The 133,757-nt window shown below is 39.6% G+C and overlaps 3 protein-coding genes and 1 pseudogene across 4 annotated transcripts; all 4 read right to left on the bottom strand.

Moving 5' to 3' along the window:
- Positions 1–27,985: 27,985 nt before the first annotated feature.
- Positions 27,986–54,262, bottom strand: LOC137278967 (stimulated by retinoic acid gene 6 protein-like; annotated as a pseudogene).
- LOC137278966 (stimulated by retinoic acid gene 6 protein-like) lies at positions 53,025–73,029 on the bottom strand. The gene is made up of 16 exons (XM_067811460.1): positions 72,931–73,029; positions 69,970–70,052; positions 69,741–69,877; positions 69,202–69,322; positions 67,603–67,663; positions 67,137–67,256; positions 66,815–66,888; positions 64,478–64,586; positions 61,512–61,600; positions 61,353–61,428; positions 60,030–60,078; positions 59,386–59,506; positions 58,548–58,664; positions 57,926–58,089; positions 55,445–55,567; positions 53,025–55,190 (listed from the first exon to the last, which is right to left on the bottom strand). The coding sequence occupies exons 1-16, from the start codon at positions 73,027–73,029 to the stop codon at positions 54,931–54,933; spliced, it is 1,803 nt and encodes a 600-aa protein (XP_067667561.1). The 3' UTR covers positions 53,025–54,930.
- Positions 73,030–77,075: 4,046 nt separating this feature from the next.
- LOC137278303 (stimulated by retinoic acid gene 6 protein-like) lies at positions 77,076–98,881 on the bottom strand. 2 transcript variants are annotated; one of them, XM_067810552.1, is made up of 18 exons: positions 98,674–98,881; positions 94,774–94,885; positions 93,376–93,458; positions 92,848–92,987; positions 92,375–92,495; positions 91,796–91,856; positions 91,316–91,435; positions 90,577–90,650; positions 87,454–87,562; positions 86,321–86,459; positions 85,408–85,483; positions 85,245–85,320; positions 83,128–83,176; positions 82,356–82,476; positions 81,286–81,402; positions 80,634–80,797; positions 79,915–80,043; positions 77,076–79,027 (listed from the first exon to the last, which is right to left on the bottom strand). In XM_067810552.1, exons 2-18 carry the CDS (start codon positions 94,867–94,869, stop codon positions 78,768–78,770), a joined length of 1,935 nt encoding a protein of 644 aa, XP_067666653.1. In that variant the 5' UTR covers positions 94,870–94,885; positions 98,674–98,881; the 3' UTR covers positions 77,076–78,767. The 2 variants fall into 2 exon arrangements, with proteins under 2 accessions (XP_067666653.1, XP_067666654.1); XM_067810553.1 differs by having other exon boundaries at positions 98,720–98,877.
- A 2,333-nt stretch (positions 98,882–101,214) lies between these two features.
- LOC137276981 (stimulated by retinoic acid gene 6 protein-like) lies at positions 101,215–121,459 on the bottom strand. The gene is made up of 18 exons (XM_067808636.1): positions 121,327–121,459; positions 119,709–119,778; positions 118,860–118,942; positions 117,282–117,412; positions 113,939–114,059; positions 113,667–113,727; positions 113,056–113,175; positions 110,883–110,962; positions 110,346–110,454; positions 109,757–109,889; positions 107,946–108,021; positions 107,004–107,079; positions 106,643–106,691; positions 106,294–106,414; positions 105,414–105,530; positions 104,807–104,970; positions 102,697–102,924; positions 101,215–102,325 (listed from the first exon to the last, which is right to left on the bottom strand). Coding segments are annotated over exons 1-18 (1,911 nt in total). The 5' UTR covers positions 121,329–121,459; the 3' UTR covers positions 101,215–102,155.
- Between the last annotated feature and the right edge of the window lie 12,298 nt (positions 121,460–133,757).

Raw genomic sequence — 133,757 nt, 5'->3', positions numbered from 1 at the left:
GCCTTTATTCACGGAGTGTCATCATTTTTTTAACTCAATCTTTTCAACCTTAAGAATTAAGGTAAACAATACCTTTAAACAGTATGCAATATTAAGCGAAACCTAGTTTAGAACAGTTAAGTGAAGTAAGTGGTTACATTTACACTAGTGAGTCTAAACCTTTATCATATATCTGTGATAATTATTCAATAACAAATCCCTTCCACGCGAATAAGAAGACCAATGGCACAGTTTTCTCGGTCTAAGAAATTCAGTGTTACAAAAATGTTTCACAAGACCGTTTGACAAGAGAGGGGAGTTTAATATTCCTAATGTGTCCCAACAGCTCCAGTCTTTTATGTCTACGTCTCACAAAGTGTGAGGAAAATTGGATGATACTCGCTCAAAGACAGAAAAGATTCCACACAGCATCTTTTTGGATCCAAGTTTGTTTTCAGGGGTTCTGCATTGAAGTCCTGCAAGAGATTTTATGATGGACATTTAGATGGTTTTTCGAAATTTGACCTTTGGGTGACCAATATTACGACTGAAGCAGTTTCCTATTTTGACTCATACCGTATACTCCTTTTTACAAATACACAACTGACTTGCTTGTAAATGTGTTTGTGACGGGAGCCCACCTGCTCTCGAATACGACGTGTTATCAATATTTGATTCATAATCACATACTCTGGTATGGTCGTGTTTGAACGCTGGATATAATTTTCAGTTAAGATTTCTTGGGAATATGGGATTTGGTTTTGTTTTTATAATGTCATGTGAGGAATCAGGAAAACTCTTGTTTGTGAATGTTTGAAAGCTTAGAATCTGATAGATGGTGTTGTTATACATGTCAATAGTATATTTTGTAATAACTCTTTACATGTATATATCTACATGTTTACAGTAAGTGCATGAAATTTACAAGTTCATAACTGTGAATATTTTGAATCGTCGTTTGAAACATTGACAATGTATGAATGATTTCAACTATTCAGCGGTTTGGATATAGTACAAACGGAAATGTATCCACGTGTATGGTTGTAACTACATATAGTGTCATAAGCTGTATATTTTGAAGGGATCTAGACATTTAGTTAGTACTTATTTGTAGAATAAATGGCATAGAATGGCAACCACCATTTTACCATTCTAAACCAAGACAGGGGCGTTCTATGACCGATTTTAACATTAACATTGTTTTGCAAATGTGCAGTTTGTATGGTTCTGGTAATTGTGTGTTTACTTAGACATTGAATCATCAATGTGAATATAAAAAAACCCTACATTTTTTGTGTTGTTTTGTTGATTCAATGTTGCTAACATTAAGATAGATTCACCTTGTTGATTTCATGAGGAAACGCAAAACCAGTTCTCTAGCGAGATCTCCCATTAACGATCAGTTAGTTTAACCATACAGTGAGGGGCGAAACCTGATTTAATTTCCTGTTCTATGACAGGATCCATCTTACAAATCCTCTTGTTATCCACACACTGTCACATTTTGAGGGATTGTTCTCTAAGCGTGATGGCGCTTGTTAAATCGTTTGCTATGGTATATTAATTTGTTGTCCTCGCTTCCAATGGTAGTGGATACTCAAACACAGAACATTGTGTATTGTCAATACGATTACTACATGGGACTGTATCTGTAGAGCGTTTTATATCTTTGAAAAAACAATGTTTAAAAATGTTTGTTGTTTTCACCGGTTGTGAAACGTGCCTGTGGTGTTAAATTTTCTTCCATATGGGAGAGGAACTTGCTACAGTGTTGATGTCCTTTACAAATGACATACAATAACAATTACTCTTTTTATTGCATTGTGTTTGAATTTACCCGTTTCGATTATGATGTCAGCATTAAAGTAGTATGTGAAACTGTTTTGAAAAGTAGGTTTGTATATAAGTTTTTATGTGACGAATTTGATTATACAATTCTCTCTCGCAGACTTGAAATTGAAAACTATCAGTTACATCACGGAAAATATAGATTACGAAAGCCAGACAACTTTCGTATCGACTTTTCTATTCCTCTTTTTGTTTCCGTTGGGAATCAGTTGTTAGGATTTGATAATAATGTGATAAAACGTAATCATGATTTTTTATAGATAAGGTTCCTTCGGTCGCAACGTTTGACCATTAATGCATATACAAAAGTTTCAGAAACACGACCGTCGTACGAAGATTCTCGTGATGTCCGCGACCAAGGAAATGTGTTTTTGCCATGTTAAAGTTTTAAACTTCTAAAATGATTGAGAGCTATTATAACTTTAGAGACACCGCGGTTATCGTTTTGTTTACACACTTGCTGAATATTGTTTGGTTGTATATGTGCTGTGTTTGTTGAAATAAAACATTGAATGGTTTTTGCCTCTTACATTTCCAACAAACTGAACTGGTTCAGCATTGTCAGTGCGTCAATCGGAAACTGTGAACTTGTGATTTGGTGTGGTTTTGCACAGTTTGAATCGGTATTTAACTCATATCATGGCGTCTCAACTTCACGTGCTAGGGTTTGGTGTTTGATGGAACCAAGACCATTCATGTTGAATCCCATTCAGGACAGGCTGAAATGAAATCGGTCAGAGGCTTTCTTGTGCGTCGAGGGAACGCAGCTCTGCACTACTAAATAAGTGGTCACCTCCACGATCGACACAAAACTGATTCCTGTGACTAATTAGTGACTAAAGTCGGTTGGGGGATCACAACGGGACCATCACACTGTCCGGACACATGCTCTTCGATACGCCCTGTTTCTTCAGTCCGTTTGGCTCAAAAGCGTACCGATGAATTGCTAAACATAAAAACTACTAAACATAAAATACTCAATAAACGGTGATCATAAACATCATAGCAATTCTGTGAGGCTTTAGCGGAATTTCTGTCGTAAAAGTTAAAAAGTTGTTTAACAAACTATCATTAAAATATTGACACTATTGCCATTTGTTACGAAGGGGGAGTTCAGTGGAAAGGACAGCCAGGTATTGGAGAAGCACGTGCCGACAAAGTTATTTATTCATTAACCTATGCTGTGCCGTCACTATCCTTTATAGCACACCTGGCTGTTCCTTTCTTTGCACTCCTCCCTCGTAACAAATAGCGAACTGTATCAATGAGGTATATATAAATTGTGAATCAAACCCCTTTGTGAATATCGTTATCGTTTCTTTTACAGCTACGAACGATTACACATCTTTATACATTGACAAGCTGATTGATAAGTTGTTAAGGCATGTAAATTGTGAACTGAATCATAGCGAATTTGAGTTCATCGGCATTAACTTGAGGTAAGAGTGGAATACAATTCCTCATTCCAAGCTGTTGTTTTGACTATGCCCGGTTTTGAACTAGTGGCCATGATTAAAATGCATCTGCAGCCTTTGATGTCACATGCGATTTTGATCGTCGATCCCGAATGACAGACAACACATATTATCCTCGCTGAGTTTTTCATGCTTACAGTAGCTCGTATATTTTTAGTCACTGTGATGACAAAACACTCAGACCACGAGTGAGTGAGTTTAGTTTTATTGCACTCAGCAATATTCCAGCTATATGGCGGAGATCTGTAAATAAATTGAGCCTGGACCAGAAAATCCAGTGATCAACCCCATGAGCAACGATCTGCGCAACGATATTCTAACCCGGACCTTAACGGGTACTGAGACCATTTCGATTTACATTTGCAAATCGTTTCCTGCTAAGAATTCAGTACTCAAGTTCTATCAAAAAGTAAAAAGGTATCAATCAATATAAAGTTGATTGTTGAGTCGTTTTTGGTTCTCATGGAATGACAAAACAAAATCATTGAAACATCAAATTTTTATTCTTCAAATGACACATATACTACTGCTCTTTATAAACATATCAGAACTCAATTGCAATTATTGTTTTAAAATAATATCATGTTTTCTCGAATAACCGAATTTACATTTCTTTCCCGTAACATCACTTAGAATGGTGATGTAGTATATTGTAAAAAATACATTTCAAGTAATATTGTATCACAGACATGAAGGTCAGCTTACTGCTTGACAAGTATTAGATGAGCCACAACCTTACAAATGACCCCAATTTGCACAGTTGGAAACGACCCCCAGAACACTCCATTTGAAACAAGAGGGAAACAGGTTGTCGTCTAAATTTGAAAAGCTCAATTTCCTCGTGCAAGTCGTCTCGTGATGGTGTTTTGCTTAACTAAATCGCTCTATGAGATACGTATTGATTTCACGCCACGGTCAGCATGTACTGCACGTGCTTAATCGCCAATCTACCTGTAGCAACCAAGTGTATTCGTCCAGATTCCTTGCCCCTCCTGCTTGTCACAAACGCGTTCACTGCCGTGGCTCATGTATAACTTGTCAAGCAGTAGATGCCAAGTGTATTCACATGAACGTTTGAAGTTTCATTGGGCTTTTAGCCCAAATAGCCTTCTATATGCACTTTCCATAAAAAAATCACCTAGAACTAAGTGTCAATTTTGTATTTTTCAGCAAAACATCACCTAAATTGTCCTTATTACACCAATGTTTGTGAAGACATTCACACTTCTTGAAACATTGTTTCCATATACATATGTTTCGCTGAAACCTTAAAACAATATAAAAATACTGGTGTTACGGGAAAGATATGTTTGTTACAGGAAACAACAAAATCGTTACAGTGAAGATGTTGTAACTCTTGAAACACTAACAAGAAACACTTAGGAGAAAACAAATTAGATATCCTGTTATGGGTAATATCGATTATGAAATCTAATAACTAGGATTCATAAGTTAGCCAACTGCATTTATAGTACTGATTATGTTTGGTGTTTTGTCAGTGTGTTACAGGATACATTGAGGTTGTTACACTAAAGAATGGGACAATCCCAGAATACTATTAAATGCAAATAGATTATCTTAAGTATGCTGTGCAATGGTGCTGTGTGAACATTCACGTTCACATTCTCCGTGAACATTAAATCACCCAAACAGACTGAACATGTCAACCCTTCAAAAAACGATGAACCAGTAACAATACTGAACTTTCAAAGAGTTAAATCTTCAACTAAACACTCATGGATTGCACAATTCCAGGATTTCGTTCCAGGCCACACGATGGATCTGGGAATGGGATCTATCTTTGATTTGCTGTGGTTCAGGTATCAACGCAGTGACATAGTCATGATCATACCAGTAAATTTGCTTCTCAACAGCTCCCCACCTCTCAATCACCATATCGTCTACTTCCACGTCATCCTTTTTGCTTCTCAACAGCTTCACATCTCTCAAACACCACACGATCTGATTCCATGTCACCATTCCCAGTTTCCAGATTCTCACTCATGACATCACCATATTTTTGGTTCTTTTGGGCGGAGAAATGATTGGGAATCCAATGCTCTCTACACATGTCTCTCCTCGTACTTGTCCACAATATATAGACCGGTGTATCTCTGCACTTGTTATCAGTACTGGGCAACACAAAACTATGATAATCTTGTCGAGCACAAATGGCTCCAAAAATTGGATACACCGAATACACAGGCATGGTCAGGACCTCATTAACTGGGATCAGAAAGCAATCAACAGTGCTGTCAATGACAGCTTCAATGGCGTCCTCTCTATATATGATGTCTTTCCATACTTTCCTCTTCACAGCTCCACCCGCAACATCTTGGACACCTTTGCCATGACCAGCCTCAAAAAGGACCTAGAAACATTTTCCCCCCAAAAATTCTCTGTGCTTGGTAGTTTCCCTTTTGGTGGTCCTGGGCAGTTGGGTCGCCCTGAAGGACTCCAAGGTATCACCTGTAGATACGTCTTTGAAATGTGTGAAAGTACAGGTTACAAGTGGGCCCCTTATAACACCGTTTGTCCTGGCCAATATAGTATACACCTGTGTGCAATGATAGCTGCTTTTTTGAAGCACCAAACTGAATGTTTTGTATATCTTCTGAATATTTGTCGACGAAATTTTCCGACAGGTCCGTATGGATTATACGTTCATTGCTCATTAGGTTTCCTTTGTGTTGTCCGACATACTCATAATACTACTGGTTTGTGATGCTGAAATGGTGCTGCTTGTATCTGTCTATACTTTTGTCTAGCCATTTTAGCAGATCCATGACAGTGCCGTTGTAGGTTTGCTTCACTGTGTATGACACATCCTTCTCCACTGAGGTTTTCTCAATCTTTCTTCATTCGGTTTTGGTAACCCACTGTACCCCCTGAGTTTGTGTATCCTTGTGTTTCGTCATGTGATATCCGGATTGCGTTGCATATAGTACAATTCCCATGCATACTTGTCAGTGATTTAGCATCACAATCTACATGCTTGACAAAGTTCTTAATGGATCTTTCAAAACAGAGATCATGAATCTGTCACCAGGTTTTGGGATCATGACCCAGAATGAACGAAGTCGATAGAATGTAGTAAAACTGACACGTGTGCTGCCTTTTGAAGTGTATTTCAGATATGTTTGTACTCCCCTCTGCTTGGCCTGTTTCTTGTATGTGACAGTCCTTTCACATTCCAGTCATCAGACTGGAAACATCACCACACTCTGAAGGATCTGTACTCCCTTAGAGAAAGGTAGTTATGGGTTTGCTTTTTCTGTCTTGTTCGTGGTTGTATGCCACACACGCGCTATGTTGCTGATTTCAACTTGTACTTTCTAAGTATTGTTGCAAGATCTCGTTTCCCGTTCCATTTCTTCCCTTTGCACCATGTTCTCATTTGATCTTGGAGATCTAAGTCCTTCTCACACTCGTCCGAGGTGTTTCCCCACTGCCCCTTTTTTTATTTTGTCCATTTATTTCTTGTACATTTTTACTTTTCTGTTAGCCTTTTCTAATTCACGTTGTAGTATTGCATTGTCTCTGTAACATTTCCCGCTATGCTTGTTCAAATTCTTGATTTGTTGCTTTTTTGTCGGTGTTCTGCTTTCTCCTTTAAATTTCTGGAACGTGTGGTAACGTTGGTGGTGTTATAAGGTTTTCTTTTTGTTGAGCGACCTTCCTACGTTGCTTTTGGTCTACCTTTTAATTTGTTTCTTCTGCAAGGCTCTTTTCTCTCTGTTAAATCTTGGCTTTTAAATCCTTAGTTGAGCATTTCTTCTCACTTTCTTTATTTTTCTGATATTGCTGCCTCTGAAACCAAACACGCCTGTCTTTTCTGTAAATCTTTGTCACGATTTGCTCTAAACTTCCGTTGTCTTTCAGTTCAGCATTTGTCATAGCCATTGTGACCCTGCGGAAAGAAAAGATTCAGTTAGGAATGAGTGAGTTAATATCTAACGCCACATCGGCAATATTGCAGCCATATAGCGACGAGAACGATTAATTATAAGAATACAAATGAATAAATAGGACATACATTGTAAAACCCTGTCAACGAATCACAGTAAACTAACTAGAATATGACAGAGTAGAATTTAAAACGAGTGAATAGGCCTAAAACAATGTATCTATAGAGGACAGTACAATATAAAAATGACCTACAGGTTGCCAACAACTGAAGGTAGATCACCATACTAGGGACCATGGGGACTTACATTACTTTTGCTACCTACATGGACCCCAGCTGGATTTACATCATCCCTTCAGCTGTTAACAATTTAGACAAATCTAGGGATAAATTAAAACACACTTACTCTACGATTAAATAGCTGGAACACTTAAATTTACTTCAAATGTTTTTCGACTTAAGTACTCTTTCAGGAGGACAATTATTTTACGGTACTTCAACCCCCTTTGACGGTAGAGCCACTAACGATTTGAGTTACTAATTTAATCTTCCAGTTTCAAAATATTTGTCTATTTACAGTTCAGTTTACAAATCTAATTCCTTTAAAAATGCAATAATTAAATGAGGGGTAATATTGCTAAAAAGGTCCTTCACAGTTTGTGAATTAAAATACTGATCCCTTGTGATGGAAATACTGTGATCTTTTCATCACAAGGGATGCAGAAGGGAGGATCCTCACCTTTCAGAAGGTATTCATGAGTATATCTCGTGTGGCCAATACGACATCGCCGCAGAATGACCTCCTCAAATCTGGACTGACAACCCGAGTGGGTATAAGCAATATATGGTTTTAATGCATGCAATTTATTTATACCCACTTGGGTGGCCACCTCTTTTGCATCAGATCACGGATATACGATCTAATTGTAGTTTTATAATCAGAGTATGGAATAAGAAGTGGAGTCACAGATTTGTTGAGTGCTGGCTTGGCAGTAAGGTCGGCCATTGTGTTGCCAGAAATGCCTACATGTCTTGGTAACCAACAAAAGACGATGTCGTATTGGCCAGTAGCAAGATTATTATACAATTCAATTATTTCTATTAAAAGTGGATGTTTACTTCCCAGGTTTTTAATTGCCTGGAGGCAAGTAAAAGAATCGGAATCGATATTATACTGTTTATGTTTAGGGTGTCTTTGAATATATTTATGAGCTGCCAATATGGCGTTAGCTTCTTCTGTAAAAATAGAACTATTGTCTGGTAATCTAGAAGATATTGTTCTGGATCCAATGACAGTGGCACAAGCCACTGCGCCACCGTCCTTGGACCCATCTGTAAATAAGGATTTATAATTGCTATATTTTTGTTTCAATTGATTATATTCTTGTTTATTGTAATTAATGTTTGGTCGACTTGTGGCCTAACCAACTGCCAAGGAGGAGAAGAAAGAAGACGGGAAGGAGCTATGTTTTCCAGCTCAATGCCGACCAAAGAAAGAAAGGGTTTAATTCTGTGCCCGAGAGGTGGAACAAGAGAAGACTTTTTGTTGTACAAGTCCTTGTAGAGAGGATTGAAAACACAGCAGGGCTAGATTCGTTAGAGTGTAACTTTGTTATATATTGTAAAGATAATTTTATACGGCGTTGTGTAAGAGATGGTTCATCGGCTTAAACATATAGACTGTCAACAGGAGAGGTTCTAAAGGACCCAAGACAAAGACCTTGATGATGAACAGGCTGTTGCAGGCTCCACCATATACGATGGAGCCATAATCAAGTTTAGAACGGACAAGTGATCGATATAGATGGAGGAGGGTAGCTTGATCACCTCCCCATTTAGAATTTGATACCACTTTCAACACATCAAGTGCTTTCAAGCATTTAGGTTTCAGACAACTCTAGGTTTGACAACTCTAATGGGAGTGCCATCTAGAGATAGTTCAGGGTCTTTATGTGGCTTGTATTTACGACAAAAATGTATGCAATTAGTTTTCAATTTAGAAAATTTAAAGCCGTTTTCAAGACACCATTTATTTATTTTGTTTAAACACAACTGCAACTGCCGCTCAATGGCATTCATATTTTTACCACGACAAGAAATATTAAAATCATCCACAAATAACGGACCATCAATTAAATCATTTAAAACTTTCGATAAACTATTTATCTTTATACTAAAGAGTGTGACAGACAAAATACTGCCTTGTGGGACACCCTGATTCTGATTGTAATGATCAGACAGGGTAGAACCCACGCGGACTTGAAATTGTCTATCATTTAAAACGTTGTCTATAATGTATGTTATCAGCTCCTGTAGCAGTATCGTGAGCTTGATCAAGAGCAGTATGGAGTTCATGAATAGAAAAAAGTTTCATTATAATTTTCCCTATTATCTGAATTGAAATTAATAGTTTCCTTTTCTTCTTGTTTTTGATATTGTTGGAACTTAATTAGAGGAGGAAGAGTGTTTAGCGAGAGTTTCACCCAGTTTATTCGCAATATCTGATTTATTGGTAAGTAATTGATCTCCATGTTTGAGATGATGGACACTAGATTGAGTACCTTTACCTTTAAATTTCTGGACCATGTTCCATACCTTGGACATAGGTGTCCGAGAATTTATTTCGGATACATAATTTTGCCAAGATTGGCGTTTATTCTGTTTAAAGGTACGCCGCGCTTTAGCATCTAAAATTGGATGGCGACGGAAATATCGTACAGCCTTTTTCCGTGCCTTCCTACCTTGCTTGCAGTTGTCATTGAACCATGGTTAGCGTATATGAGGAACAGCAGAGGACTTGGGGATACATTCATCAGCTATTATATTTAATTCTTCAGAGAAACATTTTATCGGATCAGGACTGTCCATGAAAATTGCAGGTTTTAATTTCATATAAAAGCCAGTCAGCTTTTTTAAAATTCCATCGTGATGACGGAGGAACATGAGATGGTGACACAAGTTTCAGACTTGGTGGTCACTTCCACACAGGTCATCGGAAACTGGCCATGAGAATTCACTCAACAAAGTTGATTCTGCAAGAGACAGATCTAGGGATGAATATGTACCTGTACCAGGATGCAAGTATGTTACTGAATCATCATTAAAGATGCACAGGTCGTTGTCAGCTATGAAATCCTCAATCATTCTGCCTTTCTGATTTATATTAGAACTTCCCCATAAAGAATTATGTCCACTGAGATCTGCCATGGTTATAAAGGGTCACACAATTTTTGAAGGTCAGGCTTCTGAATATTGGAAGACGGAGGAAGGTACAAGGAACAGAGTGTGAAGGTAATGTGCAGTGTGAGACTGACTGCTACAGCTTGCAAGTTAGTGTTAAGAGGAACAGGACTGTGAATGACGTCCTGTCGCACAAGAACAGAGGCGCCACCGGTAGCTTTATCGCCCGGTGGTTTTAAAAGAATGAAAAGAACTATGGCGTCTTCTATCACACTTATCTGTATGTTTAAGGTACGTCTCTTGTAAACAAAGTGCTGATGGATGTAGATATTGTGCTAATAACTGGAGTTCATTGAAATTATGCCTCTGCAGTTCCACTGAATGATATGATTTGAGCTACTCATGGCGGTTCAATTGGTGATCGAGATCGAGATGGAGTTCCACTCGCCAGGTTAGGCAATGTAGGAGTGGTTTCCATATGAAGAAGTTCAAAGGGATTATGAGCCTCAGTAGGTTTGATGGACGGTGGAACCTCCAAGTGTTGGAGGGACCTGTGTTTCTTCTTTGATTGTTTTTTAATTTTTCCTGTATGCGCAGTGCACAGAACTGTATCATTGTCCTTTTGAAAATTGGATGACGAAGCTTGTGACTGATGGACATCTGTCTGAGAGGCTGATGTTGATGTTTGTGAGTCACTGTGGTGATTAAGATCAGAGTACTCAAGGGTAAGATGTCCTTTAACCCATGAAATATCGGTTTGACATGATACAGAAACTTTAGTCGAAGTTGGGGTCGAGACTACGGCTGAATGTTCTCGTTGACAAGGGAGGCTGTGATGACACTAAGTTTTTGGCTTCATTATAGGAAACATTGTCAGTGCACTTGCATTTAAGAATTTGGGCTTCATGAGCTCCACTGCATCGAGAACATGTATTATTTAGATGACAGTTCTTGGCTCCGTGACCGAACTTTTGGCAGTTATAACATCGGAGTGGGTTTGGGACATATACCTCAACTCCGATATTGAACTATCCAGCTTTAACACATGTAGGGAGTTTGGAAAGAGGAAACGTAAAAAGATAAGTGTAGGTCTTGATGATAGATTCATTTTGTTTTCTAGTAAATGCAATGATTACACCAACACGGGGGACCCATGAAGGTCCCGGAGTAGAATAGGCCTTCAGCAACCCGTGCTTGCCATAAAAGGCGACTCAGCTTGTCGTAAGAGGCGACTAACGGGATCGGGTGGTCAGGCTTGCTGACATGGTTGACACATGTCATCGGTTCCCAATCGCGCAGATCGATGCTCATCTTGTTGGTCACTGGCTTGTCTGGTCCAGACTCGATTATTTACAGACCGCCGCCATATGGCTGGAATATTGCTGAGTGCGGCGTAAAACTAAACTCACGCACTCACACCAACACGGGGTAAGATACTGGCGAAACTTAAAGTTTGAATATATTCATAACCGTGACAGATATATTCTTTCTTGTATCAGTTTGAAGAAACCGTGTCACATTCCTGTCTGTTTTTCACTTTATAGAACCACAAATATATTGAACCCAAAGTGTTCATAAAGCTCATAACCTGAGCCTATATTAAGTTAAAATTATATTTTATGCATAGATTTTTAAAGTTCTGCGTTTTCTTTGCTATAAGAAAAACGTTCTTTTCTATAACAATTTTAGCGATACGGTAAAGTATGTTACTGAAAAGAAAAACATCAACACAAATTTCATTAAAATGCTCAACGATAAAGTCTGCACTTTCCAAGTTTCAAATCTTCCAACATTCAAATGCAATGGTGAAACCAAAACTTTGCAATATTGTATACAAAGATGCTAAAATAGTGTTCCAGGCCAGATGATCAATAAACACATGGTCCAAATCTTCACCTTTTAAGTCAGTTCCTTCCTTTTTGTATATCATCTGGAACATTTGCCATCAATGGAACACAGGAACTACCAAAGAGCATAACAAGAATTTTGGGTATCCTGGAACCGTGCTCGTCACGGCGAAGACCCTGGTTAGAGTCTCTACATGGGTGTCCACCACCGTGATATTGCTGCAATATTGCTAAAAACTCAGTTACTTTATATTAAAATGTCCACGGATTCACACATCATTGTCTATACGCCACATGATCAATACTTTTAGGCATCACCATTCGTAAGCATGTGCATTTTGTATATTTACCATGGAATTTACATCCACAAAGACGTCTCTGATAATGGAATCACGTAAATGGAATGCCGTTAGATGATGACATACGTGATCTGTGAGATAATTAATGAAGGAAAGTTCTGAAAGAAATAGTTAATGCCCGACTATCGATTAGCTTAAAGTCAGCATGATTGAATCTATGAGGACATGTTGTTAGGGGTTCATTGTTAGAAACTGGGATGAAAGCTGCTCTCCCGCTTACCTCATACTGTTTTACTATCAGTTCGGTTTAAGTATCTTAACAGTATTGAGTGAAATGTGGCCTTCAAAGATCCAGTCATGACCTCTGTTCATTACAATATCCTGATAATAGGAGGATTTTGCTCTAGATTGCTTCTTTCGATTATAGCGTTCCAACATCAAAACATTGCTTATATTAGAATGTGTCCTGCGCTTGGACAGAGGACTAATCGGTCACCAGCGAAGACAGGTATGTTACAAACCATGTTACAACATAATTGTCATTGTTATCAATATTTCTTTAATACTAGAACAAACGACTTTTGTTGCAAAATGTCTTACCTCCAATGAAAGCAAGGGATCTTCTATCACATTAACTACATTCACTACAGAGTATCATTGAGAGTGCACAGAAGGGTAAACACCACATTGTGTGATGAGAGGATGATGAACCTGAATAGAATTTCCAAACAAAGCTGTCACCAAGTTCGTCACCGGGAGTGGCGAACTGTAGTCTTCTCCGACGAAAACCGGTATTGCGTCTCGACGGCTGATGGCAGAGCGACATTTTGCAGATGATTAAATTGTGTTCTGAGAAGAGACTCGTTTGGAGATCCGAAGACAATGGTGTGGGGTGCAATTGCTCTCAGTCACAAACTAGACCCAATGGTGTTCCAAAATATTGGTCCCTGTAGAGGAAATGATGTAACATTTGCCTGCTACATTGATCAAGCGCTGAGACCCTTCGTCGCGCCACATTTTCGTCGTGCCACATTTTCGTCGTCATGGAAACCACGTCTTACAGCAGGACAAGAGGAACTAGAGCTAGAGACCTTCTCCGACAACACTGCATGCAAAGTCTTTAATGACGTGCCTTCAGTCCAGACTTAAACCGGATAGAACACTCGTGGGGCGAGATTCACAAGAGGGTAAATGATGTGCAACCAAGGCCAAAAACTGCAGCTGAACTCTCTCAGGCGTATCATCTAGTCTGGGAACAAGTTCCTATGGACTTCATCAACTGTCCACTCCATGCACAGACGCTGCATGGCTGCTGTCGATGCTCAAGGAGACCATACACGTTATTGAATTCGGATCGCACTGTCGCACCACCGCTCGTCATTATCACTTGAAATTCATATTGATGATCAAGCATGTCAATTTAGAAAATTTGCCGACAATTATGTTATATGCCTTTGTCAGAATAAATCTGATTACCAATTTCAAAGAGGGAGTGACGTTGTCTTTGCATTTCAGTGCAGTACACGATATTTTCCCTTTATCATTGGAATTGGATATCACAATCCCAACGGCACCAGCGTATTATCAGTCTCAATCTCAACTCCCTTGGGATCATACAGTTCCTTATACCAGGGTAATCAGAGTAAGGTACCGACGTCCAACATATAACAAACCTTTGTTTGTGCATTGTCTTTCCGTATTGTTAAAATAATATTTGGAACCTTGTCATTCACCACGAAATGCTAATCCATATATTTGACGCTGTTCTTTAGAAATGAAAATGCTTACAATGTATTGTAGTTTTATTTGTTTTCAAGATTCAGAGTTATGTTAGTTCAAGAATGTTAGCATTGAGTTATTGTAAAAGAACGAGGAAATGTTTTTTTTGTTGCTATTACGGTGGGGAATGGTTGTTAGATGTCCTTAAAGCAGCGTTATCGCATGACACGTGAAGATCCGGGTTTTATTTGGCCTTTAGCAACAATGCTTATGTAAGAGGGGACTAACGGGATCGGGAGGTCCGGGTTGCAGATTTGGTTGACACATGCCATCGTGTGGCAATTGCTTAGATGTTCATCATGTTGATTACTGAAGTGTCTGATCCATTATTTACAGACAATGTTGCTGAAATAGTGCTGAATGAGGCGTTAACCAACTAACCAGTAAACAAACAAAAATGCTTACCATATGCCCAATATGTACGCGATGTCACGGGCAACATTTTACCAGCTGTACCTTGGCGTGTGTACGGAACACACAAGACTGGAATCATCACCAACGACGACAAACAACTAGAAATAGTCACAGAACTGGATAAATCGGGGCATTTCACATGCCTCTTCCCACAGTCTCTTGAGGACTGGGGTCTAGCCTCTTGTGATTCATTTAAGGATTTTTATCAACTGCATGTTTTCTACGAGGCTTTGGCATACATAGCCGAACTTGGTATCGAGATACTTGATTAAATAACTTTGTGACATTCATGGTTAATGTGGCGGAAAGGTTTTCTTCTTTTTCTTCACAGGATCCTTTGTAGCCCTAGAGATGGAGTTCAGTGAAGTGTAAGGAGGAGATGGAAATAGAACTTTGTGAAGTGAACAATTTCACAGTCGCAGATCATGGATACAGATGCACAAACTACAGTTCATTCAGCTCGTTACTGTTTGTCTCAGTTATGGCACTGCCGTTCATCACATCACAGTGGATGGTACTGTGACACCTCGTTTATGCGGACGGTGACTTTCCTGTTTAAATTTTCCTGATTAACATTGTCATTATACACGGATTCTGATTTTGGAAGGTTGAATTTAGCAATATTCCAGCAATATCACGACGAGGACCACGATATAGAAATAGGCTTCACACATTGAGCCAATCTAACGCAGATCTTCCGCGTGTTGTTCGAACGCTTTACACCATCAGGTAACCAGATAACACCGTGTGTGGAATAACAGTGCGTTCAACATTTGTAGATCTTCTGAATAACACGTGCACGATTCCCGAAATAGCTGGTTTTCTTTTAAACATATCTTATTCATGAGAAAAGGAGTGGGTACATGTTATACAACTTAGAACACCTTCTCCATAGTATTTACATAATATTATTTACATTCATCATACAAGATGGACAGACAAGAACAGAAAGATGAGAAATATTGCAATAATTAAGAAAATCCTTTTGACTGACAAATATATGTTTGAACAATATTAAATATGTTTTGATTGGCATGATCAGTCAGACCTGCAATGCCACACAGCAGTAACTCAGAGTTTATATTAACATTTGTAACACTGCGTAAATTAGCCATCATGGTAGAGTATATAGTTGACAGTCAAACACGTAATCGTAAGAATTTTCACAAACATATCCACAAGAACATTTTGGATTATCTACTTTACCAGCACGGAATAGATCGTAATTCAGTTGACTACACATGTAACGTAGTTTTGTAAGGGTGATATTAGTGATTCTCGGTCGAAAATCTAAGTATTGGGGAGCTGTGTTTTGTGTTACAACAATATTTGATTTAAAGAATTCAGTGACACGCTTCTTCTAGCTGGTCCGAGTATATGACTTGTGACAGTATGTTCACTGTATGTTTTTAGTATCAACTGTATGTATTAAATTTTATTATCAAACGACGAAACAGGCCTAATCAGGTTACCAGGCAGGGTGACAGCACGTTGTCGTTCCTCAACGGCAGGGAATGAAACTCATGTTATCGACAGCTGAAATGTCTGGGAGAGATTCGATCTTTGAAAGGTCAGATTCTGCTGAAATACTGGTGTTCGTGACGAAAGGTACCACACAGATAAATACTAGATGAGACCAACGTTACAATAAAAGCGACAAAAGCCTTTCTGTATTCAAATCCTTTTTTGCCCTTAGTATAGTTAGTACGTTTAGTTTAACGCCGCTTTACATTGCAAAAAAGACTCCAAAATGGGCTCCAAACATTGTGTCCATGTGGAAATCAAACCCGGGTCTTCGGTGTGACGAGCAAATGCTTTAACCACAGGACTCCCCCACCACCACTGTAACATTTCAAAGGTGTCATTAACCCAGTATTACCGAGGACATAAATTCATTTATGTTGTCTCTCAGAAATATTTTGACTCAGGTTTTGTCTGATAAATGTTAACTGAAACATCTCGCAATGCTATCTCTTTGTCCCGCACCCTCTTGATTGATACCTTTTCTCCTAATGCAGAGCCCGTGAATATATCGACGTCCTACACAAAATGCCAATTTAGATTGTTCCTCTAAAAGACGTGCCAATGAATAGTCTAGGAACCAAACACCCATAAGACTGCAACTATGTCAAATTAACGTTCCGTAGCAGATTCCGAGTTCAAAGCCTTCCATGCCCTTTACTACATCATCTGCCCATCCCATTAATGGAAAACCTTCGACTGATATAGAAATCTGATCCTTCGATATCGTTAGTTTGAAACACAGCAGTATTCCCAATTATAAACTCTTTGAAGGTTCGAGTTTACGACAGCGGTTGACACAGAAGAATTGTGAACTGTAATGGAAGGAATTCTTTGTTCATTTTAAGGTTAATAAATTGTTCAAAATAACGATCTCTGAATTTTGAGACGAGCGTACTTTCTATCTCAATGACTCTCTATGAAGATTAGTAATGGAAATAATATCCTTAAAGAATTAATCAAATCTATTCTGACATAAAACCATCGCAAGGACAAGATTAAAATGAATATGTTATCAACTCCAAGTTAACTCTTATTGCAGACAATAATAAAATAGCAACCTGAACTGCATAGGTCGTTCGTTTTGATATGTTATTCTGATGCTGAATCTACAATACCACAAACCGGCATATGGTCTTTTGGTGTCAGCATACATCATTCACAATATTCTAATTCAGTAATAGTGTTTAAAGAGATATTTATTCAGGGAACACATACAGGATGAACCGGAGCGACGTCGACTTATATAGTCTGTGCCGAGAGGGCAGTACACCATACAAATTACTGAGTTTGATACCATCTAGTGGATTCAATTAAACAGAAACAAGACACTGCATGCCGCTGCTCTGTTTTCAAACTCTTGGGCTGTAGACATGTGACTTATGTACCAATGAAATTACATGAAATGAGTGCTCTTAATCTAACACAATAGATTCTTCTAATCCTGGTTTAAGCGGTTTTTTTGCATCACCTTTGGTGGCTTTAATGGAACGAAGCCTAAAATTCCTATCATCATGAAAATGACCTCGTTACAAAACGTAGTTCTCCATCAATTACTTTTTAGTTGATTATCAATTACTTTTCCAACATTTCTCAAAAGAGCAATAATAATATGATACTTAATATGCAGGCATGTATGAATGAAAATGCAGGCATGTATGAATGAAAAAGTTCATTTCTATCTTTCTAATCATTTCAAAGAGTGAATCAATATCATCGCACGATGTAGTGCTGAACGAGGTAATTTCATGTGGAGTACTTCAGTTTGAGAAGAGTGGCTCAAAACAGAATCCTCCTTGAATATGTGTTCTTTGGTATGTTTTACGGTACCCTTCCTCGTAGGATCCACCGAACTGGTCGACGACAATGACCAGTACCACTGTGATCATGCCCGACATTTCCTTTAGAAATCTTCCACGTTTCATGACTAAGTTTCTCTTCAAAGCGGCCCGAAACGTTAATCAAATAACGCCCACACGTTTTTTAAAAAAATGTTGATATAATTCTTACGATATCACAACGCCCCCAATAACGTCAGGGTGATGTACATTAATAGTATGTATTGTGTTGTTTGACGTAGATATGAAAGATAAATGTATATAAATAAATCCAAAGATACGTTTTGACGCACGAAGCAGACTTATCGATCGACAGGAATACATGTCTTATAATTTAGTTCTAGATAACTGAGCTTAGGTAGTGGAATTGTACATATGGTAAAACCGATATATCTGAGAATCACAGACGATCTAAGAGCGTTCGATGCCCACTGCGGAATATTGAAAAAATAGAACCGTTCTTCAGTATATTTTTACCGTACACAATCAGGAGAGCGCCTCTTTTAACATACTTTTTTGTATTCTAATTGAGTGTCATCAAGTTGTTGTTTCTTGAACGTATTATACTTATTTTGTAATACCGTGAGTGATTCTTTACACCAGAATTCCATCGCCTGAAGTGCATTTAAACTGCGAGTTATGACGTTATATCAGTGCCCTTGGTTACAACGTAATTTAACTGACGTGGATGTTGAAATATGTCGGCTAGCAAAAATACCAATATGTTACTCAAAATTGTTGTAAATTCACGGTGGTTGTTAATGATGGTTTGATGATTAACGCCGCACTCAGCAATATTCTAGCTATATGACGGCGCTCTGTAAATATTCGAGACTGGACCACACAATCCCAGTGATCAGCACCATGAGGCTACTACCCTGGGCGACAACGTAACTGTTCTGTGTGAGAAACACTTAAATAATGGTCTTTTATAGTCAAAGACAGAAGCTACTCTATATCCGCCGTTACCTGAAGGGCAGAGGTAATTTCAACTCGCAGATATATAACATTAACGATCCAAAGACGGTTGTTGGTTATTTTATAAGACATTTCCTAGAACACGGCATAGCCCCATTGTAATATTGTACTGGCGGGTGATATCAATGTTCATTTAAAGATCAAACAGTGAAAAAATAATCTCGGTTAAGAAACTGGAAACGAAACAACATGTGCACCAATCTCTGTATCTGATAATGGCATCCTCAAATATCTCACTTCTTCATCCATACTTCATGGCAGTAAACATGTAACGTCACGGAAAAATCTAGTTTCAGATGATGGTGATCTCATTATTTGATATTTCTCAACACCAAATTCAGCAATATTCCATCCACATGACGGCGGTCTATAAGCATTCGTGTCTGGACCAGATAATATGAAGATCGATATCATGAGCATCGATTCACTCAATCAGGGTACAATGCAATGTGTCAAACATGGCAGCGACACAGGGCAGCAAAGGTGAATTCTGACGAAAGTGTTTATTTGTAACTAACAATAAAGACGTTGAAGTTTACCGAACACATGTATTTCATGATGTACTGATAATAAACACTTTTGATTTGGGACAGGAAGAAAATGAACGAACCAATTCTGTCTTTGTTGATGACCTTTGCGATGGTGGCTCTCATCACTGTGAATTCATCGAGAACTTTGAAAATGTGACTGACGGACATGTCCGCAATGTCAAGTAAACATAATGACAACCCTTGAAAACGACACAATGAAAAGGCGTACCCATGCGAATGCATGTGGAAAGGAGTTTAAACGACATGACGGTGGTCCTCTACTTTAAGAATACATGCATTCATTCCTCTTGCCAACATCAGAAGAATCATTCGTTTCGCAGAAGTGGGTTTGATTCATGGAGACGATGTATGAATTATTTCTTTTGTGTTCTTTCCGTTCCTGCTGTCTTGTGACTGGAGACGAAATGAACCAGAACTACTTACCCACACGTTTGGGTGACAGAAGCTCAAATCATGTTAAAGAGAAAACGTCGTCTAGTTACCAGGTCTCTAGCAGTATTAAGATCTATCAAACTAAGTTCTACAAAGGGGTGGTCTTGACTTGAGCCGTTTAAAATAGCATACCGGTCTCATCATGGGGTGTCCCTTCCCGATGCTGGAATATTCACTTAGTATTCACGACCTCCTGAGTGGGGAACTTGAGTTTAACTCAGCCTTACAGTGTTTAAAAAAGACAAGCCATTGCATTCTTTGACCCTTCCATAAGTTAATATGCTTCAGAGAAATAATTGGTTGGAGAATCCTAAATAACTCGAAAAAGGTGTTTGAGTACCTACATGAAGCAGCTAGTTTGATATTAACGATTTATGGTAACATAGATTAGCATTGCCAAGAGTGCCATTTCACAAGATCGCCCAACCATGCCAGTTGCCGGTTGGGCCACACTAATTTCAACTCTTTTCTTTCTTAAAGGTAGCTTTCCCGCGCCTAGAGTTTCGATGCCATCTTAGCGCTAAAATGGTCGCAGGTGGCATATATTATTAACATTAACTTACAACGATCTCAGCACTAAGAGATCTTCGAAAATTTAGGTCCCAGGTTGTAACCGTTTAGCATGTCAGTTGTATTATGGTTTGCGCCATTCAGATCCGAGAATATGGCCTTTAGTATTCATGATCTCAAGAGTCAGTGAATGAGTTGAGTTTATACCACTTTTGACAGTATTATACAACGTGACAGTTTAATGTTGAAAGGTCTGAAACGTTCCAAAAAACCATGAGCAAGCAGTCAGATTTAACTACATTCTACAGTTCAGTGTCTTTGGCTTGAGAGGTTTCACTGCTTCGTTATATTATGTATTGTACAAATTGTGCTGTTAGTTTTAACTTCATATGCAAATTTTAAAATCGAATTGTGATACTCTAGTTATTTTACCGTACTTTGATGACGCGTTTTATAATATATAATTATTCTTTATAATCATGTTTGTTCTCGTCAAGATATGGTTGCAATATTGCCGATGTGACGTTAAATTATAACTCACTCACCCCTTGATTCTAGAATACTGACGTCAGTATTCACGAGCTTCTGAGTGCGCTGGCACCCGTGGCGAGCCACCTCCTCGTGGTGGGTGCTGGGTAATGCCAAGAGCTCGCCGACACCCCCGTAGTGGACCCGGAGGAATATTTAGTCCACCAACCCGTTTGCTGTGGGTTGCGTCCCTGTGTCGGCGGAGGAGGGGATCCTGGTGGTTGAGGGCAATAGGGACCTGTAACCGTGTTCCTGTTGCTCAATACACCACTTTGGCCCTGACTTCGCCTAGACGGGCGGTCGAATGGGCCCGGTTCGACCAATCGGCTGGTCATGCCAAGCCCTGTGCATGGAGTATTTTTTTTATATTTATGAATGCACACGTGTCATTTGGAATTTTGAAAATTTGGACTTGGTTTTATTATCTAAAACATTTTTGATTTTGAAATATGTTGTTCTGTAATTTGCCTAGAGTCCTATGCCAGAAGGCGGTGGCTCATGGGCCAATCTGGTGGAATTATTAATCTTTTAATTCTTCTGCTGGAGTATATCATCCGGGTATCCTTGGTGCTGCAAGCTGGAGGCCCGCTTGTTTTTAGCATTGTCCTTGTGATACTCCGTGGTGGGTGGGGAGCTCGGATGATGAACCATTTACACTAACCATGGCTTATGAAAACCCAACCAAAAAAACAAAACGTCCACTTGATATTGACCCTGTTGATAGTGACCACAGACCGTCTGCATCGATTGAGTATTGGCCGCGTTTCATCGTGATTGAGACTCCTGACAAGACACCGTTGAAGTTGAACCCCTTTGCTGTATCCAAGGGTATTCAGGTTATTGCAGGGGACGTGAAGAACATTAGACGCTTACGTTCAGGTGGCCTACTAGTAGAGTGCGGGAAAAAGCAACAAGCAACTAATTTGCTGAACATCAAATCTTTCGTGGGCATTCCGGTCACGGTCTCTGCACACAAAACCTTGAACTCCAGCACAGGTATCGTTAGAGATCGCGACCGATTGTTTGATGATATGTCGGAACTTGATATAGGTTCTGAAATGAAGGATCAAGGTGTACTCTACGTCAAGCGCTTTTCAACTCGCAGAAACAACGAAACCATCAAAACGAACACGTATCTGTTTACTTTTTCATGTCCCAATGCTCCCAAATCAGTGAAGGCAGGCTATTGTAATATCCCAGTTGATACCTACATCCCCAACCCGCTAAGATGTTTTAAATGTCAGAAATATGGACACGGTGTGAATACTTGCACATTGTCTGTTGTGTGTGCTCACTGTTGTGAGAAGAACTCGAACTTGAAACTGTCAGGGTTCTACCCTGTCTGATCATTACAGTCAGGATCAGGGTGTTCCACAAGGCAGTATTCTGTCTGTCACACTTTTTAGCATCAAGATAAATAGTTTATCAAAAGTTTTAAACGATTCAATTGATGGATCGTTATTTGTGGATGATTTTAATATTTCTTGTCGTGGTAAAAATATGCATACCATTGAACGGCAACTGCAGCTTTGTTTAAACAAAATAAATAAATGGTGTCTTGAAAACGGCTTTAAAGTTTCTAAATCCAAAACTAATTTTATACATTTTTGCAGAAAATATAAGCCACATAAGGACCCTGAACTATCTCTAGATGGCACTCCCATCAAAGTTGTAAAGGAGGTCAAGTTCTTGGGCCTAATCTTTGACTCCCACTTAACATTTCTGCCTCATATTAAATCTCTTAAAACTAAATGCCTGAAGGCTCTTGACTTGTTGAAAGGTGTTTCCAACTCAAAGTGGGGAGGGATCAGGCTACCCTCTTACACCTATATCGATCACTGTTCCGTTCTAAACTCGATTATGGCTCCATCGTATATGGTGGAGCCTGCAAAAGCAACCTTAAACTTCTTGATTCTGTCCACCATCAAGGTCTAAGACTTTGTCTTGGGTCTTTCAGAACGTCACCTATTGATAGTCTTTACGTTGAGGCCAATGAACCATCTCTTACTCAACGTCGTATAAAATTGTCTTTACAATACATTACTAAATTATATTCTAACGAATCTAACCCTGCCTATAACTGTGTGTTCAATCCGCTTTATGAGGATTTGTATAACAAAAAGTCGTCTCTTGTGGCACAGAATTAAACCATTTATTTCTTCTGCCGGCATTGAGCTGGTAAGTATATCGCCTTCCCGTCTTCTTTCTTCTCCTCCTTGGCAATTGGTTAGGCCACAAGTTGACCTAACCTTAACATCATTTAAAAAATCAGAAACGAATGAGTTACAATATAAACAAGAATATCATCAGTTAAAACATCAATATAGCAATTACAAACCCTTATTTACAGATGGATCCAAGGACGGTGGCGCAGTGGCTTGTGCCACTGTCATTGGATCCAGAACAATATCTTCTAGATTACCAGATAATAGTTATATTTTTACAGCAGAAGCTAACGCCATATTAGCAGCTCTCAAATATATTCAAAGACACCCGAAACGTAAACAGTATATAATCTATTCAGACTCTCTTTCTTGCCTTCAGGCTATTAAAAATCTTTCTTGTAAACATCCACTTTTAATTGAAATTATTGAACTGTATAATGATCTTGCTACTGGCCAATACGACATCGTCTTCTGTTGGTTACCCAGCCATGTAGGCATTTCTGGTAACGCAATGGCCGATCTTGCTGCCAAGGCAGCACTCAACAAATCTGTGGCACCACTTCTTATTCCCTACACTGATTATAAAGCTACCATTAGATCTTATATCCGTGATCTGATGCAGAAGAAGTGGGACACCCAAGGTGGTATAAATAAATCACATGAGATAAAACCTTACATTGGTTATACCCACTTGGGTTGTCAGTCCAGATTTGAAGAGGTCATACTACGACGATGTCGTATTGGCCACACTAGATATACCCATGCATACCTGTTAAAAGGTGAGGATCCTCCATTTTGTATCCCTTGTGATGAGAGAGTCACGGTCAAGCATATTCTGCTTGACTGTGTCGAATTCTCCATCACAAGGGATATGTATTTTACAGTTAAAACGATGAAGGATCTTTTTACCAGCGTTAGTTTTCATTTAATTATTGGTTTTTTAAAAGAAATTGATTTTTTGATTGAATTGTGAGCAATATGTTTCTGTAAAAAGATGTATTTTAATAATTAGTAGTTTGGATTCGTACCTAGAATTGTTAGTGGCTGTACCCTCAAAGGGGGTTGAAGTATTGTAAAAATATTGTTCTCCTGAGAGGGTACGTAAGTCCAAAAACATTCATAGTAAATTTAAGTCTACCAGGCTTTTAATCGTAGTATTCCTGTTGTTTTAATTTTGGCTAGCATATTGTACACTCGCCAGCGGCTGAAGGGATGGTGTAAATCCAACTAGGGTCCATGCAGGTAGCAAAGATACTGTAAGTCCCCATGGTCCCTAGTATGGTGATCTACCTTCTGTTGCTGGCGATCTATAGCCTGTTTTTATATTGTATTGTCTGAATATTGATATTAGTTTTAACTTTCCAAGCTAGTTTTAATTCAACTTGTGATACTGTAGTTGTTTTACTGTCCTTTGTCGACAGGTTTTATAACACACATATATTCCTTTTCAGTGGTTTGTTCCCGTCACGATATGGCTGAAATATTGCCGATGTGACATTAAATATTAACTCACTCACTCACTGAGTGCGCGAGGTGACTATGACACCCCGTTTATAACACTATTCCAGTGTAGAACAACGTATCAGCTCAGTATTTGTGGAAATCCCAAAGGAAATATCGTCTTAAACGTTCCCCTTATGGTGAAAACAACGAGCAAATGTATATTGCTGTCAGATCTACAAGTTTGGTCGACACGAACCATAGCACCTGATTGTTTCCTCAGGAATACAACTCATCAAAGCAACATGGATGACTATGCTCCGTCGCACACAATATCTTGATTACTGTCTGGTACGCATATACGTTTCGCCAAAGCAAACATGAAAGGCGAGTTCGATACGACTAAATAATCCCTACGATGAGACATTGTCCACTCCTCGTATGTTCTACAGTGTATCTTATCGTGGAGCCCTGGGTCAGTATAATAACTGTACATCCGTGATTCACTGGAACGGTAAACATGGACGATTGAAAGGAAGCCCATGTACGTAGAGGCCTATCATCTACACGGTCATTACGTTTGTTTCGATGTATGTTGGTGAACACATATTTCAATTGACAAATCAACAAAATGAGTGGGTTGTTTTACATGCTTTTACCAATATCCCAACAATAGCACGACGGGGAAGGCCAGGAAAAGGTTTCTCACACTGTACCCATGTTGGAAATTGAACGCGGGTCTTAGCCACTAGGCTACCTCATCGCCAACAAAGAACACAATTCTAATCAATAAAACGTGTAAATCATTTATCATTTGAATCACTATTACATTTGATTGTAAGCAAAACTGAAAGATTCGGTTAAAAGCATCACATATCGGAGTAAAATTGAAGGATCGCAAAGGATCACAAAAAGAAACCTGTAGAAGTTATATTCACATTGAAATGGATTCCACAGCCAATGTGATGCACAGTAAAACGTCAAAAAACCCAGATTCTACACTTTGTAGAATGAAAGTTTGCATTCTTTAGATTGTCTACATTAACAAAATATAAGAGTAAATAAAACGAGATAATAAAATTGACTGAATGGATAATCCGTCATACCCCGATTGTGAATTTAAAATTCTGGAGTAAACGTTGCACATCAGCGTTATATTACCCCATGAACGCCATAAAGCCATACTATTGAAATGACAGATTTTACAGACAAATATCTTACGGCCGAATATTGACACAATGTAACTCGCTGAGATTACAGATAATTGTCGGAGATATATTATACTCTCCACTGGAACCGATTGTGGTTGTTTCATTAATGACATGTGCTTGAAGCGTTCCCCTGCGTGTCTTTGTTCTTTACATGACACGTCATTTATGTTATGTCCTCTGTAGTTATTTCATAAACTGACACAGAAAACGGAAACCAAAGAAACGCTTCAGCATAGACTTAAGCATTAAATATTCTTTCGATAGTTTAGATCATCATTGTGATTGTAGTCCACTTTATGCATGAAGTTGCTACATAAATGAATAAATTTCAATCATGGGAGTCAGTGAATGTATTTATGTATTTTATGTATCATGCCACACTAAGTGACAGAGGCATTTGACAAATAACAGACAAGTTAGAACTGCATCCTTTGCATGATGTTCTTGCTCTTACGATGCTACTTAAGGAACGGATACTGCTGAACGAACCGCATTCGCGTTTTTATGCAACAGTGATCATGACACGCTTAAGTGCTTAAGAACGTCAGAGACCAATAGGGAATATTGAGGCAGGATGGAGCGTCCAACGTGTCGCCATGCATTGTGGAATACATCAGTCCACCATCCAAGGACTGCTTGACCGCTACCACCGGACACACAGTCGCCTCGTAGCTGACGTCCACGTGTAACGTCACGTCGGCAAGACCGCATATATTGTGACCTCTCATTTGCAAAATCGCTTCACACCAGCCCGTAACACCGTAACGTTGGTTCACGTTTGGCGCCACGGTGTACACGTGCTCGACTGATCTGGGTACAGTGGCAGAATATCATCGATGTGAGAAGTGAGAATAGGGCGTCGTCAAGATGAAAGATTCCCAGAGCCCCGTGTTTTGGAGGGAGGTTGTTGGGGTGTTGTCGCTCATGTTTTGCGGTGCCATAATCTGAGGACGTCATGTGCAACATGTAATCGTTGAATGCAATGGTCAAGGTCGTGGTAGGTGTGTCTACATCGAAGAAGTGTTGAGACTAGTAATTCGTTCATCCTTTGCTGAAAGACATCATATTGTTCTTCAGCAAGATTACGCGATAGCGTACACAACAAGCCTGACAGACAAAACAAAAGGAATCCAAACTATGGTTTGGCCAGCTTTAAGCCCAGATTTGAATCCCATCGAACACGTATATATTCATTCATCGTCTCCTAAACAGCACGAGGAGGAAATATGCAGCTGTTGATGATGCCAGTGGAGGTCACACCAGTTTGTTTCCCTTTAAGTACACCACCTAACGGCGTGCGGTACGTGGTTTCCATTGATTGACAGGATTTTCATGTCATGTGGAGAACAAACACACTAAGTACTTTCGTTACGTGGTTTCCATTGATTGACAGGATTTTCATGTCATATGGTGAACAAACTAACTAAGTACTTTCTTTCGAGTTATCGTTGAATCTTGTGAAAGTAAAGTTGGTGGAAAATGTCATCTTTTCACAATATGTTTTCAAATATCATCATTTCACAATGCTGGCGTTTCTTTTGGCGTTGACTATATGACAAATAAACAAACCCAATGAAGGTGATTAAAGTAGTGGACAAGTCTTACACATGAAACGGTGAGCTTATCAACATTGAAGCAAAACGTGTGTACTACTGTTGTTTAATACAACTGTAGTGCAGCATGACACACAATGTAAGGTAGAAAGCACAGAGACATTTGCAAATACAATTTCGTCTTAAATTACAACTGTAATGTGTAGAAAATTCTCAGATGCCCACCTTCCTCCACCCCATTCCGATAAATCAATAACTGCTCTTTCAATTTGGGAAGGTGCGAACACACACAGCCCCTTGCAAGTATGAATGCACAGGCTAGATACTGGATGGCATCGCTTTTGGAAAATGCATTTACATGTCAAGTACAACTCTGACTCTGACTAGGCATTGGTCTATGATCACACATCTTGTGGTATCACAAACATTGCAACACCACAAGCACTGCAGTCTGTGGTCACCAGCATTGTCCCACCATCAGCGTGTTTAGTCACATGAACTGTACACTTACACGACAATGTTCATGCCGCTCAATACAAATTCAGCGGAGGAACTGATCCGTCGTCAGTGGACCAGTCCGCAGCATCTTCCATTTCTGCTTGTGTGATTCTGATGATTCGCCGTTTCCTGCTGGTTTCACTGAGAACTCTTTCCCGTCTTTGAGCAAGTTCTGGATTGTTGATTAGCGTGTAAGCCACGTACCATCTTTTTGAAGCTCTGGTATTTCTTCTCACTGAATACAAATTAGAAGAAAAGTTTCATATTGATAAACATTAATAATTCCAAATGTCCAGTAAAATACATAAAGGTGCAACTCGCGCATAACCGTTCTGGAACATCTTGATATTTTTTGTCAAAATACTCACGCCAAACACCCGTGAAGGTCTGGGGTAGAATAAGCCTACTGCAACCCATGCTTGCCATAAAAGGCGACTATGCTTGTCGTAAGAAGCGACTAACGGGATCGGGTGGCAAGGTTCGCTGACTTCGTTGACATATGTCATCGGTTCTCAATTGCGCAAATCGCTGCCCATGTTGGTCACTAGATTGTCTCGTCCAGACTCGATTATTTACAGACCGCCGCCATATAGGTGAAATACTGCAGAATGCGGCGTAAAACTAACCTCACTCACTCACTTATACCAAACTGGACAAGTCTACGTGTCATGAAAGATTACAATGTTCGTCGACTACAAACAAACGAATTACAAAACAATGGTTACGCAAAATATACCTCGTCTCTGGAGTGTCAGCCCATCTCTATCCAGATCTGTCAGTAAGAGGTTACAGAAGACTCTCAATATGGGATGATTATGGGCGTTCTCCACGTGCAGCATGCATATATACGACAGATAGCCTACACAGAAGAAACTGTAATTAATGTAGTACTGGAGACAGAAGCTGTCACAGTTTAACACTCATAAAATAATTAATTAACCAGTTGCAGAATATGTTGTATAATAACTATTAGACGCATATCATCAAATTCAAATGGTTCCTTGAACCAACGACCATCAAAGTCTCCATTGTGATTGTGATTTAAAATAGAAACATTGTGTGTCTTGAGTCTACACTTTCGCCCTCCATTAGCATGTCTACGAATTACCAGATCTTTTAGGAACGCAATACGCGTTCTTGTTCCAGTCACAATCTCGTTTCGATTTTTTCTTGTTTCTGCTTAGATCACACGATGCGCACAGTTGATGGTTACGACCACAATCTGTCTTTCCCAAAATTGTAACTGTATAGTGAATTTCGGAATACAGCTTCATTGTAATAACGGAAACGTCTTTCGTGACCCTGCATCCCCAATTTATACCAATGACTGTATGTCCATGAGTTATCGTGACGTTAAACAGAAATTGCCTTTTAATCCATCAAATCAAGAGCGAGTGTGTCTAAGTAATGCCTCATATCAATCTGGATGCGATGGACACTTTGCTTCGTCAATATAGATATATTTTAAAATTTTTATTTGATATTTCACAATTGCTGATCATGACGACGGAAATCGTTAGCTCGCACTTTGGAAGCCCCTGAAATAAAAACATTCATCAATTTGCTTTACTTGCTTAATCTTGTGTTCTGCTCATGGTTGGTTTTCAGTGATCCATACATACGTTTTTCAGGCTATTTTTAAATTTACTTCAAATCTAGAAGGCACAAAGTCAGTTTCTTGTGATAATTTCTTTTATTCTTGTGATTTTCTTTCCTTCAATAATTCTTAATCTTGCATCTATGATCCTCGGTTGCTTTTTGGGTAGGACGTACTACCTCCTACGTAGAACTTACTATCTCCTACGTAGGACATCATCACCTACTTACTATCTCCTACGTACTACTTAGTATCACCTACGTAGGACTTATTATCTCCTACGTAGCACGTATTACCTCCTACGTAGAACTTACTATCTCCTACGTAGGACTTAGTACCTCCTAAGTAGTATTTATTATCGCCTACGCAGGACTTAGTATCTCCTACTTAGGACTTATTACCATCTGCGTATGACTTACTATCTCCTACGTAAGAGATAAACAGTCCTACGTAGGCCTTATCATCTCCTTTGTAGGACTTAGTATCTCCTGTAGGAGATGCTCAATATATGTTGTTCTACATTTATCTGAAATGGTGAACTTAGTTCCCCCAAACACGGAAACCATTTCCATTTGACTGTTTCAGTCACTGCTTTAGCGATTACAGCCATGTGTTTCATTTACGTTTAGAGACACAAGTTATGTGTTATATTTACAATTAGAGTCTACTAACATGTGTTTCGTTTACTCTCAGCGTTTATTGTTTCCTTCACCATTAGATTCGTGTGTTCAACTATACTTCCCATCAAAAGTTGAGACTCACTAGTGTAAATGTAGCCGCATATGTCAATCAACTGTTCTAAACTAGATTTTGCAAACTATTCCATACTGTTTAAAGGTACTGTTTAAAGGTACTGTTTACACATGAACTGATTTATAATAAAACAAATTCGCAACATTGACAAGATTATTGTGATGCGTTCAACAAAAGACTGAAATCGGTGAAAAATGGCAAATTCTCAATAAAACTTTACACCAAAACGCAGCAGTTCACATGCAGGATATTTGCACATGCTTTTCAGCAGTTTGATGAATCATCCTCGTGCAATCAATCTGCATAAGGTTTGCAGTTTTTGCAGTTGGAGAAATTCAGCTTCGCTGTAACCATGTATACATATATAACATATAGTGGGTGTTATAAGTGAGACTTTTGATGGGTAGCATAATTGTTGCATATTACTTTCATGTGTTGGACCGATTGTTGTACTTTACTGCCTCGCGTTCAGTTTGCCCTATTGTTACGCGTTGCTGTTAGTTCACTGTTACATGTTGCACTTACATGTTACACGTTACATTTTTCTATTATGCCCTGGATATTTCAGGATCTGCGTGGACAGACGTGTCTGTCGGTGGCAACCTATGAGTACACTTTTCCACCAGAGTCAAGTCAGCTTGTAAATAATTACGATTGGAAGAAATAAACCGCAAACGAGCGTTATATCTGATCAAACCTAGCCTCATATGAAGACAAGCAAAACTTTCGGTGGACGTGTCCTAGCGAGAATTTGGTATCAGAAACTTTTCCCCCTCCTCTGCCTGTGTGTGTGCTTGCGCGTGTGTATCTGTGTGTGAGAGAGAGTGAGAGAGAGAACACCCATAACAGCAATTAGATCAAGGTCCACGTCACCCAAACGTAACACACACACATACACGCAGACACACACACACACACACACACACACACACACACACACACACACACACACTGTGTAATAACACTGCGTTAGTGTCATAAATATGCATTGACGTGCATTTCTACTATCTAACGTCCTGCATAACCAAACAATTCTCAATTTAATAACCACACTTCATAATCCGAACCTTTAAGAGGATATATTAAGTACTACGTGGCAGATACTATGTTCTACGTAGGAGATAGTGACAGCAAAAAAAAATTCACCGTGGCCCTGATACGCTTCCGTAGAAACACAGCCCTTGGCATACCTTTGTCTCTGTGTTCCCAGCCTCTTGCATATATGCTGTGATCCAGCCGGCCAACCATTAGAACCCCAAGCATGAGTCCTTGTAGAATTCTCCAGAAACACGTAAATAGTCCAATGGCCAGATTTCCGAAAAAGGCGTAGTAATTAAACCATTCATGAAACCGCCTGTAATGATATAATTGAGTTTTTATGGATGTTGTTCTCGTCTTGTAATTGCATGATTTGTAAATTGATTGAATCATGTTCTGGTATCTGCCGTGAAACGCATACGTATGTTGTTTGGTATACAGAGGATACTAAACGACCTTCTGTGTAATACCATTTTTATTAAACGAGTTAATGATTTGGTACGAAACGAGAGAAAGCGAGTTTGATGCTAAATCTTTAACGAATTTAATAAAAATGATATTTCACAGAAGCGAGTTTAGTATTCTGTTTATTACTCGCCAACATAAATTGACAGAAACTACCGTGAAATTCCCTACAGTGTGACCACTCTCAGCATTCCGAGTCAAGCAAGGGCTAGTAAAATTAACATTGTGACGTCACAACTTTGAACCATTTTGACGTCATACGTCAAGCGGTATTACACTAGTGTAATATTGAAGCGAAAATATTACACTGCAGTATCTTCAACGGGCGAGTGATAAGTTTTGAATATTGGAACTGGGCATCAGTTGGAAATGAAGCAGTACTCCTTTTGATTGAGTAATAGCACGTCGGTGGACTAATGATATTTTACATATCTGAGGAAGCGAACCTATAAGTGACCAAACTAGACTGAGCTGACAGGGGTTTGGAATAGGAACATAATTCTAAACTCTAGTCAGTCAATGTTGTCAACACTATTGTACACGGCGAAAGCAGGAACACATGTGATCAAACGCTGTGTCTGTGAGATTGATACTGAGAACGGAGATGCCACAATACCTGTTGTCAACATTGAGAGGAGGCTCGTCATCTGTATCTTTGATCTTGTTTTGCATGAGCACGTACTTAGCCAGGATAACTTGCAGATAGAACAGAAGTAAGCCACTAGCTGGAACACTGATACCAAATCACTGTTCAATCTGTATCAGGAGGACTATCAATTTGTGACCTTAGTACAAGTATTAAATGGATTTAATTATATCGTTGATAATTATGTGTAAAGTGCATCTCCGTGCATTCATACCCTGATCGTATCATTGCTACGTATTTTGGAGATGGGCATTCACATTGTATGTATGTATGTATGTATGTATGTATGTATGTATGTATGTATGTATGTATGTATGTATGTATGTATGTATATGTGTGTGTGTGTATGTATGTATGTGTGTATGTATGTATGTATGTGTGTATGTATGTATGTATGTATGTGTGTATGTATGTCTGTGTGTGTGTGCGTGCGTGCGTGCATGCAGGTAGGCATGTAGTTAGGTGGGTAGTGTGTGTGTGTGTGTGTGTGTGTGTGTATTGATGGATGGATGGATGGATGTGTGGATGCATACATGTAGGTGTGCATATTTGTTTGATAGGTGCTAAGGAGCCTTTGCTAGTCGTAGAGAGGGTGGAATGGAACCAGTGGTTTGACCCTTTGACACAATTATGCCACTGTTTTGGACAGACGAAGCTATATGAAACTAACTTATTTGCAATAGCAGTATTATTGCTATAGTGGCAATATAAGTGGGCTTACCTCAATGTTTGTAACAGCGAAATTAGTACAGATAACATGAGGTCTCCGATACTAATCACATACATCACATAGGCGAATATCAGCACCACGAGGAACATTACAATAAACAGCACCAGAAAACCTGCAACACAATCCACAAAATTATCGAGGGGACACGTTAAGGGAAAAAAACTGACAAAGCACACTGCGGATAACAACCACATTTATCATTTGATACGTCAGAAACCTGGATTCAAAGCTACCTATTCCAGATATCCTACAGGTAGAATATAACGGAACATATGGTCGAAGCTGTGGGAGTTTTACAAATCTTATGCACGCACACGCGCATTTAGTGAGTGTGTTTTGGTATTGCGCCGCATCTAGCAATATCCCAGCAATATCAAGGCGGTGCAGATAGACAAGTACATAAACGAAACTTAGAATATATATATATATATGACTTCACGACAATATATATATCGCACAAGCCCTCGCAACTGGTACACGCTCAAAGTCCTTGAGTGTCCTTGATCAACGGATGTCCTTTTTCTCTCTCTCTTTTTTGTCTCCCCGTTGTGCCTTAACACTTTGCGTAGCCGACACTACTATCTGCATATTGGGGACAAATAAGCATGTCATTGACTGAACAATTTCAGAGCTGTTACCATATAGGATGTAGGCAGCTTGATATCCAGGAAATCGCATGCTACAGACCTGAAAATAGAAAGTCAAAATACCAGTTGTAATTATAACAAATATAACACTGCAAAACACTCTAACATAATCAAGTACTCAGGGCTAGTTTATCTGTACTCCACACATTCAGAGTGAAGTCTTTCAATGTAGTCTTTCGCGAAAAGGATGTCCTGAGTAATGCTCCATTCAAAAGATAAACATCATGTGTTGACCAATTTCAGGGGGTTCCTTAGTATTTGAAGTACATGAATCAATTTCGAACCGCCCACGTCAGGTTTCAAATGAAATACTCAAAAACATGACGCCGGAGATTTTAAATGAAATATTCCTGTGATGCTCAGCAATACCCGGATATTGGTCAACACATGAAATTTATCGACATTGGAAACAAAAAAGTAAACCGAAAGGCCCACATGGGTTTTACCGTCGGTATACATCGAGTACGGGTATAGCAGTGACGTGCCATCAGCTGACCGTTTCAGTTGGTTCTACGGTACCATCTGGAACTGCTCATCTGTGACGTCATTCCGACTTTACGTCACAGTGTAATTTGAATGACGTGACCACTGCTGACGACGCAACAAAAAAGTGTGCCATTACTCAGCAAGTGGTCTTGCAATTTCCGGGAATCGAATATCATTTAGTCATGTCTTTCAACCAGCCACATTACAGAGCACGGTGAGATGTTTGCTTACAATGAATGCTTAAACATGTCAGAGACGTTGAAATGGTTGACAATTCTTCTTCACGTTTGTTTCGGTGAAAGTGATTTGGCTTGGTTAGTGATGGTGAAGAAGGATAAGATCGTCTATTAATGCTATTTAACAAACATTACCAAATACACGGAAATACATTTTTCGCAAGATGTTGATATACTTTGAACATATTCGAACATAAGATAAAATGATAAACCTCCCATGGAAATCCTAAACTTATCTAAAAGCGTTGCAATTGTTAACATATTTAGTCTCATCTATTCACTTACATCAGAGGTGTAGTGAATAAAGTTTCATTCATATCCACAGTACTAGAAACTTTTCTAAAATCGAAATACAAAAGATTAATTTCTTGTAACAGGAGTACTATTATGCAGGGCCTAGATTCTTTAAGGATAATCGTAACTTCATATTAATTTGTGGCACTTACGACTAACTTAGCGCTAAGAGAGCTTCGAAAATCTAGGCTCGGGAGTACAGTCTTGGATACTCACTAATTTTCAATGATTCATTAATATACTTTTTGCCGCTATTTCCCCTGAACACTAAACGGAATTTGTTTCTCTGGGTACCCAACACTGGGTACTCCTGTGCCTTAACTTTCTATATTGAATAACGCATTTACTGGAGAGGAGTTCCCACGGAGAGGAGTATTCCGTTATAACTGTCCATGTCGGTGAGACTAATGCTATACATACCATGATTCTGTGTGGTTTCGGCAGTTGACTCAGAATGAAACTCGTATTTCCCCGAAACATTCGCAGCAAATGCCGTCTGAAAGTAGAACACAATCCTAAGGGTCTTTCAAAGCTTCAAGAAAAAATATTTTATTGCATGGTTTGGAATTCATCTGTTACCTGTAGCTCTTCATAAACAGATAGATGTAGGATGAGGTGACAATCACACATACGATCAATGTGCTGAAGTATACACCTGCAAACAGGAAACAAGCGAGTCAAATACTAGTACCTATGAAAGAGGCAGTTGTTCAGTTTTGTATTTCTCGTTTTGCCTCTGATAAATCATGCATAATATGGGCCTGTTATCGGTTTGAATGCTTCAAATGTCATACAGATAAGCATACAGCAAGGTTGTTTATTCAGTCCACAGCTTTTCTCTGTCTTTGTTAATGAGATGTTTGTAACGGTAGACATGGCGTTCATATGAAGTCATACAGAAAATAATTGTAATTGCTTCTGAAGCAATAACCTCAATTGATGGGAGTTCTTGACTATTACTGTCCCGCCAAACAACACAAATGTGTTCGCATTTCTACTAGGTGCCTAATAACGTGGTTACCAGATATCAACATGTTCACAACAGACATAATGTAGAAGACTTAATATTAGTATTACTCTGCCGATAGCATTTACTACTTAAAAACAAATACAGACCATTTTGGAAGACTGTTCTCACACTAGACACTGATCTGTTCTTAAGTTCATATGTATTCATCATTTTGCCGTTTCGAAAACTTGCTTTTATCATACAAATTCAAGGCATGTGTGCGACAGAAAACACACAGAAGCGGATATTATACGTGCGCATTAGGCAATAATTAATTGAAATGCAGCGTCCCGATAGGAATAAGATACGTCAACCGGCAAAAAGTGGCATATTTACACATTAACAAATTAAAATTCCCAAGAACTATTTGTGTGGAGTCCATTCACGTTTGTGAATTGAATTGTTCATACATTTTTGAAAGACGAGAACAAAAATCACTGATATTGTCTACTGACAAGTATCATTCATGGGTAATTTGTAATAATAAAACCGTGAATGATGAATGTTTTCCACACCTATCAGTTCTTTATGTGCGCGAATGTCACTTAAAGTGTGAGTGTGAAGTGTTACTATCCAATCTTGACAACGAGTTTACGTTTATGAATTATAGATTTCGAACTATTTAACTTGCGTAGAACATCGAGTGACATATGTTAAAGAAAATCTAATTTGTTTAAAATGCTGTAAATGTGACGTCAACTGTGCCATTGATTAACACAACAATTCATATTGTGACATTTATAGCCTTAATCGATCAAGATACTCCCTGTCCAACGTTTTTCGTAAATAATATATTGTCATCTCTCCCTGTACATGTACAGTGTTCTAACTTACTGTATGTATACTGACCATAGTGACAAAGCAGCTGAAACAGGCCTGGGGTTACCACAGATAAGATACGTTAGAACGAAATCAAACGTCTAACAAAACATCTCTAACAGTGACACACCAAAGTTCAAACAAAGAGGTCGCGTCCAAACAGCTTATAACAGCCATATATGAAATCACAAAGACAGGGCAATAATTTAGCTTCCGACAGGACAAAAACTCCTTACCAGGCGGGTAGCATAATGTTTTCGTGTAAGCCGGATAGGTTGCAAATCATGATCAGTTTATTTAGATGGTATTGAGAGCTTGCTCAACTTCCTTAGCAGCAATCATATGTAAACTCGGGATTATTTTATAAAAAAGGTAGCTACGCCCCTGCGATGATGACCGTCATCACAATAAGTCTGGTAATCCGCCTGCTTGTGGCCGTTGGTGGCTGACCATGCATAAGAAAAGAACGCTCTGAATTTGAGCCTGGAACACTGTATATTTGTTTTTGGATTTCTAAATGTATATATCTCGCTCATTGTGTATCTGTTAAATATTGTGCAGTAACGTACTACTTGTTTCTACAAAGGGCTATTTTTATGTCAACATGTGACACTATTGTTCAAAATGGAGCTCATTGTAAGTGTTTAATATATCACATGCACTTCACACAAATTAAAACAGTGAAGATGTTACAAAGCGAAACCAGTGTCTACCTGTATATATATCTACAGCTTGCTTTATATGTATGTGGAGTAAACCGAGAAAAGATAAATTATTAGATATGGACCCTAGCCGTTTGGCAGACAGAATCCCAATGACGACCAGGCCAATTCCAATCTGGAATCAAAACAAACAGTGTCATAATGTACACATGGAAAGAGAAACGCATCCCCCAGTACTTTCATAATACCAATATGTTACCATTAACAACTGCAAACAAACATGTTCACACCTCAAGTTAGCTTACCATCTGGCTACACATACCATCGGGAAATAATATATATGGGGACATCCAAACTTGTGTAAGTGTATTCAGTGTCCTATGTTTTCTAACATCTACCCACTAGACGTTGGATGATATGGTTTAAAAACCCGGGTGCTGCAATGTCCCGCGTGACGTTAACACGTGCGGTCTTTCTCGAGATTCCGGAAAACAATCCCCAAGAAATCTTATGACTATCAACAGCAGCACAAAGTCAATATCTGTTGAAACTGCGACTAAATGCAATGACGTCCATGAACCTTTTCTTCAGAGTTTGACTTCGAGGCATTGCGTTCCACATTTCGTGGAGGGTTTGGAGTGTTTGTTCAAATACATCAGAATATTATATTGGAGGATCTCTGACGTAATATAAGTTTTTAAACAAGTCTGCAGAACGGAAATCTGGATTCCTGGCGAGCCAAGGTAGAGTTTCTGTCTCGTCCTGAAGTACGAAATCACCAAAGGCACCAAATGTGGTCCAGCATTGTCGTCCATGAAAACCGGCCAAAAGCTGAGAGGAAGGCTATTGCAATCTCTTACAACTGCCCTGCAAGTATGTCAGTGATGTTCTGTACATGTTGTCCATTTAGATATTCTGTTGTTGAGATGCATTGTTTCCGTGTGCAAAATTCAAGCTGGGACATTAGCCATGAACAGGGGAAATCGACTCAAGTGTGACCAAGTGGTCTTCCCCATAATGTTAAATTTCAGTGACGTGGTTTGACAAAAAAGATGTTTGGTGCTCTTTGGGTAACAACGGACCTCGGATACGTCGTTTGACTCTTCCTACCTTTGCATAACCATAAGGACGTTCGGGGGCACGTCACTAAAGCAAACACGTCTCCATCACTGTCGGTGAATATCTCGTGACCCTGATAACATTGACATCTGATCGACCATGACCCCTCGAATGGTAACAGTTTGTGTTTACCAAGAACACACGATCGTGTTCGAGTTTCCCCGACTTCTTATCCCGTATCTTTAGTCATTGTTTATTTTAAACTCAATCACTCTCGGTGCATGCTGAAATTCATATTTGGTATTTATTTTGTATGACGTATAACACGAGATTTCGAGAATCAGATAGTTCCCGTTTGTCGAGCACTACGACAAGCATGGGTTAATGAAGATCAAGTCTAACCCTGATCCGGTCACGGTATTCTGATAAATGCTAAGTAATGGGGAAATCCAACCTTGTATAAGTGCATTCAGTGTGATATGTCTTCTAACATCTACCCATTTTCACTAGATGTTGGATGATATGGTTTAAACAGCAACCCGGATGCTGTAATGTCCACAGTTCTACTAACGTTTAGTTGATGAAGAATCCATTGCTAACACATAAAATAAGGTTGGTATAACTTTATCCTACTTACTTGGTACAGGAGAACAACAAGTACCGAGACCACAGATATAATTCGCATTGGATATCTGAATCCAGGGACGAATCTGTAGATCCATGTATCACAGGTTGTCGTCTCTGTGCTGAAAAAAAATCAGTGTGCAACATCATCGTAGAGCACTAATGTATACAGCTTTGATAATAATCCAAATTGTCACTGATTACTGATACACGTTCTGCTATCATTTGGTATACTTGACAGTGCGTTACAGATTCATTCATTTCACTATAATTCTACAGTCCCATATGCCAGAATGACGTTGCTGTTGTTATTATGTTTCATGCCACTATCATGTTACAGTGCTACATCTCACTGTAATGTTACAGCACAGAAGGTTGTCCCTAGGCATTATGTCCCTATAATGCAGTATTCCTGCTTATCCCTACAGTGGTGCAGTACCACGTGCCACTTTATTCCTATCCAATGTTACAACGTGCAGCAGTCTAGCACGTCACTGCATCGTTACAGTCCACCATTGCAGCATTCCTACGTGTCACTACAACGCACCAGTGCACCAAGTCCCCTTAATGTTCTACATGTCCCTACAATGCTGTAGTCCTAAATATCCCTATGATGCTGAAGTCCTACATGTTCCTATAATCCTGCAATCCTACATATACATATAATGCTGTAGTCCCACATGCCACGACAATGCATCGGTCCTACATGTCCTTATAATTCTGCTGTCCTACATGTCCCTATAATCCTGCAGCCCTACAGGTCCCTACAACGGAGCAGTCCTACATGTATCTACAATGTTGTAGTTTTACACGCCCCCCTACAATGTAGCAGTCCTAAATATTCCGACAACAGAGAGATCCTACAGGTCCCCATAAGGCTGAGGTCCTAAATGTCCCTATAACGCAGCAGTCATCCATGTCCCTATTATGCTGCAGTCCTACAGGTGCCTATAATGCAACACCCCTACATGTCCATAAAATATTGTCTTTCTATACATGCCCATGACTTCTGTTTTACAAGTCTGTTTTACAGCTACAACAGCACCAAGGTTTCGCCTTACTACATAACTAAGTATTATTAATCCTTCGTAAGGATCCTACAAGCCTGCAGTAACCAACATCTCAAACTACATGGCCCAATGTATTCCTGATATCACCACAATATACCTTGGGCTGTAGCCTTTGTGTAGAACTTGACGCACATACTTCTGTTGGTGAGCGTACACGCGTTTTTGAGGCTCCTTTTAGTGTAAAAATAACACATAGTAGTCATTGCAGTTAGTGGAATGATCAATGACATTATTTATTGCATAAACGTGCTTTACAGTGCCGATTTATTCTAAAAAGGAAAATTAATCTGAATGTAACCATCGTGTACCGTTAATCGAGGCAAGTACACTTAACATGTGTTATGAAGAGTCACTTGTTTGAGAGGCATATAGAAGTGGGCACACTGAAGATATTACAGAGAAACAATGGCACTTACGGTTGTGACGTATGTCTTTGATCTCAAGCACTCCACGATGACAAGAAGGAACTTCAAGATCAGATACAAGAAACACAGAACAGCCGGTATGTAGCTGAGTCCCAACACTGCTTGTACATCCTATAAAGATATATCATTTATTCTCATGATCAGTCACATAGCAATGACATAGCCCCCGAACAGTGCTTTAATCGAAAAGACACTAATAATAGGTCTTGTTTTGACACATTCGTTTTAATAAGGGCAATGAAGAACAGGTGGATCGTGCGTTACATGTTTGTAAGCATTTGGGTATTCTCCAGTAGTTCCTAAACGAGACGTTTCAATAGTTTGCCATTTCTTATTGCGAATGGGGTGTATCAACGTAAAGTGTAAAGTGATGCATCTGACCTAAGGACAGTGATATATGATTAACCTGACTGGCTTTAAATTTTGTGTTTTGCTCATAAACCATTATGACTCTTACCGTTAGCTTTGAATGAAACGGGCAGTGGAACACTACGGCCGCAGCAATCGCAGCGCCTAAGCTGCAGCATACAACAGATTGAATGTGTAAGCCATAATGATCAATGATCAACATCATGAGCATCGATCTACGCTGTTGGGATGCGAAGACATGTGTCAACAAAGTCATGACCATGACGATCCTGTTAGTCGCCTTGCTGTTACGACATGGGTTGGTGAAAACGAATTGTAACCCGGATCATCACGGGTGATAAGATGCTGATGATGTGGTAGTGGTGAACGTTATGATGTAAAATATACGTGGCATTAAAGGTCACATGCTACCAAAAAATCAAACATAATTAAAACACTCTGTCACTTATTCATGACATATAATATACATTGCTGCTTTTAAAAAAACAAAAAAACAAAATAATAAGCGCACAACTGAAAAGTGCAATATTTCGTACTTGGGCCCACTTCCCCCCCGAAACGAAGCCCTCGGGAGACCGAACCCAGTCATAGCGGGTGGATGCGCACTCAAGTGTAACGACGGCTTCAGATTGGCTGTTTCATTTGCTGATATGCTGAGAGTTCATTGTGTGTACAGAAAGATGATCTGTTTGATGGGCATTTTAGAAGTATAGCGAGTCACAAGAAAGTAAGATTCTTTATGGATAACAACTTCTTTTTTGTGTACTTGATACGTCGTTTCAGTATGGATTCGTATACTGTTGTCAAACAAAATCATATACACTAAAAGAAGTTGTTATCCATGAAGAATGTACATAGAGATGTTGGGTTTTGAAAATTTATGTTCTCTGAATTTGCGCTCGCTCCAATCAAAAACCACCTCAGTAGAGATGGTAAACTACTGCGTGACTGGAATCTGTCATTCGTCCAAGTACAAAGCAGGACTTGAAACTGACAAGAGTTTGACCCAGTTTCCGTCAGATCCAATCATCCGAAAAAATGAATGTAGTTTGTTTGCAACCCACAGACATAAAAACATGTCATGTGTATCACACCTGCCTAATTACATAATGTGGCAGAGACAGGACTCGGGTGCACGAGTCATAAATCAATTTATTTTCTTTAAGTCGTATAGTCTGAGTTCAAATTGCACGTGGTTAATGCTTGAAGCTATGCAGTGCATGTTGTCTTCAGCAGACAGGCAGGCAGACATATAGCTGTGAATAAACCAGACACTGAGCTTTCTCTGTGACAGAGGCTACTTACCACAATCGACAAGTGTTTTTGATGTAACGAGTAGATTATTTACGTGTTTGTGTACACAACCAAGATTAGACTACTGCTCACGACCTCAGACTCTGGGCATGCATACTGTTACAAGCTCCGCGAACCTATTCAACAAATTTTGGTAGGTGTAACACTGGACTGCACTGGGGACATACACTTCTACTCCAATGACGTAGATGAGGTAGATAATTAATAGTTTTAATAAGTGTTGAACCTGTTTACACCCTGCAGTAACCAACTTTGATCGGTTGAGGAATAGACGTTCGGGCAAATGTCAAGAGATGGGTGTTGTGGGTTGGAACACACTTCCCTTATTGACAGCAAAACACTTCACAGTTTGGACAGGTTACTGTTCACGTACACATTCACGTCCACGTTCCTTTGTAATTTGCTCCCTAGTTGAGTCGTACAGGCAACGAACTCCGTCACTGACAATGATTGTAAGTGAGTTGTCTTATGCACTGGGACAACAGCTTTGATATTCACAAACCCTTTAAACTTGAGTAGATCGATGGATTGCTGTTTCCGTGGACGTTATATAAGGAGAGAACCAGATCGGAGATCAGAGACATTCGAAACTTCTCCACAAATACACGGAGATGCCTTATGAGATTGCTAATGGAGATGAAATGGTAATCATGAAGATGATTTGTTGGTGACAAATTTTAACAACTGATACAACTTACTGTAATGAACTGTAGGTAACACCGAGGACTGACCCAACCAGCTTGTGTCGTGTGGAAATACAGGCAAACAGTGGAAAACAAACGATGCAGGTCTCAAGAATTCGTAGCTGCAGCAACAATGCTGAAAGAATACATGTCCGGGCAGTAGTAGAATTTATTTGAACCAGTGAAATATTCAGCTGTTTCCATAATTGCAAGAAATATCAATTGATTCTGAATAAGTGAGTGAGTGAGTTTAGTTTTACGCCACACTCAGCAATATTCACGCTATATGGCGGCGTTCTGTACGTGATCGAGTCTGGACCAGACAATCCAAAGATCAACCGCAATTGGGAACCGATGACATGTGTCAACTCAGACAGCAAGGATGACCACCCGATCCTGTTGGTTTCCTTTTACGACAAGCATCGTCGCCTTGAATGGCATCTTATTGTAGTAATACCAAGAAGCCGCGAAAATGTGAACCACAACAGTGGCAAATACGATTAACATATCACTGAGATTCACCAGGTGTATGTTATGAGTCAGACTGTAAACTCACCCTTAGCCCACAATGGAAAGTTGAAGGAGAAGGTTTGAGTCAATTCCAGGAAAAGAATTCCCATGCTGTTGGTAACAGCACCGAAGGCTGCGGCGTATGAGAAACGGTTGTCGTAGCCGTCAAGTAGAGGGAGAGGACTGAAAAAGAAATACGTTTGACGAACGATATGTGTTTTATCATGGAAAGACACATGGATAGACTGATTCAAAGATGTATTGTTTTGTGATGCTCACACAATCAATGCTGGTCGGCCTCCACATACTTCAGGGCGAAATCTCCTCTTCTCCAAAAGTGCTAGAATTAGGATTATGCCGCCCTGGAAATAAATGATCATCTCATAAGATTTAGACGACAAATGACATTCACTAAGTGTAAATGCAATGGAATGTGAACCTTCAGAAAGTCAGGGATGTTTTAAGTACAAACTCCGACGTTTGTGCAGTTTAGCCTATACACTGTGAATGTTCATACTCCAACGAACTTACACAAAGTGAATGTTAATTCTAATTTTCTTGACTTGATATTCCTATCGTTGAATACCAGTTCGTACGTGTGACGTGCTTTTTTTAAAACCGACCGTCAGTCATCATGTAATTGTCCCTCGGAGATGACATGAACATATTGCATGTTTACAAACAGGCATCCTTATAGTTGGTTTGCAAGAAATACATGTTAATATCTGACCATTCTAATTTAGATAACTTCCTGCTCAGTGTTTAAACAATAATGCTTTGTTAAATATTTCGAAGTACAGATCGTCAGAATGGCCGATACGATCAACCGGGGTCAAAACTTCATTCAGGTCTACTCAATGTCCAGTCAATTGTTATACATAGTTAAATATTTTAGAGTTCAAGAGTAGTTTTAAATTAAATTAGTTACTGTACTATCCTTTGCTGAGGGAGTTTCATAATTTACCTTAATCTATAATAAACATATAACCTCTCATCAGTCATCTTAAGGCTGAGTGACTTAAAATTTTAACACACATTTTAAATGTAGGTTTGCGTGTTCATGTTTTTACGATACCCAGGTTTACTAGCGGCCCCTAGTACCTTTAGAAGGGGTGAGATAATGTATATTGACACTGTTGGTCATAACTCCGAATCTGCAAAAATATTCGGATTCGGGATTTGATTTGACACTCCTGGTTGTTTGTGTCACACACAGTTTGTCTATAATCGTTAGGTTAGAGATCATGGGGCGTGATCTCGTCACCGGAGGTTCGTGGTCATCTGGTTCGTTGGGACGGATGGTGGACTTCTTCAGTCGCTAAACCTGTAATCTGTTCCTAATAAGTTTCCCATCACATTTGCCACGTGCACGGACATGAATGACTGAAAGTTTCTCTGTGATATAGTATGGATCAGACTAAGGCCTGGACAGTTTCCTTGCTTCATCTGTGACAATCACTGGTTGGTACACAAACACTGTGTCCCCAACCTTGCAAGGTAAGTTTACCTTACTTGCAAATTTGTCACACATGGCCTTCTTTCTTTCATTTAGAATGTCTTCAGCGACTGCCCTAACATGTCCTAAACCGCCCACTAACTGCGACACATAGTCCGCCGTCGCAAGAGAGCAGTTAGGGTCTAGATCGAGTGTTGTGTCAGTGGGGAATCGAGGATGGCGTCCGCGAACAAGGAAGTAGGGAGAATAATTCGTTGTGTCAAGGGATGGTATCGAGTTGTAGGCAACTTGCATGAAAGGTACATGCAAATCCCACTCATCATGCATTTTGTCACAGTATTTGAAAGTGAAGCTTGGACAGTAGACATGAACCTGTCACTTTGCCCAATCTTGGATGATAGCTTGTAGTTTGAGTTTTTTTCACAGTCATCAGCTTACATGTTTCTTTCACAACTTCAGAGAGAAAATTTGAACCATGGTCACTATGTAGATATTTCGGAGCACCATATCTACATATGATGTTGTACACTAACTTATTTGCCTCAGTCACTGCTTTCATGTCAGTGAACATTTTTCCTCATTCTCCAGAGATTCTTCAGCATCCGAATATGTTCGTCTTGAGATGGCGTCCGCTTTGCCATGCATTACTCCTGGGCACGCAACAACAGTCATATCACATGACATGAGATATGTCACCCATCGTGCAGTTGGTTCTTATACAGACAACAACCACTTTAATGCTGAGTGATCAACTACCGTTGTGAATTGAGCATGTAGAAGTAGATAATCAAAATGTTTTACGGCAAAAATAATTGCTGAACATTCCTTTTCTGTGATAGTGTAGTTTCTCTCTGGTTTGTTCATAGACCTTCCCGCATACGCGATGACTCTTTCCATTCCCTGTTTTTCTTGACATAGAACGGATCCAACGAAAATGAACTGGCATCTATGTATAAGACAAAGAGGGCATTGTAGTTTGGATATGCAATTACGGGTGCCGTCATGAGATTCTGCTTTAGACATTCAAATGATTGTTGACACTCTGTAGTCCAGGTGAATGGCTTATCTTTCTTGGTCAGCTGGTTCAAAGGATGAGCAAGTGTTGCATAGTCACCAATGAATTTTCTGTTACAACCGCAGAGGCCTATGAATGCCCGAAGCTCTTTCAAGGTAGTTGGCTGAGGGTATTCACGAATAGCAGCTAGCTTGTCAGGGTCTGGAGCGATGCCCTGTGGAGTGACGATATGGCCAAGATATTTTATTTTGTGATGACCAAAGAAGCATTTTGATGGAGAGAGCTTCAGGTTTGCAGCCCGCATAAAACTTCTCTGATATGAGTCATATGTTGTCAGAAGTCCTTGGAATATATGATGACGTCATCTAAATAGATGAAGCAAGATTTCCATGTCAAGCCTTGCAATACTGTTTCCATCACTCTCTGGAATAAGGCAGGTGAGTTCTTGAGCCCCATAGGAAGCCTTCGAAACTGGAAAGGTCCAAGATGACATTTAAAGGCAGTATACTCTTTCGAGCCAGGTCGATCATGAGTTGGTAAAATCCACTTTGTAGGTCTTAGGTGGTAAAAAACTTCGGTTGTGCATGGCAAATACTTTCAAGGCATTCATCGGTGTTTGGCAAAGGATGTGCTAATAGATCAGTGACAAAGTTCAAATTCACGTAGTCAACAACAATTCGGTATTGGTTCTTCTGTCTCTTTGTCACAAGAAAACATGGACTTGCCCACTAAATCTTCAATAATCTTTTTATCCTTTAAGTCATTGATGCATGTTTCAAGTGTTGCTTTTTGTTGAGGTCCTAATCTGTACGATCGTGATCTAATTGGAGCTTGATCCTGCTTCACTCTAATTTTATGAGTAATAATGTCACATGATCCAACCTTGCCATGAAGAGCAAACACATCAGAGTATTCTTCAATCAAAGATGTAACACAGCTATGTGGTGAAAAACTGTAACGAGGGACAAGCTACCTGAAGAGAGTCACGTAGGCGTGGACTGGTTACTGAAGCTAACAAGTGTGTGTATGTTTTTGCTGATGATGGACAGTCTTGATAGATGACCATCGGTCTAAAGAAGTAGTTCATGTACTAAATTGTGGGACACTGTGACAGCTGAAGAGCCTGGAACAGTAGTTGAAGGATCACGACCAGATACTTCAGCCTGGGGCTATGGGCCAAGTGTCGACGAACAGGTGTGACAAACAGCTTAAAGATGTCGGTACGACATCCCACTCCGGTGCCTGACAGAGAACGTGACGATAGGGTCACGAACTGGGTCAGGGGGCTCGAAGTAGGACGCAAACTTCTACCCATAAGAACGAAGGTTTTTCTGTGCAGAGAGAGACGAGACAGAGGCGGCAGACGGCGGCAGGGTAGACGACCAAGGCACAACCAACAACTTCTCCAGCAGCCCGCAGCATAAAGGGTCAGAGCCAGAGCCAGAACCAGAACCAGAACCATCGCTTGTTTAAAACTGTAATTTCTCCTTAAAATAAAAGTAGCCTGGATTGGCGAAGCGTATTGTGTTACAAAGATGTGAGATCCTGTCTTTTATGTTCGATTATTCCACTGTTGTGTGGAGGAAGATTTACGAACCGAGAGGCTTTATCTGCACCTCTGTTGACACCAAACCCCTGTTCATCTGCACCTTCTTCACCAAGGTAGTACAAGCTGTCATCCTTGCTGAGACACATAAACTTCCCTATGTAACTGCCCTTCGAGATTCCAACTGGTTCATCAGACAGGTTCACTAGGCGCTGATATACATGATTGTCATTTACATGACATAACACTTTGGCACATAAAACACCTTCAGCATAAGCACAGTTTCCATCCTCGCTAATGCCTAACGCAGTGTTGGGAAGAGGGTTGCCTCTGAGCGCGGAGGGATAGTTACATTGTCTGCTGCAATAGTCTGTCTTCTGGGGTCAATAGACAGGTTATTGTTGCTAAAATCAAGCAGGGCATGGTGACTTGACAGAACGTTCAGAGCCAGAATAAAATCTGTGTTCAGATTGGGAGCAAGAGAAAATTTCACGTTGAACATTGTCTGATTGAATCGCACCTCTAACGTAACAGTCCCTTGAAGTTCTACCTTTTCATCACTTGCAGTAACTATATATGTTTTGTCATATTTCTTATGCAAGATGATACAACCTGTTGGTAATGGTTTCATATTTGGAAACACAAAAATCCGCACCAGTATCAACGAGGGCATAGTGTTTGTCCTGACCTATAGAAATTGGGACAGAGTTCTTTGAGACAGGTAAGGATGTCGTTGATAGCCTAATGTTCTGGGTGGACTTTACTAGTGTTCCTGATTAGTAGTGCACTGACTTTCAAAATGACCATTCTGGTGGCAACGTCGACAAGCTACTTTAGACATTGGCTTTTTCGTGTACTAGTACTTGGGGTAAGTTCTCGCTGTATGGCCAACTTCGAGACACAATTGACAGATAACTGTGGATGAGGTCACGGTGTTCAGCATGTTTACCGGACCTTGTTCCTGGGGTTTGGCTTTCTAGGACATGATAAGACCCAGCATGGTTGATAGGGTTTGGTCCTGTTTGTTCACCTGTTGTTCTAATTTTCTCAGTTTAATTGAGCTCTGGTCCTGTGGGTTGCTGTTGCCCCCATAAGCGATAGATTCGGCTGCTATTCCAGCCGATTGGATGGTTGCTTGACATGTTATGGGTTGTTGTTGAATTACAAATGTTCGTAAATGTGGCAAGAGGCCCCTTACAATAATACGCACCTTTTCGTCATCTGGTTTAGCCAGTGTGCTGCATTTGTTTTCAATGGCATTTATATAGTCTTCCAGAGACTCACACTCTCCCATAACCCTTCCAAATAATTGCTTTTCTATTAACCATGACTTTTGAGAACTCTTGAAATGTGGTATACACCGATGGTATAGTGTTTTTTCTATTTTTCTTGTCCTCCTCGGACAGTGTTTTGAACCACTGGACTGCCCTCCCATTTACGATGACACGGAAAACATTCGGTGTATCACTATCTGATAACCGAATTTCTCTAACCAAAGTTCGGGGTCCTCAGACACATCACCAGTAAAACAATGAGGTTTCAAGTTACACCAGAAAATGGCTTAGATGGTTTGACAGTTACAAAGTCGTCGTCACTAATGTCTTGATGTTTTGATTTCTTGGGCGGCATGGTTGGCAAAATGGCGGTGAACAAAGATACACAAGGCAATAGAGGGTTTACTCACGGCAACAGATGGACTGAATGTCCTTCATACTGCAATTATCGGGATCATTAGCATCTCCACCATATGTGTTACAGTTGTGTTGCTGTACTCGTATGTGAACACATAAGCCTCGCCCTTTATAGGGAGTGAAACACTGTTTTTTATTCCAGGTGTATGTTACTTGACACCCAAAAAACTCTCCCTCTTTTTCACTGGAATTTTCTCCCTTTTTACATCATAAAAAACGGAAAAGTAACACACTTAACCGAGCAAAACCCGTGTACTTGTAAAAAACACACATGACGGGTTGACTTACTCGTCACAATATATTCTTGATTTTACGATGTCATGCCGTTCACATATGGCAAGGCTTATCCCCTGAAAACTTTTATATTTGTAACCCTTACGTCGTATTTAATATCTCCTACGTACATCATAGCATCTTCTACGTAGAACATAGAATCTCCAGACACGCAGTCTCCTGTTTCAATGTTTCAGTCACTGTTTACAGTACTGAGTTTCATTGACTTTTAGAGTTTACAGTAATGTGTTACCTATACCAGTCTACTGTCATGCATTTCATTTACTAGAAACGTCTACTGTTTCCTTCACCTTTAGACCCATGTGTTGAACTAATTATCGCACATTACTGTCACGTGTTGGACCGACTGTTATACTTTCCTGCTTCCCGTTACACTTTCCTGTTATATGTTGGATATTTCAGAGGTCGTTGCACATGAGTCATAGTCTGCGTGCACAGACGTATCTTAGGCCATCGGTGTCCAGTCTATGCGTACGCATTCCCATTTACTTATACAAACAACTATAATAACAATCTGTTGACGTTTTGAATTTAGTATTTTCGGCGCACTCAACACTTGTCTACCCCTGTCAAGTCAACTTGTGCACAATCACAACAAAGCAAAAGAGCGTTGTATCAAAATCCAACCTAACCCCATCTGAAGAGAAGCTTGCGAAGAACGTGTTATAACCATAAATTCATATCAGAACCTTATCCTCCCCACCTGTACCTGTTCACTGGGTGGACTGGGATGAAAGGCCACAGTACTGCACGTTGCTGTACCCACAAATAGGATTTTGCATGTATTCATGTGGCCACCATCTGATCATCTACCAACGGATTTGTGTGTTCTTTTAAGTACACAGGGTTGTGTACTTTAGACTAGGGGTTGTGACAAAGATGACTCCAAGGATTTTCATACCCGCCCCCAACGTTGCGAATCGGCTGTTAGCCAGCCTAATTTCCTCAATTTGACGACTTTGGTACTAAACAGAATAATATATCCGTGCCCATATCATGCTATGTAGGCATTCACTCGTGTTATAAACATAGTATGACATGGACGCTCATGATGATATCATCTATTTATTAATATCAGTAATTTATGGACTAATATGTTATCCGGGGTAATAATAATCAGATTCTGATTACAGCATCCAGTGAGGAAAAAGTCAGATGGATACTAGGAGCTATATATGTGACTTATTATTAATGTCACTTTCAGATATTTGTTTTTGGTTTGCTTTCGGGTCAATATTGTCAGTTCAGTAAGCAAATTGATTGTATAGACATTAATTGAAAGTATTGTTATAGTAACTGAAGATTTTTTTGTTTGCAAGGAATGAGGTGAATTATTGGACTGATACCATTGTCAAATCTCTTGATACAAATAAAACTTTACTTTCTGTAAATACATACTGACGGCAAAAATGAATTACTGGTATAGGTAAACAGGAAACCTTTCTCCATACGACCATGGCATGGAGTGGATGGACTTACCGCAGGCAGTGTGATGACATGATTGAACGTCTGTGTGTCAAAGCTGTCCGCACAGGCAGGGAGGGTTTGATTATTAAGTACCTCTGTCATGGTTGCTGAAATATATTATAGATTTGTGAAATATGTGTTCTGTTGTTGTTTAACGGCGCTCTCAGACATATCTTACACATATGAGGACAGTCCGTAAATAATCGTGTCCAGATCTACCATTACATGAACTCAGTTTGGCTGATAAAATATTAGCCACAAACAAAGAAGGTGCTAATTTGTGACATCCTTGCTATTGATAGAAAAGTGTGTGTTAAAGATAAGCAACAGCTTACAAAGGTAATCATAATCTTGAATACATCGGTTATGCCCTAAACTTTAGAGATCTCGACATAAAATGATTTAAAGATTCTATTAGCGTGACGAAAAGACAGATTCGATAAATATGGTCTTCATTTGACCATATTATAACAAAGAACGATATTTAGCAAACTTTGCAAGCCTGTGTAGAAGACACATTCTTATTATGGCTTTTGCGTTGAAACCACGGACTGTACAGCAATGCATAGTCCTATGAAGCACGGTATCGTAACAGGACGCTCATATAATAACACATAATATCTCGACACGGAAAAGGACGTTTAGGACACCCCTGATACGTTTTACCTGAGTTATGAAGAAATGTTCTTTTGTCCCGAGGTCTTCACCAGACAGCCCTTAGTAGAGTAGAGTAGACAGCACTAATATATACAGCTGTAATGGACTAGCTGTTTACATCGATACTAAGAAAATACAACGGCTACCCGTCTGACCTGCATACAGTGCTTGGTCATAAGACCCACCGTTACATTGTTCGCTCGGTGTACATGCGCTGCATGTGACCTGACTGCATGGTGAGTTATTTATTGAATGAACTATTGTTGTTTAAAGCTAAACTCTCAAATATTCAAGTGGTATGCCGGCGATCCGTAAATAACTAAGTCTGGACCAGACAATCCAGTGTCTACTTCAGGACAGCCATAGTCCGAATATTTCTAAAACCCCCAAAATTATGTAACAAAGCCATATGAGACTTATTTGCTATAATGTAATCTGCATTCCTAAATTTATCGCTACCACTGCGTACAGTGTCTTGCCAGCTGCCTTGGTTCTCTTTGCTGCCACTTCCACTGATTGCTGTGTATGGCACTTATGGCCTTTATTCGTCATCCACTTTGGCTCTGTATGCCATCACATGGCATTTATGGCCTTTATTCGTCATCCACTTTGGCTCTGTATGCCATCACATGGCATTTATGGCCTATATTGGTCATCCACTTTGGCTCTGTATGCCATCACATGGCATTTATGGCCTTTATTCGTCATCCACTTTGGCTCTGTATGCCATCACATGGCATTTATGGCCTTTATTCGTCATCCACTTTGGCTCTGTATGCCATCACATCAACTGTAGAATAAGTGCTGTCCATTGTTGTTAAAACTGTAGTTATAAGTATGCTCACATTTATACTGGATGTGTGGGGTCCGGTATTCCGACTGTCTGTGTAAGGATGATCGCGAACAGGATTATACCGCTCGTTGTTAACCAGTGTACAGCCCTCACCTGCACCGTTGATGTCCATATGGACAGTATATCTGTTCCCTGGATACGATATATCAAGTGTTATGTCCTGCAATATTGGTTCCGTGATTCCATGGTACTCAAGGGATTGCCGTGACTCTTTATATTGCAAGAATCGGGACCTATTTCGTTATGAATGTTTTAGATATTACTCAAATTTTCTTCCAATATTGTTTGCATTAATTTCAGCGAAATGAAGACCAAATTACCGTTATTTAGACAAACCAAATCACATTAGTTATAACCTTGACACGAACGATAGTTGATAATGGATAAAAGTATTATACATGTCATACCTTGACCCGTTACAAAGGTTTACAGCATGCCAATTAATTTTCAAACATACTGTTTTTAGATCAAGCTGTGATATATGCCAAACCAATCCTTGGACATTTTACTACCAAAGTAGTAAATGACACAGTTATAAATTATAAATGTCCCGTACCTGGAGCCGTGGGGTTCACACCCCCGAACATCCAGTAGTTGACATCGACAAAGGTCACTGCGACCAATAGATACACATAAGGAAAACATACTACACATACTGTGGAAAAATGTTCAACATTTATTCAGCATAAACAAAGCAGTTACATGAAATTCGTCTTCTCCGTGCACATTATTGCATTAAACATGCTTGATTTGAACAGACTGTTACTATGCAATATCAATAACTATCTTGGACAGTCCAATGTGGAATCATGAAAATGCACGTCATAAAGTTTTACATTTACATACAATGCTGACAAAAACAAGAGAATCAAGAGAATCTCAATCTTGTTGAAATAACCTAAGAAATTCATTCTCGTTGTCTATTCTTTGAACCATCCAATCTAATTTAGGAGAATATAGGACAGGAGGAGTATTTCATAACCATGGGTTATACTCGAAATTATACAAATCACATGGAAATTGATAGTCATTCTCACTCAGCAATATTAGCCACCAATACACTACTTTGAATATGTTAGGATTCGTTGTTGTTTTTCAGTAATGCCCCGAGTGCCACCAGGACTTTAGGTTTGGCTGGAACATCAACATTTTGATTCCATTAAGCAATAATGTCACAGGTTGTTAAACGTAGCATAGATACTCGTTTAGCAATTTTCATGGTCCTAATTGTCAGATTACTTCAACAGAACCTGAACCTTGATAATAAATGATTAATGATTCTGTTGTACTTTTGCCGAACCTTAATATATACATCTCAGTGATATTACTCACTGAGTGAGTTTAGTTTTACGCCGCTTTTAGCAATATTCCAGCAACATCACGGCAGGGGACATCAGAAATGAGCTTCACACATTGTACCCTTGTGGGAAATCGAACCCGGGGCTTCGGCGTGACCAGCGAACTCTTTAACCACTAGGCTACCCAATCGCCCCTGATTTATGAGTACACACATGCCTGACAAGTCATTATACGAAGAGAAACGCATTACTTACAGTGACTTACTTCCCAATGAAAACACGTGATGACAGCTATAAAATGCTGGAAGATGTAGTGGTACCTGACCGAGTGCTAGCAGGTCTATCCTTGAAAGACACTTAACTTACTCAATACTGAGCTACTGTTGTCCTTACACTGAGGTGGAACAACCTAGTCAGCATCCAATGATATGCATGTAAGATGATACCGTCAAAAACCTTTGTGTCGAAGTTCGAAGGCTTAAAAAATGCAAACGGATGACTGAGTAACGACTGTGTGGTGCACAGAGGTCACACATCACCGGAAGTTGGTCGAGGAGAGTCTTTGGCTGGGTGACCATGTTTGGCAGCTTGACCATGTTTGATCTCACCTAGGGCAAATGACTTTGTTCACATTATGCCTCTGTTTACCCAGCACTGAATGGGTATCCGATGGGATGTGACGGTCATATGACTCTTTTGGTTGCAGTGCACAGTGGTTTAATGGTCGGGATAATAATGCTATTGCATTGATCATGCACACTTATAAATATACACGTTGACTATTTTAACTTACACGAACCAAGCTGTTACTTAAAGACAAACATAGGCTTGATACAACGGTGTTTTGACTGTAATAATAGCAATTTTCTTTTTTGAGACGGTTATTCCCTATTCAGAAGACGTTGACTGTAATAACATAATATCATATATGTATATATATATTGTCATGTGTAACTCAGATGGTGTAAGCGTTAGTCAGTTGTTAATGAAGTGAATCATGGATGTCGTGAAGTTTTTCTCCCAGTCCCTGAGCCATATATTATTTTCCCTACAGCTTGGCCCTCCCTGCAATGTTAAAACCCAAAATGAAACAAGTACAGATTTCCCCAGGATCATGTTTGAATCTCTGGTCTCCCTGGGGCTCCTATTCAGTTTAAATTAGATAATCAGACACTAGGCGTTAGTCTATGGTGTGAATGGTATGAATGTTATGATAAAAGCATTGCCCTTACACAAGCAGTGTTTAGTCACATGAATTGTCCAGTCACACGACCGAACGGTCTTGAGAGGATGTGTGATTTGTCACAACGTTCCTTCCACTCGATACAAATTCAATGGAGGGACTGATTCTGTCGTCAATGGGCCAGTCAGCAGTACCTTCCATTTCTGTTTGTGTGATTCTGACGATTCGCCGTTTCCGATTGGTTTCATTGAGAACTCGCTTCCGTTTTTGAGTAAGTTCTGGATTGTTGATTAGCGTGTAAGCCAAGTACCATCTTCTTGAAGCTGTGGTATTTCTTCTCACTGAATACAAATTAGATGAAAGGTTTCATATTGATAGACATTACTGATTCCAAATGTTCAGTAAAATACATAAATGTGCAACTCCCATAAAACCGTTCTGGAACATATTGGTATTTTCCAGCTATGCGGCGTACATGTCAACATACTCACGCCAAAGTGGACAAGTCCACCTGACTTATGAAATGTTACCAAGATTACAATGTTCGTCGACTACAAACAAACGAATTACAAAACAATGGTTACACAAAATGTACCTCGTCTGTGGAATGTCTGCCCATCTTTATCCAGATCTGTCAGTAAGAGGTCACAGAAGACTCTCAATATGGGATGATTATGGGCGTTCTCCACGTGCAGCATGCAAATATACGACAGATAGCCTGCATAGAAGAACACTTATTTCTGTAGTGCTTTGTAAGTGGTACTGGAGACAGAAGCTGTCACAAAGCTAACACCCATAATATCATTAATAAAATCAAACAGTTGTGGAATATGTTGTAAATGACTATGCGGCGTCTTTTACATTGAAATAGTGACCGAGAAAGGTTACCTCTGCTATAGACATTCAAATCATGATTTAAACACAAACTTCTAACACTTCGGATCTCGATTCTTTACTTCCGACTTCCGAGTGCGATTTAATTTTGTTCTTCCGTGTTTCTGTCAAAATCACTGATATTCCAGTCACAGTCGCAATGTAGTACTTAGTAAGTATGGTGTGTGGTACTGGAGACAGAACCTGTCACATATTTAACACTCATAAAATAATTATTAATAATTAAATTAACCAGTTGTGGAATATCTTGTTTAATAACTATTATGCATATATCTTCACATACAAGTGGTAACAATGACCATCCAAATCTCAGTTGTGATTGTGATTTAAAACAGAAACATTGTATGTCTTGAGTCTACACTTTCTCCCTCAAGATGCCAAAGCAGTTTGTCCGTTTAGCATTTCTACGAATTGTACGATTTGTCAGGAACGCAAAACGTGTTTCCGTTCCAGTCACAATCTCGTTTCGATTTGTTCTTGTTTCTGCTTAGATCACACGATGCGCACATTTGATGGTTACGACAACAATCTGCCTTTCCCAAAATTGTAACTGTGTAATGACTTTCTGTTAAATTCGACTGTAAAATACAATTGTAGTGTCGCAATACCACTTGAGTGTAATAACTGAAACATCTTTCGTGTCCCTGCCTCCCCAATACAATGTACATCCTGTATGTCCAAGAGTTATCGTGACGTTAAACAGTCATTGCCTTTTAATCCATCAAATCGAGTGCGTGCGTGTATAAGTAATGCTTCATATCAATCTAGATGCGATGGACACTATGCTTCCTTATCATATATATTTTGTACGACGGAAATAGATAGCTCGCACTTTGGAGGACACTGAAATAGGAACAGTAATTGCTTGCTTAATCTTATGTTCTGTTCATGGCTGGTTTTCAGTGATCCATACATACTTTTTTCAGGCTTTTCCCCATTTACTTCAAATGCGGAGCGCACAATCCCAGTTTCTTGTGATAATTTCTCTTATCCTTGTGATTTTCTTTCCTTCAATAATTCTTAATCTTGCCTAATGCAGTTACTATGAAGCTGAAGCAATGAAAATATCAGTGGCCTTAGGCCGAACCTACATGAAAAGATTTCTGAAACTTATAAACAAAGAAAAGCAAAAAATTCAAGTTAAGTCTTAGAAAATAAATTGATGTAAATACTTATGGCATTTACGGTAGTTCTTAAAAAGTCAGAACCTAAAGTTTCCAACACTACAAAATACTTACGCCAAATATAAAATAGAACTAAAGTGAATAGGTAAACTTTAAATAAACCAAGGAATTGGAATTACACAAGCATAATTTGTACGTTTGCCTTTACATCCATATGAAAAAATGGTAAACAATGCAATCACATGGCCTGTTCAAAATATGTACAATTTAAGCTAATATGATCGAAATCTACTTCAAACTTTCCCCACCCTTATGAAAAATTAGTTTAACAAAGGAAATATATTCAAACTACTGATAAAATATCGGTTACGGTTTGTTTGCAGTGCCATATTCAAACTTGCCTGAAGGAAACTTGTCTTCGTAGTGTGCATGGGCGCTCAGCTCCGCTAGGATATGAACGAAAAGTCTGTGCCCAAGGCAGGTTACTCCAAACGCAAAGGTTAAATGCACACCGCTAACGAAAAGACACTAACACAGCTGTTAATGTAAAAGTAATGCGATTTGGCCCGTTACATCAAATGAATTGTGTTTTAGTGGATAGTTAATCTTTGGCGAGGTTGATTGAACGATTACTTTAGGATAAATAATATCACAATATGTCATTCCTCCTCGTACTCTGACACTCTGTCCGCTGGTTCCTAGTATGGTGATCTACCTTCAGTTGTTGGCAATATATTTGCCTGTGTTTACCTTGTATTGTCATCTATACTTAAACTGTTTTAGATCTAGATACTATTTTTTAATTCGAATCTGTGATAACCTAGTTCTTTTACTGTCCCTCGTTGACACTGTCAGGTTTTTACAATTTTCCATTAATTATTATGTATAAAACTATTTTTTCTCGTTATGATATGACTGAAACATTGCCAATGTGACGATAATCTTTAACTCACTCACTGACATGCTGTCCTATCACAGACATTCCGCTCAAAATATAAAAATCACACACCTCTAAAATAAAAATACAGGATATATCCTTAACTGAACCCTTGGTATACCTCTGTCTCTGTGTTCCCAGCCTCTTGCATATATGCTGTGATCCAGCCGACCAACCATTAGAACCCCAAGAATGAGTCCTTGTAGAATTCTCCAGAAACACGAAAATACTCCAATGGCCAGATTTCCGAAAAAGGCGTAGTAATTAAAGCATTCATAAAATCGCCTGAAATGATATTATTGAGTTTTTGTGGATGTTGTTCTCGACATGTAATTTCATGATCAGTAAATGGATTAAATCATGTTCTGGTTGTCATAAACACTGTATGTGATAAGAAACGCATAAGTATGTTGTCTGGTATGTTTTGAATACTGCAGCTGGACATCCGTTCGAAATTGATGAAGCAGTACTCCCTTTCATTGAGTAATAGCACGTCGGTGGACTCATGAAATGGGCTTCTCATATTTTACATACAAGAGGAATCGAACCTGTACGTGACCAAACTAGACTGAGCTGTCGGGAATTTGGAATAGGAACATAATTCTAAACCTTAGTCAGTCAATGTTGTCAACGCTATTGTACACGGCGAAAGCAGGAACGAATATGATGTCCGTTCAACGAGCTATATCCTGATAGAGCTTATAAAGCAGAGATTGATACTGAGAACGGAGATGCCACAATACCTGTTGTCAACATTGAGAGGAGGCTCGTCATCTGTATCTTTGATCTTGTCTTGCATGAGCACGTACTTAGCCATTATAACTTGCAGATAGAACAGCAGTAAGACACTAGCTGGAACACTGATACCAAATCAATATCATTTAAAAGAAAGATCACAAGAGGACTATCAGTTCGTGACCTTTGTACAAGCATTAAATGTTTATTATATCGTTGATAATTATTTGTAAAGTGCATCACCGTGCATTCGTGCCCTATTCATATCATTGCTATATATGTTGGAGATGGGCATTCACATTTTATGTATGTATGTATGTATGTATGTATGTATGTATGTATGTATGTATGTATGTATGTATGTATGTATGGATGGATGGATGGATGGATGGATGGATGGATGGATGGATGTATGTAGGTGCGTGCGTGTGTGCGTGCGTGCGTGCGTGCGTGCGTGCATGTGCATGCATCATGCAGGCAGGCAGGTTGGTATGTGTGTAGGTGGGTAGGCAGGTACGTATGCATGTATATATGTATGTGTGTGTGTGTGCTTTTTGTGTGTGTGTGTGTGTGTGTGTGTGTGTGTGTGTGTGTGTGTGAATGTATCCAATTGTGTGTGTGTGTGTATTGATGGATCGATGGAACGTTAGATGGATGCGTGGATGCATGTGTGTATGCATATGTGTTTGATAGGTGCCCAGGAGCCTTTGCTGGTCGTAAAGATGATAGCAGTGGTGTGACCCTGTAGCCCGGTTATGCCATTGTTTTGGACAGACGAAGCTATGTAAAACTGACTTATTTGCAATAGGAATGCTAATGCTGTACTGACCATGTAAGTGGGCTTACCTCAATGTTTGTAACAGCGACATAAGTAGAGATGACATGAGGTGATTGATACTAATCAGATATATCCCCCAAGCGAATAACAGCATGACGAGGAACATTACAGTAAACAGCACCAGAAAACCTGCAAAACAATCCACAAAATTATCGAGGGGACACGTTATGAAAGGAAAACTGACAAAGTACACTAAGCATAACAACCACATTTATCGTTTGGTATCATGTCAGAATCCTGTATTCAAAAGTACCTATTGCAGATATCCTACAGATAGTATATAACGGAGTGTGTGTTCGAAGCTTTGGAAGTTTTACAAATGTATGGACAAGCACGCACACACGCATTTAGTGACTGAGGTTTTGTGTTACGCTGCTTCTAGCAATATCTCAGCAATATCTCGGCGACGCAGATAGACAATTACATAAACGAAACTTGGAACATATTTATATAGCGCACATATCCTCGCAGCTGGTACATGCTCAAGGTGATTGAGTGTCCCCTTGATTCTGGATTTCATTTCAACCAATTTAACTCCCTAGAGAGATTTAAACTCTCCGTTGTGCCCTGACAGGTGGCGTAGCCGACACTACTATGTGCATATCAGGAACAAATGAGCATGACATTGACTGAACTATTTCAGAGCTGTTACCATATAACATGTAGGCAACTTGATATCCAGGAAAGCGCATGCTACAGGCCTGAAAATTGGAAATCAAAACATCAGTTGTAAGTATAACAATTATAACACTACGAAAAAAAACGTTAACATAATCAATCAGGGCTAGTTTATCTGTACACCACACATTCAGAGTGAAGTCTTTCAGTGATGTCTTTCGCGAAAAGGATGTCCAGAGTAATGCTTCTCTCGGAGATAAACATCATGTGTTGACCACTTTCAGGGAGTTCTTGAGTATTTAAAGTACAGGAATTAATCCCGAACCGCCCGCTTCAGCCGGAGGTTTCAAATGAATATTCCCGTGCTTCAAATACTCTATAACACCAAGAAAATGCCCAACACGTGCAATTTATCGACATTGAAAACACAAAAGGTAAACCAAAAGGCCCACGTGGGTTCTATTGGCTGCACTCACTTACATCGAGTACGGGTATAGCAGTGAAGTGTCATCAGCTGGCCGTTTCAGCTGATTCTATGGTACCATCTGGAACTGCTGATCTGTAACGTTATTCCGACTTAACGTCGCGGTATGATTTGAATGACGTCATCACTGCTTACGACACAACAAAAGGGTGTGTGCCATTACGCAGCAAATAGTCTTGCAATTTACGGGAATCGAATATCATTCGATCATGTCTTTCAACCAATCAGATTACAGAACACAATGAATTTTTTGCTTACAATGAACGTTTTCAGACACGTCGAAATGGTTGACAATTCTTCTTCCCGTTTGTTTCGGTGAAAGTGATTTGGCTTGGTTCGTGATGGTACAGGAGGACATGGTCATGTATTAATGCTATTTAATAAATATTAACAAATATATGGAAAGACATTTTTCGCCAGATTTGATATACTTTGGGGGATTCGAACATAGGATAAAATGATAAAACTCCTATGGAAATCCTAAACTTATGTAAAAGCCTTGTTAACATATTTAGTCTCATCTATTCACTTACATCACAGGTGTAGTGAATAAAGTTTTATTTTCATTCATATCCACAGATCAACAAACTACAAGATCGAAATGGCACTTACGACTAACTTAGCGCTAATAGAGCTTCGAAAATCAGGAGTATGCTCCGGTGTACGGTCTTCACTGATTTTCAATGATCCATTCATATACTTTTTGCCGCTATTTTGCGCTTAACACTAAACGGAATTTGTTTCTCTGTGTACCCAAGACCCGGTACTCGTTTGCATTAAAGTTCTATGAATAATGCATTTACTGGAGTATTCCTCCGGAGAGGAGTATTCCTTTATAACTGTCCATGACGATGGGAATAATGCTATTCATACCATGATTCTGTGTGGTTTCGGCAGTTGACTCAGAATGAAACTCTTATTTCCCCGAAACATTCGCAGCAAATGCCGTCTGAAAGTAGAACACAATTCTAAGGGTCTTTCAAAGCTTCAAGAAAAAATATTTTATTGCATCGTCTGGAATTCATCTGTTACCTGTAGCTCTTCATAAACAGATAGATGTAGGATGAGGTGACAATCACACATACGATCAATGTGCTGAAGTATACACCTGCAAACAGGAAACAAGCGAGTCAAATACTAGTACCTAGGAAAGAGGCAGTCTTTCAATATTTCTCGTTTTGCCTCTGATAAATCATGTATTAGATGGGCCCGCTATTAGTTTGAATCCTTCACATGTCAAACAGATAAGTATACAACAAGGTTGTTTATTAAGCCCGCAGCTTTTCTCTATGTCTTTGTTAATGAGATGTAGACATGGCGTTCATATGAAGTCATACAAGAAAATAATAGTAATCGCTTCTGAAGCAATAACCTCAATTGGTTAGAGTTCTTGACTGTTTACTGTTGAACAAACCAACACAAATGTTGCATTTCTACTAAGTGTCTAATATCCAGGTTATAAAACCTAGATATTAACATGTAACACATACATAACAATCAAACATGGCTCCAAACTGAACACATATGATGTAGAATGTGTGTAAATTTCTGTCAATATGTAAAACATACAGCCTATTGTAATAGAAAGAACTTCCTATGTCATGTTCAGAACAGACATAATGTACATGCACATAGACTTAATATTAATATTGCTCACTACATGAGAACTAATATAGACCAGTTTGTAAGACTGTTATCACACTAGACACTGATCTGTTCTTAGGTTCATAAGCACAGTTTCGAAAACGTGCTTTTATCATACAAATTCAACGCACGTCTGCAGCAGATAACACACAGAAGCAGATATTATACGTGCGCATTGGGCGATAACTGACTGAAATGCAGCGTTCAGATAGGAATAAGATACATCGACCGGAAAAGAGTGGCCTATTTACACATTAACAAATTCCCCATTTCAGCTAATTTTGTGTAATGGGTAATTGACAACAAGTATCACTGAATGGTAATTTGTAATAATAAAATCGTGAATGATGAGTGTTTTCCATACCTATCAGTTCTTTATGTGCGCGAATGTCACATAAAGTGTGAGCATGAAGTGTTACTTTTCAATCGAGTTCACTTTCGTATAACATCGAGTGGCATATTTTAAAGGAAATCTAATTTGTTTAAAATGCTGTAAATGTGACGTTAACTGTGCCATTGTTTAATACAACAGTTCATATTGTGACATTTATATCCTTCATCGATTAAGATGACCCTTTCCAGGACAACGTTCTTCGTTGTATTGTCATCTCTCCCTATACTAGTATACAGTGTCCTATTTTACCGTATGCATACTGACCGAAATATACACAATAAAATTCAAACAAAGAGGCAAAAGACCTCATCCAAACAGCTTATAACCACCACATATGAAAGCACAAAGACAGGGCAATAGCTTGGCTTCTGACAGGACAAAAATCCTTACCAGGCGGGTAGCAAAGACTTGTTTTCCTGTAAGTCGGATAGGTTGCAAATCTTTATATTTAGATGGTATTGAGAGCTTGCCCAACTTCTTTAGCGGTAATCATATATAAGCTCGGGAATTTTTTAAGAAAGGTAGCTACGTCCCTGCGATGATGAACACCATAATAATTCTGGTAATCCACCTGCTTGTGTGAGGTAGACCATGCATAAGAAACGAACGCTCTCAATGTGAGCCTGGAATTCCACGCATTGTTTTTGGATTTCTAAATGTATATTCCGCTCATTGTATATCTGTTAAATATTGTGCAGTAACGTACTACTTGTTTCTCCAAAGAGCGACTTTTATGTCAACATGTGACACTATTGTTCAAAATGGAGCTCATTGTAAGTGTCTGATATACCACATGCACTTCACACAAATTAAAACAGTGGAGATGTAACAAAGCGAAACCAGAGTCTACCTGTATGTATATCTATCATTTGCTTCGCTATATGTATCTTGGGTACACCGAGGAAAACTGTAAGTATAGACTCCAGCAGTTTAGTAGAAATAATCCAACAGAAGACCAAGGTCATTCCAGTCTGGAATCAAAACAAACAGCCACATTATGTACACATGGAAAGCGAATCGCATCCCCAGTACTTTCATAATACCAATATGTTACCATTAACAACTGGAAACAAACATGTTCAAATCCCAGTTTAGCTTACCATCCGGCTACACATACCGTCGGGAAATAATACATATGGGGACATCCAACTTTGTGTAAGTATATTCAGTGTGCCATGTTTTCTAACATCTACCCATCAGACGTTCGATGATATGGTTTATAAAACAACCAGTGTGACGTTAACACGTGCGGTCTATTTCGAAATTCTGGAAAACAATCTCCAAGAAGTCCCATGACTATCAATAGCAGCACAAAGTCAATATCTGTTAGGATAGGATGAGAAAGCTACAATAAACTCGGTGCGCCTAGTGGCAGCAAGAGTTGTATACTCCCCAGGGAGTTGAGATTGAAATACGATGTGCTGTTGAGGTTGACATCCAGTGATCGAAGGAAAAATACCAGCGCCTTGAACATGCACTAGTGCGTGGATATGTGCGCTATATAAATATCCTATCTATCTATTCTAGATCTTTGACGAATAAGTTTTTACACAGTCTGTAGAACGGAAATCCCCCGTTTCCCCTATTTGTTATCCCGTATCTTTAGTCATTGTTTATTTTAAACTCAATCACTCCCGGTGCATGCTGGAATTCATATTTGGTATTTATTTTGTATGACTTATAACACAAGACTGTAGAGCATTACGACAAACATGGGTTAATGAAGATCAAGATCACGGTATTCTGATAAATGATAATTAATGGGGACACTGAACCTTGCATAATTGTATTCAGTGTGTAATGTCTTCTAACATATTTACTCATTTTCACCAGGTGTTGGATGATAAGGTTTAAACAGCAACTCGGATGCTGCAATGTTCACAGTTCTACTGACGATTAGTTGATAGAGATGGCCTTGTTAACACATAAAACATGGTTAGTATAACTTTATCCTACTTACTTGGTACAGGAGAACAACAAGTACCGAGACCACAGATAGAATTCGCACTGGATATTTAAATCCAGGGACGAATCTATAGATCCATTTATCACAAAATGTCGTCTCTGTGCTGAAATACAATGATATATAGTATGCAACATCATCGTAGAGCACTAATGTATACAGCTTTGATACTTACCCAAATTGTCACTGATTACTGATACACGTTCTGCTATCATTTGTTATACTTGACAGTGCAGTAGAGATTCATACAACTTCAATTGCAACAGTGCTGTCCTAAAATTCACTAAAGTGCTACATTCCTACTTTTCTATACTTGCTATATATCCTACATGATGGTATGGCAGGGTTTAACATGCATTACTATCATGCTGAAGTCCTACATCTCACTATAATTCTACAGTCCCATATGCCAGAATGACGTTGCTGTTGTTATTATGTTTCATGCCACTATCATGTTACAGTGCTTCATCTCACTGGAATGTTACAGCTCTAGAATGTTGTATGTCCCTATAATGCAGTAGTCCCACATAGCCAGTACTTTCCTGTGCAGTGTTACAATGTACTGCAGTCTAACAAGTCACTGCAAAGTTACAGTCTTACATGTCCTGACAATGCAGCATTCCTACGTGTTACTACAACTCATCAGCGCAATAATGTTGCAGTTCTACATGTCAAGAAAAGGCATCAGTCCTACATGTTCCTACAATTCTGTAGAACTAGAATTGTTAGTGGCTGTATCCTCAAAGGGGTTTGAAGTATTGTGAAAGTATTGTCCATAAACTTTCATGTGAATGTAAACTTTCCAGGCTTTTGAAACGCAGTATTCTTAATTTATGCTAACATGTCTTACAATCGCTACTAGCTAAAGGGATGGTGTAAATCCAAATAGGATCCATGCAGGTAGCAAAGGTACTATAAGTCCCCATGGTCACAAGTCTTTTGATTAACCTGTAGTTGTTGGCGATCTATTGCCTGTTTCTATATTGTATTGTCCAAATAGTAATATTAGTTTTAACCTTCCACGCTAGTTTTAAATCTAAACGTGATACTCTAGTTGTTTTACTGTCCTTTGTCGACAGTTTTCTATATACATGTAGTGCATTTCAGTGTTAAATGTTCGGATCACGATATGGCTGAAATATTGCCGATGTGACCTTAAATATGACCTCACTCACTCCCTACAATGCTGTAGTCCTAAATATCCTTATAACGCTGAAGTCCTACATGCTAGTATACTCCTGCAGTCCTACGTGTCCCTATAATTCTGCAGTCCTATATGTAAATATAATGACGCAGCCCCTCAGGTCCCTACAACGGAGCAGTCCTACATGTTTCTACAATGTTGCAGTTCTACATGCCCTGTATACTGCAGCAGTCCTAAATATTACGACAACAGAGAGGTCCAGAAGTCCCTATAAGGCCGTTGTCCTAAATGTCCCTATAATGCTGCAGTCGTACAGATCAGTACAATGGAGCAGTCCTACAGGTCCCTTATACTGCAGCAGTCTCACATGTCCCCTATGATGCAACACCCCTACATGTCCCTAAGTATAATGCTGTATTTCTATACCTGCCCATGGCTTCTGTTTTACATGTCTGCTTTAACAGCTACAACAGCACCGAGTTTTTCCCCTTACTACCTAACTAAGGATTATTAATCCTTCTTAAGGATTCTACACGTCCCCCTACATACTGTAGTCCTACATGCCCTAAAATGCTGAAGTCCTGCATGCCCCTATAATGCAGCAGTCCTACAGCATCCCTATAATGCTGCAGTCCTGCATGTCTCCCCTAAATACTGTAGTCCTAGATGGTCTAAAATGCTGAAGTCCTACATGCCCCTATAATGCAGTAGTCCTACAGGTTCCCTATAATGCTACACACCTACATGTCCATATAATGCTGTATTTCTATACCTGCCCATGGCTTTTGTTTCACATGTCTGTTTTTACAGCTACAACAGCACCAAGGTTAAGCCTCACTATATAACTAAGGATTATTAGTAGATCTTAAAGGTCACATGCAGTCAAAATATCAAACATGCTTAAAACACAATTATCATTTATTCATGACATATAATATACGTTGCTGTTTGTAAAAAAGCAAAGGTTGAATCGTCTGATTTTGTGGGCTTTTTATCATCGCGTTTTTTTCATCTTTATGGCCTGAAATGGCATTTTGGATGATTTGTTTCGGCAAGTGCATACCGAAAGGTATCAAAATCTGCAAAGTTGTCTTTTACGTTGCATTGACCCTTAAGGATTCTACAAGCCTCCAGTAACGCACATCCCAAACTACATGGTCCAATGTATTCCTAATATCACCACACTATACCTTGGGTTGTAATCTTTGTGTAGAACTTGACGAACATACTGCTGTTGGTGAGCGTACACCCGTTTTTGCGGCTCCTTTTCGTGTCAAAAATAACATATATTAGTCATTTTAGTTCGTAGAATGATAAATGGCAATATTTAATGCATAAAAGTGCTTACCGATTTATTTTAAGAAAGGAAACTGACAGAATATGAATGTACATGTCGTGTACCGTTAATCGATGCAAGTACACTTAACATGCGTTATAAAGAGTCACTTGTTTGAGAGGCATTTAGAAGTGGGCACACTGAAGATATTACAGAGAAACAATCATGACACTTACGGTTGTGACGTATGTCTTTGACCTCAAGCACTCCACGATGACAAGTAGGAACTTCAAGATCAGATACAAGAAGCACAGGACAATCGGTACGTAACTGAGCACGAATACCGCTTGCGTGTCCTATAAACGACACTAACTACCTAAAGATATATCCCTTATTCTGACGATCAGCGATCACGTTTTCAGGGTAGCCTCCGAACAGTGCTTTAAGCACTAACACTAGGTCTTGGTTTGACACATTCGTTTAATTAGGGCCATGAAGGACAATTAGGCCGTGTGTTACATGTTTGTAAGGCTTAAAGTATAGGTCAGGAGTTCCAAAACGAGACATGTCTTGTGACATGTGTGCATATTAGTCTGACGAGTAAAGTGATGCATCTGACTTGTTAACCTAGGGACAGGGGTATATGATTAACCTGACTGGCTTTTTAATTGTGTTTTGCTCAAAAACCATTATGACTCTTACCGTTAGCATTGAATGAAACTGGCAGTGGAACACTACGGCTCCAGCAATCGAAGCGCCTAAGCTGCAGCATACAACAGATTGAATGTGTAAGCCATAATGATCAATGATCAACATCATGAGCATCGATCTACGCAGTTGGAATGCGAAGACATGTGTCAACATAGTCATGACCATGACGATTCTGTTATTTGCCTTGCTGTTAGTAGTGAAAGTTATGATGATGACTGAGTGTAGTTGACTGAAGTAAAGTATACGTGACATTAACATTATTTCAGCCAGATAACGAGACCAAGTCTGCATATATGCACAAGCACATTAAAAGTACAATGTTGAACGGATTTCCTGTAAAAGACATGTTTTAATGAAAGACATCTTATCAGTATTGCATACAATACCAAAAGGGTTTACCATGTTCACTGTACAATTTATGATACAAGCCAATTTAAGAAATTCATGAATCAGATCAGAAATACGATGTTCAAGGCAACAGTTGGAAGATTTGGTGGTAAGTGGAACTGGGCCGTTGTATTGAATGTATAGTATTGTCACATTGATCTGGTATTTTTTGAGACAAGACGTGGAAGTAATCTTAGACCAATGACAGATTCTGTATTTCTATTGAATAATATGTTGTTGATTCATGGTGATATGTCACGCGAACCAAAGGGAGAGTTTAAAGCATTCCTATGTGAACTCCATATCTACAGGACCGAAGGACCGCTCTTCTTTTCTTTGGTACCGGGGTTGGCAACTGGCCACAGTGCTACAGCCTTCATAGTTTTTCTTCTTTCCTTGTGCTGTGTCTGATTTTGGAGTCTGCTCCGTTGTCTGTAAGTTTGAAGTTTTAACTCTCTTTTTTCGTCTGGAAGATGCCACAGTACGTGTAGAGTGAAGTGGTAGAGACTGGTTGAAAGAGGTTACCTATGTGAGGTCATTCTGGCAGAGAATAGAGGACGTAACGACAGCAGGGCGAGAGAAAAGAGAGTAGAAGTTGTTGATGAAGGAGCTTAGATAAATGACCAAACTTTGGTAGGTTTAACGCCGGAGTGGACTGGGGACATACACTTCTACTCCAATGACGTAGGTGAGGTAGATAATTAATAGTTTTAATAAGTGTTGAACCTGTTTACACTCTGCAGTAACCAACTTTGATCGGTTGAGGAATAGACGTTCGGACAGATGTGAAGAGATGGGCGTTGTGGGTTAGAACACACTTCCCTTATTGACAGCAAAACACTTCACTGTTTGGACAGGTTACTGTTCACGTACACATTCACGTCCACGTCAACATTCCTTTGTAATTTGCTCCCTAGTTGTGTCGGACAGGCAACGAGCTCCGTCACTGACAATGATTGTAAGTGAGTTGTCTTATGCACTGGGACAACAGCTTTGATATTCACAAACCCTCTAAACTTGAGTAGACTGATGGATGGTATTTCCGTGGACGTTATATAAGGAGAGAACCAGATCGGAGATCAGAGACATTCGAAACGTCTCCACAAATACAAGGAGATGCCTTATGAGATTGCTAATGGAGATGAAATGGTAATCATGAAGATGATTTGTTGGTGACAAATTTTAACAACAGATACAACTTACTGTAATGAACTGTAGGTAACACCGAGGACTGACCCAACCAGCTTGTGTCGTGTGGAAATACAGGCAAACAGTGGAAAACAAACGATGCAGGTCTCAAGAATTCGTAGCTGCAGCAAAAATGCTGAAAGAATACATGTCCGGACAGTAGTAGAATTTATTTGAACCAGTGAAATATTCAGCTGTTTCCATAATTGCAAGACATATCAACTGTACGATTCTGAGTAAGTGAGTGAGTGAGTTTAGTTTTACGCCACAATATTCAAGCTATATGGCGGCGTTCTGTACGTGATCAAGTCTGGACCAGACAATCCAAAGATCAACCGCAATTGGGAACCGATGACTTGTGTCAACTCAGACAGCAAGGATGACCACCCGATCCTGTTGGTTTCCTTTTACGACAAGCATCGTCGTTTTGTATGGCATCGCATTGTGATAATACCAAGAAGCCGCGAAAATGTGAACCACAGTAGTGGCAAATACGATTAACATATCATTGAGATTCACAGGTGTATATTATGAGAGTCAGGCTGTAAACTCACCCTTAGCCCACAATGGAGAGTTGAAGGAGAAGGTTTGAGTCAATTCCAGGAAAAGAATTCCCATGCTATTTGTAAGAGCACCGAAGGCTGCGGCGTATGAGAAACGGTTGTCGTAGCCGTCAAGTAGAGGGAGAGGACTGAAAAAGAAATACGCTTGACGAATATTAATGTATCATGGAAAGACACATGGATATACTGATTAAAAGATGTATTGTTTTGTGATGCTCACACAATTAATGCCGGTCGGGCTCCACATACTTCAGGACGAAATCTCCGCTTCTCCAAAAGTGCTAGAATTAGGATCATGCCGGCCTGGAAGGAAATGATCATCTCATAAGATTTAGATGACAAATGACATTCACTAAGTGTAAATGCAATGGAATATGAACCTTTAGAAAGTCAGGGATACTTTAAATACCGGTCCCAAATTAAGACGTTTGTACAGTTTAGCTTCTACTCTGTGAACGTTCATACTCCAACGAACTAACACAAAGTGAATGTTAATTCTAATTTTCATGACTTGTTATCCCAGTTGTTATAACCAATTCATACCATGTCCTTTTTTTAAAACCGACCGTCAGTCGTCATGTAATTGTACCTCGGAAAATATTAGTAGCCAAACCGAGAGATGAACATATTGCATGTTAACAAACAGGCTTTCTTATAGTTTGTACGCAATATACTGATGGATCGAGGATAAACATTCACGAAATGGAGATAAACTATTAGGGCTATTAGGTATTAGGGCTACGGTAATTTCCTCAGTCTCCTGTGAAGAAGATACTATCTCTTACGCAGCCGTAACATCTCCCACGTAGGTCATAGTATCTCCTATGTAGGACATACCATGTCCTACATAGGTCATAGCTTCTCCTACATGGGAGCTGGCAGAAAATATTTCAGGACGGTGTTTGGTAACTTTACTTTAAAACCAAAAGCGCTATCCGTTACCAATTTGGTATGAGGCTTGATAATTCTTCTACCATTGAGGAGTGTCATAATTTATCCCTCGATAATAAGAAAGTTGTCTCTAAGAGCTTTCATTATTTCAAGTAACAACACCTCGCATGTCAAGGGTGTTGAGCTACTTACCGGAAAAACGACCCGGTCAAGCAAATAGGCGGGTCATATGTCACATTCTTACATTATGCTCGGCAGGCCATGTCACGTGACTTCAAGCACGTGCATTTTGCATTAGTTAACGGTGTCAATACCGGTGTAGGGCAGAAGGGGTGATCTCAAAATAAAATATGTCACATAATTTATATGATGTTTTCAAATTGCTATTGCGATGCCTTTTCATGCACATGTACATAACGGAGAATTTTGATTGTTTAGTTTCCATGAAAATATGTTGAGCTTGGATGTAGTTAGGGGACAGGTTTATTTTCTAGGCATTATTCACAGTCTATTAATCATATTTCTGTGAAACTATGCATCTACACATTACTGAAGTGTGTCTTTGATTTGTGTTTTGGGGGTTGATCACTTGTTTTCCTCGAATTTTCCAAGATTTTTCAATCACAAAGCATCTCGTCTTCGGACAGGTCAGTATCTGAATTATCTGTGTAATGCGATTGGTGGGATGGTCTTTTCTCTAATACCATCTAGTTTCCAGTACTCATTTTCAACTGCCAATACATGTTTGACACAGGCTTCCCACCGACTGATATCAGTCTCCCCAACTGCCGTGTGAATATTTTTTTTCAACGTCAGATAACTTGAATGTCGTGCTGTAGCGTGATGCCTTCTCGTTGACATCCCCCATATAAGTTCAACTGGATTCAAATCGCAATGGTATGGCGGTAGTCGTAGAACCTCGTGACCAGCGTTCTTCAGCATATTATCGATGGCATAGGAAAGTGGTGGTTTGTGCTGTAACACATGCGCATACAACACTGGTTTTGTTGCTTTGTCAGGTCTTGCTGTGTTGTTTCTGTCAAGCCATTCAATGATGTCTGCTTTACGACACTTTGATGTTGGACACCGATTGTCGGACTCACGGCAACTGTGGTATGGAACATTGTCCATGACTACCAAGGACTTTTCTGGAAGGGCTGTGATCAGTTCTTCTTCTACTTACTGTGTAAAGACAGCCCCGTTCATTTCCGTATGGTAGTCTCTCCCATCGGTGGATTTAGATTTAAATACAGTACCAAATCACACCGAGGCAGAAATCCTATTCGTGAGCCAGCATGCAGAATTTTAAGTCTCTGTCCTCTACCAGCTGGTAGCTTCAGCTTCGGCTCCTGTCAGGATGCTGCCATTGGTAAGATGCTGTATGGGAGGCATTTACCCATGTCTCGTCTAGATACACCGGTTCGTAACCATCAGCGCGTATTTCTTCTAATTGTTCCCAAATAATTTTGCTTGATTTTACGATGTCATGCCGTTCACACATGGCTAATTTTATGCCTGAACACTTTTATATTTGTAACCAAATTTCAGCAACAATTTGCAAATAGTATAACGAGAGACATCAAGCTGGCTAGGATTTGTTTCATTCGCAGTTCCGACACATGCTCATTTTGACGTGTTAGTTTTCTAAATGTGTCCCTGACAAGCCTTTGATCAAAACTACCCAGTTTTAATTTCCTACCAACTTTTGAGATGGTCCCTGGAATGCCCGTAGACGAGGCATGGATAATTCCACTCAAAACGCCCTTTGAGAGATCCAAGGCATGTTGTGTCCGTTGAAATACTTTTCAGGAGCTACAAATGGACGTCCCCTTTCACTTTCTCGTGAAAGTTTGTGGAGATGTGTGTGCACTTTGGGCAATGTACGTGCTTGAAGTCACATGACATGATCTGCCGAGCATAATGTAAGGTTTTGACATGTGACCTGCATATTTGCATGACCGGGTCGCTGTTCCGGTAAGTAACTCAACACCCTTGACATGTGAGGTGTTCTTGTGACTTGAAATAATGACAGCACTTATGAACAACTTTCTTAATTTCGAGTGATAAATTTTGACAATTAAATTCCCCAATGGTAGAAGAATTATCAAGCCTCATACCAAATTGGAAACAGATAGCACTTATAGTTTTAAAGTAAAGTTAACCAAACACCGTCCTGAAACATTTTCTGCCAGACTATATTGCTTAGTATGTCTTATGTAGGACTATCACTTATGCAGTGCATATTACTTAGTATCTTAATATTTCCTACGTAGTACTTCGTATCCCTTACGCAGTACTTAATATCTCCTACGTAGGCCATAGTTTCTTCTACGTAGAACATAGAATCTCCAGACACGCAAACAGTCACCTGTTCCGCTGTTTCAGTCATTGTTTACAGTCATGTGTTTCATTCACTTTTAGAGTCTACAGTTATGTTTTACCTTTACCATTAGAGTCTACTATCATGGTTCATTTTCTAGAAACGTCTACTTTTTCCTTCACCTTTAGACCTATGTGTTCAACTAATCATCGCACATTACTGTCATGTGTTGAACCGACTGTTATACTTCACTGCTTCGCGTTACTTTTTCCTGATATGCGTTGGCTATTTCAGAGGTCGTTGCGCATGAGTCATAATATGCGTGCACAGATGTATCTTAGGCTATCGGTGGCCAGTCTATGCGTACTTATTCCCATATACGTACACAAACAACTATAATAACGATCTGTTGCCGTTTTGAATTTAGTATTGTTTTTCGGGGCACTCAACACTTTTCCACCCCCGTCAAGTCAACATATGCACAATCACAAAAAAGCAAAAGAGCGTTGTATCCAATCCAACCTAACCCCATCTGAAGAGAAGCAGGAACTTGCGAAGAACGTGTTATAACCATAAATTCATATCAGAACCTTATTCCCAACCACCCTACCCACACCCCACCCCGTGTGTGTGTGTGTGTGTGTGTGTGTGTGTCTGTGTGCGTGTGTGCGTGCGTGCGTGCGTGAAAAAGCACAACCCAAATCTCCATAACTGCAATTAGATCACGGTCCACGAGACGCTAACGTAAGGCAAACACAATAACACTGTATAGTGATACTGCATTAGTGTCATGAATAGTCACTGTCCTGCATAAAGTAGCATTTGTCAACTTAATAACCATGATTCATAATTCGAACCTTAAGAGTAATATATTAAGTACTAAGTAGAACATAGTATGTCCTACGTAGGAGATACTAAGTCATATTTCATCAGTGACGTTATTATTATAATAATAATTATTATTGTTTGTATAGCGCCGACATCAAGTTCAACTGCTCAAAGACGCTTTGTTTTTCTCACGATCATTGAATGTCTATCACAACGGCAGATTGTATTTTTAGTCTCAACAACCTTGGGGTGATACAACTCTCGCAGCCTACTAGGCGCACCGAGTTTATGTGGCTTTCACATTCTCACGAGGTACCTGTTCACAACTGGGTCGACTGGGATAAAAGGCCACAGTACTTTGTCCACGTTTACTGCACGTTACCCACATTATTAAATAATCAGATTCCGATTACAGCGTCCAGTGACCAACAAGTCAGATGGATACTAGGGGCTACACAAGTGACTTATTATCATTACTATTATTATTAATGCCCGTGCACTTTCCGGATTACTTTTGGGTCAGTATTGTCAGTTCAGTAAGGAAATTGATTGCATAGACATTAATTGAAAGTATTGTTATAGAAACTGAAGTTTGTTTGTTTTCAAGGAATGACATGCATTCTCGGACTGATACCATTGTCAAATTTCTTGATATAAATAAAACTTAATAAATACTGACGGCAAAAATGAATTACTGGTTTAAGTAAACAGGTAAACCTTTCTCCATACGACCATGGCATGGAGTGGACGGACTTACCGCAGGCAGGGTGATGACATGATTGAACGTCTGTGTGTCAAAGCTGTTCGCACAGTCAGGGAGGGTTTGGTTATTAAGTACCTCTGTCATGGTAGCTGAAATATATATTCGACTTGTGAAATATTTTGTTCTGTTCTTGTTTAACGGCTCCCTCAGACATATCCTACACGCATGACGACAGTCCTTAAATAATCAGATCAGACGATCCAGTAATTGATATCAGGAGCATAGACCACCACAACTGGAACACATAAAGTCCAGAAGATGCATTTAGGCGGTCGTTTCTGCCAAGCTATACCATTACATGAAATCAGTATGGTTGATAAAATATTGGCCATAAATAAAAAAAGATGCTAATATGTGACATCCTTGTTATTGAAAGAAAAGCGTGTGCTAATAATAAGGAACAGGTAATCACAATCTTGAATGCATCACTTATTTCCCAAGCTTTAGAGATCTCGACATAGAAAGATTTAAAGATTCCATTAGAGTGACGAAAAGACAGATTCGATAAATATGGTCTCCATTTGACCATATTATAACAAAGAACGATGTTTAGCAAACTGCAAGCCTGTGCAGAAGACACATTCTTATTATGGCTTTTGCGTTGAAACCACGGACTGTACAGCAATGCATAGTCCTATGAAGCACGGTATCGTAACAGGACGCTCATATAATAACACATAATATCTCGACACGGAAAAGGAAGTTCAGGAAAGGTTTAACACCCCTGATACGTTTTACCTGAGTTATGAAGAATTGTTCTTTTGTCCCGAGGTCTTCACCAGACAGCCCTTGAGTAGACAACACTAGTATATACAGCTGTAATGGACTAGCTGTTTACATCGATACTAAGAAAATACAATGGCTACCCGTCTGTCCTACATATAGAACTTGGTGATAAGACCCACCGTTATATTGTTTGCTCAGTGTGTTTGCGCTGCATCTGGCATGACTGCATGGTGAGTCATCTATTGATTTATTCATTGTTGTTTAAAGCTGAACTCTCAAATATTCCATCGGTATGCAGGCGATCCGTAAATAATCAAGTCTGGGCCAGACAATCCAGTGATCAACATAATGTCATAGTGTCTACTTCAGAAACCATCGTCCGAATATTTCCATAAACCCTTAACTATGTAACGAAGCCATATGAGACTTATTTGTTGTAATTAAATCTGCATTCTTAATTTTTATCACTGCCGCAGCGTACAGTGTCTTGCAAGTAGAATAAGTTCTACTGTGTCTCTATCTGTCCATTGTTGTTAAAACTGTAGTTAAATGTATGCTTACATGTATGCTGAATGTGTGTGGTCCGGTATTCCGACTGTCTGTGTAAGGATGACCGCGAGCAGGATTATACCGCTCGTTGTTAACCAGTGTACAGCCTTCACCTACATTCACCGTTGATGTTCATATGGGCAGTATTTCTTTTCCCTTGTGAGATGGTATATCATGTGTTATGTCCTGAAATATTGGTTCCGGGATTCCATGGTACACCAGGGATAGCCGTGACTGTTAATATTGCAAGAAGGGATTGCCACATGGCCATTCGAGGCCGTGTGTTCGCTTTCAGGTAGTGTTTTGTCGTTTTGTGGACGTTTGACGTGAACTGAAACTACCGTATTTTGGAAACCGTCGCGGTGTTGCCGGTGTTTGCCGAACTGGTTTCAATCTCGCATTGTGCGTAGGGTATTGGCAAAGAGCGCTCCAAGGGACACCACTCTCTGTGGTTAGCCTGAAATAATGTTTGTTCACTTGAAGGCATGAGAATCGATTTAATGCAACGTTTCATTAATTCATTTGAACTCTTGAAATAGTAATCTAAATACGTATGATTTTAGGAATGCATAATAGTGTATCTTCCTGGGGGGTTGACTGACAGAGAGAAATGCTTTATGAAGTTTCCGACATATGGTGTGACATTGTGCCTTTAATAATCGTATGAAAACACGATAGTTTTATGAAATAATACAACCACCGCTGTAATTTAGATAAGATTCTTACTCCGAGATGACACCAGTCATTTCAGAAATTTTGAATGAAGAGGGGAGACGGTGCAGGGGAACACATTCGGTCCGCCAATGTGGTCCTACGTCATTTTCAAAAGGGTGGTTCCAGGGTTCCAGAAGTTTTTTCAACATATGGAGTACGTACGCCTTATATTTTCAATATAAGAGCACTGGGAAAAGTAGAGTAGGCTACTGGCATGTAATAAATCTCGTGTTTCGTTTCATATATGCACCACAACATTGCTACTGTTGTGTAAACATGTCTATAAAGAATAGGCAATAGCTTGTCAGATGAATACGTCCGTTAATGATTCTGAGACCGAACACCATTGCTGTGATGCCTACCGGCTACGTTTTCTGATTTTTTCCTACCATATCGTGCATATTTTATCCGTACATACGCCGATACGGCCCTTATCTGGAGACCTGGGGTTCACACCCCCGAACATCCAGCAGTTTACATGGACAAAGGTCACTGCGACCAATAGATATACAAAAGGAAAACATACTACACATACTGTGGAAAATATTTCAACATTTAATCAGTATAAAAAGCAGTCACATGAAATTCGTCTTCTCCGTTGACATTATTGTATTAAACATGCTTGATATCAATAGACTGTTATTAGGCAATATTAATAACTATCTTGGACAGTTCGAGATGGAATCATGACAATGCACGTCATGAAATTTTACATTTAAATACAATGCTGGCAAAAACAAAGTATTGAAAATCTGAACATGTCATGCCTTGATCTGTTTTCAAGAGAATCTCAGTCTTGTTGAAATAACCTAAGATATTCAATCTTGTTGCCTATTCTTCGAACCATCCAATCTCATTTAGGAGAATATAAGACAGAAGGAGTATTTCGTAGCCATGGGTTGTACCCGAAATTATACAAATGGCATGGAAATTGATAGTCATTCTCACTCAACAATATCAATCACCAATACACTACTTTGACCCTGTTAGGACTCGTTGTTTTTCAGTAATGCCCCAGTGCCACCAGGACTTAAATTTAGCTGGAATATAAAAAAGTTGATTCCATTATGCAATAATGTCACAGGTTCTCAAACGTAACATAGATACTTGTATAGCAAGTTTTATGACAAGTCCTAATTGTCAGATTACTTCAACAGAACCCGAGCCCTTGATGATAAATGATTAATGATTCTATTGTACTTTTGCCGCAACTTTATATATACATCTCAGTTATAGTTAACTTCTACATATCTGATTTATGATGACACTTAATTTACTGAATACTGAGCTACTGTTGTCCTTGCATTGAGGTTGAACGACCCAGTCGCCATCCAGTGGTATGCATGTAAGATGATACCGTCAAAAACCTTTGTGTCGAAGTTCGAACTACCCTAGGTTCAAAACAACTGCAAACGGATGACTAAATAACGAATGTGTGGTGCACAGAGGTCACACATCAGCGAAAGTTGGTCGAGGAGAGTCTTTGGCTGGATGACCATGTTTGAACTCACCTAGAGCAAATGACTTTGTTCACATTATGCCTCTGTTTACCCAGCACTGAATGGGTATCCGATGGGATGTGACGGTCATATGACTCTTTTGGTTGCAGTGCACAGTGGTTTAATGGCCGGAATAATAATGTTATTGCTTTGATCATACACACTTATAAATATACACGTTGACTACTTTAAAATACAAGAACCAAGCTGTTACTTAAAGACAAAAGTAAGCTCGATACAACTATGTTTTTGACTGTAATAATGGCATTTTTTTAGATGGTTATTCCCCATTCAGAAGACGTTGACTGTAATAACGTTATATCAGAAATTATTATATATATTATATTGTCATGTGTAACTCAGATGACGTAAGCGTTCGCCAAGTGTTAATGCAATGAATGGATGTCGTGAAGTATGTCTCACAATCCATGAGCCATATTTATTATTTTCCCTACAGCCTAGCCCTCCCTGCAATGGTGAAACCCAAAATGAAGCAAGTACAGATTTCCCCAGGATCATGTTTGAATCTCTGGTCTCTCTGGGTCTCCTTTTCATTTTAAATGGGTTTATTGTTACAATTAGAATTACATAATCAGACACTAAACGTTAGTCTATAGTGTGGTGGTATTAATGTCATGATCGCAGGTCTTGTAACATCACAAGCAATGCAACATGTAGTCACCAGTTTTGTCCTTACAGAAGCAGTGTTTAGTCACATGTTTGTCAAATCACACAAAAGAACGATCTTGAGAGGATGTGTGATTTGTCACTACGTTCCTTCCGCTCGATACAAATTCAATGGAGGGACTGATTCCGTCGTCAATGGGCCAGTCAGCAGTACCTTCCATTTCGGCTTGTGTGATTCTGATGATTCGCCGTTTCCGGTTGGTTTCATTGAGAGCTCGTTTCCGTTTTTGAGCAAGTTCTGGATTGTTGATTAGCGTGTAAGCCAAGTACCATCTTCTAGAAGCTCTGGTATTTCTTCTCACTGAATACAAATTAGAAGAAGGGTTTCATATCGACAAACATTAATGATGTCAAATGTTCAGTATAATACACAAATGTGGAGCTCGATGAATTCTAAGATAATCCTCACTGAACTCCTTCATATTGTCACATCAGATTTTGTCACTGTTCCAGAACATGTCCATTACACTCTCAAAAGAGAAACAGGTTTTGTTTGGTTTTCCTTCTGTTTTGTGATATAGAGCATTATGCATAAACATGTATTGCTAAATCGTATACTTTCACACAATACAAGCTATATTAATCAATATAAACCAGGAGTGTGCTTTTCACTACAAATTAGGCCATCAACTGCTTTTCCAGAATAAACGCATTTTAGGTTTTTGTTTTGTGAGTATGACCTCTTCATAGGTTTTGCTTTTCGTCAGTAAGACCTCTTCACGGGTTTTACTTTTCACAGGATATTTTCCTGTCTCTATATGAACACCAGCATTCAAATGATGTGTGAGTGTTTAAAATGTTTGATAGGTGTCATTTTGAAAGTCAGAACACCAGAATTTCCGAAAATTACAAACATGACAATTGATATAGGGTTATGATTCATCTTCAAGATCTCAGAGGATGGGGTTGTTTGTAGACTGGTCCAGCTTAGCTGGTTTCAGGTTACGTGGTTATGGCACGACTTCACCACAATTGTTTGAACATTTCAATTGTTTGCTACACTGGGAAAATAGACATGAAATGCGTAAACCCCATTCTCTAACCTGGAACAATACGGCACAATGTGGCGTACATGCAAAAACACCCAAAACATACTCTCGTCAACATGCAACACATGACCATATGAAATATTACAAGATAGCAACGTGTATTGACTACCACTACAAAACATTCGTCACCAAAACGTACCCGGTCTCTGGAATGCTTGGTGCTGTCCATCTTTATCCAGATCTGTCAGTAAGAGGTCACAGAAGACTCTCAATATGGGATGATTATGGGCGTTCTCCACGTGCAGCATGCAAATATACGACAGATAGCCTGCATAGAAGAACACTTATTTCTGTAGTGCTTTGTAAGTGGTACTGGAGACAGAAGCTGTCACAAAGCTAACACCCATAATATCATTAAGAAAATCAACCAGTTCTGGAGTATGTTGTAAAATGACTATGCGGCGTCTTTTACATTGAAATAGTGACCGAGAAAGGTTACCTCTAGACATTCAAATCATGATTTAGACACGAACTTCTAATACTTCGGATCTCGATTCTTTACTTCCGACTTCCGAGTGCGATTTAATTTTGTTCTTCCGTGTTTCTGTCAAAATCACAGATATTTCAGTCACAATCGCAAATAACAAATGTGTACGTGTTTCAGTCTCAGTAACAATTCGATCTGTTCCATATCTAGTATAGATTACATGATGCGTTCGCACATTGTTAAAGTAAACGATTTAATTTCTGCTTTGGAGAGAAATAACCAGATCAAGAGTCGGTATAAACACCGTTAGAAAAGTACAAAAACCACCATACAGTAGGGGTTTAGTGCAGCGTGGCCCTCGCCATAAAAGGGATACACCACCCCAAAGAAATTGCGAACAGAATGGAGGTGAAACAAACACCCTTGCATACCTCTGTCAGTGTGTTCCCAGCCCCTTGCATATATGCTGTGATCCAGCCGACCAACCATCAGAACCCCAAGAATGATTCCTTGTAGAATTCTCCAGAAACACGTAAATAGTCCAATGGCCAGATTTCCGAAAAAGGCGTAGTAATTAAAACATTCATAAAACCGCCTGAAATAATATAATTGAGCTATTATGGACATTGTCCTCGAAATGTATTTTCATGACGTGTGAATGGATTTATTCATTTTCCTGTTGTCCGAAACAATTTGTCTGCCGTGAAATGCATAAGACTTCTTGGTATGTTTAGGATATCGTAACTGGACATCAACTAGGAATTGTTGAAGCAACACTTAATTTGACTGAGGAATTGTACGCCAATCGACACAAGAAATGGGCTTCACATATTTTACGTCTACACACATGGGAAATCGAACCCTTAAGATGGACGTGACCAAACTGAGATAGATTCGGAATAGACACATATATCTACACTCTGATGAGCGATTCCATGTTGTCGTACGCCGCAATCAAGCGTAATTCACAGAGTGAAAGCAGGAACACTGATGGTCAAACGTTGTGAATGTCAGTTCAACCAACTGTGTCGTGATAGAACCTATAAGTAAATATTGATATTGAGATCGGAGATGTTACGCTACCTGTTGTCAACATTAAGAGGAGCTGCGGCATCTGTCTTCTTAATCTTGTCTTGCATGATCACGTATTTAGCCAGGACAACTTCTATGTAGAACAGCAATATGGCGAAGGCTGGAACACTGGTACCAAGTCATTTTTAAATCAGTTTCAATCAAAAACAAAGATCCTGAAAGAGGTATCAATACATGGTCTTAATTTGTTCAAATATTGATACTTTTACACTTGATGTGTACCCTCTTTCTGTCATTCCCATATGTGTAGGACATGGCCATTCGAATCTGATCAATATACTTACTAACTGCTAAAGACGTGATGAAATGTACATTATTTTATATAATACGATGTTCTGATGCCTTCGTAAACACCTGTAATATCGATATTAAGCCTTGACTGGAACCTCCACAAGAGTGTATTCTTATGTCTGTGTAACTATGAACTTGGGTCAGTCTTCATGACTATTAACACTTCTGACAAATGTCACTTTGAGTTCTACCCATGTGAATTTCGTCTCGAATAGGTGCCCGGAAGCCTTTGTTGGTGGTAATAGCCGATGGAATGGAACCTGCGGTCTAGGTGTCTGATAATGTGTCATTGTACAAGATGACATGAAATGAAAATAATCACTGATCGTCAAGAATCGTCATCCTGTATGGCCGCATCACGCAACTGGAATATTGGTGATTGTGGCGATAAACAACGAAAACGCTGGTTTCTTATTTATAATGCTTCTGTGGGGAATTTTGCAGGTTCTCAAAAGGACCTTTAACAGGGACCGTTAGTGTCATGATACAATTAAGAATAATTAGCCACTCCCTTGATCTCACGTAATCTTGATACCTTATGACTGCTCCCCGAGCACATGTATATTTCTCCTCCATTATTAAACTGTCGCTGGTCAGTTTGTCCTGGCCAGTTTGTACACGTCCAAATCATTATGAAGAATCAACCAATACATTGAAAGTCTCGCATGTTATCACATGTAATACTACAGTTGTTATGTCGCTGCCTTGGACAGACGAAGCTATATCAAATTGACACTTACTTACTGTACTGACCATGTAATTGGGCTTACCTCAGTGTTTGTAACAGCGATAAAAGTACAGATGACATGAGGTGATTGATACTAATCAGGTATATCACATAGGCGAATGACATCACCACGAGGAACATTGCAACAAACAGCATTACAAAACCTGCAAAATATAATACACAAAATAAGTAAGGGAACCCGTTAAGGGTACATTGCGCATAACAACCAATTTTAACATTGATATCATGTCCGAATTCTGTATTCACTAGTGTCCATTCAGGATATCCAACAGGATGAATGAGAAGCGGAGTGTGTCTTTGAAATGGGCGGAGTGTGTCGTTGAAATGGGCGGAGTGTGTCGTTGAAATGGGCGGAGTGTGTCGTTGAAATGGGCTTCATATATTGTAACCATGTGGAGAATCGAGAGTGACCAACAAACTCATTGACCACAAGGTTACCACCGCCCCTAAAATTCCTATAAATGTAGGTCTCAATTAATGCTACATCTTACTACTGAAGTTACCACAAGAGTGCTCATGTTTAATCAGTTATAGAGGACTAGAACTTTGACATGAACATTAACTGGAACAAACATTAATTTGAAGTCACCGTTTTCGCTTTCCAGCTTACTGTGCATTCTAACAGTTGACGAAACCATTGGTGCTACGTAACTGACGTAAACAACCAGGAACACCATTGATCAAAACATACTGAACCGCAAAAGAAACACAAGTTCCGAAATGATATCTCATAAAAGTAAGCGTTCATGTTTATGTTGCGTTTCGTTTGGTGCTCAGTATTTTGAAGTTGTTACCCCATAACATGTAGGCAACTTGATATCCAGGAAAGCGCATGCTACTAGCCTGAAAACAGAAAGAAGAATACTAGTTTACATTCTCCTGTATGAAATATTTCATTGTGTTAATCACGGCCAGTTTATCTGCACGCCATGCATTTGGGGAAAAAGAAGTATTGATAAAAGCCCTGATCCAATTGAACGTTTGACAAAATCACACATCCTGACATGCTGACAACTAGCTTTATTCCACGATAGTTTTAGTACAGTTCATTTATTTGCCTTTGCACGTGTTTGTGACTGTGGGGAAGGATATGCTCATCATTTCAAGAAACGTGGTCTTTCAGTAACGTTTCATAAACATAATACTCATAATGAAGTGGGAATCGCACAGTCAACTCCCACTTTGAAAAAGATTTTAAGGTTGTAAAATGTAAAACTGAGGAAATGCATCCGGGTAAAACTTGCCGATGGGTATTGTATGTGCGTTTTTTATAATCATTAAAAACTTGTCCATCCTGCAATAGCAATATACGCCATGACAACATCATTCTACAATCAGCCATTGTGACATATTCAGTCTGCATCTGATCTCATTGATATTTTATATTGTAGTTGTGGTTATGGTTGTACTAGTTCCTTGGATTTCTGCGCTACATAAATATCCTATCCTATCCTATCCTATCCTATCCTATCCTATCTCAACGTGTTTGTCATACCATGATGTGACGTTTCTCTTACACCGTTGATGAATCGCAGTCGTCGGTGTATTATATAATAAAGGCGCGGTGGCATTTTTCATTGAACATAGGGCTCATAGGAGTAGTCATTTTTACCCGGTGTCACGCGACTCGTGCGTGTGTATATACCTAATTATAACAACAAATATTCCTCATTTTGTATTATGGCAATTTTCATCCTTTTGTATTATGTCAACCTTCATCATTTTGAATTATGTCAACGTTGGTTGACTCACAAATGGGTATCCATCGTAAATTCAAGTTAAGTTCCCCTATTTTTTTGTTGTTGTTGTTAAAGCATATATAGGTTATACCAGATTTGTTTTAAGGATATAGTTATCACGCGGCTCGTGCATGTATCATGCAGCATGGCCTATGGTGCCTGTGCATCAAATTACCCCGCACACCCCAAGGGGGCGTGCGCGTCCAGTAGCCGTCCTTTTGCTATTTATGATGTGTACGTACCATCTTATACCTCGATGTACTTATCCTCTTGTAGAGGAGACCTCTGTTGTTTAGAACATGTACATTTTATCCCTATATTTGTATTTATGATCGAATGAGATCCATAAATGCAACTATTACTCTGACATACCTCATCATCCCTACCAGGGTTTTCGCTAGCTTACCACTTAACTTAACCGTTGACCAACTACCTACCTACCCCTATTTGTAGTAGGACTCCTGCCCTACCTATTGAGGTGTACCTCTCCTCTATACCTATACTTATCCGATAGGTATAGCTGGTTATATACCCCCTGACTAGCACACTTTAGTGCCGGTCAGCGGTGCGATGACCATTTTCCCATCGCCTTGGGTATTGTCCTCTCCGACGTCCGCGTGGTTGAAATATAGCCGGTCTTGGAAAGTCATTCCTGGCACTTGGGAAAGACTAGTCTGCCACATGCATGACGACCTGCTACCTTGCTGTCCGAAGCTGCATCGTGGGACGATCGGAAGGCTGCTCTCGGGACCCCAATACGGGAGCCTGTGATGGTAATTCTACCTTTGTTTACTTGACTGGTGTATTGATCACTCCATATACTAGTGTTAATTGTTTTAACATTATTCGGCTCAGTGTTCGCCCTGTAAGAGGTTGCACCTCCACCGTAATCGTTCCTCCCCCTTCTCAGTTGGTGGCACCCAGCTATGTGTGTGCTGACCCCTGGTCTTGCCTGTTAAGGTGGGGGTACTTTAGCCAATAGTTCGTCTTATGGTTTTTAAAGCGGCTGGTTGTTGGCTGGTGTGGTTCTTGCATAAATAAAGGTTGTTACAGTAGTCGGTTTGTTTGTTGTAATACATTTACTGGATCAATTTCCGTCCAGACGCCCTTCACGGCCCTTCATACCAACTGGTGTAACATTATCATTATGAATTGATATATGTAACACTTACCATCATTTTGTGTGGTTTCGGCAGCTGATCGAGAATGAAACTTTTGTTTCCTCGAAACATGCGCAGCAAATGCCGTCTGAAAGCAGAACACAATCCTGATGGTCTTTCAAGGATTCAACAAGACAAACTGATTTAATTGTATCGAGGGCAGTGTAAATCCTACCTGTAACTCTTCATAAAAAGGTAGATGTAGAATGTGGTGACAATCACACATACCGTCGCTGTGACGTAAAACACACCTGCAACAGAGGAAACAAGCGGGTCATATATACATCAATGATGCAGTCGCGGATTAATTCTTGCTATGAATCCGGTAGTGATGCATCTCTTCGGTAGTAATATTATTCATATGTATAAAGTTTTTATAATGTAGGAAAGCGCAGGTAAAATCGCCAAATCAACAAAATGATCTGTTTGTCAGTCTGGCAATGTCATTGCTTGGATGAACTTGACCACGAGCAGGAAATGTGCTGAGGTTGAGGTGAAGTTTTCCTCACATCATTCTGTCTGAGCTTTGAGTTCCGATTATTGCAGTGCTTTTGATTACTGGGCGTATATTTCATTTATTGCTTATTTCTTAATTATTGTCCATTACACGTCCCGGAACAGTGGACCGGCGAAGGTCCACGTTAGAATCGGTCTTCAGTAATCTCTGCTTATTGTAAGAGGAGACTATCGGGATCGGATGGTCAGGCTCGCTGACTTGATTGACAGGTGCCAACGTGTTCCAAATGCGTTGATCGATGCTCATGTTGTTGATCACTGGAATGTCTTGTCCAGACTCGGTTATTTTTAGACCGAGGTCTTGTAGGTGGAATATTTCTGATTGTGGCCTTAAACAATAACATAAACCACGAACCATCCGGAACAGTGAAGACTATGCAAGGTATGTCATATTTGAGATTCCCTAGGTTCTAGTTACCTGTCGGCAGTATTGTTGACTTTGTGGCACTTTGACACTATTGTCGATCACGAAGGTCACTGTGAGTGTTCATGTACTACAGCCATGTAACTGTATAAATTCAATACATAACAAATTAATGGTCACATTGAACAATATAAAGAAAGTGGCATACCTGTAAGTAGATCAAATAACACTGGTGTCGCGAAATAGAACGTCGTTCCACGAAAGGCATATGAAACATTCAATTGGCCAGAAAGTGATTCAAGTCCTTCGGTAATTTGAACCGCACCAAGGATCAAGGCCATTGCAATCTGGAAGCCAACAATGTTTCTATGTAATATCTAGAGACAATAAAGCAAGCGTTTTCCTTGAATGCTGTAAACATTGTCATATATGTAAATAACTATCTCTGTACATCTGTACCATTTCTGTACTATATTTCTTTGTGTATTGCAAGTATGCTGGTGTATATTTATCACGTTGCAAACACTCGAGAGATGATTACCTACGTATGATAGCTTGTTACAAATCGCTTTCCACACTGAATGAAATAGGTTTAAATCCAAGAAATTGTTTGGTCATTACAGGACTATCGTTGAGCATCTTTATTAAGTACATAATATACTACACAGTATCTCTCCAGATGGACGATCAGATGATAACGAGTGGGTTCGAAAAACTCATAAATCTGTGATAAATTGCCACCAGACATGATGTGTGTGTGTGTGTATGTGTGTGTGTGTGTGCGAGCGCGTGCGCATGTATGTCATGAGCAGCATAAACAGTGAGATATATGGCATTGGATTATATTTTTGTATCGAACTTAGATACGTATTGTATTATTTAGATACGTATCATTAAGCTTGTTCAGTGAAGCGGTCGCTCAACATCTCGAAGGGCCGGGCTCAATTTTTAATATGCATTCAATACGTGAAGCCTATTAATGAAGTATTTGGATGCAATGGGACCACAAATATTACAAATATCCACCCAGATATTACCAGTTGTTGGATAATGTGGTTACAGAAAACCTGTTTGTGAGTCAGGGTAGTGTTGGGTGTTTCCAAAGTCTACACTTACACTTACTGGCATTATGCAAAAAATGTGAGTGAGTGACATTAGTTTTACACTGCTTTAAGCCAGATCCCAGCAATATCACGGAGGGGGACACAAGAAGTTGGCTTTTTGTATATTGCACCCATGTGTGGAATTGAACCCGGGTCTTTGGTGTTACAAGTGAACCTTTTAACCACTAGGCTACCCCACTGTTCCATTATGCAAAATAGATAACCTTATCTCACTTACTTTGTATAGAAGAACTAGCAGTATGAAAACCACAGAAATGATTCGAACTGGGTATTTGAATCCAGGAACGGGCCTGTAGATCAGTTTATCATACGTTGTTGTCTCTGTGCTGAAATACAATGTTCAAAAAACAAATTGCATCATATTGGCTAAGCATGAAGTTGATTACTCAATATATAAAACTACTACTAATATATTCTCCTAGGAATTTACAATTGAAAATATTGGGAGTGAGTGAGCTTAGTGTTACACCGCACTCAGCAATATTCCAGCTATATGGGTCTGTAAATAATCGAGTCTGGACCAGACAATCCAGTGATCAACAACATGAGCATCGATCTGGGAACCGATGACATGTGTCAACCAAGTCAACCAACCATGACCACCCGATCCCGTTAGTCGCCTCTTACGACAAGCACAGTCGCCTTTTATGGCAAGGTTTGGTTGCTGAAGGCCTATTGTAAACCAAAAGTTACTGTGTTCTGTAATCTGATTGGTTGAAAAACATGATTAAATGGTATTAGATTTCCGGAAACTGAAAGACTATTCACCGCGTATTGACACGTAAACAATTGTTTTGTTGTGTCATCAACAGTGGTGACGTCATTCAAATCATATTGTGACGTAAAGTTAGAATGACGTCACAAATGAGCAACTCCAGATGCTACCATGAGAACCAGCTGAAACGGCCAGCTCATGACACTTCACTGCTGTGTCCGCATTCGATGTAAACGAGTGCAGACAGTAAAACCCCTTTGGCTTACGTTTGTGTTTACAGTGTTGATAAACATCACGTGTTGGCCAATTTTCGGGTGTTATTGAGTATTTGAAGCACGGGAATATTTCATTTGAAACTTCCGGCTGACGCCGTCGGTTCCAAATTCATTCCCGTGCTTCAAATACTCAATAACACCTGGAAATTGGCCAACACATGATGTTTATATCCCAATTCTACCTCGGGACCTTCACGGGTGAAAGCATTGTGAGATATAACTATGTGACTTAATGTTGATATGATAATAATGAATGTGCATGAGAGTGCATCATGAGAGTGCATTTAATTACCACTTGCAATTCCTGCTGACCTTAGCAGGTCGCTCTACACAGATGATTTGTGTAGGACAATTATGAAAAATACAAGTGTACGATTTTCATTTTCAACAAAGAAAAGCCTGCTAGAAACAAACACTAACAACTGTGTGATGCAAAATGATTGTCAGAATTGATGGTCTCCGGTGATTTATTGACTCTTTTGAGAACCGTTAAAATCAACAATGATACCTATACGCGTGTATGGGGCTAGTGCGTTGTGCACGTGCATACCATGCGTTGTGTTTAGGGGTGGTGATATGGTGATGCCATCAACGTTCGTTAAAGCTTATACTTCCTATCAAAAATGAACAGTTCCCTACTTTGAAGAGCATATGCAGATATACCTGTTATGATTACAGCGTTAGATTTGGTCTCCTTGACAGTTAATGCTGCAGTCTTATAAAACTAAGTTCTGTTTCCTGTTTACTGGTTTGCAACCATACTGCATAACGTTCATTCAAGTATTGTTAGAAGTCGATGTTATTATGTTAGCTACACATTCTAAAATATAGTATGGTACAGTTATACATACTATAATTCTACAGTCCTATATGTCACTTAAATGTTACAGACCGTGTCACCACAAGCCTACATGCCACTGTCATATTACTGTTCTGTGTCTCCCTAACATGATACTGTCGAAGTGTCACCACAATCCTAGATGTCACTGTCATGTTACTGTGGTTTATCTCCCTATAATGCTACGGTCCCAATGAAACTACAGTTCTACATGTCACTGTCAGTCATGTTTCTGTGCTGTGGCCCCTTCCCTAAAATGATACTGTCGAAGTGTCACTACAATCCCACATGCCACTGTCATGTTCCTGTGCCACATCTCCCTACAATGCTACAGTCCCAATGTAACTACAATCCTACATGTCACTGTCATGTTCCTGTGCTACATTTCCACATCTCCCTACAATGCTACTGTCCCAATGTAACTACAATCCTACATGTCACTGTCATGTTACTGTGCTTCATCTACCTATAATGCTACTGTCCCAATGTAACTACAATCCTACATGTTACTGTCATGTTCCTGTGCTTCATCTCCCTATATTGCTACTGTCCACATGTCACCACAATCCTACATGTCACTGTCATGTTACTGTGCTTCATCTACCTATAATGCTACTGTCCGAATGTAACTACAATCCTACATGTCACTGTCATGTTCCTGTGCTTCATCTCCATATAATGCTACTGCCCACATGTCACCACAATCCTACATGTCACTGTCATGTTACTGTGCTTCATCTCCCTATAATGCTACTGTCCCAATGTAACTACAATCCTACATGTCACTGTCATGTTCCTGTGCTTCATCTCCCTGTAATGCTACTGTCCACATGTCACCACAATCCTACATGTCACTGTCATGTTACTGTGCTTCATCTCCCTATAATGCTACTGTCCCAGTGTAACTACAATCCTACATGTCACTGTCATGTTCCTGTGTTACATCTCCCTATAATGCTACTGTCCCAATGTAACTACAATCCTACATGTCACTGTCATGTTCCTGTGCTACATCTCCCTATAATACAGATATTGACTTATGTGCCACGGCATGGTTCAAATTTCACGTGTCACTATGACGCAACAGCATTTAATGTATGTGGTCCCATAATGCTACAGTCCAATGTTCCAGTAATTTAATGTTGCGTTTCTACATGACTTATATAACAATGTGTCACCATACTGATACTTTAGTTCAAGTCCTACGTGCCCCTAGAATGCTTATGTCCTCAAGTCCACTGTACTGCTATAGTCGCACATATTACTATAAGTTCCACTTCACTATATTATCATACTACTACAGTCCTGCATGTCAGTATAACTCTACAGATTATCATGCCGTAAGTAAGTAGGTCACGCCACTTCGCTAGACGTTTGTACTTCCGGTGAAAACAAACCTTTTCGAATTGTCTCATGGTTGCCAGTTTGCAGCGAGGACCCGATAAGGACACTAAAACGAAGAAACTATTCTCGATGAAGGATTCCCCAAGCCTAAAGACATCACGATATTACCTTGGCTCATAGTCTCTGTGTAGAACTTGTCGCACATACTGCTGTTGGTGACTGTACACCCGTTTTAGCGGCTCCTTGTGAGGTTAAAAATAAATGATAGTAATTTTTGTTGTTAGAACACGTTATATACGTACATCAAGTCAAACATATTTTAAGTTACAGTGATTATGTAAATAATCGTGCCCAAAGAAATAGATCATTATTGTATATATGCCTTCTTGATCGGAGATCTGTTGCTGAAAAATACCTGTCTGTCTGAGTCTCTCATTTAATTTGCTTTAAATGGTCATGTATCACCCAAACTCCACCTTGCCAGACTGTGGTACTGTTTAGTCCTGTGCACAGAACCCAGATCACAAATCAGTTGAAATTAAGCATTGAGAGTCGTGGGATAGATGGCCGTGTGTGACAGCTTGGCTTCTGAGGGTGTCGAGGACACGTCAGTCCCGCCCCACAACGAATTGCATGTGACACATGTGGTCTCACCTTAAGTAGATGATTTCGTTCATCATATGCCTCTTTTCACTAAACAGCAATGGGTACCCGGAGGTATAAGATGGTTATATAGCGCCTGGCACTCCGCTTGGGCTAACCTAGATAGGAATGTAAGTGCTGTGCGCATCTAATCATCATGAGCATCTTTGAAGTTGAAAAAAGGCACTTTACGAATGTATAATGTTATAGATTATTCAGTGTTCAGTGTTACTGCTATGGTAACGGAAATTCTAATACTACTCACTGTTATGACGTATGTCTTTGACCTCAAGCACTCCACGACGACAAGAAGGAACTTGAAGATCAGATACAAGAAGCACAGTACAACCGGGCAGTAGGTGAGCACTGATACTGCTTGAAATACCTATATAAACGATGCTAACTGTTCTAGAATAGGTTGACTGTGGCGTGAGGCAGGCTATAAACATCACTGTTGTGCGCGGATTCATGCTAAAAACGAGGGTTAAAGTAGTGATTTTGACAGATACATTTAACCATATTGTTGCAACTGTAATAAAAAATTATTTAACTTCCCCATCTTACACGCCTGTGGGTACTGTGCTATGGTTAATAAGCTCTGAAAATGGGCTTTCAACAAAACAGCTTCCTTGGCAAATATACTTAACGTTGAAGGTTTGGCGACACATTTCACTTAACCTGGGTTAGCCTGGGGATATGACTTTGTGATTAACCCGTGTCTTATTTGTGTGTGTTAGTCACTTACCGTTAGCGTTGGGTCAGTCATGCAGTAGGTCTGTACGGCCTCAGCGAACGTACCACCTAAGCTGCAATATACAGTCTATTCGTACTTTCTTTTGTATGCTTAACTCGGTAATATTTTCATGACAAGCTTTATAACTGAAGACTGTAAATAATGGAATCCGGACCTGACAGGCCGATGACTGACATCTATGCATGCAAGGTACAATCCGCAGTATGAGCATTGATCTACGAAATTGTGATATACTGACACGTGTTGATCAAGTAAGCGAGCCTGACTACCCTATATCTATTTCGCAACAATGCTATGCTAAGGACACACACTCGCACACACTCGCACACACACACACACACACACACACACACACACACACACACACACACACACACACACACTCGCACACACACACACTCGCACACACACACTCGCACACACACACTCGCACACACACACACACACACACACACTCGCACACACACACACACACACACACACACGCACGCATCTTAAAATCAGATCATTTCATTGTGATCTTCATACATATAATGACACCGATCGATGTTAGCAACACATACAACTTACAACACTGAACTGTAAATGACACCGAGAACTGATCCAGCCAGCCTGTGTTTTGTGGAAATGCAGGCAAAGAGAGGGAAACATGTGATGCAGATCTCCAGAACTCGAAACTGCAGGACCAATGCTAAAACAGAGTAGCAGTGTCATGATGGCAGAGAGCATACTTCAGAAGCACCTCAGTCACAGACATAACTGTTTCCTCCTTGGCTCCATCATTGCGTTTTCTCAATCTTGTAAATCCTACTTTTTTGAACTGCTTTCTATGACAATGATTCCCATCAACGATATTTCCGATCACTGATCTTTTTATCCAGTCCTTAAAAAAACAATTCCAGTGCATCTTCTTGCCTTGAACAAATCTTGTTAATTTAACAAGTTATGATTTTCACTGTTACCATCTGATAAGTCAAACCCTTTTAGAGCTTGTCAGTATGAAAGATCTGGCCGTGGATCCACCAGTTATTGGGAACACTGACCTGCTGCCCACAAAGGAACGTTGTTGAAAGGATCGGATGCATTCAAGTTCACGAACAATGATGTGATGGTGTTGGTGACGGCCCCGAAGGCTGCGGCGTATGAGAAACGGTTGTCGTAACCATCAAGAAGAGGGAGAGGACTGGAAAACAAAATATGAATATTTTACAATGACCAAATTTTTCACCTTCCATAATGGAATCAGGCTGGAACTACATGGAAGGTCCGAGTTAGAATTAGTCCTCAGCGAACCTTGCTTGTCGTAAGAGACAACTAACGGGATCGGGGGCTCAAGCTTGAGACAAATGTAATTGCAATCTAATTTTGTAGATCGATGTTCATGATGTTGATCACCGGATTGCCTGGTAAATATTGTTTAAAGACCGCCGCCACACAGCTGAAATATTGCTGAAACCAACCTCATATGAAGCCTCAGGTTTAAGTACTCCTTTAGTTTGGTTTTATGACATATCAAAATAATAAACAACTAGATTAAATATACAACTAACTGGACAGCCGTTGATACTCACACAATCAATGCAGGTCGACCACAACATACTTCAGGGCGGAATCGTCGCGTTTCTAGAAGTGCTAGAATGATAATTATGACAACCTGCAAAGAAACATACCCATCGTGAATTACGACTGACAGTTGACTTACTGTGTGTGAATTCATTGTAGTATGATCCGTCGGAGAAATCAGGGATAAGCACGTTATGAATATATTCCCAGTCTAACACATGTTATGTGAGGGATTAAATTCTCTCGGTTAAGTACGAACCTAGTACTTTTGTTGGTTTGAGTCCCTGCGGAATTTGAACCCACACCCTTAGAGTCAGGCACATAATCGCCAGCACACACAGTCAGGCGCCAACCCACGTCGCTACCGCGGCCTCCATAAAATGGAAATCGGACAGCTTGTGGTCTGGATCGTCTTTGACGTCTTTGAGTTTGGCCTCGATCATACCCAATTAACTGAATTAATGCCTATTTTGTTCCTCAGTGAATATCATTTATACGAGTAACGATCTGTTTACACTGACCGCCACACAACAACAAAATGGTCCCCCTAACCCAGAGATGACATGAACCTATGTGAGTACTCAAATTGCCGGTGTCAACTGTAATGTGGTTGCAGCACATAGATCTAAATACTTTCAACATTGCATGACAACATTTTCAGTTTTATCGCGGTAAGGCGTTGGGGGTACATTTGGGGGCCTGATTAAAACCGCGTCATTACCTTTCTCAAAAACTGCTTCTACGTCAACAGGAGTTAGTGAGTAAGTTTAGGTTTAAGCCACTTTTAGCATTATTTCAGCAATATCACGGCGTGGCACTGCAGAAGAGAGCTTCACACAATGTACCTGCGTGACGAGTGGACGCTTTAAACATTAGGCAATCCTATCGCCCCTGAGCAGGGAGACGTGAGTCAAGGAAATTAGCTCATTGTAGTGCGCCATCAGACGAATCAAACCAGTCAGAATTAACTCAAACAGGGTATAAAAAATATGTGAATGCTAAGAAAATTACGTGGTTGCACTTGGCAAAAATCTTGAAACATGTTCCATGAAAATTGACATGTTATTGATATATTTCTTGATTAATATCAGTAATTCATTAACTAATATCAGTATATAATTTTCTATATTATTTTCAGCAGAGTGTTATATGATGTCAGTAACTTTATAAACGACTGCAATGTTTATTGCAAGTATGCAGTTTGTAATGTCTACTTACATCAGTAATTCATTCTACACCACATAATTCTTTAAATGATAATTCCTTGATTGATAGCATTATTGAATTTTGTAAGAAGAAGTGACTTAAAGCTGAATACATACTGACAACATTAAATCAGTTACAGGTGTAAGTAAATAGCTAAAGTACTTTCCATACGATCTAGCTCTAGAGATGGATGAACTTACCGCCGGGAGGGTGATGTAATGACTGAACGCCAAATCATCGATGATGTCCGCACAGGCAGGGAGGGTCTGATTACTTATTGTTATCATTGACGACATCACTCTGTCATGGTAGCTGAAAATAAATTGTTTATAAAAATTCTGTTTGTTTGTTTTTCATTAACGGCAATGTTGGCAAATGTCCACCTTCATGACCGCGGTCTGAACCAGACAATCCAGTGATCTCGTCAACAAAGATTCCTGTGCACTTTTACATGGAATAACACTTTAGAAAGTAGCATTAAATACACAATATAATTGAGTTATATGACATTCTGGTTGAAACATTGTAAATAGGTTGTGGTAAAGTAAGACCTATGGATGGTAGCTACATTTACAAAAGTAATCATTCCGAGAGATAATCCTTAAACCCTCGTCGCTTATATAATACTTAGATTTTAACATCTCGAAATATAATTATTTTAAAACTTAATCAAGGAGTGGGATAATGATTTTCGACACAATGGTCTACGTTAGCAGCCTCTATAAGGCGTCAACAAATGCAGGTGGTTCGTTGGTTGAACGTACAGCAAGCATGGATTGTCCGAGAGTTTATAAGAGTGCCCCAGACAATATTTAGAACTTTTAGAGACCGTTCATAATTTTGGGGTAAGAAGGCGATGATGAATTTTATGGAAAAGCATATACAAAGTGAATGAATACAAAAACCATCCCTAACCCCTTAAAGTTTACGTACAAAGTTGCGATGTACAAAGTCAATGACACTTCCCTAGTCTTAATGACATGTGTCAGCCAAGTCAGCGAGACTGGTCACCCGATCCCGTTATTCGTCTCTTACGACAGACATGGGTTACTGAAGATCAAATCTAACCGGATCCTCGCGGGTCCCGCATGTGTCTAACACGATAAGGACCATAATTAGATTAGCCATTAAGTGCTGGCTTTGCTTTCATTTGTCCTTTGCAAACCAGACACGAACGCCAGTGAACTGTGGCTTCTATGGTTTAGTCTGCATCCTTGCTGTCTGATGTACGGTTTTTTTTCATCACAAGGGATAACATTTCCAGTGTAAAAAACAATGAAGTATCTTCTTCATAACACTAGTTATCATTTACTAATTATTTTTGTAAAAGGAAATCGTTTGTAAAAAGTGTGAGTACATATGTTTTGAGTATCAATGGAGTTTCATAATTGGTAGATTAAGTTAGTGACTTAGATTGTTAGTGGCCGTATCCTCATAGAGGGTTAAGGTAAATCATTGACCACCTGAAAGGATACGTAAGTCCCAAAACATTCAAAGCAAATTTAATTCACCACGTTTATATTTGTAGAATATATGTTCTTTTAATGCTTGCCAAATTTGTCTCAATCGTTAACATCTCAAGGATTTGTATCAATCCACTTAGGAGTCCATGCAGGTAGCAAAGACACCGTAAGTCACCATGCTATTATCATAGTTCTGAAAAAGCCCATATTTTCCTGGGTCTTACATAAATATTCTGAGTTTATAGAATAGAACTAAACGACCCAGTTTGTATATTTTACTCAAAAACGAGAATACTGAGCGCTGTATCTGTTATTGGTGATCTTCATTTTCCAAGTTATAAGATAATTTAGCATTGTGTTTTAAGCTTTAAGATTACATGTATAGTCCGTTCAATGTATATTAATCCGTCAGTGAGATATGCGCTCGTCTCAATTACTAAGTTACTTGATAAGCGTTATGCACTAACCGTTAAGACTACACGTCCCGAGAGAAAAGTAAAGATTAGCCTATTATAACACACTCGCCGAGAAAACTGTTATAGAATTTTAGTCATTTCGGCATTCTCAAGTCTTCGAAGCTACGCTGGTAATCTCAATTTTCAGATAGTCGGCAGTGTAGATAAGCAACATTTGTAAGCATTGTTTAAGGATTAGTCAGTTGAACATGCGTCCATGTCACGAACCCTGAGAGCATCGGTGGTATATATAACGGCCTTTATTCGGGGTACTTCACTCATGAAATGCACCGAATAAAGACTGGCCACTAATTGGTGCTTCTCTGGGTTATTTTGAAGATAAGCCATGTTCATTTCATTCAATGTATGCTCCTAAATTATGTTCATGTTTTCTGTTGCGTTCCATACTGTTGGTTTATACGATGTACTGTCACTTAAACTATGCAGTACAGGCTAAGTACACCAGGGAATATTTTAGTTAGGTTAGACCATGTAGCACTAGTCTAAATATTTAGTCTACAACAAAATAGTTTGCAGTATAATCTAGTAGTGTCAGGCATAATCTAACTTTAGTAAATCACATTTACGTATAATCGGGCTCGTGGAAGCAGAGAAATCCTGGTGCACGTCTTGTATATTTTATTGCGTGTTTGCAATCAAATGTATACCAGTGAATGTATTTCTAAATGATTATTGTGGCGTTTGATTCAAATGTATTACATGAGATAACTATACTGTACACGCAAAACTAGGGAGCGCACATAAACCTTGTTGTTTCATTCTGCTGCTCAGTATTGCAACGTTTTCAGTATTGTTAAGCTCTAATTATGTATAATGAACACTGTCAGTAAGATGCAGTTCGACATATGATCTGTAGTCTAGATGTAAAGATGTGGTCATATGATTCAACTAGCACACTGACGTGTATATTGTCTGTGTATTCTTATTACTCCCTTTCAGATGTGTTCTGTTGAGAAGTATCATTTACAGGTCAACATTGATCCACAAGCAGAAGATCATTTTAGTAATTGATAACACATGCTACGTGTCTGACTGTAGTGTTACCTCATCGATGATATCATTCTCTACGCTTATTTCTCAGCTGTGCTACCCTCACTTCTGTTTAATCCTTGCAACTGTTTATTGTAAGGTATATCTTTGTCAGTAAGGTTTATGTACTTGCTAATTAATTATTATATGTATTATTTGCACAAGCTTGAAATATTGCTAATGTTTTGTTATGTGATGACTCATGAAATGCACCGAATAAAGACTGGCCACTAATTGATGCTCCTCTTGGTTATTTTGAAGGTGTGCGGTCCCAAGCTAATTCCCCGACAACAATTCTAGGTATTATAATTATCCTAGGCCACATAAAAACCCTAAAAAGGTTACTATAACGTCAAGGTTATTATACTATCTAGCATGGCGATATACCGTCAGTTGTTGGCGATCTAAAGAACTGACATTAAATGTACGTACAAAGTAAGTGGCTCCACCCATGCATGTCAAGCACAAAATTGCTGACAAGTCGAAACGCATGCATGTGTACCAAAACGTGTACTAACATTACGGCGTGTATAATTATTGTTATACGGTAATATGATAGTCTTAGACTAGTTCTCTTACTGTCGTACCGTCTCTACCGTATAGACTTCTAAATAACATCATCTACAGTACTATTAGCAAACGTCCAGTCACGTTATGGTTGAAATATTGACCATATGACGGTTTAACTCATTTGCCGTCTACATCTTGCCATTCATTCACACGATGAAACATGTACAAAAAGGAGATATACGCTGAAACGTTGTGATCCTCATAATAAAGATGCTATCATCCATAAAACATTCCTCCCTACGTGTATCACTTGTAAATACCACCCAAAGCCCCTGATGACTCATCCATTTAAATAACACCTCGCCACTCCCACAGGCTTACTTGGAGCCAACGTTTTAGAGTTACTTCCCTTGAGTCACCCGAGGCTGTTTTCAAAGGCATACATATTTGACTGTTTCCCTGAAAACGTGGATTGTATAGCAATACGTCTGAAGCAGTGTATCATACTGAGACACACATGTGTCAATACACACTGACAAATCAATATGACACGAAGACGGATGTTTACGATGAGAGTAAAACGTATTCTACTTAATTACTATATACTATTTACTCTTCTTACCTCACTTCAAAGCTGTTTATACTCCAGAAGTCTACACCAGACTTACTTTAAGAAGTATACATATCCCCAACGACACGAACCATATTGCTGTTTCACGACACTAACACGGACGAATATTATGGACTAGCTTTACATCCGCCGGATTCGTTATACGAAAGGAGAACATATGGCGACTGCCGTCGCCCCGTCTGACCTACTTACAGTCTATAAGTGATAAGACCCGCTGTCACATTGCTTATCAGTTGAGAGTCGGGTAGTTACACTGCTCGTAACGTGACTGCAAGAAATGTTAATTTATGTCAATTGTTGATCGTACAATGGGTGTGAGATGTTAGCGATATCTCTCCTAACCAGCCTCTGTAACACAACACTCTCCGTAAAAACATACATGGGTCAATTGCGTATATGGGTGGGTGAATGAAATTTTACATCGCACTCAGCAATATTCCCACTATATACTCCTAGACCAAATGCTAGAGGAGTCCCTATCTTTTAGGATCTCTCAGCAGCAGTAAACGTGTTAGTCAGTAAGGTTCAGGCTTGATTATTTACAGACAACCGCCATACTGCAACCAACCAACCAAATGTTGCCGCCGAATGTCGATGGAGAAGGATTCTGAAAACGAATGTCCGAGATTGAGGATGAATTCAGGATGAATTCTTATTATATTTCCACCCCTTGTATCATACGTAATCTTGATAGGTAGGTTAAAATTCGAACACTGTATTTACGTGAATAAAAGGGGTAGTCTTGTGGTTAACGCGGTCGCTCGTTTCGCCGAAGATCCGGGTTAGATTTCCCATATGTGCATAATGTGTAAACCCCATTTGTGGTGTTCCTCGCTGTGATATTGCTGGAATATTGTTAGAAGCGGCGTAAAACTGAAACATACTCGCTCAATTTGCTGAAAAAAGTATTTAGTACACTCACATTTTCCCTGGAGAATGTTTAATTAAGTCAGACTGGGGAATACTAAAAGCAAGCCGGAAGAAGCTACTACTATACGCACAGTTGTGTTTGGATCGTGTATGTCATATATTGAATGCCCTTTCACCTTTCATGCTTTTGCCACAATAGAAAGATAACCACCCTTTTCGTAAAAATATTCATCATCACGCATGGAGTGAGTGAGTTAATATTTAACGTCACATCGGCAATATCTCAGGCATATCGGGAAGAGAACCATTATTGTTATACATAATAGTGAATGGAAATAGACCTGTCAACGAAGGACAGTAAAACAACTAGATTATCACTGATATTTAAAACTAGTAATTAAATCTAAAACAGTTTACCTATAAAAGACGATACAATATAGAAACGGGCTATAGACCGCCAACAGCTGATCATGAAGGTAGATCACCATACCAGGGTCCATGGGGACTTACGGTACCTTTGCTACCTACATGGGTTCATCACACATGAAACATCAAATTAAAGGGGAGGGTATCACCTGATCTGTGTTAACCAACTTTTATCACCACACGTTCAGGCCACAAATAAATAAACAAATAAATAAACCCGTATCTATTTGCGCACATGCGTAATCTATGTTATTAACATTGTTCAGAATGTCATCCAATATTGTATACATCAAGTTGAACGAAATCACGAGTTTTCGAACAAGTTATTGTTTTTTACGTCTACCAATAGTATATTATCCCTAATCTTGAGCGAAGGTTGATAATACATAAATGTCATACGTTGACTCGGTTCAAAATCTTGAAGCATGACAATGACATTTCAACAAACTGAGATAGAAACAGCAGGCCGAGGAAAATGTCAACGATGACCGATCAAACTACGATGATGTACGACAGATACAGTATATAAAGCCGTCAACAGTAAACAATTCTACCGACATAGACGGATCCAGGAACAGAGGTCTCGTCCTTGAGTTACAGTTTTTCTTTGATAAAATACATCAGTGGTAGTTTGTCAGATTGCTTATCGCTATTTTTTGACAGTTTTGTATCAGATTCCGCATGTATATTGAAACTGTTTCTTAAACCCAGTTGCTTGTTATGTACTTGCTGAAGAGATGCGAAATAGTTTTGACAGCATAATACACAAAGACTCTATTGGAATACACAATAGAGACTTATGAAGAATGGCTGCCGTGAATTGGTTCAGATAAGCGAGATTTACTGTAACGAATACTTGCAAATATGTTTGAAATTATTTACAAACTCTTTGTATTATGAATGATTCCGTCTTCCAACTGCATAGCTGCTATCCCTTGCTGTGATATTGCTGGAATATTGCTAGAAGCGGCGTAAAACCCAACTCACTCACTCACTCCTACTTACAAGATGAGAGTTTTGGTTACATACAGCAGGCTTGTCGGAGTCTTGTATGTCAAATATTAAATGCCCCACAACTCAAATTGTTACTCTGAATGCACACTTACCATTATTTGGGCAACAACTAATAACAAAATTAGATATTGGCGAGATTAATGAAAACAATGTACAGAAAGAAATGTTTACGACTCCATCAGTGCATGCTGTTATTCATTACAACACTAAATAAAAAGTCTATTTTGTTGACTGTCTTATAATCTATGTTAACTGAACGTATTAAATATTTACATAAATTGAAAATCAAAATGGACTGAAAACACAATAGTGTCGACCAGTCTCGACATGTGTAAAATGTATAATGAAAGTAAAAGCTGGTCAATAGCCACTACTATTGTTCAGATACGATGTTCTACTCCGATACCACACCAATCTGTGCGAAGATCTTAGGATAGCTCCACGAGAGATGGCTCAAGTGAAGTTTCTTACTCAATCTGCCAAGATAGCCAAGTATTTAGAGCAGAATATCTGATTCCTGTATCTCAAAAACAAACAATTCCCAAATAAACACGACGAAGATTGAACTATTATGTTGCTTTTGATGTTACACACAGCCTTTCGTTTCCGTGTCATGCACACTGACAAAGGAGCACAACCATATGTGTATTTAAGTCCGTGGTGGATGCCTCCTTTGTTCAAATCGAATTTTCCAAACTAAGAAACGCAACACTTGATTTACTGAGGTCTAGTATCCATTTGAAACGAGGGTAAATTGCCACTTAATGCTCATCTGAGTCCATCTTTCATGGCGGTATCCTCACAAGAAGTGTCGTTCCGGAATAAAACGGGCTATGATGATCTAGATTTATCCCTCCCACAATTATACATAAACTTGTGCTTGGGGAAAGGATGCCTGAGTGTTATGAGATCTCAAAACCCCACGTGTACAGTTAAGTTCGTGAAACAGAACACTCCTTTTTCCGGATGATTACTTTTCGGGGCGTTTCCTTGAGCACACCGTGTCACAAAACATACACAGCGTATCAGCGGTTCATTTGTTAATCCAGAGGATTTCACAAGTAACAGTGTTGTTCGGATTAATAAGGTAGAAACTGTTTTCACATACAGTCACACTATCACATCTCTGTAACAACCTGAATTATCAAATTTAGTTCATTAATTCATACAGATGAGAACTGGTGAGCATCAATCATTTCTATCACTTCCGCAGATTCTTGAGGTTTGTGACCACCATTGGATAAATATGTCTTCCTCTGTTTCCTTAACTCCGGGTTTCTGAGCAATGTAAAGGCCAGTTTCCATTTCCGCACGTTTCGCGTATTTTCCAAAGCTGGAAATAAATATGATCTCATAGTAACGTCAAGCAAGCATACGTTGTCTGGCTGATTTAACTGCACTGTTGTTGAGAGGTTGTGTGTAGCCTAACGGTTAAAGCAGCGCTTGGTTCATTTTCCAAAATGGCCACAGTGTTTGGTGCCCTTTTCTGGCGCCTCCAGTGATATTCTTAGAATATTGCTAAAAGGGGCATGCAATTCTACTCACTCACTCACACATTAATTATGATGTGAATCATCCCCCCTATCTGTAACAACTAGGACTACTGCTCAAAGCAGTGCTCAAGCCAACATATTCCATTTACACAAATCGATGATCACTCACTCACTCACTCACTCACTCACTCATTTAAAAAAAATTAGTAACCTGATATCTGCCGTCGAGGTTTTCCACCAGAGATGTCGACCAATTCATTCTCAGGGGGCTCAACGCTAGGAAATGTCCTGTACTTGAGGGCAGTCTTCCCATTCAATCTTGGTGAACAGGCGTGTCTCCGCTGCAACGTCTGGTCCCAGAGGATACCGCAGAAGACTCTGACAACGGGGTGGTTGTGGTTGTTTTCCACGTGCAGCATGCTGATATAGGAAAAGTGACCTGAGGGATGAAGACAGGGAATTATGAATTATGCAGATTCATCAAAAATAAAGTATTGAGATAAACACCACATAAAAGGGGACCTACAGGGATGTCAACTTCTGGACGATGAGTGAGTTTGGTTTTACGCCGCTTTCAGCAATAATGAAGCAATATCATGGTGGGCACACTAGAAATAGGCTTCACATATCGTATCTATGTGGGGAACTGAACCCAAGTCTTCACACTGACGTACAAACGCTTTAAAAACAAGGTGATTTATCGTTACGAAGCAGATGGCCATGACTATAAATATACTCCTTCATTCAAAAAATTTTAAAAACTTTGTATATCATCCATTTATCAGGTACTTTCGTATTCAAGTCAAACGAGGTGACGAGTAATGGGGTTTAAACGGTATTGTACGTCTATAGCGCAGCGCATACTCATGCGTGTTTTACAATTGTGCATACAGTGCACAATATCAGACGCTCACTGGGACCAGGGAAAATGTCGGATTGTACAGAGTGTCGGATAATTCAGTGTCTCCATGCATAAATACTTTTCAAACAATACCCTACATTGTAACTGACTTATATTATGGAATTAATGCTTCATGGTTGTGTTCTTGGTAATAAAATGTGAAAAGAAAATAAAGTCTGTATCCATATGTACATGTATATCATTGGATTTATTATCGCATGAAAAAGTCCTCCATTGTAGATTAGCCCATTCATCCGATACTTGACAAAAACATTCGTACCTCACAGGTCCTCACATGGGCTTGTGAACACAGCTTGTCAATACAAGGGTCGATGCGTTGTCGCACTGCTACTTAACTCCCAATTAGCAAGTGCTGGGGCAAAAGCCATTGCCAGTAAACAGGATGTTAGTTGTCAGCTGACTATTGACTGCTTGATTGACTTTCATTTTACAATATTGGGTGATGAAGTCGGATTGTCCAGGTTGATGGTGTTATTGAGACCAGAAAATGGTCGGATTTCGGAACGTGCAGATGTCGGATAATTCAATGTTTATATGATGATAATACAGAAGAAAGCTGCCAGGACCAAAAAAATATGTCGGAATTCACAGATTGTTGGATAATTCAGATGCCAGAATACAAAAGTATTATATCACAGAAGCAGCACGCCATGTAGCAGGTTTGTCGTTTTAGCGACGGTGAACCGGACAGTGCTCGTTTCATGTCAGGGTGACAACAAGTACCTTTTATTGATGACGTCAGTTTTAATGAAGCACGAAATGGATCAAACAATCGACAATCTACTTTCATGATAGATCCACTATAACTGGAATTAGACAGTGAGTGAGTTTAGTTTTACGCCGCTTTCAGCTGCATCCGGGCAATATCAAGGCGGGTGACACCAGAAATGGACTTCACACACTGTGTTCATGTGGGGATTTATGTGTATCACCTCTACGGTTTTATAACGTCAAAGATCAATACTTCAGACAACCACTTAGATCTCAGGATAATCTCTGGACATAACGTGTTTTTATCTAGAGAGAGTGGGTGAGTGAGTTTAGTTACGCCACAATCAGAAACATTCCCGCTCTATGGCGGCGGTCTGCAAATAACCGAGTCTGGACCAGACAATCCAGTGATCAAAGCATGAGCATAGATCTCCATAACTGGGAACAGAGGACATATGTCAACCAAGACAGCTAGCCTGGCCATCTGATCCCATTATTCGCATCCTAAGGCATAGTCGCCATGTGTGGCAATCATGGGTTGCTGAGGACCTATTCTACCACGGATCGATTTTCGGCTAGAACAGATTGCGTAAAGCCACCTGCACCTTAGCCATAGATAAAAGCAGTGACACTAAAACAAGTAACGTGATTATTGTATGCCTGTATACACATCTCTGTGTGTTCGTACCTTTATCACGTCTCTCCATGTCCCTCATGTACGTAGTTTTGTCCAGTCTACCGACCATCACGACTCCCATGACAGTTCCAATTAGAATTCGCAGAAAGCAAGAGAATATACCAATTGTCAAGCTCCCGAACAGGGAGAAAAAGTTGAATCCCTCGTAAAATCTCCTGCAATACAACATAAACCCTTTACCACTATTCCAGTGGTTTGTTCTATAGGCACACTATTCCATCCACTCACGCATACCATTTTCAAGGCTTGTCATTTGAGTTCTTGAAAAGTGTTCATTTTATATCAATTTACTCATATGCCCGCAGCATTAGTTATTAGTTCCATGGTGTCTTCTTGGCGGTTTCATACATTTGAAGACAGAGATTTCTTGTACAAGTTAAGAAAGTGGACCGATGTGGATGGTGGTAGGGCATAGCTCTTTGAGGTCATGAGTTTCATCGTTTCACTATCATTTTCTTATTTCATATTTCATGTTATTGTCCAGTTCATATTTGGGTAGAAACACACCACATCCTGTTCTTTTCACATGTTTTCTTTTTGGTCGCGGTCACTTTCTTTCAACAATGTGAAAAGAAATATTATTTTTTTTATTGCCCACCTGTTGTCTACATTGAGCGGTGGGTCCTTGTCAGTAGGTTGTATTTTGCCCTGAAGCAGCACGTATCTCGCCATTGCCACCTGGATGTAGAACAGGATCAGAGCTGTCGCAGGGAAGCTGGGAAGAGAAACAGTGAGTGAGTAAGTTTAGTTTTACGCCGCAATATTTCAGCAATATGGCGGCGGTCTGTAAATAATCGAGTGTGGATTAGACAATCCAGTGATCAACAGCATCGATCTGCGCTGTTGGGAGCTGAAGATATGTGCCAACCAAGTCAGCGAGCCTGACCCCACGATCCCGCCGCTTACAACAAGCAGAGTCACCTTTTATGGCAAGCATGGGTTGCTGAAGGCCCATTCTACCCCAGACCTTCACGGGTCTGAAAGAGAAACAGAAGCTGACAGTATCAAACACGTCAATCCTGATTATTTATGTGATGTCATGTCCAACCTCAACCAGCAAGACTGGAAGGCGGAAAACATATAGCAATAACTATGAAATACTCAGAGGCAGAATTAATCGTCCATTTCTCTTATGACTCATTTTGAGATAGTTTCTGAATTTGGCGGAAAGAGTTCTGTTTCCTGCCTGAGACACTAGTCACAAACACCGGAAAGACAAGTCAATTATTTACCCGACCGATTAATAAAAACCCAACCCAAACAACGTGTAAATCATTTAAAATTTATTTTTTTAAAATACTGTTAACTTACAATATGATCGACAAACGGTTCACGTCAGAATGTTTTCTCGTGCCGTAACATAAGCTACATTTGCAGTTATTAAAGTATAAGCTGAGGCAGTACAATTCACTGTGCCAACAGCAGACATACAATACGGCAAAATAATTCATAGGGTAGGTAAACCACACATGATATACCTCAAAAGCTGTACCACGTATAGGAAGAAGTTCCGCAGGAAGCCGTTAGCCTCCATCAAGAACAACACGTAGAAGACGATGAGACCAAACACCAACAGGGAGACGAGGAAAATCACAGCACCTGTAACAAAAATTGTTGTTTGTTTATTGTTAAAGGTCGCTATTAGAAATATCCCAACTATATAGCGCTGGTCAGTAAATAGTCGAGTCTATACCAGGCAGTCCAGTGATCAACATCATGAGAGTTCTACGCAGTTGGAATAGCATGACATGTGTCAACCAAGTGAGCAAGGCTGATCATCCTATCATGTTAGTCGCTCATGAATACATTTATAGCAGCGAGACTTACCCCAAATACTGTAGGCAATTAGGTACCCGAGGAATCGAAGATTGCTGGCCTGAAGGTGAATGATATAATGACAAGCTATTAGTCGTTTTCACAGTTCCAAAATCAATTCTTTGTTATCGTTTAAATGACGTCAGTATTTTTATTTGTTCGATAGCATTTGGGTTTTTTTATATCCGTGCATATTCATTGCGCCCTGGAAAGGTAGGTGGAAGGAGCCTTCGTTAAAGTTTCTAAGACCAGGGTTCGATTCTCCACATGGGTACAATGTGTGAAGCCCATTTCTTGTGTCCCCCGCGATGAGATTGTTGAAATATTGCAAAAGCTAAAATCATACTCACTCGCTTACCCACTGTGTCCTTACCATGAGATACTGTGCATTCTCTTCAGTCTCGCAGATGAAGGATCGATCCCCATGGTGCAAACGCAAAATGTTTTTCCTGTAGATTTGAAATTTAAAAATTTAAGTAAGTTGCAAGGTTGACAGTTAAGGTTCTATATGAAAAGTTCCTCATGGGCGTGTGGCTACATTTGATGAGTTTCTGGCAGTGTCGTTTACAAACTTAACTTTTAGATGAGTTATTAGCAACATGAAGTTAGAAACGGACTGGGGATTCGGGATTGGGGAATCGAATCCCGAATCTGAATATTTTTTTTCGAAATTCGGGATTCGAATCCCCAATCCGTTCAATTTGTGACACACTGGTGACGATGATGTATTATTTATTTTGCAAAACAGAAAACAAATAAAACCCCAAATACAAACAACCCCCCAAAACAAAGCAAAACAAAACAGAAAACAAAACAAATACAAAATCATTCCTTGAGAGAATCTATGTGGAAAACTTTGAATAAATAATTGTGACGTTGTACGTCTCTTTCAACAAAACAAACTAAAACCAAAGGACACAGACAAGAGAAGCGGCCATAAAATATGATGGATGCCTAAGGAAAATGGAATTTCCATCTGTCCCTTAAAGAACGTATTTTACCCCAGACATTTATAACAGGTTAGAGTTGGCCCCATCCACAATGCGTTGGTTGTTGATTACTGCTAGAGGAGCTGGATTAAACATTAGAACAATAACTGACGGGCTGTTGTTATCATTCCACGACGGCGAGGTATTTTCCATAGACCCTATTTTTTTCTTCAACGTGACCCTCCATTGCTGAATAACACTTTGTGTAACGAGGACAGAGCATTAATAGTGCACAATATTAACTTAGAAAGACAAAAAAAAGCAAAACACATGACAAACAAAACAAAGAATGCATATTTCGAAGTTTAAAAGTGACATTAACACACCTGTATATCTTCAGGAAAAAGAAGATGTGGGTTATGGCTGCAGCATTGGCAATGATCACACAAATATAATACGTTACTGCAAAAAGAATCAAACACTACATTTCAGTTTACAAACGAAATATGCATATATATACTACCCATCAAAAGTTTAGACTCCCTTGTATATGTACCCACTTGTACTGTTCTGAACCGAATTTTGCAAAATATTCCATACTGTTTACAGGAATTGTGTGCACAGGAACATTGCATCGTAACGGTGAAAATATTATTGTCATGAGTACAAAAAATAGTGAAACTCAAACTGTCAATTTCTTTGCATGCCTTTACACCCAAACGCAACTTTTTTATAATATATTTGCACATGTTTTTCAGCAATTTGATGCATGTTCCCTGTGCAATTCATCTACATAAGGTTTGCAGTTGGTTCCCCAAAGTTAGTGCAGAAATATATCATCGATGTAACCATACACATATATACTATCCAAAAAGAAAAGAAACGCATAGACGAGAAATCTATTGCGAAAATGTATTTTCAAACATGTGTACGTCGTCCACAGATAGACTTACTGCATGAATTTTAACACCAGTGTAGAAGAAGGCAATGTCTATACAACCAATTGGATACTTTTAGACGAGAGACGGAGACGATCAGCGCGATGTCGGGTTTCCTGACTCAGACTAATCTCTTTCAGCCTGTTGAATCAGCCTGCCATATCCTGTTTGACTGGATATCCTGTGTCGTCCAGGTTACCCTGGCCCCTGTGCTCTCACCCGTAGCAGTGTGATCACACAAATGTAGTACCCTGATGTACCGATCATGGTCTGCAAAAGTAACTCGAGGTCTGCCTGTACTACCTGCATTTGTTATACCTGTTTGATTGCAACGAGCTGCAAGCCGTGATATCTTGCTCATACTAACATTCAGATGCCTGGCAACAGAAGTTTGGTAAGACTGGTAATCTCCAGCATGCATTCTTTCAATGGCGATGTTCCGTGTCGAAGAGTCAAGACGTGATGTAGTGATGTGACTTTGAAACTCCTTCAAAACAAATGCTAATTTCGGAAAGTAATCTGGATATGTATTGCCAGGCAGTGAATGCTCTTTGCTGCACATTTTCAAATGGACGGTGATTTCTGTTGCGTTGTGGCGATGCTTTTCGAATCCTTGTAAATCGCATCAAAATCAACATTCACTTGCAAACAGTAAAATCGACTCTAACTTGTGAAATTGTGTAAACGCATGTCATCAATACTTTTTTTATATATTTAGACGATTGTTTGAACACAGTAGGTAATTTTTAAAATACAGAAAGCCTATGAGTTTTTTGATAGTATACATAACATATAGCGAGTGCTTTAAGTGAACCTAAACTCTTTATGGGTAGTATAGATACATAGATACATGGATTCAGACATTGATATATTAATACTCGTAGTTAATATAATTTTCTTATATGGACACAAGATATATACGTCATGTATATATTCCCTGCAATATTGGATGGCGAATCCTTACATGGACACATCGTGTTAAGAATTCTGGGGTCAGATCCCTAAAAACAAAAAACAAACAAGCGTCACTGTGCATAATATGGAATCATTGAACGCATAATGGCTTTTGTTCAAACCATTATGGTGACGGTAGGGAACACCTGTGGTTAAAGCGTTCGCTGGCCACGCAAATGGACCGGTTCGATTCTCCACTTGAGTACAACTATCCCATGGTGGAATATGGCTAATAGATAACACCATACTAATTACCACGCCGCATCACACACAAAAAACCATACATGTTCATGAAGGCGGGTTACCTATCATGCCGCTGACAGCCTGTGGTGTGAGGAAGACGACCCTATTATTGAATGCGTTGATCCATTCATAGTTGAGCAATTGTTCTTTGGTATCCCACAATACAACTCCAGCCGTTATCTCCAGAACAGCTAGCTAAAAAAGCAGAAACAAGTTTCTTTATTCGCCATTAATCATGTATCAGTTTTTGGAAAGAAAACATTGCCAGAAATATATCTTTTTTACATTGAGGCATACTTGACTGCCAAATTAGTCATCGATGAAAATCGATTTTGAGACATAACGTAAGTAAGTTTGCCCTATTAGTACTATAATATTCTGATCAGCAAAAAAACCGCAAGTTCCCCCCAAAATGAAATCTCACAAAGGTAAGCGTTCATGTTTGTCGTTTATTGAAAAATATGACAAAACTAGTTGCGTTTGTTTTTGGTGCATGTAAAGGTGCATGTAAACATATCATGTTTTACTGTTGATATTTGTATTTGTCTCGCATATACTGATTAACATGTCCCCCGAGAGAGAAAATTCCTTTGCTAAGCGTATTATTAATATCTCACATCCTTCCAGTCACATCTTGCATGTAATACGAACCTGATAGAGAATAACAGTCACGATGAAGACAGCACACACTATTTTTACTGGATACCTGAAGCCCTGGATGGACTTATAGGTCACCATTTGTCTGAACGTTTCCTCTTTCCTGCAACGTAACATGATTCTTCGTATTTCACAGAAATTTATCAAAGAGCTGATAAAGTCAAACACTCACTCATTCAGCTTAAAAAACCCACTCACTCAGCCAGTCAAGAACTCGCTCACTCAAAAAGTGAGTGAGTTTTAGTTTTATGCCGCACTCGGCAATATTCCATCTATATGGCGGCAGTCTGTAAATAATCGAGGCTGGACCAGACAATCCAGTAATCAACAGCATGAGCATCGATCTGCACAACTGGGAACCGATGACATGTGTCAACCAAGTCAGCGAGTCTGACCACCCGATCCCGTTAGTGGCCTCTTACGACAAGCATAGCCGCCTTTTATGGTAAGCATGGGTTGCTGAAGGCCTATTCTACCCCTGACCTTCACAGGTCCGCTCACTCAGCAAACGTCTCAAATAGTAATACTTACGTTACAACTGTTGCATAGTAACCTCTTAACAATAACCTCACATGTTCGGTTTGGTGTGGACGCACCGTGTCTGTCTCCTCCTGTGATTACAAACAGAAGCTGGAGCTACTTTCATGTAAACCGTGAAGAGCAAATACACATGAGAAACAATTCTTGATTTCTAATTGTGACACTTACTTACAATGCTGCCACGCCGAAGACCCAGGTTCGAGTCGAAATATGGGTATGTGAAGCTTATTTGTGGTGTACCCAGCCGTGATACTGCTAGAAGATTGCTAAACGTGGCGCAAGGTCACACTCAATCACTCATCTTCATGTATTAGCTCAGCCCTATGTTGATGGATAATGGGCAATCTTTCCGGGTTTCGATCATACTGGCAAATGAATTCACCTTTGAGATATATGCAGTTTCCTATTCATGTTGGTTTTGTACTTTCCATTTTTTGTGATGGGAATCAACGACCAGATAGGGTGCGGTCACCTTTTCGCAAACGATTAATGTTTATTGAAAAAGAATGATAAACATGTAATTATGGGGCAGTGGACACCGCCTTTAGAGAAGATTTGATTTGATAATGTATATATGTTTCATAGCTTTTTATTGCAATGCTTTTATACGGGTCCGGTGTCTTTAAATATTGCAATATTTCAAATTCCATTTACTTAAGTAAGTATTGTGCCTGAATACGCTCAATCTACAAACGGAGACAATCAACAGTTTAACGGAAAACACTTCACGTATTAGGTGAGTCTCATCTTCACAGTTCTTTATTGCGACACGAATCAAACCCTTTCCTCATAGCATTCTCACTTCGACTATTGAGAATTTGACTAACATATACTAATACTGGGTCTAGGACAATACCCACCTGGACAAATGCCACCCGGACAATCCCCACCTAGGACAATTCCCACCCCAAAATAAATGTAACATGAAGAACATAGTTCAGTTTCAACATTTATTCACTTTAACGTATGTACCATATAAAACAAACATGAACTATTACCTTCCTCTTGACATGCTTTAGTACCAGTTTTACTGATCCTGTTTAATACATAACACATGATAGCATTTAAGTAAGGAAGCACTATTTTGTGACATACATAAGGTTACTGTAACTTTGAATGTCATTGATATTGCCATGTTTGCATGATATTGCCATGTTTGCATGTTTACTGATGTCGCGTGAACTCAAGTACTACACAATCTGACATATATACACAGTTCGCAATGGATGGCTGACGATAGTGATTTCCTCCATGTTGACTATCTTACAGTACATTCTTTATGTTCACACATCGATACAAGACATAGGCCTTTGTGACGGACGAATACTGCCATAGGACCATGTGAAGACGCATGCGATATTGACCGTTACAATTCAAATTGAATCCAAAGAATATACTATTTGAAGTATTTAAACATCATCACCAATTTTCAGAGATATCTCTTGACCGCATCATTTTGTCTGATAGTAACAATTCTATAGCTGGTTATCTACATCAAAAGTGTGAGATAATTTCCACTTCTCACTCATTACTTTCCTTACCTTACCTCACACATGAATGTCGCTTTCTGATTGGCTAAGCTCTATTCTATTATTTTCAATGTACCCCGCTTACAGGCGATGCATTACTTTCAATGTACACCTCTGGAATTCCGAACTCTTCTGGTGCTTCACGGTAGTACTTCTTTGTCTCGAATGCCATTGAATCACGCATGAAGCACGGAAATTACCGATGATTGAAAATCGATGGAAGGGAGATAACTCTAAATCTGTTTACCTTGTGTCGTCTGCAAAATGGCGATTCGCCTCGCATTCAATAGAAGCACTTCAAACAGCTCGAAATTAAAACTCGGGTGTTCGATAAGATAAATACGTTGTTCACCTGGTCCTCGCCCTGCGACTCGGGGAACATAAACACACCTCGAGGGTACATGAGCCTATGGACCCCTCGCGACCAGTGAACAACATATATTATACAGCTTATGAGGAAGGTAAAATGTTATTCTGCAAATAGCAAAATATGCAAAAATATTACAAAAATATTGCCTCGGGATACAATTTCGAGTTTACGACCATTTAACTCAATCACCAGGTGATCATTATACAGAAAAAACAATGTGGGATTAACTATACAGTCAGCAGTAAACGTGTTTGCACCGCCTTACCTGTAGGGTGTAGACTTTGGATGCCACGACGCGGATGATTTCTGAGGCTGATCTCAGCATCAGATAGAAGTAACACAATAGGACAGGTACGTCGGTGGCAATGGGACTGAGTTGTAAAACCTGCAAAAAATGTCCATATGGTTCGATAGGAACATGATGATTACATCAGTTAAGACACTGTGAAACAAGGCCATGTCAGTAGGACTCGTTAAGTATATAAAGACTATATCAATTACGACATTATCAAGCAAAGCCATATCCATGTGGTTCGATAGGAACATCAAGATTATATCAGGTTAATCACTGTGAAATAAGGCCGTGTGAATATGGTTCGATAGGAACATGGCGATAACATCAGTTAAGCCACTGTAAAGCAAGAACATGTCAATATGGCTCGATAGGAGTATTAGAGACTATATCATGATCAGTTACTGTGAAAAACACGTGGAAAAAACCGTTATCGATTATTGTTCTGGGGAACCATATTTGAAACATATATTTTCTGTTGCACCTTGTTTGGTGGCCATTATGTTATTTTAATGCCATCAGTGGTCATTGCCCTGTAAAATCCGAGGCAGACATTCATCCACATAGTCAATCAGTGCACTTACTGTACCACTTCCGGCATTCGAACGGACCTGCTGAATAAGATCTGCGAGTACACCGCCGCACCTGTCAGATTATATTTGGAGCTTAAGCGTACACAAGCAACACAGTGTATTGATATCAGCAGCATCTGCTGTTTGAGATACTATAGTCTGAATGACACGTGAAATGTAGACAAGGGTATCTTTTTCTTTATATTTTCTGTTACATATGACTATTACATATGCAGATGTTCCAACTAAAGGAATACAGTTCAATTACATTTGAACAAACTCACCAGAGGATAGAATACAGAAGTCCACATACGGACCCAACCAAACGATGTCGAGTGGCGATGCATGCAAACAATGGGAAACATACCACCGCCACCTCTACTGTCTTCAGCTGCAGAATCAGTGCTGTAAAATAAACAACGCATGCTAATACATGTACATTACACTTTGGCTATTTGTACATTGTACATTCTTACAAAAAAGGCTTGAAATTAAAAGACTATTTAATTCATTTGTCACCGTGGTGATAGCTGCTTGTTCTGTACATATAAAGGAAGTACTGGGTGTATATGATTGTCACTTGCATTGCATGTGCACCCTGCTTTCTCTTACCTTTTCGTGCAGTTCTTTGAATATTGTTGCATACAACTAGCAAAGATTATAATTACGTCAACGACTATGTGGTAAACAGGGTTAAATACCAAATATGGCTCTTGTATTGAATGTATCATAAGCTGAAATTGAATATTGAAGCCAACATTTTCGTTATCTTCTACATGTTCCCTTTTAGAATCATAAAAAGCTGCGTGTCCTGCGGTAAGCGTGTCCTGCAACACATCCATCACAAACGCATGCAAAGTCAGGTTAACCTTTCAGCGGAAAATGCAGTACGCGATGATATGGTGCAAATGAAAATAGAAAAAAAAGCATCGGTCATATTATTTTCATTGGTGAGGACAAAATGTTTATTGAGAATTGGAACACAATTCTTGCCAATGAAATGCCCCGTCTTGCCATTATGTCTGCTTGACAGCACAGACGGCGCAATTGACGATACTAATGGGTCACATGTCTGACAGTAACACGTCTGACAGGTCGCGTGGCTCTGAGACGTTCCTCGCGAAGGCGGTTCCGCACTGTCTGTTCAGATGTCCATCGCATCTTTGAAAGTGCAGCTGTCTGCCGGGGAATATAGTATTCCCAGAAATTATTGAGAATCATGTTGCGTCATGTAACTCATTACGTTTATTAACTTCTGGCGTTTTACTTACATAAACATGTTAAAACATCATCCTTTTACAGTCTCAGTCTTGTTTTAATACTTTGTTAGACCTCCTCGCTCAGCAATGCATGCCTAAATACGCCTAGGCACACTACCCATCAAAGTTTGTAGGTAATCGTGTGACAGGGTATCCCAATATTGGACCATCTCGGCCTTCATATCTTCAATATTTCTCAGTCCCTTTTGGTTTATTCTATCCTTCATGACTCCCCACACATTCTCAATTGGGTTTAGGTCTGGGCTGTAACTGGGCCAGTCTAAAACTTGAGCATTTTCGCCCGACAACCACTGTTTTGTGTAGCGCGCAGTGTGTTTTGGGTCATTATCATGCTGGAAAATCCAATCATCTTCATACAATGTTTGTGCTGTCGGAAGAAGGTGACCATTTAGAATGTCAACGTATCTTTCTTTTGTCAAGTTTCCTGTGAAAACACACAATGGCGTCACTCCGCGAGCCGATATGCCACCCCACATGTGAAACTTCGGGCTATGTTTTGGTCGCTGGTAGATAGGTTTGACAGTATCTTTGGTCCAAATTTTCACACAATTAGGGAAAGGCCAAACAGAACTTTCATCCGAAAAGAAACATTATCCCAATCTTGATTTTCATGAGCCCGACACCAGTTTAAACGTTTTTCCTTTTGTGCATCTTTCATCAACGGCGAGGGAATTCCGCGTTTTTTCACCCAATTGAGTCTCTGTAATTCCTGCCTAACTGTTTCATTGCATACCTGAGGACTTCCTCTGCTAATCATTTCATTTCTGATGTTCTCAACACTTTTCAATTTGCCCCTATTCACAATCTGCCCAAGTCTTCGGCGATCCACAACACTGAATTTCCTAGGCCGACCTGCCCCTGCTTTGTGCTCTATCCCGGTTCCTGTTTGAATATTCTTCAAAGTTCTGTATACTGTAGACAGAGGAATACCATGTCTACAAGCTAACACTTTAGCATCAGCCTCACCCCTTTCAAAATCATCTAGAATGAGCTTTCTTTTCTCTCTTGCTGTAAATTCTGCCATGTGAACACAGGAAGCCGTCTGCTCAGACAAGGGAGATAACTCTTGACGTAATGAGCTGCCTTCTAAGCCTTCAAGAGTTGTCTCCCTTATTTAGTATGCTTAGTGCATAGTGAATGCCCTTTTTCCAATCTTAGCATCATTAGAAAAAGACCAAAGATTTTCTCAATAATTTCTGGGAACACTGTAAATCTTTACGGCCAATAATGCAGATACTCAAAACGCTCTTGGGCATCAGTTGTAACAAAGACGGACGTGACCCTATTGGTCACTTGACCGTACTGTCGGTACCTATATTTAAGTCTGGAGAAGTCAAAGGATAATCAATAGATTTGCACAGGCAAAAAGGACTTTGCGTCTTCCAGTTCTTGTAAGAATCGCTTCATATTTCCTCAGTTATAGCCTAAAAGTCGAACAGATACGAACAGACAACGTTTAGGTTAGACTAACAATTAGGCTCTGAAATGAACATATTTTACAGATAGAATAATTCATAACAATATGATATGATATGATATGATATGATATGATATGATACGTATTATGCCTTGAAGTACCTTTACGTTTGGTTAGAACATTTTTGCTGGTTTTAAACTTAATCATCTGGTACCCCTTGACACCATGGCCAAACGTCACATATCATGTATATGATAATAATTTACTTGCTTGTATTTAAGTATCGAATATGCATTCACCTGGTCATATGTATGGGACAATCGCACAATACGAAGCAGCCAGTCACTCATTATAGATGGTGCCTTCATACACAAAAGTCATGTGATACACTCAGGCACCACAGTGGTTATATCCCTGATAGAGAACACTCACACATAGTGAGGTAAAAACACAAGGACAGTTTTTCAAAGGTGGTGACAAGCACACTTACACGCATTGCATGTGAGTGTGTCAGTGAGTGAGTATGCTTTTATGCCGCTTTTAGCAACATTCCAGCAATATCAAGGCGGGGGACACCAAACATGTACTTTACACACTGTATCCATGTTAAGAGTCGACATGATAAAGCTTTTACCACTAGGTTACCGAACGTCCTATGTACAGGAGGCGTAGTTCACATCGTGCATCATAATTTGAAACAATTCTCAGAATCGTAACACAACTTACAGCATAATGGATTACTCAAAACAACACAGTGCACGCACTTAAGATTATTCAACCCACTGGTCCGTATTTCCCGATTCTTTTCAGAATGTGACTGCATTTGGTCACGTTTTACTCTTTTACATCATATCAATTCAATTATTGCATCATATCAATTCAATTATTACATCATATCAATTCAATTATTATTCGAGTAATGATACCAACCCAACGCCCAGAGCGGAACTTCGAAGTAGTACGTGGTCTCCAGAAACAGGCTGAAGATTTCATTTGTCACAGCACCAAAGGCAGCAGCAAACGCGAACCGGTTCTCATAACCGTCCAGGAGATTCAACGGCCTACAAAACAAACTGGTTTGTGAAAGGAAACTGGAACCATGCAAACGGTGTTAGATGGACTGCACGTGTGAGAAGACAATATCTACTTCACCTTTCTTAAAAAGGGCATTAATATTGTTCCCATATTATCTGTCTGAAAAATGAATTCGGGTCATGACCTTCTTAATGTGTGTATTAACTCAAAGTGAATGATCTGGATCATGCATGAAGCTCACTATTCATATTTTGTACATAGAAAACTGTGTGGAGATTCGTAACATCAACCTAAACTTTTGTTTAAGGTTATTACACAACAGCGTCCTGATCCACAAAGCGTTCGTAACTTTACGACCTGTCGTATATCTACAGTCTATAACAGACTTATGAATGTCGCAGGGTTACGACCTGTCGTATATCTACAGTCTATAACAGACTTATGAATGTCGCAGGGTTACGACCTGTCGTATATCTACAGTCTATAACAGGCCTATGAATGTCGCAGGGTTACGACCTGTCGTATATCTACAGTCTATAACAAACTTATGAATGTCGCAGGGTTACGACCTGCCGTATATCTACAGTCTATAACAAGCTTATGAATGTCGCAGGGTTACGACCTGTCGTATATCTACAGTCTATAACAGACTTATGAATGTCGCAGGGTTACGACCTGTCGTATATCTACAGTCTATAACAGGCCTATGAATGTCGCAGGGTTACGACCTGTCGTATATCTACAGTCTATAACAAACTTATGAATGTCGCAGGGTTACGACCTGTCGTATATCTACAGTCTATAACAAGCTTATGAATGTCGCAGGGTTACGACCTGTCGTATATCTACAGTCTATAACAGACTTATGAATGTCGTAACGTTACGACCTGTCGTATATCTACAGTCTATAACAGACTTATGAATGTCGTAACGTTACGACCTGTCGTATATCTACAGTCTATAACAGACTTATGAATGTCGCAGGGTTACGACCTGTCGTATATCTACAGTCTATAACAGGCCTATGAATGTCGCAGGGTTACGACCTGTCGTATATCTACAGTCTATAACAGGCTTATGAATGTCGCAGGGTTACGACCTGTCGTATATCTACAGTCTATAACAGGCTTATGAATGTCGCAGGGTTACGACCTGTCGTATATCTACAGTCTATAACAGGCTTATGAATGTCGCAGGGTTACGACCTGTCGTATATCTACAGTCTATAACAGGCTTATGAATGTCGCAGGGTTACGAACGCTTTGTGGATCGGGACTCAAGTCGATTTCAGCATTATTTTTTCAGCAAAACCGCACAATAAATGGGCTTCAAACATTGTACCCGGGAATTGAACCGCCCCTACTCTTGTTTACTCGAAGGAGATAGGCGTATGATTACTAACTTCGGTATGTGGCTTTTAACGACACACTTAAGGATGATAAAGTTGTGAGATGGTAATACGACTGGACTTACACGATCAATGCCGGGCGGCCGCCATAGATGCCTGTTCCGTTCTTCCTCTTCTCCAGGAACGCCAGCAAGAGTATGATCGCCACCTGTGACGTAGTCACCAATTTTCACTAAGTTTCATCATTTCTTGAATTCATGACAATTTTCTTTTCTACGTTACGAATTTATTTTACAATACATCAGTTCACGTGTAAACAGTACCTAGAAACTTCATTGAATATTTCATGAAATCTGGTTAAGTACAGTTGTAAGTAAGTGGCTACACTTACATTAGTGAGGCCAAACTTTTGATGATATTAGTTGTTTAATCTAATATTTTGGTTCTAAAAGTATAAACCAGGTCTACTATTAGTATTTACAGGACAAAGGTGAGGTTTGAATACATGGCACCCCTGAAGATCCGGGTCCACACTGCTATGCAATATGTTTCTACAGCGCAGACTGCTGGAAATGCTCCAAACATTCTCCTCTTTAACTACATGACCAACCGTACCACTTCCCAAATCATGCAGTTTAGGAGGATTGTACATTTTGTCAATACTGTGAGGACGAGAGGGCGTGAATAGTGAGTGAGCGAGTTAACGTTTACGCCGCACTCAGCACTCCAGCTACATGGCGGCGGTCTGTTAATTGCAGGATCTGGACCAGATATCCAACAATCCACACCATGAGCATCGATCTACCCAATTGGGAACCGATTGGAAACCCAGTTAGCAAGTCTGACCACCGGATTCCGTTGGTCGCCTCTTCCTGAAGACCAATATTCTAACCTTAACTCGGTGATGAGAGAACGCTTTAGCCACTAGACTACCATTACCTGTGAGAAAAACTGATATCAACGTAAATACGTACAGCGGGTATTATTGTGTAGTGAATGAAATCGTCATAGTTGAAGGAAATATCAGATCCCTCATCTTCAGACCTGCAAAATTATAAACCATTCACGGATACAGACATAGTTTAATGAACACTATTATATATTGTACCAAATGCCATACACAAAGTGCATGCTTTAACACATATTACCCCGAATTCAGCAAGTACTCGCAGCGATTTGGACAACGTACATCATAACAGGCGGTTAACAGTCAAATCACCTTATCATTCTATCGGGTACCCATTCACGGCTGGTTCAACAGAGGTATACTACGATCAAAGCAACGTGCCCAAGGACACACCGCTTGTGCTTCAATGTGGTGGAGAAACACAAAAGGTCATTTTTGAGGCATGGATGCAAAAAGGTCGTCTCTCGAGACATAATACAGGGGTTCGTGTGTACTGCGCTATCAGAATGAAGATGTTTAACTGTGGGCAGCGAAATCAGATTTTACATCCCGCCTCTTCAGTTGCAAATGAACGACTAATCGAATACTGTTGAATATTGATCTAACGACTAATCGAATACTGTTGAATATTGATCTAACGACTAATCGAATACTGTTGAATATTGATCTATCTCTTTGCGGTAACTGTTAACGGTTCCTGATCCGTGCTTCAGCATGTATGACGAGTATTTCCAAACGAACATTTATGTAAATCGACATTTGAATAAAGATGTTCTTTTGAGGAAAGAAATACGTGAGGGTTTTTATCACAGAACTCCGTGACGAAGAGGCGGTACCTTTTAAACGAACGTTGTTTTTGTGGACGGTAACACATCGTCTCAAAGACGGGTTGTTAACTGTACTGCTTTTCACAATTCAAGGGACGTTCGTGGTTCAATATTTCTGTATTAGACAAGTAGGATGGTGCTTGAAATCTCTCTCGAGTGAGTGAGTGAGTTTTTCGCCGCCTTGAACAATATTCCAGCAACATAATGGCAAGGGACATCAGAAATGGGCTTCACACATTGTACCCATGTAAACCCTCCCTGATAATACAGATCATGGTAATAACAGATAATCAAATCTCAAAAGCACTGTCCGAGAATAGTGGTCCATATTTATATCATATTTACGCCTGATTCATTGTGACCATTTACCTCACATCCAACGTACATTCATTTCCAGGCAGACCCTTTAAATAGCGAACAAATCCCTTTCTGTCTTACGGAGATACTCAACTTGCCTCATTGCGCTACCCAGACACCATATACTGACTCTGAACTTGCCAGTGCTTGTTCTAACCCTTGAATGCCGAGCAGGCAGGGTAACAACAAGTAACTTTATTTAACGTGTTTTAGTATGATACGGCCGGGAATCAAACCCCTAGAGATAAACAAAGTGAGTGAGGGTAGTTATGGGTGAGTGAGGGTACACCGCTTTCGAAATATTCTAGTAATATCACGATAGGGGACAAAAGGAGGGGATTGAACACAATGTTCCCACGTGGGGAAATGTGGCCGAGTCTCCGTCGAGACCAGTGATCGCTTTGGCCACTACCTTACCCCGTCACCCCAATAATGACTGTGAAGAGACAAGAAATTTAAATCAAAATCTGTAACGTGGTGAACCCAATCAATTATACTCACATGATTTCCGTTTCCAGTGGTTATAAAAGGGGACTGGTAGCTGCGTTAATATTAATACGTTTGCATGTAAACCATCCTCAATGTATTGTCATTGTGTGTGCGCTAATGGCAGACGGTATGGTGAAGATCAAATCTACTTTATCAACAGAGATGACATATTCTCCAGGTAGATAGCGTACTGATACGACTGATACACTTATCTATCTTAACATGAAGTATGATCATATCCACCGCTTTGTTGTGGGACCCACTTGACAATGTGATGTTAACTTACATACATGGCTTCCGCGTAAACACGTCTCACTCCTAATCTCCTAAAAAGGTTGCGTTTTTAAAATCAGTGCCAATTTAACGCTTGTTCAAAATGTTCGAAATTTCACCCTGTCATCAAAATCTATTTAGTCATCCTAGAATTTGAACTCGTCTTCAAAGCTCTGTTCACCCGTGAAGATCAGTGTAAGAATTGATCTTCAGCAGGATTAGTGGTCAAACTCGCTGACTTGGTTGGCACATGTCATCGCTTTCCAATACCATAGATCGATGTTCTTGCTGTTAATACCTGCATTATCTGGTCAATGATTTGTTAGGATTGTCTTACGTAATTTGAATACGCGTGAAGATCCGGGTTAGAATATGTCTTCAGCAACCCATGTTTGCCATAAAAGGCGATGATGCTTGTCGCAAGAGGCGACTAAGGGGACGTCAGTCTCGCTGACTGGGTTGACACATGTAATCGGTTCCCAATTGCGTAGATCGATGTTCATGCTGTTTAACCCTGGATTGTCTAATTCAGATACGGTAATTTACAGACAGACGCAATAAAGCTGGAATAAACTCGCTCACTCCAAACGATGTTACGGTGCAAAATCGTTTCAACGATGATGAACAATCTTTTCCACGATTCCGACGACACGATGGCTTGTGGTTATGAATCACTAGTAACTAGTGATGATACGAGATGATACACGTAGAATGTGCGTGGGATGGAGTATGTGATTACATGTTAGTGATACCGAGCTTGACGAGGTCTTGTTGAGAAACTTTTATCACCGTATACGCTCCCATAATGTGACGCTCCCATCATGCTTGTCTGGGATGATGTCCGCTTAGCACATAACACTCAGTGGACTAGTATTCATCTTGAGGGCAGGTGATGGCAGGGTGGGACTGATCTTTACCAAAGGAGAAAACACGCGAGAATAGATAATGCATTGTCATAGTTTCGTACAAAATATGACTTTGTATTTCTTCTTAACAATATTGAGAAGCATGTGTCTGGCTATAATTTGATCTTTTACTGGTTTCAAGACTTCAGGTATCAGCTGACCGCCTCCGTGGTGTAGTGGTTAGAGCGTCCGCCCGGAGAACGGAAGGGCGAGGGTTCGATCCCCGATCGCGTCATACCAAAAGAGGTTAAAAAACGATACAAGGACTGGTCGGTTCTGAGTCAGTATAATGTGTCTCAGTGGGATATTCATGCTAAACTGGAATGTTATCTCAGTATAACACTAGGTTTAGTCTGAGCTAGTACACGCAGTCACACATACACACGCGGCGTTACTTTTGTATATAAGACACTTTGAAACATAATATTGCATTAGTTTGTCGAATAGTGATTTTTGCAAGGAACACGTTAACATTTTTAACGACAATGAAATGATTGTGAGAAAGAGGAGTTTTTGTCCCATAAATCAACGCCTATCTGATCCTTTTCTGAAGTTTCTGTGCCACTAAAACACTTGTCCCACGAATCTTAAGTACTCTTTTCATTCAACTTTCTTCTGTGGAAATTCCACAAAACATTCATATCTAGGTATGCCCAGCTTTCTGGTCTCTGATTTCTTGTTGTAAGGTGTAAGGCAATGGGTGACTTGTAACTGCCCGTCCTGACAGAAAAGCTAATATATATGATAATAAAACGGCATTTCAGTTGGGCAAAGAAAATCCCCAACTTGAGAAGGACGGGACGAATCTGATCTTCGAGGTATCTCACACCGATTTCGAGTGTTACAGCAAATTGTTTTACCGAGAAGTGGCTAGCAATTTATCGATTAATTACGCCTATCTTTTCTGGATGATCAGTGAGAGTGATGCCGCATGCAATTATGGGGGCAAAGGGACAGAAAGAATGCCAACTTTTGCCACCCAAACCTAAAATCTGTCTGAGTAAATCTCATGAAAGTGTAATGACCTTGTGCAGACGTCGGTTGCTATTGGCGGTGTGGGTACGTTACTGGTTTTGATCTGTGCCCTCCGCGTCACGATCGGGCCGCAGAACCTGCTAGTATTTCACCATTACATTGGCAGTCTGGATTCACGCTACTAATCTCTGTAAAATGATACATGGTTATTTGATAGACGCTAAGTGTTACATAGGACATACGGGAACCAAACAATGCGTTTCCTCTCTGTTCTACCTGATGACGTTGTTGATGTTTCTGGAAATCAAGAAAGGTAAGATCGCTGATGAATTTTTTCTGTGTTCACATGTTCCGGGCAATTTGTCAAAAATGAAGGGAAGTCTAGTTCGAAGGTAGATGATTGCGGCGTAAAATTATACTCATGATCACTCACTATCATTGATGATACATGGCAGGAAGCAGGCATCACGATGGGCACCACTTCTCCCTTCTTCTTTTCTTGAAAGAATAGAAATTTCTTCATCGATCCCCAAAGTCAAAACAGGATAATGTGATCAAAAGGTACATGGTGAATACTAGTATCAGGTATATCGATGATTTAATACCGCTCAAAAGTCATCAAATTATCAATGACTTTCAGCTGATTTATCCGCTTCAACTAGAAATACAGGCGACACATGAATGAATGAGTTTAGGTTTACGCCTTTGGCAATATTTCAGCAAAATAACGGCGGGTGACACCACAAATGTTCTTCACACTTTGTATTCATGTATGGAATGGAACACGGGTCTTCGGTGCGACGAGCAGATGCTTTAACCACTGTGCTACAACATCCCATAATGTTTGTTTGACTCTATGACAAGAGGACGTAATTTCAGCTGTCCAATCGTACTGAAATGCTTTATGGTTCGACTTCTTTATTGTACAAGGTCACAACGTTTCGAGACAGTTCCTAGTCTCTTTTTCAGGAACTGTCTCGAAACGTTGCTTTATGGTTCAACTTCTTTATTATACAAGGTCACAACGTTTCGAGACAGTTCCTGAAGAAGAGTCTAGGAACTGTCTCGAAACGTTGTGACCTTGTACAATAAAGAAGTTGAACCATAAAGCATTTTTAGTTTGATTCCACCAACTTCTAAATGCCTTTGAAACAACTTGTCCAATCGTACACTCACCCTGTGTGTCAAACAATGTTTCAACAGGTCCAGCCTTAAGTGTTCAAATTTCATGGCTTTTGAGGTACAATCCAGCAAGTCATTTCACTGTAAGTGGTGCTCAGAAATTGTATGAACACGGCTACTACATTCAAACCTCAGCTGGGATTTCCAAAATGTTCTATTCCACGCATGGAAATGTTTCTCAACTTCTATATAGGGGTGGTGGGTTGGGATAGCGGCCATAGCGTTCGCTCGTCACGACGAAGACTCAGGTTCGATTCCCTTTATTGGTACAGTGTGTGAAGCTCATTTCTGAAGTACCCCGTCGTGATCTTGCGAATAGTGTGGATTAAAACAATAGTCACTCACGCATTTGCCATATTAGTTAAACAAATAGAGACCGGTGCAATTCTTAATTTGCATTACACTTCCTACATTCGTGTATTTATTTGAATAATGTATTCTCCAATGCATATGCATTTGGTTGTAGCAGTGGGGCAGAATGCACATACCATACGTGGACATCTGGTACCACCATGCTTGATAGTAACAAACAAATGTTCATATTGTACTAGAAATTTGAACCATCAATTTAGCTGCGGGCAGAAATTTCTGTGAAAGGGTTCTGTCTCTTATATTGATACTTATCAAAGTAAGTGGAACTTCGAGAAGGAACATATTGCAACAATGGTTCACCTCGATCCAAGAAACGATTTTACCTTTGCTCTGCAAATTATATTTTTTAAAAATAAATTGGCGATTAGAACTTACTCTGATACGAATTTTAATTATGCTTCATAATCGGATTTTGAATACACTTAATAATTATACCCAGCGATGTCGTAGATCATATCGCGTTTTTCTGAAAACGAAATTGCATTTATTCTGATGTCATTTTAGAGCCACATCGCAATCTCTATATGAATCTAATACACTGCGATTTCCCTGAAGGAATCACTGCATTGCTGGTAGCATTTGTCATATTTATCGCCCAAAATCTTAATTACTTACGCTATCATTTCCTTGCTGACTGATTCCTACAGGTTAAAGGTTTGGTCTACATGATTTGATAACCCTCGTGTTCTTTCAGTCTCATTTGGATTTTGCCACCAGTAAGTTAACATCTCAGTAAATCGCATTGACTTCCATACCAGAAAAGCACTTTTTGTGATCTTTCCCAATCTGATTGTCGATTTGAAATGCAATGAAAAAGTCGGAATAATGAACTGATCAAATACAAAATATAACATAATATACGACCAACAGAAAGTATGGGAACACCCTGAGATTTTATAGCTACACATAAACTTATTCTTGGTGAGGTCATTCATACTCTAAGGTATCTGTGAGCTTAATGGGAACTTTAAATGACATTTGAGAACATGCAGTTAAGCAGCTGATTCAATTTTCGTTGAGTTTGAGTGAAATGCTGAAACACACCAACACCATGTTTGATTCAAGCTCCAAAACACAACAGCCTAGTGCATGTGAAAGACAGACTTTTTGTTTGTAGTTTGTCAACCACATTCGAAACCTCTCGCCTTTCCTAAAACAAATGCATTGATAAAACTGAAATCAGTGAACAATTGGCTATTCTATGTATTTTCATATCGTGAAGAAAGCAAAATTTCGTCAGGTCTTGAGTGAAAACAAACATGTCCTCACCTGAAAATATCACCCCAATCAATTCAAGTCCAGATGTATTATTCATCTGTAAAGCGGTCACTATTGATCTTAGCAATAGCTCACTGAAAATGCTTCTCACAGACGCTGTCCTCTCTCAACCCAAACCTTCATTCCCTTGCTCTCTATTTGACCGTCTACTATCAGGTTTATTGAGAAGAAAGAGAGCATTGCGAGCCTCGTTATTCCTTCAAAGGAATCTTTAAATGCTCAAGTTTCATTGGTTTGCTCTAGAAACCACATCACGGAACATTTGAGCGTGCTTCTTTCGTTTTTGTATTGTGTCAAATGGAAGCTGAACGGAAGAATCGAAGAGGGACCGATAGGACATTTAAGCAGAACGTAGAAAAAGTTGGATGATTTTCTCGTGAAGGATTTTGGGACTACTCTGGAGACCAGCATCGTTGGCCTGTTTGTAACTGTTTCGCACACACACACACACACACACACACACACACACACACACACACACACACACACACACACACACACACACACACACACACACACGTTAAACAATACAATGTACATTTGTTCTTTGCTGTTAGAGACCCTTTAAGAGCAGGATTAGAAGTGGTCTTTAGCAACCCATGCCTGTCGTAAGAGACGACTAACTGGATCGAATGGGCATGTTCGCTTGCTTGTTAATCCAATGTCATCGTAACCCAGTTGCGTAAATTGCTGTTCATGCTGTTGATCACTGGATTATTTGACCCAGACTACATCATTTACAGACCGCCTCCATATAAGTTGAAATGTATATGTAGTCGAAAGAGCGGCTTAAAACAACAAACAAACAAACTTAGATGATGTTAGACGGTGGACGGTGATACCATTGTGATTAAAGTGTCTCGTCTCAGCGAGACCGCTGTACGATTCTGCTCATGGGTACAGTGTGCGAATCCTATTCCTGGTTTCGGCACTGGTTTGGCAATGTTGTTAAAACCATTCTCAGTCAATCAATGTGATAAGGAACTGCCAACAGTAGTTAAATTCATTGTTGTTCAACAGCCGTCTGCTGTTAAATGCTGAGAAAAGCCCTTCAATTAAGCTAAAAGCATCGTCATCAACAACACGACGAAGCTCCGATCCTGTCAACGTTATTGGCCTTATACGAGCCGTTCACGGAGAGAGACCTCTACGGACTTCTAAGAGTAAACATAACGCTGTAAGTAATCAGGATCCTTATTATCGTGGATCCAACAAGGTTACATTTCATTACTGGAAGTAGAGCGGGACTACACGAATGTAAGGGATACCAGACAGTGTTGCTGTGCCACGTCTCGAAGCAATCCTCTTTTACACCCGAGAAACTGCAATCATGCGATTTTAGTGGATGGACCATCAAATTGTCAAGATGCCCTTACACATATACTCACACGGTGAGACGATACACTCAAACAAGATAACGATTAGAAAATTTTTAAAACGAGCGAACGCTTTAACCACTAGGCTAGCCCATCGCCCTCCTTCAGGTGGAACCCATAAGAGGAATGGTATGAAGACGAGAGGGTAACAGTACAGTTGTGCTGATCTAGTCAGCTGTAGATGGGGACAAAGAGGTATATGCTTAAGGCATTCCGTAGGATGACAACCACGTTCTTAGCGATACACCCTCTCGTCTTCATACCATTCCCCTTATGGGTTCCACCTGAAGGAGGGCGATGGGCTAGCTTAGTGGTTAAAGCGTTCGCTCGTCACCCGGAATCCCGAGTACTATTCTCAACATTGGTACAATATCTTAAATCCATTTCTGGTGCCCCTGTCGTGATAGTACAGTACTCAAATATTGCTAAATGTGGCGTAAAACTAAACTCACTAACTCAACCTTCATGAATGGCGCTGACGAATTTGAGTAACTGAAAGAATTTTGCTAAATTCTCCACACGAGTAAGTAAAGATCATTCCTGATGTTGCCGCAGTAATTCTGGTCAAATATTGCCAAAAGCGGCGTAAAATATATTCACTCACCGACGTGAAATTTTCTGCATTGCTTCGGACATACCAAGCATATTAAGTCTACGTGTGCAGGGCTGAAGGTTTTGAATGATTGATGTGATAGATTATGGAGACTCAACAAAATGCATGACCCATATTATTTTTCACAACTGCTCCTACTGTTTATCATGCCAATTACTTGCATTTCCTCCAGCTTAATACCGAGGCATTTAAAAAAGTGAGACTTAGGTCATGCTTCAAAGGGCTGTTTTAGTGTGGAAATAGCTAATCACTCTAAACATAAAATCTGACAATAATCAGAGTGCATCAAAGTTGTAAATCATTCTTAACTGGCTGCAGCTAGAATCGATTGGCTCACTCAAATACAAAAGCTAAAGGCTTCGGATGTTAATGCAAAGATTCTGTTTAGCGTTAGCTTTATATCGTCTACAACCGAAGGTTAATGGAGCCGATATAAACTATTCCACAGGCTGGATGCAGCCAGTCTCACCAGGATACCGTTTTATTTCTTTTCGCGACGAGCATTTATTAAATCACGTCACATCGATCAATGCTTTGCTAACAACGTGTTATACGACTGGACTTTTATCGGATCTTTCTTCATTTCTCCAGATTTAGAGACCGATTTCGATGTTTAACTTGTACATTAAAACGGATTCAAGGAAAATAATTCTTTAGAAACAGTCGCAGGTCGCATGGGCATACGATGAAGGTAGTGTTCCATGTTTGGGATCAATTTCGCATGAGGAAAGGTTTCGTATAAGAATGTAACGCCAACACGTGTTTGTGAAATTTACCGATATCATGGTTGCCAAATGGCATATTGATTACCCTTTTGACGAACGCTTAATGTTATCGCTGACATTCGGGGTCCATTTCTATGAGTTTCAGAGATATTTTGACCTTTACCGCAAAACGGAGTTAAATTCCATCTAGAGAATCAACAGATCTTATCTGGAAGCATACCCATGTACATCTTTGAACGTGAAATCTGTTTACTTATTCTTATATCAAATATTGCTATATTTTCAAAACGATACGCCAGTCTGATATGTATGATTTCAAAATCCTATAAGTATGCAAGTGAGCTCATCTTGCAGGAACTACCTTTTAGCGAGTGACATACATCAAAGTGATGCCCTCCTCTGAAGCCGGTAAGATAGAAGGATTCCGAGTGCGGCGTAAAGAAAGTGGTTTGCAAATAATTTGGCAAAGTTTGTAACAAAGATTGGGTTGTTGACTGAAGTAGAGCATCCCTTCTCAGTTTCTAAAGTTACGTTTGTAAATCGAAAATATGTCTTAAAGCTATTTTTAGCTCACATGACTGTGGCGATCCGTGTTAGAATTGGTCCCCAGTAAGTCGTTAAGAGGTGACGCTAACTCGCAGGCTCACTTACGTTGTTGACACATGTCATCTTTGGCACCATGAGCGTGTCGAGTGTCAGTGGATTCTTCAGTGCACACTGAATTATTTCGAGACCGCCGTCAAATAGCTACACCGATAAACAAACAAAATATATAATAAACAAAATCGTATCAGAAATGTATCTCGGAAATAAGAGAACACGATATATCTTACGAATAACAAGGACAACTATGCATTATGCTCTACGTGTTTTGTTTTTATTACTCCAGGAAGTTAGTTGTCTTTAAAATAAACATGTCCTCTCATAAGAGGATCACCGATCCTGGCGACCGCTAAAAGAGTAATGTATGTATGTTGGTGACTTCTAGAGGATTCCTTACAAACTTTACAACAACACCATGTGTCTGTCATGTGACTCGTGCTCAAAAGTGGATCGGGGTTAAGACATTCAGTGCTTCAGAGAAGGTTTCAAAAGATCTTATGGTGGACATGTGGAGAATATTACTCGAACACGTTACGAAATCGATTACTAATGCTGCTACTAGGTGTTGCAAAGGTTTTAAAGGTACAAAAAATCACATGCCTTTGCATGTTTTTGTCATGGTTTTGATAATACTTATAAGACGCATGTTCTGAACTGATTAACGAATGGTATGACATGATACTGCCCGCGGCTTAGACCAACATTCATTCACCATTAACACAGTATTTAAGATAAGATGAGATAAGATTACTCCGAAGGCAATTTTGGTTACATCGTTAAACACATTTCAGAAAGCGCTGAGAATAGAAAACAAATAAATAGATAAGAGCACCAAATCGGGTGAGGAGTAGAATAGTATGAACTGAAATGATGAGGCAAAAACTGCGGTGGAGTAAAATGGTATTCATGATGGTAAGTAGATGAATATGAATATTGCGTATTAACTGTTGTTGAAATAATGAATTCCGATTGGTACAAAAGAGTGACGAGAAACCTTTTGGTTCTAGCTATCGGCATGCTCAGACGACGACCTGATGGAAGAAATTTTGTACCATTTCGCCCTGTATGTGATTGATCTAATGACTTCAGTGCTAAATTCTTGTGGCCAATACATATTGTGTATTCAGACAGGATGGTTAGGAGTACGTTGGCATCAAGGAGATATTCAAAACGTGTTTTTACGTGACCCAGTCTGGGGAAACTGTCTCAATCATGTGTCCTTGTGCATAACGCACGTCAAGGCAACCACGCATACATATGTATCCCGTATGTATTGGATCATACAGACAACGTAGAATATCATCGATACAATCAGCCTCTCAAGGAGACTCTTCATCCAGTGAAGCGCTGACCGGAGGATCACGTCACTGGGATGGCATCACACCCAGACATCTTCTCATAACATTCATGTTATCTGTTCTACTGATGAATAGTTTTCCCATACACCTTTTTTCATAATTATGAATACATGTCGACATTGCGTACGCTGTCAAATCGAATTTGTTTTAAGCAGTCTAATAGACGCCAATTCGACAGCCGTTGAGAGCAAGTACACATAAATCATTTCCCGGGTTTAAACATCATCTCAGCAGTGTAATCGACAGTCGGTTCCTGGTTAATGGTATGGTCACAATGAATGGAAACAAGTCACACTGAGAGAGAAAAATGACTTTTTCTCCGAAACTCACGAAAATAGACCTCAATCACAAGAATCATTACTTAGACTACAAAAGAGCGAAAGGTTATCCAATCGCAAACGACATATGCGAAAGACACTTGGTCATGGTCATATCTCTGGCATGACCTGGGAAATGACTGACCATGGAGAGCTTCTATCACTGATATGATCTAAGAAATGGCTGAACATTGAGAACTTGTATTAGAGGTTAGAAGCACAAAACACTAACCATGGGCAGCTTTTATCTCAGAAGGACAAATTGCAGGACATTTAAAACTTGTATAAGAGATTATACCTTAGAAAAGACTAACCACTAGCAGCTTCTGTTTCAGTTATGCATTCAGACATGGATGGACTCAAAGACCTTTCACTAGATCTATGATGAAGTGGTTGGATACGTCACGGATATAATGATATTCTTTTCTTTGGTAGACCCGATGGTCCTATTCTACCAGATATGACACAGCGTAATAGGATCAACGAAAACATTTCAGCAAATGCATGTGTTAAAGCTCCATAAACCCTTTTGACATATACTGTGTATATAAGTGCGATCACAAAGGTTCATATCACCAGTCGGTAACACTAAAAGTTGGAGACATGTGAAAGTATAAATACATCTATGGATTTTCAAATCCGAAAAAGGGGCCTGTTGAACACTGCAAAACTGCAACATGCTTCAAACATGCGGGACTAATAGCATTGCGGACAAGCATGCTAAAAGAGACGACAAACGGTTGGATACATGAATCATTCATGCCGTTTTGTTTTCAGCACCTTGAAAGAAAACGTTTTGTTTGAACACGTGGAAAGAACACGTTTTGTTTGAGCACACACTTTGTGCAGTGCGATGAAAGATAACGTTTTGTTTGATCTCTGTAAAGGAGGACATTTTGTTTGCACACACACGCACACACACACACACACACACACAGAGAGAGAGGATATGATAATATATAAAAAAAGGCTTAGCGTACTTAACTCGTAGCTGCTCTCTTCTATATGTGCGCTTCATTAACACAGTGTGCACTGGGAACACGTCAACAGTCAAAAAGTCAATAACGCATTTTATTACATCCAAATTACAAGTATCCCGAGCAACTGAAACCATTAGAAACCAAACTAATGTTGCTTGATATGTCATTAGGTATGTTTTATTGGTTTAACAAACTGGCCATGTGAAGTTATGCAACTTGTTAGAACGTAGAGCATCTCCTGATACACATACTTTTGGAGCATTGCCGGACACTCTTTGCTGAGATATTGCGCCCATTACGAAAGCACTCAACGTTGTCAGTTCATTACGTAATACACATACTGGTTCATCCCGGTTATCTATATGCTTTAAACACCCGGTGTTTAATTAATATGGGTTACAGATATAGCCAATGAACAGAGCATGCACGAGCAATTAACACCTTCGATGGAAACTCGATTCTAATTGGTCACCCAGAAACATCATATCATTGTAGTTTTGATTTGAGACCTTGTCGTAAAATTCAATTTTGTTACGATACCTTATTGTGACATCAGATTAAGAAGGCTAGAATATGCCATTTGTTTGCTCCTGAACATGGTGGCTCTATGGGGCTCTGTGTTAATATGTATACCCAGCAGACTTTGTGTTTGGCGATTTAATGGGTTAATTTGTCTTGGTTGGTTACCCTATTGTGTTTGTTTTAGGTTCTTGAAGGATCCAGTGTGTCAGCGCTTTGCATTTGTATGCCATCCATTGTGTAGTTGCAATGTGTATAAAACCATGTTCAATTCTTCAAGACGAAAGGCGATAGTGCTATTCAAATCAGCTGCCTTGTAAATTCAAATAGTGGGCTCCATCAATGATAGTCATTATCAACACTAGTTCCATCTGAATATTGAAATGAAAATTAAATTTCCTTTTCAGTAGAATGAACAACTAAGAAATCACACTAAAACACCTCACGCCTGTTTAGTCAATATTCAATTTAGCGCCAACCGTGCTCAAATTTGCATAGTATCACAAAGAACGTTTGCTTTAAAAGAACGTACAGTTTAATCCATATATTAACAGCGAGGATGAAGAAGAATTGTTTTAAATGCATGATTAGCTGGAACATACAATAATAAATTTAAGTAGACTGGTATGTATTGTATGTATAGTGCAACCTGAATTGCTTTTTGAAGCCAACCTGGATTTAATTGTTATGTTTTTTTCTGTCAAGTCATTATCACCAATAATGTAGATTGTTGTTCACAATACATGTCGTTTTATTGTTTAAAAACAGTCCCGTAGTAGAATGATTTCTTCTCGTTTCATTTCTTATGTAGTTTGAAATCTTTACAGAAACTTTAATAAGTGCTATTTAGAAACAACAAAGAAGTTTGATCTTCATTACAATGATTATTCTGTTCATTAGATCTGGTCAGGCGAGTGTACTTTGATTGCCAAAACCCAATTTTTGACATAAATTAGAATTGGAGCCA

The sequence above is a fragment of the Haliotis asinina genome, chromosome 3 (assembly GCF_037392515.1).
Source record: "Haliotis asinina isolate JCU_RB_2024 chromosome 3, JCU_Hal_asi_v2, whole genome shotgun sequence".
Lineage (NCBI taxonomy): Eukaryota > Metazoa > Mollusca > Gastropoda > Lepetellida > Haliotidae > Haliotis > Haliotis asinina.
Note: the sequence above shows the minus strand (reverse complement) of the source record. Positions and strands in the feature narration are given on the sequence as shown.

Bases quoted from the DNA above. Each gene is read 5' to 3' on its own strand.
- LOC137276981 (XM_067808636.1), bottom strand. The intron at 117,413-118,859 runs GTAAGTCCAGTC...TTTGTTTTGTAG, and splicing joins GGCCGCCCGGCATTGATCGT to GCCGTTGAATCTCCTGGACG. The intron at 113,176-113,666 runs GTAAGTGCACTG...CATTTTTTGCAG, and splicing joins CGAATGCCGGAAGTGGTACA to GTTTTACAACTCAGTCCCAT.
- LOC137278966 (XM_067811460.1), bottom strand. From the start codon at position 73,029: ATGACTGAAACAGCGGAACAGGTGACTGTTTGCGTGTCTGGAGATTCT. The intron at 69,878-69,969 runs GTGAGCATCACA...TTTCTTTTTCAG, and splicing joins GCCCGACCGGCATTAATTGT to TCCTCTCCCTCTACTTGACG. The intron at 69,323-69,740 runs GTGAGTTTACAG...GTATTCTTTCAG, and splicing joins CTCTCCATTGTGGGCTAAGG to CATTTTTGCTGCAGCTACGA.
- LOC137278303 (XM_067810552.1), bottom strand. From the start codon at position 94,869: ATGTCGTCAATGATAACAATAAGTAATCAGACCCTCCCTGCCTGTGCG. The intron at 91,857-92,374 runs GTAAGTTGTATG...TGTATATTGCAG, and splicing joins GTCATTTACAGTTCAGTGTT to CTTAGGTGGTACGTTCGCTG. The intron at 91,436-91,795 runs GTAAGTGACTAA...TCGTTTATATAG, and splicing joins TGACTGACCCAACGCTAACG to GTATTTCAAGCAGTATCAGT.